The following is a 122500-nucleotide window of genomic DNA, read 5'->3' as shown; positions in this document are numbered from 1 at the left end:
TATCCCACAATTTAAAAAAATCCCACAGCTCACATATTGTTTTGCTTCAGTATATTTCTGCAGTGCGCAACTTGAGATAACTAGCTTCTACATAAACAGGATTTACAATTCATGGCCCAATAAAAGTATACATTTGTATGAGAACTTACAAAGAGAAAGCAAAAGTAATATAGAACATACAATATATTTTAAACACTTTGGTTCATGACATACAAATGGAGCAGGGACATATTTTTTTCAGCTATGGAAATAGAGATGAAATTTGGGAAATTACTTCATAATCTATTCCTTCATGCAGTGCAAGGAGGTTCTTCTTTTACTCCAAATATACAGACGAGTCTTAAATTTAATTTGGAAGATGATCAGGTATTATTTTTCAGAGACCTGGATGATGAGTGTATTGGTCATCCACGAGAGGCACAAACTGTTGCTAAGGTAAAACCAGATGATCTGAGTTTGCACTTGGGAGAAACCTTAAGCGTAAAAGGCATTTAAAATGCATTGTTATGTACAATCAAAGGGCGTCTGCCCAGCACAGCTCACGGATCATTTATAAAGAGGTAAATGTCTTTTTCACAACAGGTTATTTCCTATCAACCAGCATTAACTAGAGTAAGGAAAAAGTGTGAAAACTATTGCTAAATACTATTTTTGCAAGTCTCACATGTACTGTGTATATTTTATAAAGAGACTGCTAAGCGCTGCTCGGAAATGTTGGATGTACAACTATACACAATTTACAGTGAACACACACTCACATAGCAGCGATAAACTATAAAATGCATAACGGAAAATATTCTACTTTCATCTAGGCACCATATACTTTGATAAACACACATTTGCTGAAACTAAGGAGAAAAGAACAACTGTCCATTCTTTATCTAAAAAAATGTACAGCAGCCAAAAAGGCTTTTACGTCGATATGTTCAGAGAACAAACAGTCTCCGTCAGAGCATCTGTCCCCTCTGAGACACAACTGTGAGTCACCACAGAAGAGCTTTGAACAGAGATGATCAGAAGATGACAAACCCAACCTGCAACCTCCCTATTAAAAAAGGTACACACACAAACACACAGGTTTTCCAGAGCTAAACCGAAGCAACGTTCTCTGTCCAAACAACTACAAATTAGTTGAAAGCTTTGCCTTCCTGCTTCAGACAGGCTATCCACCAAGCCAAGGACACAATGAAGTGGTCGATGAACTACAGAGACATTTGTCTCATAATTACAACTGCAAAAAAACATGTACAAAAATTGTGACTTGAGACATTCGCTCTGTCTAAATAACTACATCTCTATGCTTCGGTAAATTTTGTACTGAGAGAAATAATAACAAGAGAGTACATGTGTGCTATTCCCAGTACAGAGACCAGGACTGGCTACCATGACATAATCCTGTAGTACAGATTGAGGCAGAGAGAGACTATCAACTGGACATCAGCTGGAAAATTATTTTAAATACAAAAAACTGGATCAACTTGGATACATCTAGAGAAAAGCAGTCCAACTCTACAAAATGATCACACGTTTAGCAGTAACAAAAAAGGCGTTTCTCTGACCTTCATGGGGAGCATTAACACCTTGGATAAATAACAAGCATAACTTGACTCAGACAGACATTACAATGGGCACTTCATATCAAAGTGTCTTCTCAAAGCCCACACCTGGCAGATTGCATTGCCTCGCTGCAGTTTTGGACACTTTTCCAGAGGTTTTCTGTTAAGCAACATGCTATAAAAATTCTCCGTAAACTATTTTGAGTATATTTTTCTTTTTTGAGATGCATAACCTTTTACATTCATTATCAGTGATGAGATTAGGTTCATAGTTTCGGCCTTGTAAAACTCAACAGTCCGTCCATGTAGGAACACATAAATCCAAAGTCAAACAGTCAGTTCAATAAACAGTATAATCACAACACCATTGTAAAGCTTTGCCACCCACACGTTTGAATCAAAGTCTGCGCCCCTTTTCCTCTAGGGAGCAACATAAGACACAATGTACCGTATTAAAACACACACTTCTTAAAGCAGTCATAATAGCTTCTTCCGGTCAATAATCCCTCTGATAAACAGAGGAAAGAAGGCTTGTGAAAGCAAAAATTCACCCCACAACAAAAAAGGTCCCCATATGCGACCTCATACCATATGTTCAATAGCTGTGAACTTGAACAAAAGTTAGAAAGTAAATTAAAGATCATATAATGCAATCTAAAAAACAATGTGTTCGAGCTGCTCTTTTGAAAATGAATTGTTGATTATTGATTTGAGTTATATGCTGTGGTTCGGACAGCGGATCCCAACCTGTTTTGTCATGTGACCCCTTAAAATGAAAGATTTTGTTGTGACCCCATTACAAATTGCAAACAGTATGTCAACACATTGTGGGCAGTTAAAGATTGATTTTCGCTTCTCAGATTGTTTAAGTGAAAAACTTAAAAGGTAGAACTATCCATGATTTCATATAAAAAAAATGCAAAGATTAGAGAAACGTAAAAAACAAAAAATAAATAATAATAATAATAATAATAATAATAATAATAATAATAATAATAATAATAATAATAATAATAATAATAATAATAATAATAATAATAATAATAATTGTAGGGCATTTCTATGTTTTTTTTCTTTCTTGCATTATATTCAGCACTTGACCCCTCTGATATACCTTTGATTTGTTTTCTGACCCCTTGGAGTGTTGGAAACCACTGGCTTTATGGGGATTTCATTTCAAAGAGGTACAATACTTTTTTAGCATTGATGCATCATGCAGAGGGGGGAAAGCTGGATGTATGGAATTTTACACCAATGGCAAAAATGTAAACGGTTAGCTTAGTTTCCATCGCTTTAGAGAAAGAGATAGGCCTTCTCCCAAACCACAAATAAATAAACTACATCATAGGACATTCAGGTGTCTGCTTCTCTCTCTGGCAAGACTTCCAAGACTTTTCTTCAGTGATTTAACGTGTCACGTACTCGTCTTGATTTATGAGGAATGCTATCAAGCATAAAACTCCCGCTTTTTTCCACTCCTTTAGACTGCATCTCCCCTTTGCTGTCAGCTTTACGGCGACTCTGCGGTGGTGACTGCCTCGCCTGTCTTATGGGACTTGTCCAGGACTTGTGACTGAAGAGCGATCTTCGCTCTGAAGAGGGAACAGTCCACGCTGTCGTGCAGCACGTCTGCCCGCTCTGCTTCCTTCCCGGCCTCTTTCCTTCCTTTACCAAAATGCCCCTTCTGCGCTTCCTCTCCTTCCTCTCTCTTCACGTGGCAGCGGCACACCTCGATGCCCGAGTCGCCCGTTAGCCGCCGGTGACGGAAATGATCCTCCTCATCGTCTTCTTGGTCTTCTTCATCCTCCTCTTCCCTTTCTCCTTTGCAATACGTGAAAACTGCCACGTTTGAGGAGAACACAGTCTGTCCGGGGGGAGACGGGAGAGCGGGCCTCTGGACCAGATGATCGAGAGGCGTGGCTGGTTCTTCGTACTCTTTTTGGTGAACGGCTCCAAGCGGGTCGGAGAGGACCAGAGGACGCACCTGACCCGAGGGGAGGGAAGATAGCAGGACCAGGGGGGAGAGCGGGAGGCGTGAAGGGTGTGCAGGACGAGAGTGTAAAGGAAGAGAGAGTGGTGGTGGTAGAGCTGAGTGAGAATGTGAGAGTCCTCCTCTTTCGCTGCCATTGGAGGATTGTCTCCTTTGTGCCGGTAAGACATCTGAAGCCATCGCGGGTACGATGTCGGTCGGAACTTGCAATGGAGGTGGCGGAGGGGAAGGGGTCTGTGTGAAGTTGGCCCCGATCCTGGGAACCAAAGCGTTATAGTCGGCCCCGGCGTCGCTGGGCGTGGAGAGGCGGCTGCTGTCGTAGGTCTCATCCGTCACCTGCACAGAGAAGGAGGTGCTGCAGGGCGAGGTGAGGGAGCACGACTCACAGGAGCAGCTGGTGTAGTTGTCTGAGCTCTGGGAGGACGTGAGACCGCTGGAGCCAGGGCCCAGGTATGGAGGGTTTGGAGGGCACGGGGGGAGGCGGTGGTGGTGGTGGTGGTGGGGGTAAGAGGAGCCGGCAGCCCCCCCGCCCTGCAGGGCAAAGACAGAGCTGTAAGGCGGAGGAGGGGTGCTGGGCTGAGCCGCCACTTCCTCATAGGATGGCAGCTTGAAGGAAGCCAGAAAACCTATATTTGTGACGAAAGGAGGAATATAAAAAAAAATTCTCAAATGTAGGCCTACAGTCTGCTGCCCGGCTTGTTGAAGCATGAGACTGTTAATAAACGTAAAATATTTCTTATTGTAAATAAATGGCAGAAAAAGAATGGATTTGTTAACTATGACTAAATGACTATTTTCTTTTAACACTAAAGTCACCTTGAAGCAAATTGTTATTTAGCTGATGTTGTGTCCCTCAGACTACATAACTATACATAAACATACTACATTTTACCTTAAAAACCAAGTATGCACATGTAGAACAAAGACTGTGTCCCAGTTTATTTAAAGTAGCTACGAGGAACTTTCAGTTTTGGACAAAAAAGGTAGTGTTTTTTCAAAGTTAAAACATAAAACCTTAATTGATAGTTAGCCAAACAGGATTTTGTAGGTGTAATAAAATGAATATTGTTTGTTAACGTTTGTTTGCATCATGGATGTTGAAATCTTTTCTTCTTTTATCTAATGATAACCAATTGAAGTTCTATTTAATACATATTTATTTTTCATTCTTTCTGTTTTTTTTTTTTTTTATTCTGCAGGGTGTAATATCATTAATAGGAGGAGATGATTATATTGACCATAAGGAGATGATTATATTGACCATATAGTAGAATGTACTGTATAGTATAAGGGTAAGAGTGCTTACACAATTTCTATTAAATGGACCCAAGGAGGACTTGTGGATGCGTTGGCAACAACTAATGGGGTTTCAAAAAAATAACCATCTGTTGCTGGCGTGCTCTGAATTATATTTCAGCACACTGTGTAAACCAAAAATATAAACAACCTGTATAATTATTTTCAAGACATAAAATCATGCATTTAACACAGGCTTTAGATCAAAACATTCTTAGCGAGTAGATCCACACAATCGAGTGTAGTTGATAGTTAAATAATATATAAACATACTGAGGTCCAGCATTGATGAAGGGTAGTTGCATGCTCCGTTGTAGGCGATCAGATTGATCTCTCTCTGTCTCTGCTGCTGCTGGATCCTCAGCTTGGCCCGGCGGTGGCGGTAAGCACAGAAACAGCTGAAGAGGATCAGCACCGTCCACAACAGCCAGAACCCTGCAGAAAAAAAAAACAGGACACAAACCCAAAATGACCCCTAACGTTAAACATCATGAAAATAAATGTGTTGCCAACGCAATATTCACAATATAATATCAAAAGATCTGGATGTCATCCTTCTCTGCATATTGTGGCTGAATATTCTAGTCAATACAGCAAAAGTCCAAGCCTAAATTATTTAATGTTAAGCTTTTATATATGTTTTGTAATGTATTTAAAACCCAGCCGTGTCACTTGCTGGACTGCCTGATAAATGTAACATAGTACAGTCTTAGCCCCAGGTCTACAGTGGAGAAGATTGTGTGTAAGGTGACTCACACCAGAGTTCATAATAGTAAGTGCAGCAGCCCGTCTCTCCGCAGCAGTGCCCTGTTTCACACAGGTACCCGGGGTTGTTGTTGACCCCGGGGCAGTACTTGGGACTGACAACAGGTCGGCTACCAGAGGCCCCATGATGCTTCACCACCTAGTGGACAAAACACAGCATCACAATATCACATACAACCACAGTGAAAATTATATTGCCAAGGACAAAACGTTGCATTGGTGGGTATGACAATGGTATTGCCTTTAATGGCCGACCGTGTAAATGTTAGATTCGTTCTCCAGTGGGTTGACAAAAGTCTCCACTTGCCGACTGAACCATCTCCATGACAACTGATCAAACTCCATCTGTTGATGAAGGCCTGAGATGCGGTTTAAAGCTAGTGGTTGGATCTTAAAACCTGACTTAGCTGTTTTTTTTGACCAATTGAGAGGCTGCCCTACAAACCATAAACACAAAACTAACATAGTATAAATATATCAGCATTTATTTCTTGACAGGTTTATAGTCATGTGACAAACATAAGTCCAATATTCACTCCTACTGTATTCAAGCTCCGTTTTGATCTCTGGCCAACACTTGAGCTTTTAAATGCTCTTCCAGGTTAAATGTTCACTTGATATAGTCACTAACTTTGTCTATGCTGTTTGGTGATAAGTGGGTTAATGAGAGCTTTATAAAGCTGATATAAGCCAGACACTGCACCAAAACAGTAAAGTTGCGGGCAATAAAATAAAGAGATAACAAATTGATTCCTTTCACATAACACATCACATGATTTAATCCATTATATAGTGGATGACGGTATGTCTGTTGGCAACTACAGGTTAAGGTTCAATTTAAAAAAATCTCACACCTTATTAACTGCGGCTATCTCCATCTCCTTCTGAGAAGCAGCCGCCTAGAATGAGAAAGGAATTGGAACTCTTTTAATTTCACAAACACATCTTAATCATTAGCAAGCCAGTGTGAGGAAGAGAAGCATTGTTTAATGTCTGAACCCAGACATTAAACAATGAACGTTTGAAATGCAGACAAATTCCAACGCTCGGGGTCTATAGATTAGAGCAGGCACTTCGGCACAAACCATGAGCCGCAATAATGATGCATGCAAGAAGAGGTTGCTGATTGTGTTATGTACATAGTTACCACACACAGACGACTGAGAAGTGCTAACAAATAATTATGCATTGCCATAGCAACTACTGTGGATGGATACGCTCACAGGCTTCTTCTTCTTTTTTTTTTTTAAAGCTTCATATTATCCAGTGGTATGAAATGTTTGGTTGTGTGGTTGAAGGTCGAGCTCCCTTACCGTGGCAGCTTCAGTCCCATCCAGCCCCTGCAGGGACATGGTCATCTGGCAGACACACAGAGAAGAACTGGTTAAGATTGAGCAGTAGTAGAGACAGAAATGAAACCAATGTAAACGGCAAGAATAGACAGAAAGATTAGCACGTACATGTTCCATGTCACAAGGGCACATGCATCGTGAGAAACCAATTATTCTGTGTTGTCATTCTAGTAATCAAGCATGTTGAAAAATAAAAATTGCAGCGACAGGCCTATTTTCAAGTTTTAAGATGCTGGCTTCCCCCTACACACTCGCAGCTTTTCAAGGAGATGGGAAGGTCAATGGCTTTTTAACAAAAGCTGTTTCTCCTCTGTGGTTTTAGATAGCAGAGACAGAAGGCATCAATTTCCAGACACACTCCTGAATCCTTGTGTGCTCTCTCTCCCTTTCTCTTTCCTTATTTCTTTCAAAATGCACACACTGGCATGCACAACCTCTTAAACTGGGATGGATTTAAACAGTTAGCATGGTGCATTAGATTTTTTTTTTCATTGACAGATTAACAGCTTATTCCATAAAATGTAACCTAACCAATAGTCTTAAACACAAAAAGATTCAATTTACAATGATAAAAAAAGAAAAATAAATTAAATTTTTTTTGGGAGATTTTTAAAAAGATAAATTAATTCAAATTGATAAATTTTATGCTGATAGGGTACTGGACAAAACCTCGTAATGCTAAAGCAGTCAAAAGAGACATTTGGACATTTAAAACTTTAACAAACCTACCCATACTGATGGGCACATATAGGCACTATCTACTGAGTTATGTCGAAAAAATTATCTGCAGTAGAAATGTAAACTAACCGTGTGTTCGCGCTACCCACATACTATGCTATTCTGTCACTGTGGTAGATTTAATAAATTCAGTGCCACTCACGGCTATGAAAATGTCAGTCAGGCTCACTGTGAGTAAAAAGATAAAATGCCTGTGTGTGCTTCTCGATGTGAGGCCACTGTGACAAACAATGTGGAGACACGGGGGACTCACAAGGCCTGCAGCCATATAAAAGAAACCTGCTTTGTTAACAACTTGCTGCTGGTTATGCAGTCAGATTGTTGAACAATGTTGTGTGTGTGTGTGTGTGTGTGTGTGTGTGTGTGTGTGTGTGTGTGTGTGTGTGTGTGTGTGTGTGTGTGTGTGTGTGTGTGTGTGTGTGTTAACATGCTCAGAATTGCAACTATTGTCTATTTAGAATGAGACAAAATGTAAACTGGGAGCTCTGCCTCCAGGCTGCATATGACAAGATCGGCTGTACGTAAAGTATGCTCTCCTTCAACACCTGAAGCATCCACACGTTTATTAATATTGCATCACACAACTATACAACAACAAGTTTTTTGCAGTTTTCAACACGTGGTGCTACAGACATATCTATATGGTACCAGCATCATTTACTGAAGTTTGACAACTAGCTTTCAAGGCTGCAGGACATCTGGTTCATCAGAGACATCCTCACTGAAAATCAACTCCTTGCTTAATTTCATGTTTGCTTTTTTACATCTACATTGCAACTCCTGTTTCGAGCTAATAAGAGATTGTGCAAACTGCACATTTGTTTCACATAATAGTGTGCATGTGCAACAAGAAAACCCATACAGCAGATAGTGTAAGTCATGCTGCATATACCTAGCTGTCAATATATCCTCAGGTGGATCAAAAGCAAGCTTCTATACTGTCATGAAAGCCAGAGTCAAGAGGCGAAATGCTCTGACATCAGTGACGCTGAGCAGAGTTCCTGTGGCACTGAGCACACACACACAGGTGTGTGAAATGATCATTCAGGCTTCCCCATAGACTACGGACTAACCACAAATCATTTCCCCTCCCAGGGTCCCAGAATTCTCCATAGCATAGCCACAAACACACCTTCTCTACCTCCATACTATGACATGAAACCTGTTGAAACATGCCAAGACAAAAAAAAATTTGCTACACTGAAGCGAGTAACAAGTTGTGAAATTTGAAGAAAAACCCTCCATCTTTAATGAAGACAGAAGAACAAAGTTATGTACCACCAGACTAAATCAAATCCCAAGATCCCAAAAATCCAATTTCCATTATTTCATCTTTAATTCAATATAATTATGCTGTAAACCTGGTACAACCTGCATTGGCAATACTGGACACCAATTTTTTTATTTCGATTTGAAAACATCCCTTTCTCTCCCCACAAGACCTTCACCTTTAAGTGCTAGAGAGTTTGTGGTCGGTGTAATTTTACATCACGATGGCTTGCTGAAAATAGACGCCACTTTCGAGGACATTCCCCAAAGTAGTTTAGTGGTGTAATAAATACAGTTGAATAAGGCTTAAAACTTTCAGACAACAATAACAGACTTGAAATAAGAGGATATCACCCCCAGTGTTGAGCCAGCAGTGTCCTGGATCAGCAGTGTGCTGTGCTTCTGCTGGAAAAGCAACCGTTATACTAGATTTATTAGGCAATGAGGGTCTGGCAGGAAAAGCTCTTTTAATGGTGACAGCATAAATAAGGGTTAAATCATTACCCCAGAGATGCTCTAATCTGCTTTGGAAATAACTTTACATCTAGATGCAATTTCAGAAGTCAACAAGTAACAAACTGCTGGAATCCATAATATATAGTATAAGATTCAGTATTCCAAGGGAAAGTTGACCTTATGTTTGTGGTAGCCCTCTCAATTTAAAATTTGAGTTTGGTGACCTTTCAGTAAAATATGTAGGCTACAAAATATTCCCATAATATGCTGGACATTTTGTGGCTATAGGAAGGCCCATGCCACTAGACATAGGGCCTATCAGTTTCCCAATTACTACAGCAACACTACAACCTTTCCATTGACTACACACTTCAACACAGAAGCCAAAGCCTACCTGTCTGACTTTACTACTAAACATTTGCTGCAGTAAAGCAAAAAATAAATAAAAATAAATAAATAAAAAATAGCACGAGAAAAGAGTCAAAACATGCAAAGCCCCAAGATGAAGAAATGGAAGCAGAGATGGCTACAGGGCAAGTTGAGGACACTGTTTGTCAACAACAGCACGGGCCGATGGAAGCATGTTGCTCTGCAGAAGAGCCCAGCTGTTTGTATCTCAAGGAAAGCTGTTCGGTGCCTTACCTCCTCAGCCTTCAGCCCCAGGCAGAATGTCAACGTTTTCTCTGGATCCATGGCGACACAGATGAACACCAAGCTAAACAGAGAAAAATATTAACGCAGGAGAAATGGGATGTTACTCTGCTGCTAAGCCCCCATCATCACCGCTGTCCCACCACCACACAGACACGGTGGCCTCCCCATCCGCCATTGCACGGACGGACGGACCGACGCCCCTCCCCAGACTCCGCCACACACGCCCGGGGTTACTAGGGCCAGTCTCCCGGTGAGTTTTTGAGGACGGGACCGCCTGGATGTCACAGTGCAGGCGGGTCTGTCGTCGACTGTTGTTTGCTGTAGTGAGAGAAAGATGTTTCACTCTTTGTTTTCGCGGAGATGGTCGGAGCTGTGCATGATGTCATGCTTCTCCAGCCCCCGAAGTACTAGTGTGGGAGCGCTGCGGCTTTGATTGGCCGGAGCTCCCAGCAACAGCCGCACAGAGGCTGCCTCTACGGGGCTTTACTACTCACACACTGTTGCCTTATTAACCTCACAGAGCTGGACATGAACACACACTACCTATCTGTGCTGACTCCATGACATTTAACAATACAAAAATAGTTGCACTGCATACAAAGGTTAGCAGCCATTTGCTGCGTGAAGCCAGATACGTATAGGCCTACCCTTATAGGCTGTGTATATCCAGGGTTACAATAAGTATACTAAAAAAATGTGAGGCCTACAGTAAATGATTAGCTACAGAAATAATACTAAGTTACTCCATTGCAAGTAAGACTTGGGCTACATAATAAAAGTTAGTGAACACTTTGCATTAGGCCGATTAACCATATGTTACAAATGTTAGGCTACATTATGTCTGAAGTTTTAAACTGCAGCACAATACATTGCTGTGTCTGGTAAATGTTACTCACTTTGGCTCATCAGTTTTTGGTGAGGCTGGGGATCATGCCCTCTCCTCTTTTCTTTCTTGCCTCTATTTGTTTGTTCTACAGTTTTATGAACACGATTGCTCGCACAATAACGTTCAATACAGTACAGCAGTACATTTTCACAACAAGTTTACACTTGGACTTTTTTTATGTTTCTGTACAAAGTTACAGAGTAATATTCAGCTAAAATAATGTACCCTGGCCTTGCTGAACTAAAGTAGGCCTATGTTGGCCTATACAGCATGTGTTCATGGATTAGTATTTGATTTTACAAAATGTTACATTTCTTTCTTCCTGTTCATCACAAGAGGGCAGCATACTACAGGTCTTTGCTTTTCAGAGTCTTTTTTTTCTGCAATTATGCTCTGAGGTCAGATGAATGACTAGATAGTAGAAAAGACTCCAGCTAAGTAGGCCTAAGTGTGTGTGTGTGTGTGTGTGTGTGTGTGTGTGTGTGTGTGTGTGTGTGTGTGTGTGTGTGTGTGTGTGTGTGTGTGTGTGTGTGTGTGTGTGTGTGTGTGTGTGTGTGTGTGTGTGTGTGTGTGTGTGTGTGTGTGTGTGTGTGTGTGAGCCGCTTCCTTGACACAAAAGGGGAAAAGGAGAACAAGGAAACACCTAAATATTCATACCTGTGGTTACAACCCACACATTGAACACTCCTGCTCACCAGTTCTATTAGTGCATTTTGACTTAAACGTAGTGTAGGCACTTATGAACAGGGTGTGTTAACCCTTTTCAAAGTATTTTTGCTAAACCAGCTATGGGAGTTGATAACATGCCATGTCAATGAGCCACATTTGGAAGGACATCCTTAAATAGGTGGTAGCATGAAACTAAAAAACTGAAGTGCAGGAATTGATCATTCAAATGGTGGTGAGATAGCAAAAAGGCTGAGACGAACAGTGGAACAAGATCTAAAATCATAATTTTCATGTCGATAAATATATCTCCACCTCGCTCTTAGCCTTCCATTTCTCTTCAATTTCATATTTGTGTACAGCCGTTGGTAAAATAGAGCAGTATCATTAGAGACAAATGCCTAAAATCTTCCAACATAATTTGCATCTAAGTTAATGTATCCATCCAAATGTACTGTAATTTTCCTCAGCAAAAAGCATTTGGTCAACTTGTTGGCTCACCCACGTATGACACAATGTGACAAAACACACTTCCTCTGACCTGTCTTAGCACGTACCCATGCAGGTGATCGCCCACACGCTCAAAAATAACAGACTCATAATAAATGTAAATGGGCGAGAGAGGTTATGTTTTAGTTCTGGTTCAAATTAATTTACATGAAAACAACAATACAGTGTTTTTTTCTTAAAACTCTCTAAATTAAGAACTATTTCATTCAGATCTAGTTAGAGCTACTGTTCATTAGACTTTATGTGCCACAAGGCTTGTCAAGAGCTCATATGTGAAAGTAAAGACTGTTGTTAGGAACAGGAACACTTGCCAGTGCACGAGATAAGCACACAAATTCTGCAGTATCATTTAGAGGAAATTCAAAATGAAACTCATTTCATGGGTGTTTTTTTCTTTGCGTGACGAGGTTAGACATGTGATGTAGAGTGGCTACTCATGCTAATTACTTTATGCCTTCTCCACGGCCCAAGGAATATGAAGCCTAGGAAAATTGCAAAGTGGCATTCAGTGGTTGAGGTGTGGTGTGGCCTTGCAGCACGTCTCTGCCTCTCCCTTATCGCACATCAGAGTCATCACCCCTTTATGTATACAGAAAGGGGGAGTGCAGCCACAAAACAGCAGCATGATTATGTGGAAAAACACAAATGTTTCTCCCAGCAAGTTTACATTTATTTGAGTGAGAGTATATGTTTGCACTCCCACAGAGAAAGACATGTTCTTTTTGTACAAACAGAAACTATTTAGGGGACAGTTTAAAGTGACCGTTAAAGGGAGACTTTGATCAAAGTTTGTTTGGCATGGAGTCCTCCTGAGCCAGCAGTCAGACGTAAGGTTCAAAAGACATTCTTACAACCACTAAATCGTTTCTCGGCACAGGGTGATTTATTTTCTGCCTTACAGTAAGCAGACAGTGTTATAATTTACGAGAGACTGATGGATAGGTTACTACAGCTGGTAAACTGCTAATGTAGTTGCAAGATTTTCAACTTAGTCATGATAACGTGACTGTATGATTTTTATATCCGCATGCACAATATTATTGATATTACATCTTTATTTTTGTAAAATGTATTTTTGTATACACTGAAAAATACAGTGTTATTAGTTGTTCCCTCTTCAGATAAAATCTCACGTGCACAGCCAACATATTGTAAGCTCTTGTCCAGAAACTTCCACTGTTGTTAAGCTGACAGTTAAGTCTTTAACGGTGCACACAATGGATGCTGTATGACAGCTCGGGGGATGACAAAACACATTTGTGAGAGGTGAGATGCAGCCTGTGTCCAAACTCAAGAGTGCATACTGTCGACTTAGTTTGACACAGTTGTTAAGAATACAGCGAGGAATGTTTCCTGTGGCTACATGGTGTTATTTTGAAACCTGTCCATCAGAAGATTCTCCTACGGTCAATGACGTCACTCAACCTGATTGTGAAAAAAAGGCCCCAGTCATGCAACTTTTTAAACTTCCCTTTTCTCTCTAAATGTTCAACAGAAAGTCAATAAATCAACCGCCACAGCGTAAAACATTTGCTAATGTTGGCTAATGCAAAGTGGTGTGGTGCTGCAAAGACAACATGCATCTGCCTGCACTTGCCACATTGTCGAGTCACATAATGTGCCTTGTGGACATATGACATTTAAAAAAGGCCACTGTAAATGACAGCACAGCGCACAGTGGGTCCCTGAAGGGGAGAGGAGAACAATTCCATATACTTTGCATTATCAACAGCCATTTTCCAAAGCAATGAGGAGTACTTAGCTTTTTGCTTATCTGCATGTTAAATTACAGACACTTGTGTTTCTCATTTCCTCTCTGTGTGCCTCCTGATAATACATGTATGTCAGAAACTCCTATTTGAATTGTCTGCATGCAAGTAACCTATGATTAAATTAATATAGTTTATCTTCACCCTGGGCCTCAGTGAATGCCCTAATTTGCACTCTTGATACTCTTAAACATACAAAGCCACAAGTTTTGTCACACATTTCTGAGCACCAATCAGAATTAAACAAATATATGAGTAAAGTTTATTTCACTATACCCTCTTCAGGGCCTTTCAAAATCCTTCCAACAACCTGATATGGTCCAATACTCATGTCCATAACCTTTGAATGAAGGCTCAAAAGTAGACTAACCTTTATTCCAAAGTGAGCGATATATTTAGATTTCAGACACCAATAATTCATAATTAACTGTGACATTTAGGGATTGTAAGTAAAATAATAATAATAACAATAATAATATATTTTATTTATATAGCGCTTTTCTTGAAACTCAAAGTTGCTCAAAAGTAGTGTGCATGCCACAGAGACTTTTCTTTTTTATCTTATTTTTTTTAGGGCACCCAATACTAAGAAGTATTTTAATTGATTTCAGGTTCTGCATAGTTTTGTTTAGCTCTGTTATGTTGTCAGGGAGATTGCACTGTCAACTCAGACTTAACCACACCCCGACGGTCGTGAAAAAGCAAATTAGCAGTATAATTACTTAAATTAACTCTTCTTTATGGCAACCTTTTATTTTTTAAACCTAACTTTACCTTTGAAGATTGCTTTAAATGTTCATTGTTATAAAGAACCAACATTTGAGACCAAACGCTCTCAAAACCTGTCAAACGTCTCCGTAAACATGGCTCCTGTCAATTACCTGACAATGATACCTGACATGCAGCAAGAGGCCTTCCTATGCCCCCTAGATGATCCTCCGCCAGCTGTCACTAGTGACGGCAGACCATCACTGGATCAATGTCTTTCGCCTATCTGTTTGACGTGTGACTCAAGGCGTGTTATTATGTGCATTGTAAATCAGCTGTCCCTATTCTAATAGACTACAGCTGTCAAACACAACTACAGCGGGACAAAGACACGAAACTACACAGTACCTCTCTGATGTTTGTTGAAGGATCATAAGACTAATCTGGGTGCAAACATTTGACACAATGCGGTGCAGCCCATGCACAAACCGCATGCAAACCAAACACAGAAAAACGTAATACAACATACTCTATATGTCAACACAGAGACACAGCCAGGCCTCATTGCCTTCACACCGTTCTGTTTATCTGTGTATTATGACACGTCCATGGTCTCATGTGAGCAGACATCATGCGATATTCAGTGGGGAACAGCTTTTGTGCTGATGTGTGCCCGATCAGTGTGTGGTATGTGGATTCATGGAGTCGTGACAGTTGTATCAATGTGAGTCACTATCTCCTGTGAATAAAAAAAGAGCATATACCCCTGACTCTGCTATATAATGAGCTGGCAGTAAAGACATGCTGTTCGGGCACACAACTTCAGCTCGCAATCTGACACAAACAAAAATGTTCTAGTTTGAACATTCTGTATAGTTCTATAGTTCCCTTGCTTTTTTGGTTTTGTAATGTTTCACCATGAGAGCGGTTGTAGAAAAACACAATGTATTGCTCTCAAAGTCTGAACAAGGAGAGAAACACTGGTTCTCAGCCAGAGAGAAGGCACACGTGACCAACAGTCTGTTTTGCACTCGTACTCTCCTGTTCCTCTCTTTGACAGCGGATTAAGAAGACAGACCCCGCCTCCCCCCCTGAACACGAACACACTCACATACACACACACACACACACACACACACACACACACACACACACACACACACACACACACACACACACACACACACACACACACACACACACCGTCTGGACCCGCAGGCCAAACAGAGGTTCATGACAAGTCTTGGCAAGTCATGCGTAGTTAACTTAATGAGGGTAGTAGAGACCACGATGCACACACAACCTCACACTCACACATACGTGCACACGAGCGCATGCTATCAAACATGATTACCAAAGCTGATGAGTGAAACTACCAAAACATCATATGAAAAGGCTTGCATCAGGTTACTTCACGCTGCTGCCTTTAGTCCACAGAATAGCATCAAAGTTTCATAAGCAAAGAACACAAACAATATGTTGTATATTATTACCCAAAGTCTTAGGATCTCATATATTTGTGAACTTGCAGGTAAAAAAAAATTATAAACTGCTGAGCCATGAAAGCTCATTTTATGTTTTGTTGCCTACCATGCCAGACTGGTGCATTGAAAACATAAAAAATCCTTAAAGCAAAACATATGTTGTGACTCCGTTAAATTGTCCTAGAGGATATATGGGACTGTTGCAGCCCCACTCTCCCCTTCAGTCTGCTACTGGTGCATTTGCCTAAATGTGCACAAGGCGGTGATGCAAACAATGGTGTGTTCTGCTTAGGTGCTGTACAAAAAACAGAATATATAAAAAAAAAATGACAGTCACTATGGGGTTCACATTTAACACGTGAATTATTGGTGCAAGGGTCATACTTAAGCCCATGGTTAACTGAGAGACACATCAGTGCAGTTCCTCCCCCTGTTGATTCCACTCCCCCCACAGGACCTTGATGGCTTCCCTGCTAACATAAGGCCTTTGTCTCAGCCCCGGCACAAAAACAAGAGGAACCCTGAGGTCTATCAGAGCCGAGAGAAGAACAGAGAAGCATGAGCAGCAGGTCAACAAGTGCACCAAGCAAGCAGAGTTGCACCACTGACTGCTGCCTGCAAGCCTGTCCAAGTCAGCAGAGGAAACTCCTGCACAAGCAAAAAAAAAACTCTGTTTCCCAGCACATGTCTGCAGTGTGTCTGCTTCCCCTGTCTGCCCGTCTTATTTGAGTTCATGACACTGTTTTCAAATACGACTGATTCAAGCCTTACTGCTGCAGCCTCACGAATGTGCAAAATGTAAAAGAGACATGCATTGTTTTGCGGTGCTGCAGCCTGTTGTATTGCTGTGAGAAACTGCTAATATGGAAACTAAAAGAGAGACAGAATGATATTGAAACATGCCACTTTGTGATATTTTGTCAACAGCTTTGAGGCTTGCACTTTTCTGTGTCACACCTGCTTTCGGTGACACAAAATGAAAGCGCGGCGCCTGTGAGGAGGAACGCTTTTTCTGAACACCAGTCATTTGTTTTATTTTTTCTCATTCTGACTCATGGTGAAATATATCTCAAGTAATCTGGTGTTCTCTCCTACCCCTCTTCCCCTTGCATATTTGTTGTTGCACGTTTCAATCCAGTCAATTCTCAGCTGGCCTAAGTCCACCACGACTCTCTCTCTCAGTTTTCCCTTCTCCCCCGCTCTTGTGCTTTCTATTTTCTTTTTTTCTGAAGTCCTGAGACACAGTGACCCACTTCCAGTTCCTTCCCCTCCTCCACGCATAGCAGAATGTGTCTAAATGTTAACGTTGCTAACGGTTTTTGTTTTTGCAGCATTATTTGCTCCAGAGGCCTCACCCACCCTCCTTTGCTTCTCTCCCATACAACACACACCCACCCCCACTTGCTCTCTCTCTCTCTCTCTCTCTCTCTCTCTCTCTCTCTCTCTCTCTCTCTCTCCTTCTCCCTGCGTGAACCAGGAAAGCGTCCTGTTTGCAAGTGGGGAGTGGATAGGGATCTTTGCCATGAGTCATTACCAGGGGACCCCTGGCACTCGGCTGTACCCCTCCTCTGCATGCAAGGAATGCAAGCTAGATGCACTCCAGCCTTAATGAAAGGGGGCACTCATTCAGATGCAGACAGCAGAACTTCATGAAAGTTTGACAGACAGCAGGGTGTCGACAAAGTAAAGCAATTTTTGAAGAAAAAAAAGAGAGGATTTTCCAAGCGTGACGTGTCCATCCAGAGTACCAGCAAATTGACGGTCAGGAGATTTTTACGAGTTCTTTCCCCTCGCTTCTTTTCTTTTTTAGGTGTGCACAGCTGCACTTTGGTGCTTTGGAAACATTTGCAGGCACACACAGTTCTCTGGCTCTCTGACACACTCTGTTATTAAACAAGCATGCACGCCATGCAACCTGTGTCAGTCAGACTCATACCTGCACAACCCCTTTGTAACTTAAAAAAAAACAATGAAGTAACATCTCTTAGTTTATTTCTTCCTTTCTTTCCCCTCATCTTTTCCCTGTTGTTTCTCTCACCCCTCTTGACTCCGGCCTCTCCTCCCTCTTGTTTTTCTCCCTCTACCTTCCCCCCATGGCTGAGTCTAGCAGGGCCACGGGTTCAAAGACGTGCGAGCACCATAATGTAGGTCAGCCATCGGTGCTAAGTTACCGATTAGAAACAGCTGTGCGTTTGTGGGCCATTCTCTCAGTCTGCTGAGGCCAGCCGCCATTGCGGAGCCGCACTATAGCCAAAACTTCACTATTTCAGATCCCTTCTTCCTTGCCTCTGCTCTCAAACCCCTGCACTCCGTTCCACTTTCCTCCCATGAAAAATGATGAATAAGGGTATTGCGTGAGCCCACTGGCTTTTGGTCGGCTCTTATGAAACAAGCCTCCTGGATTTAAACGCAACAAATCCTGCAAATCCCATGCCCATCACTGCTGTGCCACTCGTGTCTTCTGTGCATGCAGAAAACTAAAAATATGCCAGCATGTTTGTGTCTTTCCCAAACGTGTATGTTTTCCTCTCTTGTTCCTCTCTTTCAGTTCTGCAAACACCCATGGAGGTTCATTGCCCTCCTTTTCTCTGAGCCCTTGACAGCAGACGGGCAGATCTGTGTGGCTCTGCCTATTGTTTTCAGATGAAAACATTGCTCAACTGCAGAATGGGTTTCCCTCCTGCTGCTCTGGACAATAGCCAATGTGTAACATAAATTAACCAGCGAGTGCCTGAGCTGAGTGAAAGCTGCGGTGGTCTTGAAGGTGACACCAATACTGCCGTGTCTGGATTAGACCTCGGTGCCCCTGCCAGACCTGCCCTAATTGCCAGTGCTGTTTTTTACACACACACACACACACACACACACACACACACACACACACACACACACAAACAGCACCTGGGGGTAATTACCTGCGACGGCCCATGGGGACGCCACCTGTCAGGGGCCTCAGAGAGTGTGTATGGAGTAAAGCGAGATGCCTTATTTTGTGAAGAGGAGTGCCGTGCATATCAATCCACACGCTCGGAATTATACAAGCACACACAGAGATAGGCCTCCCTGCAGCCCGAGAGAGAGAAAACATACACAAGCAAGGGAACACAAGTCGCGTGTGAGGAGAGAGAAGCTGTGGAAGAGTACTGCAGGAAGAGAGAGAGAGCCGCGATACTCTTCATAGTCCAGACCCTTTTACACCCCCTCCCTCCACTGCCAGCTCAGCACCGGATATGAGCCAAACCCTGTACCTTGCAGCTGTGGGCCCAGAATGCCAGGCGGGCAAAATCATGCAAACAGACATACGCAGACACCCAAACACACACAGGCCCACATAAAGCCACGCTTGCAATGCGAGTGTGCGTGTCAGCCTATACGGAGAACATAAACAAAGGTTCACATGCAATCAGTCACAGGAAAAACAAATGTCGCAGTGTGTGTGTATATGAACCCGTTAGATGGGAGTAATTACAGGGGCTTGTTGTCTCTGACATTTGTCCCTGCCGCGCCCTTTTACCACTTTGTGAGCGAGCTGATGAAAAGCCTAAGAGGGATATTTCAGCAACGCAGGTATTTGCATGACAAGTTTCCCCCCTCTGTTTCCAGTCTTTATGCTATAGGCTAGGCTAATCCCCTGGCTACAGCTCCGTAAGCTACTTCAGGCAAAAATAAAGGAGTGGTATTGATCTTCTCACGTAGGCTAACTCTTAGATAATTACCCAAAATGTCAAAGACAAAGACAACAAGTACAAGCCCTACAGGAGGCCAATGCTCAAAAGACAGATTTCAGGTGGAGTATCATTTCGACTGAATGAACGGAAATGCACGGTAAGCAAGTCACAAAGGTTAGAAGCAATGGCACACCAGGGATTTGTTTTTCCAGACATCCTGACAAGGAATCACAGCGGGATGTCAGACCCAACTCTAAAACAAGGGGCCTACAGTGGCGCTTTTTGTTTTATCTTAAAAAGCATTGGCATTTTCCAATATTCATCCATTATCAGAGGAGAATCCAAGCCTTGTGTGGGTGGTCTGTCACCATCCTTCTCCGCTGCCCACCCACAAGCGAAGATAGGCCTGGTTTGCATATTTATAGGGAGGATGTTTGTTGTTAAAGACCCGCTGTTTGAGTGTATGAATTAGCTTGAGTTCGCCAGTTGCCATGGTCACGGATATGGTTGTTTTATTTGAGCCCATTCAACCTCACATGCACACATCCCTGCCCCCTCTTTAGCCTTCCTTCAGTTCCAGCGGCTGTGTGGCTGTTTCACGTGGTGTCGATGTCTGTGTTTCTGTGGTGGGACTAAACCAGTGACTACATTAAAATGTTAAAACTTGACTGTGTCCAAAAAATTGCAATGTGTTTAATCATGGCACTGGCATAGGCCTATTTCCCATGATTTCCAAATCCTCTGACAAATTTCCGAGTAGAGCTGGCCTGTGCAACCATGCTTTAACATTGCTTGAGTTCCTGGTCACATGGAGGACATATGTCACAGCAACATGGTATCGTCATATGGCATGTTGAGCACAAGAGGAAAAGCCACAGTCTTTGTATTGAATCAGGCAGAGGAACCCAGGAACCTGGAAATATTCCAGGTGACCAGTGCCAGACTCCGAAAAAATGGTCCATACTGCTAGTGCCACAAGACTGAAATGCGTGGGATGGAAGAATAGTTTGCCACCTTTCAGCCTCTTGTTGAGTGAACAGCCGTCAGCTCTGTGGGCAGAAGTACACCGATGGAGAAACCAGGACACAGATGGGTGAATGCATTACAGACATACAGTAGTAGTCCGTAGGGGAGCAAAGAGTGGTTTATTGTCTTTGTGCACACGTACAAACACAGAACACGGTGCTGCCAAAGGAGACGAGTAAATTACTAACAAAGAACTGAGAACAGAGATGGCAGATCAGCTAAACGCCCATACATAGGCAATGGCAAGTCACCTGACAGGGTCATCCCCTAAACATGTCCAAACGCGGCCGCAAAACACACGCATTAAGATCGAGCACGATGAAAATGTCTTGACTGGATGCACCAGTGTGTGTTTGTGTTTGTGTGTGTGTGTGTGTGTGTGTGTGTGTGTGTGTGTGTGTGTGTGTGTGTGTGTGTGTGTGTGTGTGTGTGTGGGAGCGCAGCCCTATGCATCCGAGATACTCTGGTTGAAAGAAATAAATATATAAAAGCCCACAGACTGAGGTTTGAAGCAAAGCAACATCAAAGCTTTGAAGTCAGGTTTGAGATGAGTTTCACGCTTACAGAGGTCTCGTTACATGGTGCAAACTGTCAGCTATACAATGAGAGGGCCCTGGCTTAAAATCATAATGCAATGGAGTCCTCCAAATGAAAAGAACCTGTCCATCTCTATTGAAGGAAAATGTCAACAGAATGATGATTTATACTGTTTTAATTGAACAGTGTAAGGCAGAGTATAGCAATCTTTGAATTATGCAATTGGAATGTTTGGGTTACGTTTCAGGTGCACATGCAGACTCAAGCTCTGTTGTGTCCACACCCAGCCCTGCCCTTTAGGAACATTTCCAGACGGTTACCTCAGGTATTTCTCTGGTGCCTCGCCATCTATGTATGACACACAGGATGCTCAATGGGGAAGGGAGGGAGGGATGGACAGACGGATGACAGAACTTGTATTTTCAGTGACTTTGCAGCTAAACCCATGTGGCGTGTTGCATAAAGCCTAAGCTGAACGGGAAATTGTGAATTGCACGTGTGGAGTACCCACAAGCACTAGCACCCTTCTTTTTTGTCATGGGACAGAATTAGTCCAGTGAACATGAGTTGTTGCACGAGACCAATCAGTGTGTGCTTGCGCTAATGCCATGTGAGCTTTGTTCAGTATGGGGCATGAGCGCTGGATTTCTGATCTTAGCCTCGTAATAGGCTTTAACTCTGTCAGCTCAGGGTTTTTGAATCTGTGTCAATTGAGGCAAGACTTATATGATAGGATTGATTTTTTCTAAATGGCTTTTACCCTTTAACATTATTCTGTTCCATGGGCCTGTTAACAGAAAATGAGTTGGGCGACTTTTGTCCTTTCTGCAGATGCATTAGATCACAGAGGCATTAACCGGTTTAAACCTGATTACATGTGGAAGCATAATGGTGGAAAGTACACCACAGCACCTGACCTTTGGCCCAAAGGATGGAGTGAAGGGGTGGGATATGGTGATGGGCTGCTTGCAAAAGGGAGGAAGCTAGTCAGTAACAATCAGTGTCAACAACATAAACAATGCCCCAACTCTGCAGTACGCCTTCACCCAGCTCACTTTTCTTAATAAAAAAAACAAGCAATTTAATGTCATGGTTTCATAGGATGAGAAAATATTGTTCTTTTGCCCTAAACCTTGTTTTGACTAAAAATGTAATTTAGATAACATGAAAATATGTTGCACATTATTAGCACTTTTTATTAATTAAGAACGTGGTGATCAAATTTTGATCTTAAGAGACCACCCTGGTTAAAGAATGGTCAGAAAAATTAATAAATGAATAACCCAAACCGATTTCTCTGAGACTTGGCTTTTCTGTCCTGGCTCCGGACTTTTTCTTTTTTTCTTTTTAAGGCTAAAAAACATTGCATTGAGACTGACGGATGAGTGTCCTGTAATAAGAACCACCCCTCCAGTCACATATTGAAAGCATTTGGGTTATTTCCTGAGAACATCGCGTTGATTGGGGGATTATCACTTTGCGACAGAATGCTGTGGTTCAGGAAGCAGAAAACAAATGTTGCTGATATATTGTTCCTCAGTCATGCTTAAAAATGGAAAATGACATATTGCAGAATGAATAAAAACCTTACATCTACATTTCAGGAAACATCTATGAACGATCACTATTGTTTATGGCTGAACTGCACATTGAAGAATACTTGTCTATTTGATCTATTATTCTTACAAATGAAGACATTTATTTATTACATGTTTCAGCTTCTCTGTAATTATATATGAAAACATTTTTGCTAAGTGACTTGGTGTGGTTAGGTTTGTGTAATAAATCTATATTAACTGGTGCACCCAATAATGGAAATGGAAAACAAATGAGAAGATTTTGAGGTGGACCTTGTAGCAACTAAAAATACCACCATGAATAGGACTCCCATTAACTCTGAAATAAAATGGAATGCTCACCTTTAAGCTGATATTAATATAGGATAGTGGAGAGTGCTGTGTAGCATGCTAACTTAATGGTTACAGAGGAAGGGAAAATACTAACCCTCAATATTCAAATCATTATCAAAAGCTCTTCTCAGTTGATTTTAGGATTTCCACCACTAATGCTCTTATTTACAACCGAGGTGTTCGGGGGAAGAAAAGAGTGGAGAGAGTGTTCATTCGGCTGCCAGGCCTGAGGCCATGAGCGGTGCAAGGCCTGAGCCACTATGATCAGAGAGCATGCAGATGATAAGTCTATAAATAGAAACATGCAGCGGGAGGGACAAAGGCTATTTCCTTTCATATGATGCAAAAGGATGGCTGAATTTCTGGACTGTAATGAACACTTTTTAGACGATGACCTGTTATCATTGCATTTATTTTGTTTGCCTATTTTTTCTCAGTGAGATAGAGCATGATGACTACTGACTTTAACCATATTCTAATTTAATAAAATATCCCAAGATGAGATAGCCAAACTCATATCACCAAGCAAGTTTATGAGACGACGACATGCAGTTCACTCCAGTCCAGTTGTAGAAAATAGGCTATGTATCAAGAAATCAATAATAATAAAATAAAAAATAATTATTCATGCATTCTGCAAACATGGAAATAAACAACATGCAGTTGATACTATAAGGTTATATAAACAGGTGTATTTGTGGCTGTGAAAATGCTCCTGCTGCGCTACATTACAGTTTCCATTTGAACAATTTTTTTTTATGTAATACAGGCTGAAATCCAAAAAGGTCAAGTAGATTAACGTGCATTTTACTAAACCAGATGGGTTTTTGCAATTAAGGCACTTGCATTCTGAATGAAGAGAAGGTTTTGAGTGTTTTCCTTCGCGTCTGCTAAATCAGCATTCATTCACCAAACAAACCCCTTTTTAGAAAGCTTTCTGTAAGAAGATCTCTGTAACCCAGATGATTGCTAAACCATGTCACTGAATAAGCAGGAGAGGAGAGGAACCAGATCTTAGAAAGACAGGGTGAGTAAATAAAATAAAAAATAACGTGCACTGGATGAGGAATGCTTGCTTGCATAACGGATCCCAGAACAGGGCCAAGTTCAACTTTCTCTCTGGCATTTTGCTTGATTGCATTGACCCTCCCCCAAACCCCCCCACCCCCGGTGAGGTCAAACTAGTGCTCACACAACAAAAAAACCTCAAGAGACAAACACACGGTGCCTCCTGCAATCTGAAATGAGCTGCAGATGGACAAAGTTCAGTGGCAGGGTGCATCGATGTCACCGTGTATGTGATCCCCACGATAAGAAGTGTACAAGTGGCATAACTTCTCTATAATTACAGCAGGAATAGATTGTCATGAGCCCAAGCATGAGCCCGAGCAGAGAAAATGCAAACCGATCGGTTGTTGTGAAACATTTGTGTCAGGGTTTGAGGGTTATATTCTCACTATGACTGTACACCGGCTGCACTGAGGCTAATTTGGTCTCTTGTTTACTGTGTCTTCACGTCCCCATGAGGAACGTGCTTGCAAGCAGGCAGACAGGAGAGCAAACATGCCAATGAATAAACCATCACATTATATTAAGCTTTATATTATTTGTTTTTATATTAAGGAGTGACAACAGAAAGTGAAACACATCTCCCCTATTCTTATCCGTACAAAGTGGATTAAAATTGCATGGGAGAGGAGATTATTCATCATCTCACTGGAAAGCAGCCAGTAGGTAATGAGAGGACAAACAAACAAAAGCTAACACAACATGGAAACCAAACCAGTCACCTGATCCATGTATGCATTGTGGAAACATTGAAATTATGAATTGCAGAAAAACAAAGAAATCATAAACTAAACAAAAACTAAACAACGATAACACTGGGATTAAGTGATGCAAAACGAAGGCAGGCAATAAACAACAACAAAAAGGGAAATAAAGCTCTTTATGTACTGCACATATACAGTATAGTTTCATTCGCAGTTGAATGTGTTTTCTGCATGTCTTCAGATAGTTGAAACAAATATTACCACAGTTTTTGTAGAATGTCAAACCATCCATATCTACCTGCAATGCCCAAATGCTTCAAAATAATTTTGGGGTGGAATGTATTAGTTTCTTATTATAGACACACGATAAAAACTTCAATTTAGGTGCCTGATTATTGTGTATGCCAAGCCAAACAAATGCAATTATACAACTGCTCAGTTTTTTGGTGAAACTGTTTTAAAGAGATGTTGATTAAACTTTATAGTCATTTTGGAAGTTGCAGTTTGTCTGCTGTGTATTTTTTAGCATCAATATATTTCCATATATATTCACATGGCTGCTTGGCAGACATATGCATGTTAGGCCATTTTCTTATTTGCACATCCCTCTTGCAAGCTTGTTCCCAAAGCTGAAAGCAACATCCAAACAGCAATTTGCGCTGTCTGTAATCGTAGAATTTACGATAAACTGTCGTCAGCATATATACACTGGTATTGGTAACATGACACTTGTTACCAAGAAACTAAAACAAAAACAGTGTTTGTGGCTTTGTTCCTCATGGGGCCTTTCCTCACCATTCGCACAGAGAAACTTCCCTCATTGTAACGCCTTTGTGATTTCTTCAACTATCCACCTGGCTGCCATGCAGAACAACCCACATGCCGAGATATTTATAATTATTCCAATGCACTCGCAAAGTGGCCCTTTGGTCATGCCTATGATTTAAGCATTTTACCTGCTGGGGTTTCTCTTTGAAAGTTGAGCAACATTAGGCCTGATTCCGAATGGATTTGCCCTCTGAAACATAGTATTAGTGCTGAATCTGGAGCCAAAAGTAGCTGCCAGCAGTCACAGAGGTGTAGGATCCAGTCACATGACTTGGACTTCAGTCAGACCTGAGTCATTATCCTAACGACATTAGACATGATTCAACACAATATAAAAGATTTACAGCTGGACTTTGACTGTAAAAACGACTTGTGACTTTAGCCTTGTTCCTTGGAAGTCCGTAGCTAAAAGTATCATATTTTTTTTAAATATTTTGTCCCTTGTCATTTTCCTATGGACAGTGGATCAGTTTAACAGCAGGAAATAAGTGTATTTTTCAGCAGAGAAATCCTCAGATTATCCCATTCTGATGTAAAGACTGCTGTTGTCAACCAGAACAATTCAGCCACAAGCAAAGTATTCAGGTCAAAAATTAGTTCACTCTTCAAATGTTGTAATTTAACTACTTTATCAAGCAAATAAATGATCGTTGTTCATTATATATTCAATATAGAAACTTTTCAAGGAAAATGTGTGTGTTTGCAACTTTACATTTTCCCTGTAGTTGCATCTACAACATGCAAATGCTGTTATATCTGCAGGCCTGAATCATAAACCAATCTGCAGCCTTATACAAGACTTTCATAATGACTTGGACAGGAAGTGAACACAAAACACAAACCCTGGGTAATTCTGCCATGCCACATAAACACACTCATATGGGAAATATCAGATCTGAATAGTAAAAAAAAAAGCCATGTACACTGAATGGCCTTTGAGTGTAGTTTACTTCACGGTCCAAATCCAAAAGCATACTTTTTTTTTCTTTGGAAGTTAGCAAAAAGAAAATTGGCAACCAAAACAACACCCCAAGTTCAACTCTGACAGACGCCCACAATTCATCCCAGCCAATAAGAAGCGGCTTGTAATCGTGTCAAACCAATCAGCGACAGAGGGGGCCGGTAACTCAGTCTGTTGCTAGGGTATGTCCCGTATGACTTTTACACCGTCGAGCCAATCAAATCGCGCCTCACAGCTTTCAGCCTTGTCATAGGCAGAGACACACCCATAGAGCCCACCCTCAGGCTTTTCTGATTGGACAGAGGCGCGATCATTGACGTCCCTGAGTTTTAGTTAAGTGCTGTTGATACTGTAGTTTGGAGTCACCAAGACTCAGAAGTGAATATAGCAGCGGGCATACATCGCTCTGAAACAGTTTTTAAATTTCCATTCCATTATTTCATGACTTGTACATTTCGTGTAAATACAGCTCTTCTATTTTTGTAACAAGTCAACAACAAGATGGAACTTAATTCTCTTTTAATTCTGCTGGAGGCTGCAGAGTACTTGGAAAGAAGAGACAGAGGTATTTTATTTCAAGCTAAATTGACAATTTGACAGGATTTCCAGCCTTATTTTGTGAATTGAGCGATTAGGACGGCAGCTAGCTTATCGTCATGTGTGAAGTTTGAACGTGCCCTGCCATAGTGCAGGTATGATGTCACTTTATATAAGACAATAGGACGTAGACCAAGCGATGGGTGCAAAAACTGGACCCGGTAGGCTGTAAGCTAGAAAATAATAGTTGTATTTTATTATGTAGAATATGTCACGTGTTTACAAACCTTGTTTTCTTTTGTTTCTAATACAGGACGTGTTTTATAACTCAGATCGCAGTGTGTTTCTGTATTAGCTCTTCGGAAATGAGTAAACAAGAGTGACATTGAAAATATGAGCCACTAGTATCGTTAATGACACTCACGAATGACCACGTTGCAGTATTTTTTCCAATATTGTATTGTTCCAATTGCTGAAGGCTATGCAGTGCTATATGGATGTATTGGAAGCGATCGTATTGATAATCGATCACGTTTCGTTCCTGAAATGACATAGTTACAGATATAATAATGTTTTTATTTTCCTCAAATAACTCTGCTGTTTTTTTTATATATATTTAAGCATGCGTCCTTGCATTGCAGACACCACACACAACAACAAATAACATGCAGTGTGTTTTTTTCCCCCCCAGAGGCAGAGCATGGTTATGCGTCTGTTTTACCGTACAGTAGCGACTTTTCCCGAAAGAAAACGAAAGCCTCGCCGATTTCCAGGAAAAGTCAGAACAATAGGTAGGCATGCATATCATTCTGGCTTCTCTTTTAATGCATTTGGTATTTGTATTTTGCATTGATGTACATTATCCAGTTCGTTGTAGGCCTAGTGGAGGAGAACTGTTTTCCTCTGCCATGGGCTGGGCTGTGTCCCTCTGTTTTGGTCTCTCCAATAAACACTGCCACGCGTACACTGTCAACTCCGCTGCTCCCACTCTCTGACTGTTTCACACACACCTTAAAAAAAAGAAAACCCCGCACGTAACCTTTCGTTTCTTTACCGGTGTCTGTACGGCCATCGCGTGCTTTGAAATGCCTTATTGATGTGGTTAGTGTTATGTTAAATTAAAGTTAAAATATCCTTAAACCGAACGGGGTCCCCTGTCAGGAAACACCCTACCCTACCCTACCCTACCCTCTCTCTCACACACACACACACACACACACACACACACACACACACACACACACACACACACACACACACACACACACACACACACACACTCTCAAAGTGAGGACATAAGACTGTTGTTGTTGGTCGGTCACTCTGGTTCACTGACACAACGGTGATCGAAGCCTCGATCTAATCTGATCAGTAAATCCATTGCTTTTCATTATCTCCTCATCAAACTTTAATTAACGTGTTCCTCCTGAGTTTGACCCCAATCACATGCTGCTGTTACAGTTTTACAACTCATAACTTATACAGAGGAGCTGCAGCAGGGGCCATAAACATAACACATTATTACCATTACATAAGTACTGTAAATGTAAGTTTCAGTTTCGTTTCTATCTACTATCAGTGAGCATCAGCTGCTCTCGCTCATTTTTTACAGATAAATTGGACAGCTGGTCAAAGGTCATTTGCTTCAGCAGGTCAACATTTCACTCCTAATCTCTTTGTGTCACAGGCCTGTTCAATCTGACGGTCCTCACAGAGCTGTAAAACCATGTTACATCTCATTATTGCTAGTTATAATTCCTTAATCGTTTTTTGTTGCCTGTAAAATGTGAGAGAATAGTGAAAACACGGCCAGGATATATTTCCCAGAGCCTACTACGGAGGCTTGTTTAAATCCCTTGTTTTCTCTAAACCTCAATCCAAAGCCATAGGATATTGAGCGTGCTATAATGCACGAGTTGATCAAAATAGCGGATGATGAATTTTAATCCTTTAAGTTGCTGTCACAGAAGACACCAGGTGGGTCCTTCACTGTAGGCCTGAAAGAGGGTTTAGATTGATTGGGTCAGTGTGGGACACACCCTCGTCAGGAATCTGTTTTGTCTTTGTCACAGCTTGGACCCTAACTTGGGCACTTTTACATCCGAGTCCACGTTCAACGAATACATTTTTATCTGTGCAACTCTTTTCTTCTGTTTGATCCCCGCCGCGTTATGTAGTAAGTGTATTTTTAGTCAAATCTTCCAAACGCATTTGCTTGATGTGTCCCGGCCAGTTCTCCTTTACGATCGCGAGAACGATGGCATAGCAAGAGCTGATGAAAAAAAAGGAAACTCTCCTGTTGGCTAATTTTAGTTTAGGGAAGCACAGAGAGCCTGATTTCCTCAGTAGTGACTGAGCCTGGGGGTTATGTCATTGCACGCATACAGTATGTAAAGCATGGGTGTCACTATTGTGATTACAATCCTCTTTTAAGGCGTAGAGTTTTGAAAATGTTAAAGTGATATCCGTCTCGGTTCGTCACATGCATGCAACCTCTTCAACATTCCTTTAATACGGCATCTTATAGAAAACAATGAATTCAAGTATCAGTGTGTGGGTGTAAGGGTGTGTATGGGGATTTGGCAGGTGGTTGTGGTGGTTAAAACAGGCACCTACACACTGTGACAAACACCAGCCCACCATCCTGAGTAAACCAGACCTGCTTCTCCCTCCCTTTTTCCTTGTGAAGAAGTACGGTGGGCAAATTCCCCAATTCCCTTTATACTCTCCCACCACTCTCATACAGTTTTTTTAGGCATCAACAGGATGCCGGGGTTGGGATTGGGAGGGAGGGGGGTGAGTGAAGTGAAGTGAAGAAAAAACATGTCTCATGTTTGAACTTAAACCATACTTTCAGTTCAACAGAAGCTGGCTGTTAGCTAAATAGCACAATGCATCACTTTGTGGAACCAAAAAAACTGGTGTTACCGCATTCTATATTGTGACCAAATCTGCAAATTAAAACAGATAACGTGTTTTTTCTCCACTGCAATATTCAGGTCATGTGAAAAATAAAACAGTCGGCATTCTATTTCTGCGCACAGAAAGCTTCTGTAAACATTAAAATAATACATAAGAGACCTGGAATTCTATTGGTGTGACACAAATAGAATAGATGACATGAAAAAACCAGCTTTTGTGTCCTTGAATTCGCTCTTGTGAACGTAACAAAACATACGCGGGGTGCTCTGAGGACGAGCTTTGACAGTTTTACGTTCCATAAAAAGGGTGATATGAGGCGACTCTTCAGGGTCAATTTCATAACAGGAGATCTCAGTTCTTTGCATGCGGCACCATTCTTTTACATAACATGTAAAGGTGTGTGTGTACATTATCATATCTGCTGTATGATTTCCTGGTCATGCCCTTGGCTGTTCTCTGGCTGGAACCTTTTCCCCCAATGTGTGCATGTTTGATCAGCACAACTTACTCCACAATGGGATAAAACTCTTTTGTTTACCCTTTGGATCAAGTAACTTGGGGGCGGCGATGCAGCATCCTGTGCTCCTTCTGGGAATACTTTGTGCAGAGACACCACATTATCCTAGATGCAAAGTTGTCTGTAACCCCTTTTTGGTGCAGCGTACAGCATTGCGCTGTACAGATGCACAGCAGTGGGAACCACTGCCTCGAGAGCACAAGGGCTCTCAAACAGCGGAAAATCTGAAAAGGCTTGTTGTCAGTCTGGCCCTTTGTTGTCGATGTTTTTGTTTTTATTGCCATGGTATCCATGACGGTCTCGTGAACAGAGGGCCTGTCTCAGACCGTGGGCCGGCACGCCATGATAGAGGGCTGTTCTCCTAATAGGCCACACGCTGAGGAATTCTGCAGTGTCTCGGGGCCTCCAGACGTCTGAGTGTGTTTTTATCCCGGTGTGTCCACGCTGCTTTTCAGCCAGCGTGCAGCAACAACAGCAGTGTGTGTCTGTGTGTGCATGCTGTTTGTTTGTGTAAGAGCGGGCAGGGAGGGGGGATGATGTGCAGTGGATACTCACTGATACTGCACTTTCTCTGGGTAATTTTTGCATTTTGATGTCACAACACATTTTTTTTTTATTAAAACACTTGTCATTGATTGATGTCTATATCCAGAATGTTTGGTCAGGCCATTACTTTGCTTATTTGTGCCCTCGGTTCCACTGCGAATCAGTACAAAGTACTTGCGGAAGACCTGTTTTGGTGTGTTGTAATATTTCATGTCTTTTGTAGAACTTTATTGTGCAGCAGCTCTAGCATTGAAACGCCTGAAAGCCACCTGGAGGCAGAAAGAAATAAGCAGAGAAGGATCAATGACAAGACAAGATTTTCTTTTCTCTGATCTGCTGTTTCTTCTTCATCTGTCTAGCGTTTACATCAAAACATTTACTAATCAAGCCTTTTGCCCTGGAGCCATGTGTTGCGTGGCATGCTACCTCCCATGTCATGAACATTGGCGTTTGTGTTTCATTCTGACAGGCAGTGTACTGACTCTCACTCTTGTCCTTTTCTTTTGTCTTTTTCAGATCATCGCACAACGAGCTGGAGAAACACAGGTAAGGTGACGCCTGTCTGAGGCTCTTTGACCTACCACCTCTCACCCTCCAGTTCATAACATACTTAATGTAGTGATGCTGGCTGCAGGTAAACGTCAAGATATTTCCCTCTCGCTCGAAAGCACCAGATTGTAATCGGAGGTCATCTTCAAAAAACAGATTGCATCGATGAATTCCTCGTGTGTGCAAAATGGATAACGAGCCGGTTTCAGTGAGCGCCCTCACGTTGATTAGATCTGTCTCCATTTCACGGATTGAAGCTCGTAACCTTGTAAGGAAAGAGAATCCTGTCAGTAATGCGATAATCCTGCCCAGACTGTGAATGAAGGCGGGGTGAATCCAGCCCTCGCACGTCATTTGTCATTTGGGGTACAGCAGCGCTCTGCTCGTGGTGATGTAATACCCTTACACATTAAAAGCACAGAGTTCTGTTTTTGCTCAGTTTTTACTTCACCATCAGGGGCTTCACAGATTCTTCTCAGGAAGCAAAAACTCCTTATGTGTTGAAACAGAGCTCAGCTGCTTCAGGCCAAGACTGGTGGAAGTGGCAAAACAGTTTGTCTTGTGGTTTATTTTTTGCATGGAGGAGGCCACCCAAAGCTGATTCTAAAAAAAAAAAAAGAGTGCCACGAAGGATTTAGCAAACAGCTGACGTGACTATCAGCATGTAACTTAGGGCTGAGGTGGGCGTGTTCGGCGTGTGCGTGACACACTGGGACCCTCGTTGATGGATTGGGGTTTGCCAGTCACATGTCTGGGACTGAGTAATAGATGTGTGTGTTTGTGTGTGTGTCATGTGTGTGTGGAGCAAAGGGAAACAAGTACAGACATATTCCACCCTGACCTGAGGAGACAGAGAGAGAGAGAGAGAGAGAGAGAGAGAGAGAGAGAGAGAGAGAGAGAGAGAGAGAGAGAGAGAGGGCCCTTGCTGATCACACTGCAGGTGTTGAGACACCACTGTTACCTCATGTCCGATGACGGGCGTGGTTGCAGTGACGTCCAGTCCAACTGACAAATATGCCAGTAAACGTGCCAACATGCCAGTAATGTGTTCCATAATCAGTTTACTCACTTCCCTTGTCATCACTACAGCCACAGATTTCTCTTTTTATTTCACATCCAGTGCAGTGCCATGGTTGTAGTAAAATAACATGTGAGATCTTTGACTTATTCACTTAAGTTTGGGCCATGATTTCATGTTAGAATTCTCTGGAAGTCGCAATGCACTGTCCATGTTGGCAATTGATGCATTAGTCAGTTTTTGAGGGTGACCTTTTTCTCCCGTCGTTTGCGTGGAACATTTTTAACAACTTCTACCTATTTGTAATTACAGGCCCTGCAATGAAAAGGGTACAGTATCATTGTGATCTATTGCAACACACAGTGCATCCTGATTAAATCCCTGTCTGGACCTGTGGCCTTAAAATTACACGGTCATTATTCCTTCAACGTATACAGGTGTTAATGGTTGAAACTTGTCCTCAGGCTTTTGGCACAATCACCTACAATGTGTGTGCACGTAGTCGTATGTTGTAACTGCTGTAGACGTGTCACTTTTATGTAGTGCTGCTGAGATTTCATTAATTGGCCAAATGATGAACCCTAAGCATTTTATTAGTTCCAACCATACCAGTATTACTACTCAAAGGAATGAATGCAAGATTTGCCGTTGTCCTCGGTTGATCCCTTGTCTGCCTGTTACTGATTCATAAGTAAAACCATAGGTCTTCTGTCCCGGTTCAACCAGTTCAATGAGTGTGATGTATCAACCAATTGGTAACGCTTCTTCAGGCCAGGCTTAATCTTCAGCAGGGCCCGGTATCGCTTCCACAAAGCTCGACCTCCCTCACGCCCTCAAACGTCGCTCTGGGGAGGCGCTGCCGTTTAAGCCCTGACTCACTGTCTTTGTTTGGTCATGTGTCTGTGTGTTTGGTGCAGCACAGAGCCATCCTTGTGCTGTCTTTTCACGTGGTAGACAAGGTGACTGATCAACGTCTGGTGTTGGGACGCCGGAGAGCTCCAAATGCAAGGTTAACTAGGGTGTTTATTAATGTTATGTTATGCGTTTAACAAGCAGAGCGGAGTATATGATGTGCAACTGGAACTTCTGGATTCCCGATATTCTGTTGGAGGACTATCAACATTATAATAGAAATATTTAAATTTAAATGAAAATGTTTTATACCGATCCCTTTTTTTATGATTCATGTTTTTATTTGAATTTTCAACAACCATTTAGCACAAACATACATAAAAAAATATCAATGACATACAACAAGGCAACCTGGTTATAGCAGTGGTTAATGAAGATGCATGACTAAGCATACAAGAAACAAAAGGAAATACAAACCTCTTTAACAAAATAAACTGGAAAAATAAGCCAAAATAAAGAACCTATCTTAAAAAATAGTCTATATTTCTCAGTTTTTAACCAATTGCCTTATCCAGAAATAAGTAAACAACATTACAAATCACCAAACAAACACCATCTATTGGTGGGTATACGAAAAAAAGTTTTATTTGAGGTTTGATAGCCACTTTGTCCATTCCCTGTGGACATCAGGGTTACTTGCTGCCGCTCAGCGATCTTATGCATGTTAGCTGTGTCTCATGAAACCCACTGCTGCCTTGGCGGCAGTTCAGGAGGCCCCCTGCATATATTTGTGTCCCGTTATCAGAGTGAGATGTCTGGGTGGGTGCCAGCAGCAGCCGTGTCGCACAGGGTAGTCTGTCCTGACACAACCCGCTTATCTGCTGCAGCCTGAGTGCAGCCGTGACAGCTCTGCATTGGCCGTCTCCACGGTGACTCTGCTGCCCTTTTCTCTTCTCTCTTTCTCTCTCGTCATTGCATTGGCACACAGGCCACAGCTGCAGAAGCATCAGCTTGTCGTTTCTGTGGAACCAAACGCGGCTATGTGGTTGGTCTCCGCTGGCATTACTTCCTTCCCATTTCAGACTTCAACCGCCCTCAATCACGCCTGTGACGAACCTCGTTTCCTTTTCTAGAAAATGCCAAGAAATTGTGAAACTGCAGACGTTTTGTTTTATTTCCACAGTCACCTGTTTACAGGAAATCTGAGTCCAGTTACGTACAGGGCTGGGTATCTGGTATGTTTGCCCTGCTTCCCTCAATTGAAAAAAAGGATTAGCAGATCTATTTTTATATCTCTAGACACACACGCCACCCATGTCAGGTGCTCTCGGTTGGTTTCATTTCTGAGATCACTCTCAATGGCGCTCAGAGTTTGCTGTCTGATTTCAACAAACAGTATACTTTTACAATATATGACACTGTAGATAATGTGCAGCAACTGTGCGAGACCTATTGAACTTCACTTTAAATTTACATGCACTTCATGGACACAAGAGCAGGCACTCATTTTGTCACGGTCTAATCTTCTCTCTAATTAAATTTACTCTCCCAGTCTTTTCTACTCCCAGCTATGATGAATGACTTATTTGGCTTTGAGGAGCCTCGAGTAAAGCTCCTGAGTGTGTGTGTGTGAGTGAGTGAGTGAGTGAGTGTGTATGTGTGTGTCTCTAAAGGCCAGGCCGGGCAGCGGCTGCACCTCACTGAGCTGTGTGAGTTACGGCGGGGCGTTGGTGGGAGGGAGAGAGCACTATTACTTCACCTCCTCACCTTCTACTTTTTCTATCCGTCTTTCTCCAGAGACCACATCTGTTTTTCTCTGTTATTTTTTTCTTCCCTTCTCCTTGTTCTGCCTTGTCTTTTACACCCCTTGCCCCAAAAGTCTCTGAGTCAGCAGAAACTTGAGGCAGTAAGGAGGAGAAAGGCAGTGCTCACTTCTCACATAGGGGCCTTTATCACTCCTTACCGGGCCCTTCTGCCAAACAAATCATCCATGCCCCTTTCTCTGCTTTTGAGGTATAAATCTTCCTTTGTGTCAGTCAGTGGGGTTTATGTGGAAGACGCCAGGCATTTGATGGGCCCGTTAATCCTTTGAATCTGCATTTTAATGTGCAGCATAAACCGCACAGCCATCTTGAATGCAGCTGAAGTAAAAGGTCATTTTATGTCCACATGCTGCTTTTTAAAACAAACACATTTTTTAAAAAGAGTGTTAAGTGTTGTGTTTGCCTTCTATACAGGCAACTACGTAAACAAATTGTAAGGTTTCTTTATCTTCCATTTAGGGGGCTTTGGTGTGGCACTCTCACATGATTGCACGTGGCTTTTGTACTTATCTTCCTCAAATGTCACACACTGTCAGTTACATTCCTCTTGTGTGTGTGTGTGCATGTGTGGTGACCTGTGAGTTATTAGGCTTGCATGGGCAGCTAATAACCCAGAGTGATGACTGATGCACTGTAAGTGTTCTAATCCATGTAGTAATTTGTAGTAACACAGAACAAGCGAAGGTATGTTTTTTGTATTATATTGCGATAAAAAAATATATTTAGGGCTGCGGCATACTATTATTTTCATTGTCGATTAGTCTGAGGATTTTTTCCCTCATTTCAAAGTAATGAAAAATCCTGTGTGTACATTCCCTGAGGTCAGTCTGGGGTTGTCAATGTTTTGAGGCTGTGTGCGGAAAGAGAATAAGAAACTGGCTACAGCTGGAGGTCAGCAGCAGAGGTCACGTGTGGAATTTCTCCAGCCGGAGGTCAAGAAGCTCTCTGGTTCACTCAGGTCACACCCGGCCCGTGATCCGCAGATCATCAGTGTATGTACACATACACTATCCTCGAACGACTGTGTGTTTGCATAGGGCCTGAGGGCCATCTGTAAACAGGAGATATTTGAGTATGGGAACGCTACTGCCTTGGAACTACATTTAGGCAAGAACGTTCCTCTGCTCCCTCTCAGGTGTCTCTGCTGCTGCAGGGTGCACCGTGTTTCGGTGTCAGTAAACTGGGCGCGGAGCAGCTGATGCTCGTAAAACAACAACAGCGTTGGACGCCCTTTTACAAGGTGCGGGTGTAGAGAAAAAACAATTAAGAAAATAATTGTATAGGAGGAGAGTGAAGAGAATATGGGCAAAGCGTGCAGACCCTCTGAAGCCTGAGGAAGAGGAGCAAGACATTAGGCTCGTTCGACCTGTCGCCGTCTTGCTAAGACCTGCGCAATTATGACGCTCGTCTTGCTGAGCGCACTGCATTATGGTTAGACTTTTTGTCCCACTTGCACCCGTGGCTGGCTGCGGCTCGGCTGCTTGAGACTTTGAAGTCCCGCGGTATCAAGACGGACACAGACACTGGAGCAAGTCGCTGCAGTTGCTCCCCACGGGCTGCGGGAGCGAAATGTCTGATGGGAAACGTCTTGCTGACAGGCGGAGCTGAGCGCTAATTGGGAGTTTAAACCTCGTGCCTTTGATGCGTTTCCCCAATTGGTTAGGCAAAAGTCTGACATCACCGCTCAAAATTAAATTACGATCCATTCTTTTTGATTTTAATTTATGTTTAATCATTAGGCCGCCACAATATGCATTTAAGCAGAAATGTACTTAATCAGAGTTAAACCTCTGAACCACATAGAAATAATTTGGATGTGTAACTCTCCTGTATAGATATATTTAAAAGTGAACACAAACTTGAGTCACATAAGATCTTGGTGAAGTGATTTTTATACCATTAAGATTAAATCATAGGCTTATTTCAAGTGATCTAAATGGTCTGGGAATTGTATTTTACATGTAGTGTCGCAAAGCCAGACCAAAACTACAACAAGTAGTTTGTTTGTTACACATCATAATACAGTTCATCATATCCATCTCTACAATAATAATAAGGGATCTTTTCTTAGACCTTCTTTATTTAGGCCGATCATATTCGTTATGTGAAGGGAGAAATACTAAACCTCCTTTATTTGGATTTGTAAATTATTCTTGTAAATTATTCTTTATCACTTAAAAGTAGGTGTTCTAGTAAAGTAACAAGAAAGATAAAGATGTGTGGGGAATGGGGATATTAGCTTATATCTCGTTTCTTGTTTTGAAAATGCCCCTCGCTTTTAAAGTGTTTACTCGTCTTTGTGTTGTGTTCTGCTTCTAATCGGTTGTAGCATGTGTGACTCTCCTGCGAATATGTTTCTAATAGGCCTTCAAAATAAAACTAGAAAACGAACTGCATCCGCAACAAGGACGCTACTTCCGACTCGGAGCTGTCCGGCTTCAGTCAGGCATTTTCGTCACTCCCCCGACTGCACTCGGCTACTCTCGTCTACTTTCCAGACGAGCTGAAAGTTAGGTCGAACGAGCCTAATCTTTAGTGTTGCTGAAAGGGAGGGAACTGAAGGCAGCGTTGGACGTGGCTGCTTTGTGTGTGTGGAGCAGGCAGCCTGAAATTCAGGTCAGCGGAGTATGCACACATACGCTGGAATGTGGAGTTAAGTAACAGAAGCGGGCTCATAGAGGGAGAGTGTGTGAGTCCCAAACACTAGCAGATCGGAGTAGAGTGCCCTCCAGCTGCATCCACGTTTGCCGTTTTTTGGCAAGCGATTATTTGTTTGATTTAGCATTGATTAGAGCTGGCATTCGTCAAACTGTTTTCATCTCTCCTTTATTCTCCACAGTTTTAGTTGTTTGATATTTTTAAACAGCAGCTTTTAACCTTTAATGAATTCTAAACCCCAAAATGTCTCTTAGGCGAAGGTTACAAATACTGTTTGTCTCCTATTCTGCTGACATTATCTCACAACCCCTCAGACAAACTCTTACTGTAAACACGGACGCTGCGATCGTCTCTGATGCCACCAGATTTCCAGTGTGTTAATCATTGATGTGGATTCATTTTAAAAGCTGAGCTCCCCGCGTCAGGGGAATGTGTTTATCGAGCTCGCTCAACTTGTCTCTGCTAGTCCGTCCGCCCAACATCATCGGCAGATACTTTTCAGTGCACGCAGCGGATGGCAATTAATGTCCAGGTCTGTCATTTCGACGTTGTTGTCGAAATGATTCAGAGATGCACAGGGAAACCTTTCTTCGGTGACCCCCCTCCCACTGTTTTTGCTCTCACGCTCTCCTCTTAAAAACTCTATCTGACATCTGTTTTTCTGTTGACACCAGTGTGAGCTGGCTGTGCTGAGGAAGGGCTTTTGTAAATGAGTCACGCTCGCTCAGTGGATTGTTTCAGTACACGAGAAAAATCAAATTAATCTAATTACTATGGCATTCCCTGTAGAACGCCCAGTGGAAATTCCGGTTTGTTTTGTGAAATACTACTACTGTACAAAGAGTGAACAAACAACTGCCTAATTCTGCAGCTTCCTATTATTTAATTGCCAGCAAAGCATGCAGAGCAGATTCTTTAGTTTAGAGTAATTCTACGGGTAGCGAAGTACCTAACTACCCCACGCCCCTTCCCTCTGTCTGCACTGCTGTTGTGGTTGTTTGTCTGCTCGCGTGTGAGTGCAGAGTCATGTGAGAGTGAGCTCCATGTTCCTGACGTCAGGAGAATGTGTTTATGGGGGACTTGTATTTGTCTATCTCGACAGTTGTCAGTGCACACACAGTGGGTGGGTGTGGCGTCCTCGACGACAGAAAACAAATACAGCTCAACCCCAGACGACTGACATTTGGTATCAGTGCTATAAAAGCCTCTCACTTCTCCCCTTGCCTCGCTGATGTAGGCAACGCTCTTGCTTGAAGAGACTGCAGATCAGATCTCTCTTAAATGTAAACATGTTGAGTGCAGGGCGATAGGGTGACAGGTAGACTGATGGGGGGTCTGCTGGAAGGCACAGTGTGTATGTGTGTGTGTTATGTTTGTCGGCTGGCCCCCGGGTCCCTCACCACACCAAGAATCCCTCCATCTGCCTCGCGCTCTCCGGGAACCTGCTGTCCAGATGTGGAGCCACTTCACTGGCAAACCCCAAATTCCACCACCTCGCCATGGTGATCTGCACTCACGCAAAGCAGCCCCCACTTTCACTGCACTCAGCAGAGCCATGCTGTAAACAAGGGAGCCACATGCATGGTTTGTGGAGTATTTTTTTTTTATCTTACTCTAAAGTAAAGAAAACCCCTGGAGGATAGGATGAAACTTAAACTATAACTCGTGTTTTTTTTCTTACAACTTGAGTCTTACACTTTATAGTTCTGACCATCATGATTACAGAGTAAAAAAGTTGCTCAGCCTTCTCTACAGCGATGTTGTCCCGTTATCAGACTGAGTTATTGCATTATCATGTCTGCTTGAAGCCGAGCAACCTCGAGCACACTGGGCATTGAATCCTTCACGCTGATGTCTTGTGGGCTCAAGTCAAAACAACACCAGAGGCCTGGTATCACGTTTTTCTCTCTTTGTTAACCCAACATGGTTTACAACCGAGTCGGGCTGTGGCAGTCATAGTAAAAGCATTGCAGTGGTGTTTCTGATGACCTCTGACCTTAGCGTAGCGGCTCTGGCTCCTTGCCAGACAAGCCACTCAGGCCTGCGCGTATGGGTTGAGGAATGCGGTGGGTTGCAGCGAGCTCATTAAGTGAGTGAGTGAGGGCCCGTTGTTTGCACTGGCTTGCCTTCTCTGGACTTGCTGCTCTTTGATTACCGATACATCTCCAATCCCATGGCCCAGAGACGCAGCTATTGTCAGGACAGTGTGTGAACCATTACGTGTGTCTGTGTGTGTGCGTGTGGACACTGGGAAAAACTGTCCATCACCTAATTTCTTTGATGCACTAACACATACGTATTTGTCATTGTGCATCCATCAGACACACACAGGCTTTGAAGACATTTCATGATCGCTCTCCCCCCGAGGCCCAAAGTGTGAGCAAATCTGTGAGAAAGGTCTGGTCTGATCTGCAACCAGTAACATTGGAACGTTAAGTCAGCAGTTTAAATAGCTTGTTCCAGTTTCAGCAGCATGCAGCTTTCTGAGCAAAAGTTCCTAATTTCCCCCCGCCCCGCCCCTCTCCTTGACTTTGTTTTGGCACTGATGGAGAGGGAGGAGGAGGAGGAGTGGGGGGATGGGAGGGGGCACAGATCAGGCTCAAATCATCCCGTGGTGCTCTGCACATGAGAACAGTCAGGTGCAGGGTCCCAACAAGCGTGATTTCGGAGCAAATCAAATTGCAGATTTACCCTTAAATCCTCAACTGCAGGGAAAAGTACAGGCTGTTTTGCTTTTCTAGCTTTAGCAATTTTCCATTTTTAGCCAAGTTACGAAACATTGCTCAGTGCTTAAATACTGCTGAACAACAACAATAACGCACATTATCACATTTAAAAAAACATATACATAATGATATAAACATGAGTCCATAAGTCTTGTCGTCATTGTACATTTGTCATCAAATCCCTGACTTAATGTTTCATGTTTGACACGCACACACACAAGCGAAGAACAAAACCTTACGTGACACCACAACGATCATGTCACGCTGGGAAATGATTCGGGACTGGAATATCAAAGACTGCCCTATTTTCGACCCAGACAAATTGGAAAATGCAATGTGATTCAAAACCATGTGGCCCAGGCAGGCAGGCGCTGCAAGCTGTCTGCTCCCCTTCACGCAAACAACATTCACGTTCATCTGGTGCCACACGTTGCATGGCTGTTTGAGGCGATCTGATAAACAGTGCGTGACCGGGGCTTGGTTAAAGGAATAACAAACTCGAGTGAGTGAGGGTCCTAGCTCAAATGGGAAAAAAAGAGTGTGTGTGTGTGTGTTTGTGGAGGCAGGGGAACTATGTGCTGCAGTGAGGGAGCTGTCACGGACACACTGCCAGGTTTAACCAGGTCCTGACTTCTTGATAAGAATCAGAAACACAAAGCTTTCCTTAGACAGTCACGATAAAAAGACGAACAGAAAGGGAGACGTGTAAAATTTCCTGCACGGCTCAAGAAGACGTAGAAAGGCTAAGCCCAGACTTGTTGAAACTTAAGTGACATAAATGTTAGAGTGAACTGTTGTCAACAATTACAGAAAGCTTGTTTGGTGTCAGTTGAAGGCTGCAGTTTCAATGTAGGGGGACTGAGTAATGTCTTTTGATACTTTTGATATATATATGTAGTTTTAGTTTCCACATTTGAAACTCTTAACATGTAACATAAGAACAAAATAACACAACATAGGACAAATAGTCTCACATTCTCATCTCCAGTTATTCCGAACCTGCACCAGCACCTCTAAAGCTCACAAATTAATGTTTCAATCAATGATTTTTTAAATTATCATAACAAAAACAAAAAGTTGTGTGCTGCACTATTTCTTGGCTGTGCTAGCTTTTGCCTGTTTCCAGTCTTCGTGCTAATCTAATATTAGCTAAGCTAACCGGCACACACATATAGCTATACCATAGAGATAGGAAAATGTTATGATTCTACTATGTAAAAAAAACAAACATGTACCCCTGCCTCCCCCAAGTCAAACTACTCTCTACTAAAGTAAGACTGTTTGATTTGCATCTCAATTTATGTAAATGGCTGTTGTTCAATTTCCTCTGAGCCTATAATCTTAGCAGTGTTCCCAAGATGCATTATAAAACAGATGTAAGATAGGAATGGCATATTTTAAAATGTCCTTTACGATTGTGTTTCTCAATGTCTTCTGTATAACTCCAGAATACATGGGTTATATGGTTTGCCTCGAGGTCACCAGGGTTGTTGAGCGGCAAGTTGTCCGCCTTTGGTTACGAGTGTTATGAAAACAAGTGGTATTCCTGAAGGCTTGAATGCCAAACAGTGCAGACATTCATTTCATTTTTCACGTGGTAAAAGCAATGGTGAAAGTGCATCTGTGCACATTTCTCTCCTCTATTCCTGCCAGGTAAAATATGTGGTGAGCGTACAGGTGGTGCCTGTGATGAATTCAGTCAAAAAACACCAGAGTTTTTCTTGTGTGTGGGGGGGAAGGAGGGCAGTCAGGCAGAGTATTCGGGGGAACGCCTTGTTTTTGTTTTTCATTACAAGAGAGGGAGAGAGGGGAGAGCGGGGTGGAAGATGGTTGCCCATCGGCTCAAGTTACCATTTGGATGATGTGTATATATGGAGCGCTGCCTGGTGCAGCTGCACTCAAAGAGGCCCTTTTTCAACAACCGAGAGAAAGTCATCCACTCGCTCGGACCACGCTCCCTTTCCCCCAAAAAAACATTCCCCCCTCCCCTCTGTGCTGCAGACCCCCAGCTCCTTCCTGCCCGCTTCCCCCTGGCTGTAATCCAAGTGCTTCATGTGGCTGGACTGGGGCAGGCAGGTTGGAGGTGGCCCCCGCCCCTGTCCTCAGAAGGCACTTGTTTTTTGACGAGGGTGTGTTGGTGTTGGCAGGGTGGAGCAGAGCCGTCGACGGGTGGGGGGATTGAGAAGGGGTGGGGGCTGGAATTGCCCCCTGGGAGAAGAGGAAATAAAAGAACAAGAGAAATAAAAAACTTTCACACGGCCTTTTTTTCTTTTGGGAACGCCTTTATGCACCTGTAGAGAGGTAGAGGTGGTTTACAGGGCTAATCTTTATAACGTGTTTAAACAATCTGGTGCATTTTTACAGGTACAATAACGTCCCGAGAAATGCAAGATGCAACCATCATTTAGAATTTTGGATTATTACGTGTATGTCCCTGAGACTGTGTTGCCCGAAGGGCTGTCTCCGGCCGACCTCTAAATGAAACAGACGGGGCTAGTGAGAGGGTCTTACTTCATGTGAATAACAGAGGCGACGCCCTTCCTGAAAAAGAAACAGGGAATGGACTGTGTGTGTAGTGTGTGTACTAGCTGCACTCTCTCGATCCTAGAGAGCTTCGTTTCTCTGATTAGGTTTATTGTGGTCGTGGCGATGGCCAGTGGAGACCTTGCATTGTGGGAGTTTGTTTACCGTTCCGACAGAGTTAGCCAAAGGAACGAGAGAGAAAAGGGGGAAGGCTAGCTTAGAACAAAGAAACGGTTCATGGACAAGCGATTGAAAGGCCTTTATGAACAGGGCAGACAGGGGAGGTAATCTGCTAGAACAAAAATATAGTGAATAAAAGCACTTCTTTGACATAATATACAATACCAAACCAGAGTCAGACTCAGCCAGTGTCCACACACATATTAACTTTGCATTGTTGTCCCTAAGACTTAAATAAACGTCCAAAAGGCTGCATTCAGTAAGCCGTTTTCATGGGGAACCAGGGTTGTTGGCCTGTCGGGCTTTGGCAGGGATGCTGGGTTCTCAGGGGCCACAGCTTGAGTCTTCAGTTCAACCAACAGAGCGATCAGAACAGACGAGAAGTTTCTCATGGCCGTTATTTTTGGGTAGTAAATGATTTTCGCACCAAGTGACCGTGGGTTTAAGTCCTCTCCTTCAGTTCGAGTGTAAAGCTGAGATGGACAATGGTAATGCACCATAAGGCCAGTGCACAGTTCTACTGACGTTTGCGTGTTCCACTGCGACATTCCGCACATGCATTTGTGTCGTGGGTTAATGAATTTGTGCAGTGCAAGCACAATTTTGTGAATTCACACTCAAACTTCACTATAGAGTCACACAGGCAGGCAACGCCCAAAAGGGTTAGATATATAACATATACTTTATTTAAAAGCAGGAAGGCCTCTAAGGTAAGAGGGCCCTGCTGTGAATGTGTGTTAGTATTTCTTAATTACATCAGTGTAAGACATTGGCTCCCTCATGCTGGCTCACTTAAGCTTTACTAAGTTTAATTACACTAGATTCAGACTATTTCTTTATTAGAAACTCTGTTATACAATAATAATACGAATTATAACATTTAGGTTGGTAAAATAACTATTTTCGTATTTTTATTGTGAATACAGGCGTTTGCATTGCAGATGCATGAGCATTTTGATTCCTCATAGGAGTCTGAAAGCTTCTGCAAGGTATCATGAGTAACCAGCTTGACTCTGCACCCACTCAAACCTGTCAACATGCATCGTCTCACGGTCAAGCCCAAAGTCACAACTGAAACCAAACCTGCAGAAAGCACAACCACCCTGATCATGTTGTTTTTCAGTTGTGGTTCTCACCGTTTCAGTATGTTTTCACGTCAGTATTTGTTTCTGCCCTTTAGGGATGTGCAAATGAGCTGTTGTCAGTCTGTTTGTGTAGGTCCCTTCTATTTCTTTTTTTTGCAAGTAAATGTCTGCTGACTCACCCTGTGCTTGTGTGTTTGCAGACGTGCCAAACTACGGCTGTACTTGGAGCAGTTGAAGAAGCTGGTGCCTTTAGGTCCAGACAGCACGAGACACACCACACTGAGCTTGCTGAAAAGGGCCAGGATGCACATCAAGGTACTTTCAAAATAAAATGCTCCTCCAGGTGTTATCGTGTTCACAACACATCGGTTTCTTTTTGCCTGTTTGATAGGTGAGCCTTTCAGCGCCATGAATAATATGTTGATCTACAATGCCAATCGATAATTGACCATTTCAATAAATGTTTAATTGCTTGTCATTTATCCAGCAGAAGTATTTGTTGCTTTTGTCTGAATTATAGCCTTGTAAATGGAATATCTTTGATTTCTTAACTTTCGTTAGAAAAAGCCAGCTATTTGAAGACATCACCAGGGGCTCTCGTAAATTGTAAATATGAACTATTTTCACACATTTTTACACTACATAAAGCAATCGACTTGTCAGAAAACATTGAAATAGTTGTAAGTTGCTGCTCTAGTGAGAAGTAAAACAACATGAAAGTGCCCTCAAAAAGTCCAGTTTCCCCCTTTTCCTTACAAGCTCCATTCTCCTGTTTCAAGTGGTTTGGTTTTCTCTCACTTGCCGTCTTCATGTTCTCTAATCTTTCAATCAAAGCTGTTTCAAGGCCAGCCAGAAACAAATGCCCTCAAGACTGAAAGAAGGAAAGAAAGAAAAAAACATGCTAACATACAAGTCAACTAAAGTGGAATACAGGATATTTGGTGGCTGATCTTTAGATATGTGAAAGGAGATAATTGGATGTTAGGTTTGTTTAACTCCTCCATGGTTCATTAACTGTTGCAGTTCACACACACACACACACACACACACACACACACACACACACACACACACACACACACACACACACACACACACACACACACACACACACGATAAAAAAGCAGTATCAGTGCTTGCAGAATACTGTTTGATTCTGAACTATGCCATAGAGATGATGAGCTATCAAAGTGAGTAGTTTGGGACACACTGTACTGATCTTGTTGTTTACAAGCAGCAACAGTGTGGTGGGTGGAAAATCCAGACGATGCGAATTTTTAACCCTTCATTTCCTGTTTATCATGCATGTCCTCTCTGCTCTGGCGGGTTGCGCTAATTCTCGTCAGTGTGTCGCGTCTTCTCGTCTCACAGTGGGGCCACATCTGTGTTGCTCTTCGCTTTGATTCACCACCGAAAACTTTCATATACAATTGGGTGCAAAATATAATCCACTTAAGACTTTAACAAGAGTTTGTGTTTTTTTTTTGGACTGTCTAACCTCCAAACCTCATGCTGTCACTTGGCCACTTCCTCGTTACATGTTGAAATGGGTTGCTGTTAAATGCTTTCTTTTTTACCTTTGACAGAGGTTTGGTTGACAGGGGGATGACAGAAAAAAAGCTGGTTTCACAAGCTTTCACACTGAGATGTGATAACAGTATATTACATTGACATCCACTGATTCCAATAATTATTAAAGGGGACATATTATGAAAAACCAAACATTTCCGGTGTTTGGGCACACTTTTTAGGTTATTGGGGTCCCTACCAGCAAGCTACACACAAGCTTCAAAAAGACAAATATGTCAGTTTCTTCTGGGATGCTTATTTCTAAAAAGGGTGGATTTGACGGTCTGTTCCAAAAAACACCGACTGATGACGAAATTGGTCGGTTTTCATTAACATATTATACTCCCACGGGGAAGCTCACCAGAAACTCGGCAGTTGATTGGCAAATCAAGACGCCCCTGTTGGTAACCACACACAGCTGAGCCTCCACTGCTAATGCAACAACAGAGTAGAAGCAAGCTGCAGTGTGAGCTCAACCTCAATCTACCATCACACCCCACCCCAGCCTCGAAGCAGACCAGGGCTGAATGGATTTACTTCCTTTTTTGTTAGGCTATGCCCACCAGTGTTGGCCAAGTTACTTCAAAAGCGTAATGCGGTATTTATTACTTGTTACTGTCATTTCAAAGTAGTTAGTTACATTACAATATTACTGTCTTTGAATTGTAAGGCATTACACTACTTTTACATTACTTTTGCATTACTTTCACCAAAATAACAGGAAATATGGATTTGGTGTTCTTAATAGGTCTTCTTGTTTTCAATGCAGCTCATTACACAGCAGGAGGTGAGTATGGCATAATGACTGAGCTAGGCTTAAGGCTAACAAAAGTAGGCAATATAATATAATGGTCACAGTTATGGCTCATGGTGCAATACATTTTATAATAGAAATACTGTATCTTTAGGTATTTATTTAGCTTATATTAATATCAATAGAGCTAGAGCCTACTACTGTAGAGTGAAAAAGTAAATTGAGCCTCAAAGACTTGTTTCTTGCGTTCTGGCGACTTAAAAGCACAAACAAGTTGTTCACATCATCATCAACTTTTGCCTTTTTCAGTTGTTCCAAAGAATCTGCCTTATCATCTTGCCATCTAATCTAAATGATAACTGCCCATTATGTTTGTTTATCGTCTCTCTTGCATGACATTTTATAATAACAATAGTAGCCTGAATATATATCTCCTTTGCTGTGCGCTGGGGAGAAACAGACACACTGGCAACTTTTCTGGTATCAAATTGGTGATTGCGGGATGATTTGGATGCAGCAGCCTATTTGAACGACATGCTGTCGGGCGGACTCCGCCCTGCGGAGCTGCTTGACTCTCGGCCGGGTGCAAGGCAAAAATAAATAAATAAAAGGACTCGGCGCATCATCAGGCTAGATAATAGGCTGGCCTATAAAATATACATATGAATTATAAGTGTTTCTGAGTCCCTCATCTACATAATCCCCAAAAGGTATCGGTGGGATTTTTTGGGGGGTCTGAGTGTCCAGTGAACGTTTTCATTGATTCTTGGTGTTTGTGCGTCTCTGTGCAGAAGTTGGAGGAGCAGGACAAGAAGGCTTTGAACACGAAGGAGCAGCTGCAGAGAGAGCACCGCTACCTCAAACGCCGCCTGGAGCAGCTTTCCGTGTCCGGATCGCTCGAGCGCATCCGCACCGACAGCATGGGCTCGACAATCTCCACGGACTCCGAGCAAGGTACGCTGGCTCTAATAGGGAAACCGGCTAGTAAGCCAGTTTGAATTCTCCCATCAACGATGTTTGTTCACTACTTTCAATTTTGTCTCGTGGGTCGAAGCATTATCCACTGTGGCTCTGCTGTTTTGGTTCCGGCGGTGTGATATTTTGTTCACAGCTTTGTCAGGTTTCATCCATCAAAATGACAAACGGTAATCAGTCGTCCTCTGAGGTCAGGGCCATTACTTTTCCCCCCACTACTGCATGCTTTATTTCAAATGCCATCGTCCTGACACCCCAGCACATAGTTTGAGATTTAAATCGCCAGCGTATTTTGTTAGAAGTGCCCCGAAAGTCATGGCTAGGTGTGGAGAATTGAGAAAATTGGCAGAATTTTGAACTTCTCACTCTTCTCATTCTTCATGTAACTATTTGTCTCTTTGTGTTTTCAACCCTGTGCAACAATACGAATTCCTTTTAGTTTGAAAATGTGCACCTGTTATCTGCTTTTGGACGACTCATCGTGTCTCGAACCTCTCTACGATGGCTTGCTTGGGCCGCTCACAGCGGCTTTGTAATGCTTTTATCATTGGATGCAAACTCGTGTATTATCTAGTTTTTGAGCATGACCCGGACATAAGGGTGAATTCTGCAGCTTACCATGGCACCAGCCTCCCCCTTGAAGCGCTTAGTTCGCGCCGTTACATGTCGACTAATCCTGGATGAAGGTAAACACACAAGCAGTTGTTTATCAATGGACAGGGATTAGCCGTGGGAGCACAAAGATCTGCCTGTTTGCCCAGAGTTAATAGCCGCCAAAATCTGGGTTTAATCCACCAGCGCAGCAGGCCCCCCTGATAAATATGCCGACAGCGGGCGGAAATAAACAGTTTCACTTATTTTTTTCTATTTTTTCCCGAAATTAACCTAAAATAACCTGGTGCATTTTCTTTCTCTTTTTTTGCGTGCAGATGTGGACATTGAGAGCGTGGAGTTCACTCCTGTCGAGGTGGACAGTGTGGACAGCATCAGCGACGGCGAGCTAGAGGAAGAGGAGGAGGAGGAGGAGGAGGACCACTACAGCCTCCAGAGCAGCTCCAGCGACACCAGCTACACAGCCACACATTCCCACAGACTGCAGCCGCACCACTGCTAAGACGCCACGCGGCCATCTTTCTCCCAAACCAGCTTCCTCCAACATTTGCCCTTTCCACCTGCAATCGCCAACGCCGCCCACTACCTACAGACCCTTACCCTCAGACCCCGCTCCACACTGGCGGTACACTCTGAACCTGTTTTTCCTCCATTCCTGGCCCCAGGAAGCAAATGGGGCTAAAATGCCACTCATCAAGCCTTCCTGACCCTCACCTGACCACTGACCCTACCTCACCCTACTGTATCCTGCCTGAACCTTTCCCTCCTCCCGACACGCCCTGCCCTCACAACCCCTACCTAGTGTTTCCGCAGGCTCAAGAGAGAGAGAGAGAGCAGAGTTTTTTTGAAAAATGTAAAGGGGGACTTCTGTGGTGTGGTCGACAGCTTTGACTTGTTAATCAGGATTTTGTCAAGTGCTCGTATGTGTGTGTGTGTGTGTGTTTTGGTGCAGGCAGAGACAATGTCTGAGCCAGGGAGTTTTAGAAAGGTCCAAAATAAAATACAAGCTTCACGTGATCATCATCAGGCAATAATACACCACCAAGTCATTGCACTAGGTTTGTGACGTCAAAGGTAAAGCACTTCTGCTATATATGCAAAAATTAGAAGCTTGAAAGTTATCTACATCTCACAGTATCTTCCCTTTTCACATTAGTATTCAGATTAAGAGTAAGGTATTGCAGATGGCTGGATCGGGCCGATTTTCAGCCAAAGACAAACTGAAAAAGTGACAGAGCTGTAGAAAAGAAGAAAGAAGGCATCTATGGATGAAGAGTTGCTGTCCAAAGCCTCATGTCTCCCTCTGGTTGGGTTGCCTAACCACTACTCCACACTACTGACCACTACACTATACCATCCTATGGTGTGGATGGACTACTATGTCACATTAAAAAGAAATAAGGAATTGCCTAAAACTCTATTCCTTAAAAATATATAAATCTCCAGTTTCCTTCTCAGTAGCGAATTGATGTAGCAATAAATACGAGAGGCAGGTGCTTCCTCTGAGTGTTTAAATGATTCGGGTGAACGATGAGGTGTCATGGGAGACTTTTTTAATAGTATTTTTTACATAAGATGCCAAGTGGGTGCTTACAGAGTGTTGACTTGCAGAAAAAGGGGCAGTCCTCCTTTTTCTATTTCACTAATGGATCCTCCTCTTAACTCACGGTGCAATTTACCCAGAATGTGTCTTTCTCTACAGCTCTGTGGCTTTTTCAATGCAGTGTTCACGTGTGTCTGGATTTTGTTTTGTCATTTGGTGCTGATTAACAAAGTCAAAGCTGTGAAAGAACAGGAAAAAAAAAATATATATATTAAAAAAGGCCAGCTCTAATGACTTGCTTTCTATAGAGGTGTTTGTTTTAGCTAACATAACAAACAAATCATCACGATACAGTTGGACTTTTAATTCTTATAGCAAGACTAAAACAAATCTTATTTTCTTTCTGCTGTTGCTTGTGTCTGGAGCTTCCGGGCCACTGCTGAAGACCAATGTAGATAACATTTTCCTTTCTCTTAGCTTGTCTGTAACTTATGCACAATAGTCACTATTGACGGAGGAGGCGCATCTGTCGCTCTCTGACCATTTAATAACCATTAGGCCTCAGTCTGTGGCGGTCTTTAGAGCTTGGCGTCCCGACACATACAAAAAAAAAAAACTAGGGCCAGTCCACCATGGCGGGTCTGAGCAAAAAAACTATTATAAACTACAAAAGACTCAGAAAAACAAACAAAAAAAAGCTACTCGTCACTAAATGTGATATTAGCCAGTGTAGTCTATATTTCTTGTATTCAATTTTGTATTATATTTTCCTAAATGTTCTCTTGTAATGAAAAGACAAAAAAGAGTGAGTATATCTATATATAATTATATATGAATATGAAAGACAGACAGACATAAGGCCATGCTTGTTGAAGGGAGAGTGAGGGCAGGGGAGCTGATACACTGGCCCCTCTCCCTTGGGTGACTCTCCTGCTGTCATTCTGTGCCTTGGTGAGCCTTCAACCTCCCTCCTACTCCTCCCCCCACCTCCTCCCCACCCTCGGCCCCTACTCAGGTCCCACTCCCCTCTCGCTGATCCCCTCCTTCCCCCTTACCATGCCAAAACACTTCCATGAGCAAGGGGGCACTCCAAGGGAAGACGTCGTTCTAAATGAATATTTAGAAGGAAAGAAAGCCCCCATGGTCTCTCTACTGAGTAAGCCGCTGTTTGTTGTACACCCTGTCCAGGCACTCCCCACCCTATTGACGCCCGCTCGTCTGCCAGTGTCGCCTCTGGTCACAGAAAAAAACACACACACTGGTAAACTCCCATGGCAGCTTCCAGTCGCCCCGAATGGTCACCAACGGGGTTTTAAAACTTTTGGGCTTGAAGCATTTATTTTTTTTCATGTTTTTTTTTCTTTCTTTGTCATTTGACTATTATTGTATGTTGACTATGTGTTTTTATTCAACGGGGGAGTCACAGGGAGAGGAGCGATAAAAGAATAATCTAATCAATGGCAGCTTAAGGTGTTATCCTCCGCACTCCCAGTGGTCCGTCCCAGTAATAGTGTTACCCGTTGATCAGGGGACCTCTCGAGACACAGCAATATTACCATCGTGTGCTTTCTGAGGAAGGGTGGGCGGGCAGGTTTATTTTAAATTTTTTTAAAGACAAGCAGGTGGTTTTGCTTTTGACTCTGTGGTGCATTTTTTTTGGTGACCAACTCTAGATTTTGTTTTGATGAATTTTCCCTCCTATCTGCACTCTCCATACACTGAAGGAGCGCAAAAAAAAAATGTTAACTAGAGATTTTAAAAATAACTTTTTTTGAAAAAGCTGTTTTTATTTGTTTTGTCATTGAGAGTTTACATTCATGTCAAAGGATTTGTACATGAGTTTGTAGCAAAAAAAAGTCCTTTTTCAGTTTGTTGAAATGAACAACTGGGTAAACCATTATTAAATGGTATAAAGTCTATTCTCTTGCACAGAACCTCCCAGTAGAAATGTGACAGAGTGAACATGAAGGGGCCAGGTATGAGATTATAATTGTTCAGTGGCATCATTGAAAAATGTACATAGTACACACTCACATAAAGAGTGGCTTTAGAGCTGTTGGCTGGACATGGTAACATTTAGTTTGAATGCAGAATGAAAAGTGTTTATGGAAATCATTTTAATGATGTGCCTTGTAAAAAGTTATTTTCTTAAAAAAAAATTAGATATTGTACTTATTATTGAAGACTGTTGCTCTTATTTTCAACCCCTAAAGAGGTGACAGAAGATGTTACCGCTTACCACTTCATTGCAAAAAGGTAGAACATTTATGTCGAGAAGCGCTTCACAGAACTTCAGTTGAGATCAAAGCGTCATTTAAGAGTCATCGCAGTTCAAACAGGGTCGATTTGAGAGCAAGTACAGAGGTTCTGATATTTGCATATATGTTGCTGTTTAGGGAAGTCTGAGGGAAGACAGAGAAAGGGTAGAAGACAACACCTATACACCCGAGCCTGCTGAGTAATGGTGCTTGAAAAAAAATAAAATCGACAAACCGACTTCAATGAATTATTATTCCTGCCAAATAACATGTCACTTTTTAAAAACCTTTTCCACACCGACTATTAAGAAGAGTTACTTTATATAATTCCAGATGAATAGCTTTAACTACTTGTAGTCTTTAGGTAAGCATCCCACTTTCCTAACTCTGGCCTTTATGTATTTTCTCCTTATATTCTTTTTTGCATCTTTACGTATCGGGGTGATGCTCCAAAGTCAGAGACAGGTTAGGTGTCACACCAGCATTATGGTTGATCTTTTCTACACCATGAACCTAGAGGCTGGAGAGGAGAGCGAGCCGAGAAGAGGGCAGGGGGGAATTTTGGTCTGGGCGGAGATAACGTGCAGAGTAGGGAGAGTTCTGTGCCAGAGACCTGTGAATATGTTCCTTTTTAGCGGATGTGTAATATACATTCAGAAGATGTTATATAAGTTCTTTTTTTGTGTGTGTGCGTGTGAGCGTGTGTACACGTCTACCTGGTGCTGGCTATATTTGAGCAAACACTTGAAGGTATTGTGTATTCTCTCATTGTAATATAATAAAAAAATGTTTTATACATAAAGCTGCTGCAGCCTCATTATTGCCCATTGTAGAGATGCACCGTGTGGATTTACGGACACTTGGTATTGTGGTGGAAACCTAGCACTGTGCCACAGAGCAGCAGGAATATGCAGATACAGCTGCTCCGATAGTACAGCACTTCCTGTTTGGATTGTGCAGCTGTGAAACCGATCTGTAGGCTGGAATATTAACTAGATTGTAAAGATCAGGGTTAATTTTTTTGTCAGTTGCAGCAGAGAAAACTGGTGAGAGGCAATTTGAAATCAATAACTTATCAACGTTTATTCAAGCTTATTTTGACAATGAGTAAACAAGACAAAAACTTTGGACTTTAACATACATTTAAAATGCTTTCTGAATTTTAGTGTCAAAACATGCAACAACTCCTAAATTAAAAGTCCAATGGATTTGGTTTTGATATATTCTTTCTCAACATATTGCTACCACCTGTTTAAAACAACCCTAAATAAACCCTTTTTTTTTTTTTTTTTTTACAAAAAACTAAATAATGAATGCTAAATAATTCTACATATTTTTAAAACATAATTCAAGTCTTGCAGCAGAACAAATCCAGACAATTCCATTTTAAAAAGGGGAATGCAATCACTGAAATGTTTACAATTAATATCACCTTCATCACTGCCTAAGTGTCAGACCAACAGGCAGATTAAAATAAACTCATCTAAAATACTCTCACTATGTTTTACTTATAAATATATATATATATATATATAAATGACTTTGGTATCTTCACTGCAGGCTGGCAGTGATTTACCAGAAGCATTTATACTACATTTTCTATATCTATATATTACAGAATACTGTAGATCGTGTGCATTTGAAAGTAGGGAGTTTAGTGTCCAGAAAATATCAGACAAGGAAGAAATTAGGAAAGAGACCTTGTCTTGATAGGGCTCACTGTTTAATTATCCCGTGTGCACATTTAAATATTCGATTATGACCCTTCTTGCTTTAGTGCAAATAAAACTACACAGTCACAGTATTAAGATTTGGTCTAATGTGAACTTTAGGTTGGACCAACAACCAAAGCGTAATAAAATGTGGCTTGAATTGCTGAAAGCGAAAGAAGAGTTTGCTGAAGTAAAATAGATAAGCAACATATATGGCAAGACATGAAAAATTTGCATTTTATGCCTGACCCAGTTAAAGCAATAAAAGTGTTCTGCTGGTCATAATCTGAGTGTTTCCACAAAGGCAATTTGTTTCATAAAAAGACTCAAGACTCAATGACAGCTGAGAGAGATGACTGAAAGCTGAGAATGTATGTAGAATGTAAAGAAAATATAAGCTAGAAGTGAACAGAAGAGAGCCAATCCAACAGAGGTGAAAAAACAAACAGATTGCAGTGTTGGGTAAAGTATCAGCAAGATCGCAGAAAGCTTCAGACTAGTTGTGTTGATGCGAGATGATCAGAAAAAGGCATCATGTTGAGTCCATGTCACCTGTGCAGTAGTTGACACACTGTCCTGTCAGACGTACTGCTGTGGTTTCTGTGGGACAGCAGCAGCTGAAGCCAGGCTCTTGGCCGTCTCCTTGGCAATTTCCGACGCATCCTTCACTGTGTCCCTGAGCAGCCGCTGGGGCGTCTCTCCTGCAAGAGAGAGAGATACAGAACCATAGTGACAACAATGCAGGTTGTTTTTAGCTGACATTGACATAATATGTAACATCGCTGGCTTCATCAAGCTTTTAAAGTGATGCCTTTTTATGTTAAGACATGGCTGACTTTTTACATAAAAAGGTTTCCTAAATGGCTTAGTTCAGACATGACAGGACATTAATGGAAACAAAGGCCTTTCTGAAAGAGGTTTTATATAATGGAATGCAAGAAGGAAAAGTGACAAAACTTATATCATCATGGTCGTGCCCCCAAAAAGTCAGCACGTCCATATTTGCATTCTGTTGCAAAACTGCCTCCTACTGGATTCAGTGCTATGTGCTGCAGAGTCTATTTGTGTCTGACACCGCTGTGAACCCTCAAACTTAAAGTACCTCACAGGAGAACAACAACCAGGATCACAATATAACGGAGCAGTTTCCCTAAACTGTATTTGCTGCATTGTGGCAGAGGGCGGAAACCTCTTCACATTTGGTCGTCGGCAATAACTGGAGGGATTGGATCTGTGTCATCTAAAAAAAGGGGGGGAAGATAACATCAGCTCTTACTATTATTAAATAGACGGAGAGGTGAGGCACTAGCAGCAGATTTCACTTGTAAATGTCAAACTGGTTTCCTTTTCCTCACCACAGCGGAGTTGATTTCTTGTGTACGTTTGCTTCACTGACTGCGTCACGCTCTCTGATGCATTGGCCCCCATTTACTCTAGCCTAAAGTGAAAGGCGACTGGTTGTGTGAAAATAAAAAGTTCCAATCCTACCTCAGGTTCTTTCTAGAATATCAGAGAGATCTCAGAAATAAGAAAATACAGTCCTAGAGGTGTTTTAGGTGCAGTCTGACGAGAGGTGGGACGTGTCCATCTGTCCGTCCCTCTTTGTGCTGTGGTATCTCCCGTGACTTCTCACACACTACTGGTCTGGCGGTTTCTAGCGGTTGATGATAGCAGTAATGCTAATCAGCTGAAAATGTATTCACAACTAGAGATCAGGAGGAGGCTACTGAGCTTCATGTTAAAAATAACATACTATGTGGACCTGTGAGATGAGCACTGACATTCAATCTGATCTATAAAGGCAGAAAAAAAGCATCAACTCTAAAATCCAGGTCACATAATAGTAAAGGCAACAAAGAGAAGCAGGTAAACTGCACGCAATCACAGCATTACATAAATCCATCCTACACATGACATCGCCCTCTACAAACGGTCCCTCACACTCTCCACCATCCTGTCCTATCAGAAAAGAGTTTTATTGGAAAAATCTTAAAATGGAAAAAAAAAAATCAATAATTGTTTTAAGTTATTGAAGCAACATCGCTGGAGGTCCTCTCTGATCTACGCCACTTGTCATTGACTATACTGCCATACAATGGCAAAATGTGGTAACTGACACTATTTAAAAACAGTACACACACACACAGGGGTTTGCCCCTTTGTTCAAATTAAATCCAGTTGGTGAATTTGAATTTCCATCTCTAAACCCAACCCAGTCAATTTCTAAACGGCATAAGGTGAGAACTGCATAAGACAGAAGCGTAATATGCACTTTGGTTTTGCATTCTTATACTACAATACTACATTCTATTTTGATGTTTATGTAGCATAGTTGTTAGCTCTTTGTAACAGTTATATGAACATCAAAATATTGATGCATGTCAAATTTGAAAGATTTCTGAAACAACTGTAATTCAGCTTGACTGTAACTAACAAGATCAAAAATTGTTATTTTAAACTATGCTTAACAAAAAAACATCGATCACAAGCATTTTCCAGTCTGCAGTGGTTATATTCGAAATATAGCTGTAACTAATTTTCCTTTTAAAAAGTTACTAACAGGATTATTTTTTTAAATGTTTTATCTCAAACAAATATGGCATTAAGGTCAACTAAACTATACACCATCTACTTCTATACAAAAGTCACTTTACCCTCAAGACAAATACAATGTGTATCTGCACACACAACAGCCACTACCTCAGCTACAGTCTACTGTGTGAGGCTCATGTACTTCATCATGTCACAACCCCGGGCCAGGCCAGGGGTTGTGACAGATGCCCCACAGCTAACATACTTACCACAACGCCCAGCCTGATGCCAATCCCTGCAGTGCCATCAACAAAGGGGCAATGGGACAGAATCACAACAATGGAAGAATATCCTTTCAGAAAACAGTATGCTGCGTCAGCATAAAACACACAGTTTGGGGCATAATATAACCTCACTTGTCAGGACCCACTGTGGATTTGCACAGGGCAAATTAAGAGTCGTAATTAAAGCAATTTTATTTTATTTTTAAACTAAAAATCCATTTCGAACATCAATATTTTCTGGTTCTCTTAAAAGGTGAAGTAAGCGATTTATTTATGTTAATATAAATGTTCAATCGCTCTTTATTCATACAGTGATCACTTACATAGTGTGCGCGTTTCATTAAACTGATCTCTCAGTCACCCGCTCTGCGTGTAATCAGCAAAATAAACTTTTCTATGAAGCCTTTTCTGATATCCAATCAGAAGAGAGAACGCTACAAACTAGCACCCGTCTCACTGCAGGTGCACGCGCAGAGCGACAGATCGGTGAATGTTTATGCGCCTACAATGGCGAAGCAGGTAAAAATCCTTCCCAATGTCGGTTTTGATGGTTTTTATCATGTTTTATCACACTGACATATCTGAGATGATGCTAGATAACTTGCTGCTTGAAGACCGCAGTGCATTAATGTGGTGACGTGAAGGGACTGCTACCTTCAGTCAGTGACAGGAAGTTGACCATTCCACTTATTGAACCTTCAATCTAGCATATCATTTAATAATCTATCAAAAATCCATCAAATCTAAAAACTTGGGATTTGGAAGTCTGTACGTCTCTCCTAAGAGTTTCCTGCCAGCCGATAATCCGATCCCCTCCACACTTGATTGGTGTGAACCTGAGGACCCAAGGGAGTACAGTGCTGAGGGTAACATTTTGTGGATCAGCTGTTCTATAGAATAAGGCGAAAGCACCTCGCGCACCACTATCGTAACGGCTTGATTAGAAGTGTATTCAAATCCAATAATGACATTAATTGTTAGACCTTGTTGTGATGGCGGACACACTTTTGGACATGTGCGTTTCCCACAGCTGCCGCCATTTGTTACTAAAGACCTGCACCTTTAATTAGCTGAATTAGTTATTATAGAGTTTTTTTTAGGTACTTTTAGTATTACGTGCTTCACAGTATTTTATTCATGCAACTCTTGGCTACAAAAATAGCTTTGGTCCAGGCCTAAATTCATAAATACAAGCTGTTTGTCACTGTAGTTGCCATGGTATCATATCCCCCTACAGTCCCATGATATTTTTAAGCAACAAGGACCATTTGGTTGCTTTGTGTACCCGTTTCTAAGGCAAACATGTAGGCGAAGCAGAGGGGCTTAACTTAAAACAACCTTGCAATTATTAATTAATGCTTCAAACTATTTTGTACCACTTGAGTACATTTTGTACAAAAAAAGCAACATTAGGATCTTATATAATCAAACCCTAAATATGTAAATCAAATAGAGTAAAACGTGACGCAGTCCAATGTTTTGAGGAAAGAAAGTCCTAGTTTTCTCATTTCCAGAAATGGCAACAGCTAAAAATAAACAATGTTTTGTTTCCCTCTTGTTTTTCCATGACACTTCCCCCCTGTTTCTGCTGGTGGAGTGTACATACCCTGTAAGTTGGACAGTGCGTATTCCAGGCCTTTCATGGACTTCACCTGGTTGCTCTTGAAGCGGGCCAATCCAAACTCCTGGGAAAAGACAGAAAAGGGAAATGGCTTTGCATGGGGAGGACGTCTGAAAAACAACTTAGCAAACAGTTACCCATCTCTGTCTCATTTTCTCTGGGGATTTCAAAGCAAGCCTGGTATCTTCCACGTCTCATTATATCAATTTTAGGTTGACGTATTTTTGGCACCATTTTCACTTCTCCCCTCAAATCGGCAACTTCCTTATTTTGGCTTTTACACACTGGCTCCCACGCCACCTCTGCTCATATACTCCTACAAATAGACCTACAAATCTAACTAAGGGCTTAAAGGGATGATTCTGTGTGTTCCTCTAGGATATAAACACGTGTTCAAACTGAAGCATAAATACTTATTTCTACACTCTAGGAGAGATATAATTAGGCATTTCTCAATAAATATAAGTATGCTTTGCTGCCATCGTACTACTACTACTACAGCTGTATGATATTCTATTAATATTTGACTCATTTGAAGAACATAATGGCTCTTTGAAGCTTAAAGAACATACAAAGAAAAAATAATATGATGAAAATGCACTGTAAATGATGCTCAAAGTAGTTTAACATGTTGGTTTGAGTACAAGTTGCTGCACAACAAAGGTGAAAGTACCTGAATAGGCCTGGAGAGGCCGTAAACATTTGAGGATATCCACGCTTCTCGTTTAATCTGGGTGGTGGCTGGCTGATCCGCGGAGTCTCGGAAAACACAACGCTCCTCAACAGACTTCCAGAGAGAGGAGAGAGAAAGATGACAGCAGGTTAAGACATAGGGCAAGGCAGTGAAGTTGCTTTAGTTAATCACAGAGTTCAGAAACTCTGGAGGAGGTCAAATAACAAAAATAAAATAAAAAAATTAACCTAGAGATTTGACTTCCAGATGTTTGAAAGCTGATTTGTAGTGATAAACACATGATATAAGCAAATATATCCACTTTACTCTTCACTACAGTAGTAAAAACAAACGTTACATAAAGCATCGAACATTTGACCATCTTAACTAATAAGTCATAACATATCAAACAAATGAGCACAGCCAATTCAAGTTGGGTGATGTCCTGCCATTTTTCAATTTGATTTGGTTGAGTATGGCCATGGCTGGATCCAAACAAATTCTCAATTCAAAATCAACTTTTTTGTAAACATTTAAAATAAATGCCGCCAACACCATTTATTTATTTATTTTTAAATCTGAAGAAGCTCAAAGTCCAAAGCAGTAGGAGACAGTTTAGTTTTGCAAATGTTACCGGAGTCTTTTGCACATTTGAACACTGTATTCTCCCAGACTCGTCTTTCTCACATTTATCAATGTTTTTAAAATACAATTTATTTGATGACGACCTGTTATTCATCTAATCTTCCAGGTTTGTGTCAAAAGGCAGTAGATTAAAAAACATCAGTGGCATTTATCCATCCCTGCATTAGTGTACCACAGAGAGAGTGTGATATTACACCTAAGAGAGCTGCATTAAGTCATGTCAAGTTCCTTCTTCCTTGGGAGATTATCAAATCTGAGCTGTGTTCAAACGCTGCACTCCTTTGAAGATCAGCCTGATTGAACTAATATTTCCTCCTCTCTGGGGTTAGCTGCTAACATGTGACTGCACTGTGCAAAGAGCAGACATAGCACAGAGATAGTTCAGAGTTTATCTACTCAGACAGGAGAGGAGGAACCGCAACACTAAGGAACAAGAATTATTTTAAATGAATGAACTGATTTTGAAACAAAGAAAAAAGATGAATCTTGTGGTATAAGGTGTGTAATGACATCTAACAATGATGTCAGATCACAGTAACATACAGTATGTGCTCTACTTCTATCAATGAAGCAAGTTGATAACCACTGGCGGCGATCAGCCAGAAGATAGTAAGTATAATTTACTCTTTAAACCTGAAATAACTGATTCTCTTAGACCACTTGGGGGCAGCAGAAACAAGTTGCGAACATAATATTGACATCACCACCTTTAAAATTGATTTGTCAATCTTGACAACAAACAGTTTCTTATCTTACAGCAGTTAGTTATGAAGCAACATAATCAATCATGTGGTGCTGTGTTTTTGGCCACCTGATAAACGTAGGTTTTTGGTCTCAACCAAACTCCTGAGGGAATTATCTAGCTCTTTGGCTGCTAAATGCTTCACTACGTTCACTGGCTAGTCACCACTTATGTCTGCCTGCAGCCTGGTTGAGAAGGTAGCATACAGTGAGTTTTCAAAGCTTTTTAGCTGAAAACAGCTGCTCGCTGTAGCTGACAATGACGCTATATGAGAGCAAATGAGAGCATTGAGAAGTTGTCAGCTGGACAGCTAAATAATGCAATGAGTTTAACCTTTCCCCTGATTGACCCCTTCACATTGCCATTTGATATATTGTTATTAAATAAAGAGATGATTACAGCTGCCTTAAGATACTCAGGCAGGCAAAAACATGCTTCAGTCAATATTAGAGATTTGTCTCTGAGTGCAGGACACTAAAACATTAAAGAGATCCTATTATACTACTTTTCTGGTCTTCATTTCTTGTTAAAAACTGCTATAGAGCAACCTGACACGAATCACATCACAAAAAACTATGTAGATTTTCGGGACACTCTTCCTCTTACCCTAGCGAGCACAGCAGTCTCTCTCTACACACTCCTTTGAGCTTCTAGCTTCTACTAGATACTCTAGTATGGTTAAACATGACTATAAGTCATTATAACAACGTTTATAAGTCATAAAAGTCGAAAAGTATCATAGGTCCTCTTTAATAAAAAAAACAATTGATAGCTATATCCGTACTAGAATTGTTCATAAAAAAGAGAAGGGTTACACAGTATGAGCAACAAAGCACAGACAGCTCACCATGAGTGTGGTGTGGTTGAGGTTCCAGGTGTATGTGGTCAGACTCCTGTTAACAGGGTCCACGATGGAGTCCTCAATGATGTAGACAGAGCGCGACATGCCGGAGGGGAAGATCCTCTCCGCCCAGCGAGGCAGCCGGTTGGTCTTCATGAGGAGGCGTCTGGAGAGGAGCCGGTGGTCAGCAGTCACCTCCCGGTACACAACGTCCTCTGTGAGAACATGGGTGCTGATCCAAACAAAACACACAGCTGTTTTAGAAAGACGGTAACAAGATACTGTAATAGGATAGGATCAAGCGTGCATGATTTTAATGTATTCTCTCAAGTACATAATTCCAAATTGGTTTTTCTGTGATAAAAAATAAATGTACTGTAGGATACCCTGTAGCTTTTAGTTTAGCCTTGTTATATATTTTGCAGAGAATATGAACAGTGGATTTTGTCCACGTCGTCTTTTCCACTTGAAGCAAGTTTGGAGGGCATCTCTTAATGGTTAGAAGTATGAATATTAGCAATGATTACATCAAGTCAAAACGGTGTTTATGCACATGTGGGCATGTGAGTGTTGTTTAAAGACAGACTTGAATAAAATGCGAACCTATCTTTAAACTTTCAGGTTTCGTATCAGTTTGTTAATAATTTCAGTTCTGCACTTGAACCCAGTTAAAAACAAAATGTGCAATGTATGTGTAGAGGGCACACATACAGTGAACATTTTGTTTTGGTTCAACAAAGATCTCTCAATATTCTGATATTGTTAAGTAAAGTCATAACAGAATCAAAACTGAGCTACCATAGTTTTACTTCCCTGATGTATTTTCTCAGTTCTCTATCTATCTATAAAACGTAACAATAGACGCCACTATCTATAAGCTAAAAACAAACAAACATTACTTTACTTTACATCAGTCTTCTATTGGGGTGAGATTTTGGAGACGCGAGACCAAGTTGAGAAAGTAAGATTGTGGCCCTTATTTCAGCACCTAACCAATTAAAAAACACGATATCCTTTAGACTGTTTTGACTTTAGACACCTGACACATTTACAATGAGCATCTATGACAAACCGTGAAACATATCACAATACCTGAATGGGTTAGGGTACCTCTGCCAAAAAGCAGAGACCACCTGATCCCACTGGCTCCGGATTTCTACGAAATTACAGAAGTACTTGACCATCCTTCTCACGTTGGTGTACAAGTTGGCATGAATCCCCAACCGCCAGGTCACCTGCTGCGACTATATAAGACAGAGAAAACTCGGCTGCTGACTCCATCCAGAGTCTGGCAAAGATCTGCAGAGGGGAAAAGAAAAAGCTTCATCATATTTATTGTTTTTTATAACATAGCAGTGGTAGCTATCATCTCAGTATCTACTGTTACTGCAACTGTGGGCAATGTTGCCTTCAAAAAAGCGGATTTTTAAACATATTGTTTGCTCCAATGTGATTATTTACCTACTTTTAATTGGTAAATATATAAGTTGATTAGTCAGCCAAACATTAGCCTGTCTTTCCCGAAACTGTGTAAGTATGTGGCCAGCTATTGAAAGCAGTAATCAAATTAATTGTATCATTATGACCAGTGAAGCTAATATTCAGTATGTCTATTTACAAAATGAAGCTTTGATTAGAAAAGTAACTTTTTAAGTAAGTAATGTTTACTTGAGAATAAAACTATGTGTTATGAGTTAATCTGATTAAATAACAATGGATGTTCATGTTAAAGTAAAGAGTTAAAATATACATTTTGTCGAATGACAGATATACAGATATAGGCTACATTAAAGTGTTACTCCTTTCAACAGCTCGACAACACCTGTGCTAATGATATCAGGTTATTACGCTCACGCTGACTGTAACTAAATCTGTGCACATGTCACCTTGACTCGTAACTGTACATTGAGCTATAGGGCAAGCGTCATCTTTAGCTCAGTGGTTTATGTCAAAGCTCACAATATATTAGTTATTTGGACAGCTAAAAGCTAACGAATGATGTGTCATTTAAAGCTTAATACCTCCACTAATACAAGAGTTTGACATCTCACATTGACAATTGAGACCGAGTGTTAGTTATTGAACACCTAAAACATGACAGTGTGGAGGATTTGACAGCTAGCTTACCTCAACAACTCAACTAATGGTGCATTAACTATAGTATTGGAGAGTAACTGAGTTTCTTAGGTCCTACCTGAAGTCACAGTTGAAGTCACTGCTAATAAAATACAATTGTGCTGTTTCCGCTGCTTGTGTCGCTAGCCCATACATGAACTCACGTCAGCTAATTACATCCATTATCCTACATGTGACCGACAAGCCGGTGGCTGAGACAATAATAAACTGTTCAGTGTACACTACTGTAGGGTACTACTTCGCTTTTTCTCCTCCTGCGTGCCTGCGTGTTCTTCTTCATGTGATGGTTGGACGGCTAAGAAAACAGCATGAAAAGTGCAGATCGCCACCTGCTGTACCGGACATGCAACTACTCAACTTCATTAAAAGTTCATACTCTACAGTAGTGACTGCAGTGCAGTGCATTTGTTTTTTTTTATTTAACCATGTCCTGCATTGTGTTCACTACATTGTTCAGCTAGCAGTTTTCTTGTATTTGCATGGGGCTTTGATGTTGTAGCTGACTGTAGGCCTACAACCAACACCACAGGATAATTATTATAGTATCGGGCTGTATAGGCTACTTTAGTTTAGTTTATACTTTAATCATGAGCACAAAAGACTTACACCTGCCATGTTGGGATAATAATAAATATATCATATACTGAACAACTAGATTAATTAAAGTTAATTTTCTGTTAAGAATGAAAATAAAGAAATACATTAAACAATTGAATTACTCAAGTGGACTGAACCTGCCATGATGTCAATCATCTTTGACATCATGGGCGCAGCTCAGTCCCACAGTGAGGTTTAAAATAAATAAATAAATGAACATTTCAATAAACACAGGCATTGGGGAGAAAAGGGGCGAGATATCCTGACTTTTAGGCCCTAGTAGTGTGTGGTCAAGCTCCACACATACTGCAGTCCATCCCTGCAGGACCCTTCCCATGACGTAACTTGAGTGTCGTTACCTCAACAACTCCCAAACATAGACAGTATATAAAAAACAACACCCACACAGGCGTATACTCTCTGAGTCCAAGATTCATCACCATTGACTTCCCAATGACGTCAGCACAGATGGCATTATACACCGTTTTCATAGACAGTGGAGTAGTACCTTATTCTCTTTTGTTTAACCAAGACTGCTTGGTAAACTGACTTTGTCATGTAAAATCATGGGTGCCTCTCTAAAATGTCTGGTGCTCAGGAAAACTTACAATCTGAAACAAAGGCTATTTTATTTGTGATTTGAATGTTTCATAAACTACAAACTGGCTGAATCAATGACTTGCAGGTAATTGATAAACAAAAATAATCCTTCCACACATCGTTTTTCTAACTCAGAATAATGCAATGGGTGTTTTAGGCTATATCTGCATTAACTATCTCCTATTATACTACTTTTCTGGTCTTAATTTCTCATTAATGACTCCTATAGAGCAACCTGACACGAATCACAGCACAAAAAACGATGTAGATTTTCGGGAAATGCTTCCTCTCATCTGGGGCTTTCAGCATTATCTGTCAACAGGGCTTCGTCCTTCTCCGCCCCCTCATCCCCCTCCTGACCCTGCCCATAGTCTAGTCTTTATTATGTCTATGCTCCTGCCAACCCCACTCGGTTGTGATTGGTTACCTTCCGGAACACTTTCAGCGGTGCGTGCACGGGCAGATTTGAGCAGGCAGGTGGGGGCATGGCCGGAGCGTGCCTGAGCACGTTGCAGCATTACCATACATGGAAAATCCGGATTGATCTACGTAGATAAATCCCGGAAATTTGAAGTGAATCGGACCGGTGTTCCTAAGTGTTTAGCGTTCTGCACAGCCACCCCAGACGGTCAGCAGGGAATATGTCTCTAAACATTTTATATACTATCTATGGTCTAAATGCATGTAAGTCATTATTTGAAACTTTAGTATGGTTAAAGGAATACTTCACCCATACGGAACAGGCGTTCTATCATTATAAAATCACTATTATAATATAATGAATGAGGTTTTTCTTCCCTCTGTCTTCCCTCTGTCTTCTCTTGGCCCAGCTGTCCTGTTAATCCTAGCCCTTACTGTGATGTCACAGTAAGGAAAATGTAGGGTTAGACAGTGAGACCATAAAACACTCTTTCTGCCTTTTCTCAGACTAGGATGAACCAATTTAAATTTTTTTTTTGCACATTTATACTAAATAGGATCTCAGAATTCAATACACCTTCATATTCCCACCGGTGAAGTAGGTCTTTAAACATGACTATAAATCATTAGAACAACGTTTATAGGTCATAAAAGTTGAAAAAGCATAATAGGTGCTCTTTAAAATCGGAGGGAGAAAAAAAAACATATCTTGTTGCACATCCTCTTCCGGTCCACTAGGTGTCGCACTAGTATTTGTCGCCCTGTTCAACCTTGGTGCGTTTTCCTGCAGAGGAAGTGTCTGTCCTCCATGGTGTCATTGTAGGCTGCTTGAGGTTGAACGTCCAGAAATAAGCAATGTCTGGTTATACGCCAGACGAGAAGCTCCGTGTTGAGCAGATCTGGAAGCTCCGGAGGCAGTGGCTGAAGGACCAGGAGCTCAGCCCCAGGGAGCCTGTGCTGCCGGCGAAAGCTCCCGGAGCCATCGCCAAGTTCTGGTCTGGTTTCCTGGAGCCAAAGAGCCTGTGGAGACTTTACGTGAGTCCTGCTACACAGCTAACGCCAGTTAGCTAGCAAAACAACAACTAGCCGGGACAACATTGCACACATGAATTGTATTAGTGTACAAAGTGTTCGCATTACACAATTTAACTAGTGCAATTAAATATAACGTATTTAAAGCTCCAATTAAAGCTTCTCACTGCTTTCTTCAGTGTAGAGGAAGGTTTGTTTGGTTCAACAACACTCAAGTATTAAAGACTCAACTCATTCACAACGTCTGTTGAACTAATGTGTATAATGTGTAGTATAATAATGTCATATTCTGCAGTGCACACGTGGTTAAATAAGGACAAAATAAACCTGCTACGTTGATTCTGTAAATGAATATGAAAAAAAAACATTGTCACATTAATTGGGCACAAATATTTTCTGTTGTGTAGACATTAGTCAACTATTTTGATAAGTTAATTGTCCAGTCAATTGTATTTTGTGTTTGTAGGCTGTTATTGCTAGAGGGCTTTAAAACATTATTTTTCACACCCTTCCTGCTAAGGCCCTGGGTTTATGATATTCGTCATGAAAAAAAAACATTGTCTGATTCCATATGCACATTTAGGGTTTTTTTATGTCTTCAATTGTGCAAATTTAATATTGTTGATCTTTCGACAGTTGTGTCAACAAAACAGCCAATAGGGCCTAGGTCTTTTTTACGTGATACTTTAGGAAAAGCACAGTTGTAATAATAATAATAAAGTTAATAACAATAAATGCTTAAAAATAAGTAGGCCAATTTGAACAAGGTATATTTGGCTCACGGAAGTTGTGATTTTACATATTATACTGCAGAAATTCTGAATCAATTACCAAAATATCAAATATATCAAAATATTCAAATTATCAAAATATGGCAGATTAATTAAAAATTAAAACAACAATTAGCTGTTGTCCTAATTTTAGAGAACGGTGGCTTTGTCATGAAATTGATTACAAACCAAAGAGGGAGGTTTGCAACTCTATTTTAAATAAACAATTTTGTTGATGTTTGGGTCCATGTTTTAAATAGTATCAAATTCCACAAAGAAAGACCAATTTCGATTACATTTACAACTGGGTATTTTACATGCATGGACCTCTCACCTACTCGAGTGAAGGTTCAAACCTGTGTTGAAGTATGCGTTACCGATTAATTCTTAATAAACGTGAATTTATCATGTACTTCTCTAGTAATAATAACCTGCTTCTATGTGTTTCTCTTTGCAGACCTACAAAGCCTATACTGGTGGAGTTTTCACAATGACACGGCTGTTGATACCTGCTTGGATAATTCACTACTACGTGAAATACCATGTTGCTGTAAGTCAATTGAATTTATTAACATTATTATTAAGTAAAACCAATGAGGAGTTTACATATAAGAGTCCGATTATATTGAGCAATAGTTGCTGAATAATAGCCATGATACAGAGTTCAAAAAAAGTGTTTGAATATCTGAATAATTATTTGATTATTTTGGTCGCGTAACTTGTAAAGAAAGCAAGGGCACTTTAAAATAATTTACATGTTACTTTGACTTTATTCCTCTTTGTCCATGTTATTTTATTCTCTTTTCTATTTGACCAAAAACAGGGGCCATATATGGCTCACTTCCTGCAGGTGTCAGCTTCAGTATACTTATTGTAAATTCATTCATGTAATTGTGTCTTGATCTGTAGATATACTCAATAACAATGTCCTTCTTCCCCACAGGAAAGGCCATATGGCATTGTGGCCTTGAAACCCAAGCTGTTCCCAGTACGTATGACTCATTTATTAGTTCCTTTACCTTTCTTGTACATTTTACCTTTTGTTTTGTAACTATACAGTTCTTCTAAACATAATGCTGCATATTAGTTTGTTGGAGCTATAGCAAGGTCTGATTCTCCCACACTTTGATTCCTGCACACTGTCCTTAAACACTCCAACAATAGTCTAGATGAGCTCCACTCTGATATAGAGTCTTCATAGAGGAAACGTTTGTTATTGTTTTGACCTTGTTTTTGTGTTTAGGGGGACATCATTCTGGAGACGGGAGATGTTGTTCCAGGTCTCCCAGAGACCCATGCTCATCACTGAAGCTGAAATATTTCAATACTTTTCTTGAGTTTCCGTTGTAAAAACTGTGTATATGCCAATAAAATATTACAAAATAATTTTAGGAATATGAGTGATTTATATAAATTACTGTAAATTGTGACATAGCCTACAGTTTAAATTATTAATCACTGATTTTGAGTGATAAACTGTACCATTGTATCTTTATAGAGAAATCTTTATTTTATATTTCCAAATTATATTTAACCTTTAGTAGGGTAGCAGTTAGGTGAAAGTTATGTTCTTATAACAAATAACATCACCAGTGTGATGCATTTCCTATTCAAGCAGGATATTGGGGTGGGATGTTGTGCAAAGAAAAAATTTAACTTATTACTCTTTTCCAGCAAAAGATAGCCTAACCACTGAAAATAGCCTACCAACCACCAAGGGTTGCGTGATGTACATTAAAACCAATTGTTTGTCAAATGTTGACGTTAGCTTCAGCTAGCAAATGTGTTACATCTAATCTGATATACTTAATTATGCTTCAGATTGCTATTAACAAACCCTGATCTTATAAACCAAACTGTAAATGTACAGTAGGCCTTTGTTAGGCCTCTATCATGAAATGCCTCTTGTTCTACTCTGTCGGAAGTGTGCTTCATGCTACAGTAAGTAGCCTATCTTAAACCTGCAGTGTGTAGAATTTTGGGTTTTATTTCCTAGCAGATTTTGTAGAAAGTAATTATAATATCCATAAGTACATTTAATTTAGTGCATAATAACTGATTTTTTTTTTTTAATTATTATTTTTTCCCATAGAAAGGGTCTCATATATGTCCATATTTCTGCATATTTTGGACCAAGGCCTAGTGCCGCCATCTTGAAAGTGTCATAGTTGGAATGTCATCAGGTGCATTGTTTAAAATGTTGTTCTTGTCCTTGAAGGCCACTGTAGCTTCTGTTATTATTAGAAAGGGTTGGGGTTACCCAGGGAGTGTTGCATTCTAGAACTTTGTAGAACTTTCTTGATGATGTCATATTACACACTGCACCTTTAAAATAAATATTATCAACACTAGGAAATAATTAAATTGTTTTCTATGCGCATCATTTGATTTTTCTTTTAAGTAGTTTCTTGGGTAGTTATTCAAAGACCAAAGTAAAATAGGTAGTTTTTCAAAACGTGAATATGGCGCTTTTATTCTGAATAGCGGAAGTGGCATGTAACTGCTGACTGCTGTAACTTGATAATTCAACAAAATGCTAAAGTAATACATGTTGGCAGTGTTACGAAATCAGTCTTGTTGGTGTTTAAAAACAAGTTGCTACGGAATGGCATTCATGAGGAAATGACTGGGTTAATACAATACGAAGTTAGCTCATCTGGTTCCAACCTTTCGAGTGTTTGAAGAAGTCGGAGGTAAATATGCTACAACTTTTCTCGAACTAGCCGCTGAGGTACTAGCACTAGCCTACATAGCTATATATAGGTTAGCATCCAAGCTCACTTTTAGCTAGCGTGCTAACTTTAACATAACCAAGTTCATCAGTTCTCAGAACCGGGTTGGAATTACAACTTCGATTAAAGGGTACGGTAATGTACTTATGTTATCATTCTGTGTAACGAACATATCAGCATTTAAATCCGACGTATTTTAAACTCATTACGCCTGTATCTGTGAGGGAGCACTATAAGCAGAGGGCGCTAGGCACATTTGTAGCATAACCTACTTAGCTAACTAAACGAAAACGACACCCTTTTTGGCCTGGAATGATGAAGACAAACATCGGGAAATAGTTGGTTCATGTTGTGTACGACGTGTTCTTTTTGTTTGTGACGCCTCTGTAAAGGTAGACCTGATTTAACGGCAGGATCGTCACAGTAAATAATTATGTTTCAATTGTCACTTTACTAAATGACACTATCCACGGTCTGTTCGACTTACTGTTATTCTGGTGTTTATTACTATGCTGTTTTGCTAATTTCAGAAAATGTTTTTTTTCAATCATCGCAGTTTTGCATAAAATGTTTGCTACAAAATACCCCGTTATGTCATATCGAAAATAGGCAATGCAAAGTCAATCATGGAGTGATTGTCTAATGTCCTCAGAAAATGTGTTAAGTCATATTTCCATGTTTTCATTATGATGAGAAATTCTCTTTCATAATAAGAAATAGGAATGATAAAATACAAATCATTTGCAGTAACCACCTGTCAAACCGCAGCAAGTCATAGTCCTCCACAATGACGTATGGTAGCATTTGTTACATAAATTGTAGAATTTTGTTCATGAGTTTTTGAAGTTCAATTACTTTCTTGTGGCACATTAAATACTATTTTCTCATAGAATATGATGCAGACCTTTCAGTTTTCTGGACCATTGGATTTACTTAAAGTGAATTATTTTCCCAGAGGACATGCAATTATTTTCTGATGTTGTATCACTTGTATGATTAATTATAATATAATCTGCATACTTTTATAGGTCTGATTTTAGACTAGACTGCAGCACTCTAGTAGAACGTGAGATTACTAAGGCTGCCTTGTCTTTCTTATTTGGTAAGAGTGAGAAGAAGAATTTCATAATAAACCTAACCTAACCTAATTTTATTTTAATTTTTCAGATCATGTCGGCAATCAAGCTTGCCCTGAAGCAGAGTCAGAAGAGGGGCAGGAGGAAAACGCCTGAAGCGATGTCTGCAGAAGTGTCTCCAGACTCCAAGTGTCCTATTTGTTTGGACATGTTTCACAACATTTCCTACCTGGATCTCTGCCTGCACAAGTTCTGTTTCCGCTGTATTCACGAGTGGTCCAAGAACAAAGCAGAGTGCCCACTATGTAAACAGCCCTTTAACTCAATCTATCACAGTATAAAATCAGAGCAAGACTTTAAGAAGTTTGACCTGAAGCCAGTGGAAAATGGCTCTTTTGGGTCTTTTCAGGGAGTGCGCTTTAGATACCGCACAACTCTTACGGGAGTCAATCGAGAGATGCGAGGGCGGACCTCGCCGCCTCCAGACAATGGGGTTATGTTTGAAGCTTCGGCAAACCCTTCTGCACAGCGTCAGGACCGCTACATCCGCCGCATGATGATAAGGTTGGCGGCCAAGAGGAAAGCAGCCAGTGAAGGCAGGGCAGTGAACAGTGTCAGAGAGCAGGAAATGGTAAACTTCAGGAGGGAACTGTACAGACACGGGGTGAGGGTGAGGAACGTTCGGGACGGAGGTCGTTCCCGGGACACCTCGGCCGAGTTCTTTCGAAGAAATCCCGCCTGCCTCCATAGACTGCTTCCCTGGCTGAAAAGAGAACTTGCCGTGCTGTATGGGGCCCACGGCTCTTTGGTCAACATAGTTCAACACATCATCATGTCGCGCATTACACGTTACGACATGGAGGACGGAGCTATTCAAGAAGAGCTCAGGCCGTTCCTACAGGCACGCACTGAGCACTTTCTGCACGAGTTCCTCTGCTTTGCAAAATCTCCTTTCAATATGGAGGCCTATGACCAGCATGCTGTTTACGACTGCCCGGCCCCTTCCTCAAACGAAGGCAACAGCAGCTCCAACTCGTCTGTAATAGCCATTTCAGAGGATGAAGAGGACTCGGTAGACCTGGACCCCCCAGGGAACTCCACTTCTACGTTGAGCCACTCTGTGTGGGACGATGAGACGCCCGGACCATCCTATTCTACAACAGCAGAGCAGAGCACGGCCGACTGTCTGTCACTCTCTGACTCAGACAGCAGTTTAGAGGACGAGACACAAGATTGTGAGGATTCTCCACAGCAAATGAGTCCCGATACCCAAACAGACGTGACCCAGTGTGAAGTTAACAACGAAGAGCGTTATGATGACAGCGATGACTGTGTCATTGTAAGTTTTATCAAGCCAACGTCAGACAGGACCCCTGAGCTGGTTCAGCTCTCCTCGGACTCTGAAGAGTCTGCCAGTGAAGATACTAAAGAAGGGCTTCCTCTACCTCAACACATCCGCTTCTCCAGTCTCAGTCCCATAGTTTCGCAGAGCAGTGATCCAAGTTGTACCGGAGGGTCAGAAAATATTGAAACAACAGACCACTGTCAAAAGTTGAATTCAAAAGAAAGATGTGGCTCTTCAACATCTAGCAGACACAAGGCATCCAGTAGGATGGACAGAAAACACACAGACAGAAGAAATGACTATGATGATAGATCCGTGCAGAGGCTTAGGTCAAAGGACATAGAGCATAGGAGGAGGAGATCAAGAAGTGGAGAGCGCAGAAGCCCAGGGATCTCCAACAGCAGCGTCAGCGCTCTATCCAGAGAAAGAGTTTATTCCTACTCCCGCAACAAAGACTTGTATTCAAAAGGTGATAGTAATAATAAAAGGAGGGACAGCGACCATGACTATAAGTCATACAGGCATTACAGCCAAGAGAGAAATGATAGAGGGTCGCATTATAGAGAGAGGATGTCTGTCTATTACAGTAGCTGCAAGTACTCGGATCGACGCTCACACTCTCCCTCCAGGAGCCGCAGCAGGGACTTGCGGGGACGGGACAGGAGGCATTCGCGATCCAGGACTTATTCCAGCAGTCGTTCGCCCTCCGCCAAAAGAGGGCATCATCACCACAACAAGCCCGGTGGAAAGAGGAAAAACAAAACAAGACATTTGGAGGAACCGTCAAAAAGCACCGTTTCCAACTCGGGTGCCGAAGGTGACCTCGCAACGACTAAACCCAAGAAAAAGAGCAAAGAGAAGCATCATAAAAAGTCTAAGCACAGCTCAAGAAAGACTAGCAGGAGCCTCAGCGTGGAGCTAGTCAACGAGGAAAACTCTTTGGATCGCAGCAAGCGCCACCATAAGAAGAAGAAACACAAGAAGAAAAGCAAAAGGCACAAGAGTAGTGAGCGCACAGAGAAGCACTCACCTACTGTCATCACCATTGAAAGTGACAGCGATTCCTTTCCTAATGAGATCGTCACCCAATCCAGCAGCACTAACGAGGACAACCATGTCGACAATACCACTGATGTCCCAGTGGACGCAGTAGACCCAGTAGACCCCGCCCCTCCCCACTCTGATGGGTAGTTAAAAGGAAGTTCCCCCACATCTGCTAGTGCCTGCTGCCAGCAGTATTTTAGTTTAAAAACAATGTTCAATAAGTTAGGGAAATGGTGAATACACATGTTCCTTGAGAATTCCATCACAAGTGTTTTCTACTGTAACAGTCCATTGGACATGACACACACGGATATCCATATTGAACTGGACACCGGTCATCTTTGGATAATGACTATTTTAGGCCATAATGGTCTACTGTTTTGTCTGGAACCTATTTTACATACAAAGTGCCACTTTGAACAATGCAGAATTGAATTATATTGGGAGTCATGTGTCAATTCTTATTCTGGTAATTCATTTAATGGATGTATTTGATTTCTAAGGTGCTCTCAGGGATTATGTTGACAACATTGACTTTCATTTTTGACAGCTATATTCTAGAGACAAAACCATTTCTACCTGCTACTCATGGAGTAGTACTCATTATCTGCAGATGGTGTAGCGCGAAATGGGCTATTTTGTATTGAATTTTATTTAAAATAAATTTTAATGAGTAACTGCCTGTGCTGATGTGTGAATGTTGTCTTTTTTTAAGTAGGACCAGGCTGAGGCTGGCTATGTTGAAGTATTTTCGGGTTGATATTATAATAATAGATGGTCCATACATTTGCCAACTGCCTTGACGTGAATTCAGCTAGACTGAGCCTTTTGTATCTGAGAACATAGTTTTTAATGAAACGTTGAAATGATGGTCAAATGTATTCGTTACATAACATGCAGTGCAGCCAAGCTTACATTAATGCTATTTCTATAATATTTATGACACATTTTGGTTGTATCACTATGCACAAAGATCACACATGGTAAACTGACAATTTGTTTAGAGGTATCAGACAGTTTTCATAGAGAAAAAGGGTTGCTATAAGCTTGCTGTACAGAGAGAAGTGATGAAACATTTAAAAAACTATCCAAGAAAAAGAGGATTATGAACAGTGTTGTATATTGTGTGTTGGAGCTTCTCACACCCATTATTGGTCTACATCTTGTCTTACAGCTTCAAGATCAAATATCAGAGGTGAAAGATGGAAAATGCAAATAGCTCACCCTCTTTTTGCATATATACATATTTGCAGCTCAATTAGATACACAGCCTAGGCTTTATAAACTGGCATGTAAACAAAGGGGGTCCAACATAGCTAGCAACATGCATGCCTGTTTACAGAGCCTAGGCTGTGGATTTACACTTTTTGTTTCAGTTGCGCACAGGTGGCATATTGCGAGGAGATATTCACTGATTTGGGGGAAAAAATAATTTTGACAAGTCTCTTGAATCGCTAATTCCAGCTTTAACACACCAACACAATATGGGAAGCTATTATGATGCTATTTCTGCTCATTTGTTGCAGTTACAGCATTTAATGAGACTAACCCTTTAATTTAGTTCTTAAGTCAAACATTAAACATGAACTTTAAGTTAATGCTGAACTACAAAGCCAAGAAATAAATGTATCCTTGGTGTGTCGGTTTGTGTAAGGTTTGCCATTGGACAAGCTCGGGAGATTCTATATAGATTTATATCTCTCACTAATGTATACATCAGCCATCATAGGTTAGCATAAAGCTTTGTCGTTGACTTAATACAAAGAAAAACGGCTTTCTACACCTGAGTAAAAACTAAAACAAATAGTTTGTTTGGAAAAACGCCTTCAAATAGACAAGAAAATTAGCTTAAACCAACTAGGACATTTGTTTACACCATGCTTTTATTTTGATGGCTAACAAATCAAACAGGAAGAGCAATGTCTACTGTCCCTCGTGCTGACGGATGTTAACGTTTGTGGCTACAAAGTGTCTTCCCCACAACTTGGCCAAATTTTCATTTTTACAGGCAAGAATACTTCGGTCATGGCGTCCGCGGTGCCCATTAAGGTAATAACCTAAAATGTATTGTCACTTTGAAACCTTGAGAGCGGTTGAGCACGTTGACAGAAGGAAAATCAATAAGGAAGCATAGCTACACAACGTTGCTATCTTCCAAATGTGCAGCAGTGTCAAACCTTCAAGTGCGGGAAAAGCTCGTAGCTGTAAGCACCCTGTTAGCAAAGCTGTAATTGTAAATGTAGTCTACAGTCTTTTAAAGTAAAGGGCCATGGCTAAATAACAATAGCTAGCGCATGCTAACGGCAGGGATGCTGAGGTTTTGTTAACACAGCTAAAAGCTCTCGCGCACGCACAGCTCGGTTGGGCACGTGGGCCGTGGCGAAGCAGAGTGCATCCTGCATCCTTTTTGACCCACTGCATCATAACAGCTGTCAGCCTCTTTTATTTCCAGTCTATGCTGTCAGCACGTACAGTTAAACCAAACAGTAAATAGGATGAATTCCTCAAAAGTAGCAATACAACGCTGAAAGCATAATAAAACAACACATATTATTGACAAAATACACTTTAAGTAGGCTTAGCTAAAGTTTTTTTTATTAAATTTTACACATTCAGTTTGGGCTTTCAATTGGTTCATAATTAGTAGATGACTTGATTGGAATGTTTCTCATATCAAAGGGATAGTCCATTATTTTTGAAGTGTGGTTGTATGAGGTATGAATAGTGTGCTACCTTATGGAGATGGCAACCAGCAAATTAATTTTAGAGTTTGGGAGAGCAGAAGTCAGCCTTGTACTGTTGCAGAGGTAATTATTAGCATAACAATGTATAAACATTGGACAAAGAGTAAGGACATTTGTGTTTGGCATTTGCAGAGAAGATTTGGCACATTTTTCATGGGCAACCCACATACTCAACTCTGATGCTCATCCCACATGCATGCTCCTTACAAAATTAGCCCTTTTAAAGGGGAAACAAACAGGCTTTCCAAGATGTATTGCCATAAGCATTGTTACAACAAAGAAATACCCGACCAAACACAAATGTCCTTACTTTTTGTGCTAATTTTTTATATGGCGAAAAACCGTTTTTTGGCTGGCCCCCTTTTGCAACAGTACAAGGCTGACTTCTGCTACAGCCACGTTTACCCCAAACTCCTTAAAATGACTGCGTTGACCGCCATCTCCATAAGGTCATTGCCTAACTATGCACAACTCCACGTAAAAAAATAATGAACTATCCCTTTGGCACCACATTTTTGGGCGATTTGTTTCTTTTTCTATGCCTTGATATCCAAATTGAAGTGTTTTGGTCAGATGTGTATACTGACTTTGTTGTGCGTTGATGTCTTTCTCAACTCTTTTGTTTAGATTGGAATAATTGGTGGTTCGGGGCTTGATGATCCCGATATCTTGGAGGGAAGGACTGAGCGTTATGTTGACACGCCGTATGGAAAGGTTGGTTTTATTTAGTTAATTTGTGGTTGAAAGATGTTTCTTGTCAAAAAGAGCTGTGTAACAATAACCTTGTTAGCTAATGATTCCTTACAATAGTTTGTTTGTGTATAATAGGATTATTGTTCTTCTTTTTTTCTGAACAGCCATCCGATGCTCTGATACTGGGGAAGATAAAAAACGTGGAATGTGTGCTCCTTGCAAGGTGAGAGGCTGTTTTAATGAAAACATGTTCTCTACATTGGCACCATCTAGTGGAAAAACCTTGTACTTGGGCAGTAGGCCGTGTATGCAACTCTTACATGTTTCACCCCCTTCAAAAATCAATGTAACAATGTATATATTTAATGCTGCATTCTCTTATCCCTTAGGCATGGGAGACAACACACTATAATGCCGTCCAATGTTAACTACCAGGCCAACATCTGGGCACTGAGAGAAGAGGGCTGCACACATCTGCTGGCTACCACCGCCTGTGGCTCACTGCGGGAGGAGATTCAGCCGGGAGACATCGTCATCATAGATCAGTTCATTGACAGGTGAGTGGGATGTGATCGGCTATGTTCCATATATTTGTGTTTTTCTTTCCACATGCTCTCAGGTCCTAAAGGAAATTAATTTAAATAAAGTCATGGTCTTTTGTTTTCAAGACGTGAACAATTCAATTATTTTTAGTATGTTTACCTTGGCTTTTTTTGTTGTTGACTGTTATTAGACAGAAAAGATAAAAAAAAGGGTTATGTGTAGGTGGAGCGAAATTCTTGGGAAATGATTGACAAAGTGATAACTGGAAGTTGTTGCTCTAACTCAATATACAAGCTGCACACAAGTAGTCCTGTGAAAATGATACCATACTTAGCTGACCTTCAGGTGGAGCAGCTATTAATTAATTCATATAAATAGGCTTAATACATATTCATTTATTACTAAAGACAATGAATGTATTGCGTGACTTGCAACTGTAGCCTACTTGCATTAGCCGTGCATTATCATCAGCAGGCAGGTTTTGAATAAACCCCCCGAAAATTAAGACAGATTTTTTTCACAGCATTAATGAGTTCCTTTCAAAACCTGTAGTTTGACCCTCTACCAAAGGTTCTCTTGTAGTGACTGCATAGGAGATCTGTTGTATAACAATTTAAGCATCTTCCCACACATCTCACCGGCAGGATTCATGTTACTGTGTGACCAGATAGCTAAGTGAGAAAAGGGAAGGACTTGACTTAACCTGTTTGACACATTTGTCAAAGCTAATATTAGTTTACGATCGTGTTCAGTTGGAAGAACTAATAACCTTTGCCTAAGGTTTTCTCGGGCTCTCAGGGTATCATAGTTTGCTTGGTGAGAATGAGCAAGGTTGTGACTGTGACGTTCCTCCTATGGAAACAGTTTGCTATAATACAGTTCGTCTGGAGTATGCATTTAGCTACAGAGATATTTCAGTAAACAGTCAGGGCTCCTTCCTGTCTGTCTCAAGTTGCATGTGGTGTATCACTTTTTGAGTTGTAAGAATTCCAGTCGTCAGTTCTCATGAATTAGTAGCTGTCATCGAGAACTCTTATTTACGCTCCCATTTACAACGTTTTAAAAATAGTTGACCAGAAAATCTTGTATTGCTTGGTTTTGATCACTAGAAATCCACACTCATTCCTTGACAGTTAGACACACTTGTTGGTAAACCTGAAAATATCTTTCTTATTCATTGACAAGGGAAAGCAACCGCGTACTTTCTCATCAGTGTCTGACCTTCAGGCATTTGAACTTAACATGTAGCCTGCCTGACCCTGTGAAAGTGTTGTGTTCTCTCAGTTCGCTGACTGCACAAATTCCATTAAATAACTCAATATGTGCAGAGAAGAGGTGAGGTTTAAGTAGGAAGTGGTATGTGTTACAGGGCTGTTTGAATTGAGATTAGTAGTAAACTGCCTTCCCACAGTCGTGTCAGTGTGTTCCACTCTACACTTGTATACAGCTGCATGACATTGCCTGTTGCCTTGCTTGCCTCTGTCAGAGAAGCCAATGAATAGCACAGCTACTAGTATCAAGCCCAGACAAGATCTATTTATCAGAAAGGAGGAAGAAGCTTGTTGGGACTTGTTCAGACTTGCCCCACAGCATGTGACTGCATGATTCTTAATAGCTTAACTTTATCCATGTCATGTTATGTCACCTCCTGCGTACTGAATCTCTATGGCTACTTCAAACTTAGCACATTGTTGCTATAGGTTAATTCTTCTGGCTTTGTTCAAGTTTTAAGCATTACTCTGTGTCATGCAGTAAGTAACCCCCCTTTTTTTTATTTTTTTTTTATAACATCCTCTCTAGTTTGAACCTTGATTTAGATTCTATTGTTTGTATTTTCACTTTGTTTAGTGCTAGTTTACAGCTGATTTGGTTTTCACATGATCATCTATATCTGCTCCCAGAGCCTTTTAGAACGATTAGCTTTACCTCAGACCCGATGCGTTGGAAAGTAATATTGGGGGTTTCGTGTTATAATTTGAAATGCTTATTTTTCATTAGTGTGTCCCTTTTCACATATTTGGAATAATTTGAATCTTTGATAATTATAGGATGTGGGAGCCATTCTTTGCAACAAATGCTTCTGAAATGACATCGCTAATGAAATGCTATGTCAATTTAACCTGATTTGTATAGGATAAATAGGCATTGTGCTCCGCTCATAGTTTATCACACACTGCTGTTATTTATTTTCTGCAGGGTGGAGTTACAGCTGACTCGCTCTATTTACACATTGACTTCAGTCTTCCAGTGCCTGGGTTATGAGTAAGAGAAAGGGTTGGGCATTATCAAAAGATTACTGTTGACGCTGGCATTCATACTTTGGATTCCTAAGATAATTGTGTTGTGTCTTGGTGTTCATGTTGACAGTAGCCCCTTTTACACAGAGATTGCGGCATATTTACGGAACAACATCACTCCAATATGCCGGCTTTGCTTGCTTCTGTGTTATTTACACAGAACCAAGCAACGCCGGCCTGCTGGCGCATCAGTAGTCCCTTTTACACAGCGCTCCGGAATGAAAGAGGTGCTTGTAAACAGCGTCAGGTGTGACGTAAACATTTAGCGCCGCGCCGGTCAGCTGCTTTACAACAACAACAATGGCCGGTGAATTGAGAGCAGAAGTGCTGGAGCTTGCAGTAAGAGGGCAGTATTTTACTGTCCCCACGATGTGCCAGTTGATCTCGCTACGCGCTGAGTCCAACATCACTGGGACAGTTAACCAAACTGACTAAATCAATCCGACCGCTTCACCTCTGTGTGTGTGTGTGTGACAGGTTGGTTGTGAGCGAGTCTCTTTGTGAGGGCAGCGATCTGCCAATCAGACATACACATACACACAGTGTGTGAAGTCACGTTACTGTAGACAGAAATAAAGTGTGGATATACGCTCAGACTTAGGATAATAATAGCGGCGGCGGAATGTGTTAGCAAAACAGTAGCTCTGTGGCTAACAGCTGAGCCGGAGCCTTCAGTCAGCTGAAGCAGACAGTCTAGCGGGGCGAGCAGACTATTCCCCCGTTACTAGGTCGACCTTCAAGCTGAACAAGAGCCCTCCGCTGCGCGTCGAGCTCCTGCTTCAGCTTGTCGGTCTTTATTTCTAGCAAGTGACCCGTTCGCTATACTTTATCCCTTACTTAGCCTAGCCTAGCTTTCCATTGTACAACTTCTCCTGGGCAGAAATAGACTCATACACTCTGCAAAATGAAGCGCGGGGGTTTGGATTGAGCAACGGACCTTATGATCAGCTAGATTATACACCGTTCCTTTTATTTGGTGATTTTTACGGGACATCAGGCCGCCGTGGTTAATGTTAAACACACGTCCTTCAACTGCTAACATGGTCGCATTTTTAGAACGTAGACTATGGAACGTCAAACGCCTCCCTGTTCCGCAACAACAAGCTGGAGCATTTAAACAGAGAGGCGGAACTGATCGTGTCGGGAATCTTACTACCCCCCGAGGTAGTAAAATTCCCGGAACGATCACTCGCACCTTTCTTCCCTCGTTCCGCAACTGTCGCATTTACACAGCAGGGCGGAGGGCCGAAAGGCCGGCATATTCCCGGCTTTCACTGGCTGTGTAAAAGGGGCTAGTGATTCCTAGATTTGTTTTGTCCACATTGGTCAATGTATTTCTCTTCTGCTGTTTAGTGTATGTTTATGGCTGTTTTCTCTCTTTTCAGTTAGTTTCTTCAACTTGCATTTTTATTATTTCTTTCAAAAATAAAGTAGGATTGCCAATAAGGTTTGAGATGTGTTGAACTCATCAAAGCAATCACCTATTTAGTATGGATTTGATTAATTAGGAATAACTGGACTTAAAAACAGCATCTGTAAATTTCCTGTGATGCTTTGACAATAACTTTCAGTACTTCTTTTTTGCCAGGACTACCATGAGAGCTCGGACTCTGTATGACGGGCAGCCCACCAGTCCTCCAGGAGTCTGTCACATTCCCATGGCTGAACCTTTCTGCAGCAGAACCAGAGAGGTGAGCTCCGAAATACCTTCACATTGTATCCCATTTCTCTTAGAACACATTTTTCCAAATATTTACTTTACCAAATTATTCTAAAAGTTATTTCTAGTTAAGTGTATTTTAGTTGTTTTATCTTCTATTACCCCGAATGTCAACTGGATGTGATGTTGCATATAATTTAATATATATATATTCATCTACAATGGGATGAGTTGGCCTGCCACTGCTGCCCTGCTTCTTGCCCTGAAGATGTCTGTGTGTAAATGTTGTTGTTGTTGTTGTTGTTGTTGTGTGGTCCTGCTTGTTGTTTTTTGTATGAGACCAAAGACGAATCTCCACACCGTGGACAATAAAAATTTAACTAACTAACTAACTAACTGACTATTAAAGACCAGAAGTGTGAACATACTGGAGACAGAGGTGAATAAAAACTGCTCAAATTGCACAGTTTACACTGATGTAGGACACTGAACCATTTCTGACGGACCACAAAGGGGTTGATTTAACAACAAAACTTATTACTTTATATAAATTACTTTTATGAAGGTATTTAAGTTAATAGCATTTTTCACATCACCAGTGAGTCACTGGGGCTTAATTGTGTTAGAAATTATATTAAATGTTTAACAACAACCTTTAACCCTTGGGTATCCTTAACTTTTACTATGCCTTGGTTACCTTAGAGGACAAAAACGTCCTCTCCCTATAAACTGCCATAAAAACATTATACATTAATATTTTTTTCTACTTTTTTTTTTACAAACCTTTTATCCCACTTGACCTCTTCACATACATATCAAATATTCATTCATTTGTAATTGCTTTTAACCCTTTACATGCAAGTTTATGTGACGACGTGAGCCATTTTTATTTTAAAAAAACACAATAATTGAAAAGTTTCTCATATAATAGATGCAAAGTGGATTTTTTTGAGTGGGATAATTAGACTCTAGGATATGTTAATTATTTGCAATAAAACTGCTTTTGATATATGTTTAGTATTTGTGCAGTCACAGATGCAAATAAATACTCCCTCTCATGACCTTAGAGGACAAAAACGTCCTCTCCCTATAAACTGCCATAAAAACATTATACATTAATATTTTTTTCTACTTTTTTTTTTACAAACCTTTTATCCCACTTGACCTCTTCACATACATATCAAATATTCATTCATTTGTAATTGCTTTTAACCCTTTACATGCATGCTTATGTGATGACGTGAGCCATTTTTATTTAAAAAAAACACAATAATTGAAAAATTTCTCATATAATAGATGCAAAGTGGATTTTTTTGAGTGGGATAATTAGACTCTAGGATATGTTAATGATTTGCAATAAAACTGCTTTTGATATATGTTTAGTATTTGTGCAGTCACAGATGCAAATAAATACTCCCTCTCATGACCTTAGAGGACAAAAACGTCCTCTCCCTATAAACTGCCATAAAAACATTATACATTAATATTTTTTTCTACTTTTTTTTTTTAAAACCTTTTATCCCACTTGACCTCTTCACATACATATCAAATATTCATTCATTTGTAATTGCTTTTAACCCTTTACATGCAAGCTTATGTGATGACGTGAGCCATTTTTATTTAAAAAAAACACAATAATTGAAAAATTTCTCATATAATAGATGCAAAGTGGATTTTTTTGAGTGGGATAATTAGACTCTAGGATATGTTAATGATTTGCAATAAAACTGCTTTTGATACATGTTTAGTATTTGTGCAGTCACAGATGCAAATAAATACTCCCTCTCATGACCTCCCTATAAACTGCCCTAAACACATTATACAGTAATATTTTTTTCTACTTTTTTTTTTAAAACCTTTTATCCCACTTGACCTCTTTACATACATATCAAATATTAATTCATTGTTAGTTGCTTTTGACCTTTTAATTCCAGTTTCTTTGATGATGTCAACAAAGTAACAAAGTAAACCTGCAGCCACCTGAAAACCCACAAATTGCACATTACAGCTGCACACATATGCATACGCACAAAGACACACACACATACACACACAGTAATTTCACAACACACACACAGACACAACCCTAAGGTATCCATATGGATCCACACTTTCCATTAATTTCTCATATTTCTTATGTTTAGGCCTGCAACTCTAAAAAATTACAAAAAAGTACAAAAATGGTTTTAGGGAGCATATTTGATCCTCAAAAAAAACTGGAGAAAATAAATGATTGAGCTAGATAGGGCTAAAAAAGCAATTTTGGTGTCTTAAGTGTTGGATTATTGCCTAATATCATCACATTTACATGTGTTTGTCATCATGGCTATGGTTTGAAAAAATAAAGTTTAAATTGGGCCATTTTTTCCATACACGTTTGAGTTTGTAAAGTTTGGCTGTGTGTACACAAACACACACACTATATTTTCTCAATACACACATATGCACCACACACTAGCATCCCTACCATCACACTCACACCATTTAGGTTGAATTTTTTTTTCTATTGCACTGTGGGGGGCAGGACCGACAACCTGGAAAATTGCTTGTAATTCAACCCTATGCCAAATATAGGGAAATGGCTCAAAATTTTGATGGTGTTGAAAATGATAAATTTTGATGCTTTGTGTCTAGGATGAAAGCATAAAATCATTGAAAAAAATATTTTATGCTGTAATGACAGCAGGATCAAATTGGTGAAAAAAGGCCATTTTGAATGGGAGTCAATAGGGGACAAAAACGTCCTTAGGGAGCTGAGAGGAACAAAAAAGTGTACAGCCTTTATAATAGATGGTACAAAGTTGCTGAGTAGAAATAAACAAAATATTTGAAAAAAAAAAATCCCTGGCCAAAAATATTTCAGCTAACATAAGCACAGCCAAAGTTATACACAAAAAAGAGCGTAAAAAAAGTGCGAAAGGACAAAAACGTCCCCAAGAGCACCAAAGGGTTAAACTAGAGTTTCAGTTTTAGGTTGGCCTGTCTTTCGGTCAGGCAAAAATGAATAGCGTACAAACAGGATTCATTCATGTTTCTAAAACTTCAAACTCATAAAGCGCATTTCTGCAAACTCGTCACTTTTGACAGATTATTGTGTTGTTTTTTTGTCTTGTTTGTCTTTCTGACCATTTAAGTTGTTATAATTATACAGAGTTTATTCAGCAGATACCAAACAGCATAGCAGCTGTTTGATTCCTTCAACAATACAGTTAAGAGAAGTAGAGATGTATGTCTATTAAAACCATGTCAGCTGTCCCCTTATCTTCCTTATGGAGACAGAGTAACTAACTCTGTGTCCTGGTGCAGGTTTTGATGGAGGTGGCACGGAGCCTGGGCGTTAAGTGCCACGTGCGAGGGACTATGCTGTCTATCGAGGGGCCTCGCTTCTCTTCGCGGGCGGAGAGCCTGATGTTCCGCCAGTGGGGGGCCGACGTCATCAATATGACCACTGTGCCAGAGGTGGTCCTCGCCAAGGAGGCCGGCCTGTGCTACGCCAGCATTGCCATGGCAACAGACTACGACTGTTGGAAGGAACATGAGGAGGCGGTGAGTGGCAGGCTGGAGATCTTCTCAGCTGTTTTTATTACTTTGATGTCTTTTCTGTCTCAGCAACAGTCTAAGCAAAGGGTGATACACGTTTGGGCCACTTCTGTACAGCCAGTAACACATTTAACTATACGGTAATGGGTTTTAGGTGTTTTCAATTGCTTCAGTGCACAAACCTCTGTAAGTATTGAGTTAACCATCAAACATATTATATTATTTTACTGCCATCATCAGTGGCCATCTGTTTTCCTACTTTTACACTATCAGCCTTTACTAAGCTGTGGGTCGGCAAAGGGAACACGTCAGTCAAAGTGAAAGTGTGCTGTAAACCACAGCCGATCAGTGTCAGGATAAAACAGAAGGCTTTGGTTCATGAAGTCCTCTTCCCTTTTTCAAGCTAGCCTTTTCTGTCACAAAAAACCATGTGTGTCTGCATTCAGCACCAAAATCTACTTAACTGGGTAACTGTTTATTAGAGAATACACTGACTAACTACAGCTTTCCTCTCCACTTAATTAGTTGATTTCAAATTAATTTCAGCGAAATTGCATTGCATGCAAGCATAAAGAGATCCTCAGATTTAAATAAACAATGAGAGATTACTATGTTTAGATGGCTCTGAATTAGTCATCAAATACATGTACTTTTAGCTTGTTCATCAAATATGTGATCTGAATGGGTACAACCACTTCCTCTCGATTAAATGACAGAATATACCCATAATATGGGGTTTTTGCTTTAGCCAGACAATTATCAAACTACATGGTAAGGAGGACCAGAATACAGGAAATGATAACTACACTTTTGTAATGTGATAATCCATGACACTAATACATAAAACACACTCAAGGGCATGTTCTCTTTTTCTCTTCATATGTAGGTCAAACCATCCTAAAATTAGATGCATCTTTGTTCCTTCTAGTCTTAACGTTATAGTTGTTTACTGTATGACTATATTATATTGTTCACAAGTGGATTTAACCCTATTAATTCCTCTTTTACTTTCTGGAATTTTCCTCGTGTATCATCATCAGACATCTGATTTTCTAAATCAGATCAAACTTCATTGGGATGCATCATTCAAATAAAATCTATCTAGGAATTGTGTTTTTGACAATAACTTTATGTAATTTGTCTCGACGCATACACTAGTCACTGGCTTGTTTTTCTGATTTTTTGAGTTGTGCTTGTAACAAAAGGACCTTGTTTACTGTAAACTGCAGTTGATCAGTGTCAGCAGAAAACGGAAACCTTTGGTGCATGGAGTCCTCTTCCCTCTTGGCTACTGATAAATGCTAGCTTTGAATACTGTAAACAAGTGACGGATGGATGTCTGTGTTTCTGTCTGCATTGAGCACAAAAAATCTACTTATATGGGGAACTGTTAGGGAGACATCACATAAAGTCTGGTTTAGGTGGTGTCGGATGTCTGCGGCTGACAGAGAAGTCCCACCCACTTTAGACACCTATCCAGTAGTCTGATTGTGGACATGCGGCTTAAACTAAGATGGCGTTTTGTTATTGGTTCACGGTAACAATTCAAAGCCCACCATCATTAAGCTTGGCTAGCCTAAAACGCTAAGCTAACGCCCCTCCTGTAGTTCATTGGTTCATGGAAAAAAGGGCCACTGTCATTTAGCTACTGGATTCAGTAATAACAGGTTAGTTTTTAACTTGTATGTTAAATTGTTTAAAGTATATTAGCACATCACTAAAACAAAGTTCTCAAGAGCATATATTGTGTCTAACTTCATTTGCATGACATGTTCTCAATAAAGCCATTCGCCATCTGTGCTCCGTACACAGACTAGAGTATCTGTGGCTTCTTATGGCTTCCGAGTGACCTACGCTGTCAGACAGACACTCTGGATAATGCAGTTGATATACTGCGTGTGGGCGAGTTTCGGTTTATTTGTCACGGATCCAGCCCAACTCACAACTCCACTTCCTCCAGTTCCTGCAGCTGACCTCTTCCCCCTCCTGTTGCCGAACCCTCGCCACATCCTTCCGCCCCCACCACCTCCCTCCCAGCCTGATACTACCTCCTGCCCCCCCTCACTTCTCCCCCCCCCCCTCTGTCTGCTCGCCTGCCAGCCTCCGGTGGAAGCCCTGCCAGAGGAGGTTGAGTCACACACTGAGTCATCAGCTTCACTGTCTTCATCCTGGCAAATGCCACAAAAACATGAACGTAGACATGATAACAAAGCACTGAATGGAGGGGTTAATGAGGGTTACAGGAGGTAAACATGAGCACAGAACGGAAATAGTTTTGTAACGTACTGTACTGTACACTGAAAGTTTGGCTGACTAATGTTGATATGATCACATAATTCAATGCTGATATACTTTTAATCTTGATAGTAATTTAATCTCAAACATTTTTTTTACGGTTTAATCATGCTTTTTACACTATGCTGATATTTTATTTCCCTTCTTGCAGTGAAGTTACTTGTGTATAATGTGGGGATTGCCAGTGTCAGACTTGTCAAGTGAAATGGCTAAAGGCTCTCAGTGAATCATTAATACCACATAATGTGTCATTGGTTTACAGGGCACAGCTGGCTGCTAGAGAAACAATACGATGATTTTGACAGCTTATTGATGTGTATTGTTGCCCCACAACTGCAACTGCTGTTGTTAAAGTGCTTTGAATAAAATATAAAGGACACTAAATTTCACTTTCACCAGCACACCTTTCTGTCCAGAATTAGGCATACATATAGAGAATAATAGTTATTCAAGTAATTTTGAAATGAAGAATATGAGCGGAATACAGGTAATTTTGCACCAGACTGATTTCTTGCACCAGACTGATTTCTTTTGTATATATATTTGTTTTGTTATGTTAACATACCTTTTTCATATTTCAATATATTAAACAATACATTGATGTGCAATAAATATTCAATATCATGATTTCAACTAAAATTTGAATTTTTCGGGAAATCAATGTGACTGTGACACTTGGAAGAAGTGAAGTTTGCTGTGCCATGAAGGATTCTTATTGCCCGGCGGCTGCTTTTCTTCTTTTTCTCTAGGTCTGTGTTGACAATGTAATGAAGACGATGAAGGAGAACGCAAACAAAGCCAGCAGTATCCTGCTAACGGCAATACCACAGATTAGTCAGATGGACTGGGCTCAGACAATGAAGACATTGAAAGTAAGTTGTCAACTTTATGATTAATTTCAAATCAAGTGTTAAGAGAAGTTGTGAAAGACGGCAATCTCAAAACTGAGATCTCATTTATGTCTTCCCTCTCACAGACCCGACGCTTAAACAGTATTTCAAAAGAATAATCAAACCATCAGGAGCATGACGGCTATGCACTGCCACCATTTCGTAGCCTACTCATAGGCAAACATATTGAGACACACACACACGGGGCGGGTGGTTTATGCGAGACAGATAGCAAACAAAATTTGAGGAAGATTGAGAGATAGGCCTACTGTTTTGAACCTAGCCTACATTGTTGCACCCACTAAATCAATAATGCACAGACACTGCGGAGAATTAAGTAAGATGTCTTCCTACCTTCATGCGTATTTGCCGAAGCATCCCATAAACCGTCCATAGAGCCCTCGAGTCGGCCCCTTTCCCCTGCTTCTCTCTTTATTCTCCCTTTTACCCGCGCGCCAGCTATAGGTGCAGCTCCGCACCACTTTTGCACCGGGTCAAAGGGCATTATAGAAGTGTGATTAATCTGCGTTAATTTTTTTAATCGCGTTAATTTTTCTGTGATTAATTAATCGAAATTAACGCGTTCATTTGACAGCCCTATTCAGAACACATTAGGCCTTTGTTTTCTGAGGTCTACTTATGTCCTAGACCATTGTGTATATAAATAATTGGCTTAAATGCTGAAAAATGTATTGCAATTTTTGAAAAACCTGGAAATTTGTGTGAAAGAAGAACCTTTAGTCATCCTGTTGAGTTGTTTTGGCTCTTGAAATTGCTTCTCCTAAGCCTTAGCTTCAAAAATGCAGTGGAAATTTTCCAAAACACAGTAGGGGAGTGCACAAAACATGACTAATATAAAATTTGGTCCAGACGCTTTTTGGTAGAAATGTTGTCTCTACTTTCAAAAATTAGACTGAATGAAGACTTTGAACCACATATGATGATTCATGGGATGTATACTAATAAAAGAGGAAGCATCACAAAACATTTTTCAAACAAACCATTAAGTAAATATAAAAACAATAATAACAAACTATTTTCACACTGTATATACTCTATGCACTATTTATTTACAAGCTAAGTGGTAGCTTGGGAGCTTCTGGGTCTTGCTTCTCACAGTGTTTTCTAAGCCTGTAATGGACTGACAGTATCACAAGAACATTCCCTGAAAACAGGAGGACCTCTAGTTTGAGATGATGTTTTCATTTTATTTTTCAGCCATATCTTCAGGGAGATATTAATAAAGATATGCGCGCACGCAAAAATTAAATTATAAACATGTACTTTTTGGAAAAAGTGTAGCATTAAAGCTGAATTTAATTTAATTTATTTACTTACTTCCTGGATTTTCTTCTTTTTTTGCCTCAGACTACCCTGAACCAACTGTCATAACCTAGTAGTTACTGCTGTATATCTGTTAGACATACAACATGTAGTTCTCTTCTTTCTGTTACAGTCAATGGCACAATCTTCGGTAATGTTACCAAAACACTAAGTGTGCAGAAAAGAATGAAGTAGAAAAGGACACGGATCCGAGACACCAACCCCCCCTCTCCCCCCCGCACCAACATGGACAACAGACACGACTCTGCCTGTGGATTTGTCATCAGTGAATCACAAGAAAGTGCCTCACATAAATAATGCATGTGCTCTGTCTTCAGCTGGCGTTTCAGTGTTTTTTCTCGACCCAAAATACACACTAAACATCTCCCCATTCATAATGATTCTCACTTCACTCTTTTTCTCTAGAGCACTTCTCAGTATCGTCACACAGGAATTTTCTTTCAGCCCTGCCACTTGTTAAGTACAGGACAGTTAAAAAGACCAACAAAGAATTTAAGTCTTAATATTGTAGATTTATATTTCCTGTGGTTCTAAGTGTTTCAAATCGATATATTTGTTTTGGATAAACTCAAGTAAAATATTTTTAAATTCCTGGGTACACTTCAGCAAAATGTATTAAGGATAGAAGTAATTTGACAGTTTACCGATAGTGTTTCATCGATAGGCTATGTAGAATAGCATCTACACTTTATATGTAAATTGTTTTCCAGGTATCATTAAATCATAGGTGAAACATTTAGCATGATTTTAAATGTTTGATATGCTGTAATATTCTTCATCATGTAATGAATCTTACCCTTTGTAGGAGTGCTGGGCCTTCTGTCATGAGTGCATTACACAATATTTAAAGATATTCTGTCCCTTGTGTTTCCTTTTTGTTCCCTCGTCCCTTCATGAATGCATCATGCAGCATTAATTAGCTAAACAAACTAGGAGATTGGAGCACACGCATGCTTTTAAAGTTGTCAAAATCTTAAAGCAACTTTAACTGGCTTAATTGTAGGCTATCTTATTTGCAGTTAAGAGTCAAAGGGTTTTGCTCAGCACATGATCATGCAGGCATGAACAGTGAAATGCAGGGTGACACACCATTTGACTGCTAAAAAGTCTTTAAGAAGTTGAAAAATAAATGTGATGTATACAATACAATTACATGCCTCTTTAGATTGACAGTTCAGATTTTAATTTCTGGTCTTTAAACAGGAATGTTTGTATGAAATGTTGCCAATTAAGATAATTTATTGTTGACATAAAAGCGCTTTGCTGTATGGTAATGTTAAATTATCAGGCATATTCACTTTATGCTAGACCTATTATTTACTATCTGTGCTAGACCCACCCATCGATGCACGTTAAACTCCTCTTTAAAAGAGACAAAACAGCAGTTATGCCCTCCGTGGTTTCGGGGACTTGCCAAGGGACACCTGGCTTTCATAAAACCATAAAGATCAACTAATGTCTGCCTCGCCAAAACGTAGATTCATAGATTATTTTATGATTCATGACTGGACTAAAAACATGTCCATATCCTGTTTCTCTGCCTTGGCAGCTATGCAGTATTAAATCGTGTGCAACTTGCTATAATAGCCTAACCTACCGTACTTTTTTTTTGTTCGGGCTATCAGAGCCTATTTTACACAAAAGTCCATTTTCAGTGGTGCATTAAGCCTACTTCCCTTCCGGCAGATTCACCATAACCTCGTTCAAATAGTGCCTATATGTAGATAGGAAATTGAAAACGGGTGTTCTATCCGCATATTAGGTTAAAAATCGCCTTCAAAATGTCACGGAAAATATAGGCTCCGCAAGATGCAATAGGGCCTACTTAGAAGCCTATTAATGATTTAAGCGATTAAAACACACTTTTAGACCTACATATTTTCAAATTAGCCTAGGTAAATTGAGGATCAACGTGTAACATGATAGGCCATTTACCTCATGAAGTGTTTGGTAGGCTAATATTTGATCGGTCTCTGTCCATATTCCTAAAAAAAACAGTTCAACAAAACAAATTACAAATACGTCTTCAAAGTATTTGCTCCTTTGGGCGTTGTTTGTTCATCACACAATGTTAACCTCCCAACTGAATTTAAATGCTCTAGTCAAATAATAATGTCATCTTTAATTCTCTGGTAGGCCTACCTGTCTGTAACCCTTCAAACAATATGTGATAGCCTACACAACCATGTTACGTCTGCTTCCTTAAAACTGAACTTAAAACACTTAATTATAGGCTATATTTTAATAAATTGCATAATATCCAAAATCCGAATATCATTTGTACAAAACATGAATTCGGACTCTCAGGTTGCTGCAGAATTTACAGAGTGCTGACAGAAAAGTGCATCAGTTAGACAACGTTCAAGTGTGCAAAACATTTTGAATGGCTTTTGTGTTATTTGACATGGAAAGATAATCAAACGGAAATCTTTAAGGAACACCAACCATAATGATTTAAAAAAACAAACAATATAGCCTAGGCCTATACTGTACAAATAGCCTACTATAAAAAAAAAACTTTACACTACACAAGTGGGATTCCTTCTAGGCTAAGCTATCGAAATATTTAACCGAAGTAAAAATGCAACAAATTGCGTTGCGGTCGCTGAACTCCATGATTAGATTATTTGACATTAGGCTAATGTAGTCATTTTATTTGTCCTAACAACGACCCATAGGCCTGGAACTATAGATTACCCTAATTTCGTTAAAAATTAAATAATAGTGCTTAAACAGCAACAACCGGACAATAAATAAATAAAGTTTACAGCAAAACAGTCGATATGCATAATTTAGGCTGCGGGCCTCGGCAGGCCCCGTTTCTCAGAGTCCCCATTCAAAAAGCATCGGCATGGGGGAAAACAAATACCACAGCGTCACAAACTTATTATACTTTTCTAAGGAGCCTCTAGAAAGGCGACCACATGTGTATGGCCTTTGTCTTTGGCCAAATCAATAGGCCTACAGTTTTTCTTGTCCCTGGCCTGCGGGTCCGCATGGAATTGCACCAACAGCCGCGCAGTGTCCACAAAGCCCGTCCTGGCCGCGTCGTGCAGCGGGGTAGCCCCGGTGCTTCCGTCCACCACGTTCGGATCCGCCCCGTGTCTCAGTAACACCTTAGCCACCGGCGTGCTCCCCATCATCATCACCTTCATAAAAAAGAACCATGCAATTATGCTATAATTACATTTAATTGCACCCACAATACACTAATACAATTAAACCTTAAACAAACCTCAATATCATAATAATAACAGCAAGGGCCAGCTGGTTTGACCGTCAGTTTAATAATAGCCTATAACGCACGACGCTGAAGTTGGCAGCTGATTCGCAGCAGCCGATTCGGCAGTTAAGGAAAAGTTAAGGGATTCTTAAGGAGCGGCGAAGTGACTGATTCTCCGTTGTTTAACCCCCTAAATCGCCGCAGTAAAGCCACATTAATTAGTCTAGATTATCTAAGAGAGTCTAACCATTCTTTAAAAACAGTTTACAATTGATGTAACCTTTATTAAGTTTGTTTAAAAGAAAGAGGGGAGATTTCACTGCTTTTTTTGCATCTGGACCACATTAGAACTGGTCCTGATTGAAAACCACTGCACCTAGACTCTTCAATTCTGGACTAGAATATCACAGAGAGGCTATACTTTGTAGGAAACATAGTTTCTGATTTGTGAAACTTTTATTCTATTTGTGAAAATGCAATAAAGATACATTTCAAGGTTTTTTTGGGGTCCAGACCGCATTAGAACTGGTCCTGATTAAAAACCACTGCACCTAGACTCTTCAAATCTGGACTAGAATATCACAGAGAGGCTATACATTATATAAAACATAGTTTCTGATTTGTGAATCTTTTTTTCTATTTGTGAAAATGCAAAGAATGCACATTTTGATGGTTTTTAGGGGTCTAGGCCGCATTAGAACTGGTCCTGATTGAAAACCACTGCACCTAGACTCTTCAAATCTGGACTAGAATATCGCAGTGAGGCTATAGATTATAGAAAACATAGTTTCTGATTTGTGAAACCTTTTTTCTATTTGTGAAAATGCAATAAAGATACATTTCATGGTTTTTTTGGGGTCCAGACCGCATTAGAACTGGTCCTGATTGAAAACCACTGCACCTAGACTCTTCAAATCTGGACTACAATATCACAGTGAGGCTATAGATTATAGAAAACATAGTTTCTGATTTGTGAAACTTTTATTCTATTTGTGAAAATGCAAAGAATGCACATTTTAATGGTTTTTAGGCGTCCAGGCCGCATTAGAACTGGTCCTGATTGAAAACCACTGCACCTAGACTCTTCAAATCTGGACTAGAATATCACAGAGAGGCTATACATTATAGAAAACATAGTTTCTGATTTGTGAAACCTTTTTTCTATTTGTGAAAATGCAATAAAGATACATATCAAGGTTTTTTTGGGGTCCAGACCGCATTAGAACTGGTCCTGATTGAAAACCACTGCACCTAGACTCTTCAAATCTGGACTAGAATATCACAGAGAGGCTATACTTTGTAGGAAACATAGTTTCTGATTTGTGAAACTTTTATTCTATTTGTGAAAATGCAATAAATGCACATGTCAACGCTTTTTTGGGGTCTAGACCACATTAGAACTGGTCCTGATTGAAAACCACTGCACCTAGACTCTTCAAATCTGGACTAGAATATCACAGAGAGGCTATACTTTGTAGGAAACATAGTTTCTGATTTGTGAAACTTTTATTCTATTTGTGAAAATGCAATAAATGCACATGTCAATGCTTTTTTGGGGTCTAGACCACATTAGAACTGGTCCTGATTGAAAACCACTGCACCTAGACTCTTCAAATCTGGACTAGAATATCGCAGTGAGGCTATAGATTATAGAAAACATAGTTTCTGATTTGTGAAACCTTTTTTCTATTTGTGAAAATGCAATAAAGATACATTTCAAGTTTTTTTTGGGGTCCAGACCGCATTAGAACTGGTCCTGATTGAAAACCACTGCACCTACACTCTTCAAATCTGGACTAGAATATCGCAGTGAGGCTATAGATTATAGAAAACATAGTTTCTGATTTGTGAAACCTTTTTTCTATTTGTGAAAATGCAATAAAGATACATTTCAAGTTTTTTTTGGGGTCCAGACCGCATTAGAACTGGTCCTGATTGAAAACCACTGCACCTACACTCTTCAAATCTGGACTAGAATATCACAGTGAGGCTATAGATTATAGAAAACATAGTTTCTGATTTGTGAAACTTTTATTCTATTTGTGAAAATGCAAAGAATGCACATTTTAATGGTTTTTAGGTGTCCCGGCCGCATTAGAACTGGTCCTGATTGAAAACCACTGCACCTAGACTCTTCAAATCTGGACTAGAATATCACAGAGAGGCTATACTTTGTAGGAAACATAGTTTCTGATTTGTGAAACTTTTATTCCATTTGTGAAAATGCAATAAATGCACATGTCAACGCTTTTTTGGGGTCTAGACCACATTAGAACTGGTCCTGATTGAAAACCACTGCACCTAGACTCTTCAAATCTGGACTAGAATATCACAGAGAGGCTATACTTTGTAGGAAACATAGTTTCTGATTTGTGAAACTTTTATTCTATTTGTGAAAATGCAATAAATGCACATGTCAACGCTTTTTTGGGGTCTATACCACATTAGAACTGGTCCTGATTGAAAACCACTGCACCTAGACTCTTCAAATCTGGACTAGAATATCGCAGTGAGGCTATAGATTATAGAAAACATAGTTTCTGATTTGTGAAACTTTTATTCTATTTGTGAAAATGCAATAAATGCACATGTCAACGCTTTTTTGGGGTCTAGACCACATTAGAACTGGTCCTGATTGAAAACCACTGCACCTAGACTCTTCAAATCTGGACTAGAATATCGCAGTGAGGCTATAGATTATAGAAAACATAGTTTCTGATTTGTGAAACCTTTTTTCTATTTGTGAAAATGCAATAAAGATACATTTCAAGGTTTTTTTGGGGTCCAGACCGCATTAGAACTGGTTCTGATTGAAAACCACTGCACCTAGACTCTTCAAATCTGGACTAGAATATCACAGAGAGTGGTTTTCAATCAGGACCAGTTCTAATGCGGTCTGGACCCCAAAAAAACCTTGAAATGTATCTTTATTGCATTTTCACAAATAGAAAAAAGGTTTCACAAATCAGAAACTATGTTTTCTACAAAGTATAGCCTCTCTGTGATATTCTAGTCCAGCTTTGAAGAGTCTAGGTGCAGTGGTTTTCAATCAGGACCAGATCTAATGCGGTCTGGACCTCAAAAAAGCGTTGACATGTGCCTTTATTTCATTTTCACAAATAGAAAAAAGGTTTCACAAATCAGAAACTATTTTTTCTATAATCTATAGCCTCACTGCGATATTCTAGTCCAGATTTGAAGAGTCTAGGTGCAGTGGTTTTCAATCAGGACCAGTTCTAATGCGGTCTGGACCCCTAAAAACCATTAAAATGTGCATTCTTTGCATTTTCACAAATAGAAAAAAAGTTTCACAAATCAGAAACTATGTTTTCTATAATGTATAGCCTCTCTGTGATATTCTAGTCCAGATTTGAAGAGTCTAGGTGCAGTGGTTTTCAATCAGGACCAGTTTTAATGCGGTCTGGACCCCAAAAAAACCTTGAAATGTATCTTTATTGCATTTTCACAAATAGAAAAAAGGTTTCACAAATCAGAAACTATGTTTCCTACAAAGTATAGCCTCTCTGTGATATTCTAGTCCAGATTTGAAGAGTCTGGGTGCAGTGGTTTTCAATCAGGACCAGATCTAATGCTGTCTGGACCCCAAAAAAGCGTTGACATGTGCCTTTATTTCATTTTCACAAATAGAAAAAAGGTTTCACAAATCAGAAACTATTTTTTCTATAATCTATAGCCTCACTGCGATATTCTAGTCCAGATTTGAAGAGTCTAGGTGCAGTGGTTTTCAATCAGGACCAGTTCTAATGCGGTCTGGACCCCAAAAAAACCTTGAAATGTATCTTTATTGCATTTTCACAAATAGAAAAAAGGTTTCACAAATCAGAAACTATGTTTTCTACAAAGTATAGCCTCTCTGTGATATTCTAGTCCAGCTTTGAAGAGTCTAGGTGCAGTGGTTTTCAATCAGGACCAGATCTAATGCGGTCTGGACCTCAAAAAAGCGTTGACATGTGCCTTTATTTCATTTTCACAAATAGAAAAAAGGTTTCACAAATCAGAAACTATTTTTTCTATAATCTATAGCCTCACTGCGATATTCTAGTCCAGATTTGAAGAGTCTAGGTGCAGTGGTTTTCAATCAGGACCAGTTCTAATGCGGTCTGGACCCCTAAAAACCATTAAAATGTGCATTCTTTGCATTTTCACAAATAGAAAAAAAGTTTCACAAATCAGAAACTATGTTTTCTATAATGTATAGCCTCTCTGTGATATTCTAGTCCAGATTTGAAGAGTCTAGGTGCAGTGGTTTTCAATCAGGACCAGTTTTAATGCGGTCTGGACCCCAAAAAAACCTTGAAATGTATCTTTATTGCATTTTCACAAATAGAAAAAAGGTTTCACAAATCAGAAACTATGTTTCCTACAAAGTATAGCCTCTCTGTGATATTCTAGTCCAGATTTGAAGAGTCTGGGTGCAGTGGTTTTCAATCAGGACCAGATCTAATGCTGTCTGGACCCCAAAAAAGCGTTGACATGTGCCTTTATTTCATTTTCACAAATAGAAAAAAGGTTTCACAAATCAGAAACTATTTTTTCTATAATCTATAGCCTCACTGCGATATTCTAGTCCAGATTTGAAGAGTCTAGGTGCAGTGGTTTTCAATCAGGACCAGTTCTAATGCGGTCTGGACCCCTAAAAACCATTAAAATGTGCATTCTTTGCATTTTCACAAATAGAAAAAAAGTTTCACAAATCAGAAACTATGTTTTCTATAATGTATAGCCTCTCTGTGATATTCTAGTCCAGATTTGAAGAGTCTAGGTGCAGTGGTTTTCAATCAGGACCAGTTTTAATGCGGTCTGGACCCCAAAAAAACCTTGAAATGTATCTTTATTGCATTTTCACAAATAGAAAAAAGGTTTCACAAATCAGAAACTATGTTTCCTACAAAGTATAGCCTCTCTGTGATATTCTAGTCCAGATTTGAAGAGTCTGGGTGCAGTGGTTTTCAATCAGGACCAGATCTAATGCTGTCTGGACCCCAAAAAAGCGTTGACATGTGCCTTTATTTCATTTTCACAAATAGAAAAAAGGTTTCACAAATCAGAAACTATTTTTTCTATAATCTATAGCCTCACTGCGATATTCTAGTCCAGATTTGAAGAGTCTAGGTGCAGTGGTTTTCAATCAGGACCAGTTCTAATGCGGTCTGGACCCCTAAAAACCATTAAAATGTGCATTCTTTGCATTTTCACAAATAGAAAAAAAGTTTCACAAATCAGAAACTATGTTTTCTATAATCTATAGCCTCACTGTGATAATCTAGTCCAGATTTGTAGAGGCTAGGTGCAGTGGTTTTCAATCAGGACCAGTTCTAATGCGGTCTGTACCCAAAAAAAAACATTAAAATGTGCATTCTTTGCATTTTCACAAATAAAATAAATGTTTCATAAATCAAAAACTATGTTTTCTATAATGTGTAGCCTCTCTGTGATAATCTAGTCCAGATTTGAAAAGTCTAGGTGCAGTGGTTTTTAATCAGGACCAGTTCTAATGCAGTCTGGACCCCAAAAAAACCTTGAAATGTATCTTTATTGCATTTTCACAAATAGAATAAAAGTTTCACAAATCAGAAACTATGTTTCCTACAAAGTATAGCCTCTCTGTGATATTCTAGTCCAGATTTTAAGAGTCTAGGTGCAGTGGTTTTCAATCAGGACCAGTTCTAATGCGGTCTGGACCCCAAAAAAACCTTGAAATGTATCTTTATTGCATTTTCACAAATAGAAAAAAGGTTTCACAAATCAGAAACTATGTTTTCTATAATCTATAGCCTCACTGCGATATTCTAGTCCAGATTTGAAGAGTCTGGGTGCAGTGGTTTTCAATCAGGACCAGTTCTAATGTGGTCCAGATGCAAAAAAAGCAGTGAAATCTCCCCTCTTTCTTTTAAACAAACTTAATAAAGGTTAAATCAATTTTAAACAGTTTTTAAAGAATGGTTAGACTCTCTTAGATAATCTAGACTAATTAATGTGGCTTTACTGCGGCGATTTAGGGGGTTAAACAACGGAGAATCAGTCACTTCGCCGCTCCTTAAGAATCCCTTAACTTTTCCTTAACTGCCGAATCGGCTGCTGCGAATCTGCTGCCAACTTCAGCGTCGTCTATAACGCTGACAAAGTAGACAAATTACACTATTTTCACACGTGAACTTTTCAGATCCTACAGCAAAATTACATTATAATGAATTGAACTGACGCTCGTAATAACTTGTAGAGAGACAACATGAAACAGTGTAACTCATTGACTCACGTGGACTTAGCTACTTCATCTGAATGTATCTATTTTTGAGTGGAAAAAGGAGAATGATATTCTACTATTCCACATTTAACGCACCAAAAACAGTGCAACGCTACAGAGATGTGACCACCGCAATGGGTGTTAAAGGTTTTAGGGGTTCCTTTCAAAAATAGTTTCGTAGGCCTTTTTAATTTGAAAGAAAGTTAAAATAGCCTATTAGAGCCCTGAGGTGTGTTTTTCCTCACTACGGAGTTCGATCACTGGAGGCATGTCAGACAAAATGGCACTTCGTTTGCACCTTAACATAAAATAAAGAGAATATTTCTAGCTGTTTAAGATGATGGGAAGCTTTTCTGATGCTAATTCTGCTAATGTGTTGCAGTTACAGCCTTTGTTTTACAGATAACGATAAAGGCTTATATTTGTGGGAACAAGTCGTGGAGTTATGAGGAACTGGGCGCATTATAATGATCAGAATATCCTATGTGCATACTTTTAACGCAGCCATAATAGAATAGGCCTACTTGCCTGCTTCTCACATATTCACTCTTAAATGTAGGCCATAGGCTATCGTTTTTGGCCTGGCTAAATACAACATCACAGTGCGAAAGTGAATGATCCAAAGTGGCAACATTAAATAGCCTGCAGGTCCTTTGTGAATCGTGCAGCCAATTAAAGGCCCCACACAGACTTACAGTTTCGTTTCATTTTTGATGAGAAACTAAAGGCCTATTTTCTCAAGGGGAATGCTGGATTGTGTTTTTCCTGATTTAAAATAAGCCGATATTTGATCCCCTAGTGTCCAAAAACATTCACAGTACTGTGCGTAATTTGGAGACGTGTTGCTTTTTCAATAGGCTAACTGGCTAAATAAATATATTTAATTTCCTGTTTAAACGTCCCCCTATATGGGCGATGGTGGTTGTCATTTGAAGACGTTAATGAATATAAAGGTTGTTCGTGAAACTCTTTTCTAAGTGCGAACAGTGGCTTCGTAGTCCGATGAGGCGCATCTAATAATGCAGTAGCCAAACACTGACCTGTAGAGCGGTTCGTCCAAAACAGTTCACCCCGTTAACTTGAGCTCCTGCCTGCAGAAGATCCTTGAGCTCGTCCGTGTTTCCCTTCGCCGCGGCTGTTGTCAGTCTGTCCTCGAGAGTCATTGTCGTGTCCAGAAATCTGCAGCGGTAACCTCAGTGACAGTTTGTTTTGACAGGTAGCCCGATGATGCCTACTTGAACAAACAAGATCGCCTCAGAAACACGACAGACAGCGCGTGGAGAATAGAACTACGGCTTGCTGTTGATGCCTGGCTGTTCGTCTTCGGCCGTACTAAACTCGTCAGTTTCTCCGGGCCATCAGTTGTCTCATTCGGATAAGTGATCGGCACATCGCCTGTCCAGCCAGCGATCGCTCGGTGTGTGTCTGGGCTTGCCTGTGTTTTGAATGGGTGACGTCATGCTTGGTGCAGTGGCGCGATTGTACGCATGCGCAGCTACTACTGGCAGCTTATGTTGCAAGATTCAAATTGTGGTTCTCTCTTTTTCTCTTGGATCTCGGTTATGGAACTAACTCATACCGACTAATGTGGCAAAATCCAACTATGTCCAATTTTTCTTGCGCATGTTTATTGGACATTGCAAACTAATATCGACTCTTGATAAAAAAAAATTGCCCAGTTCTTAGTGCTCAGATTTTATTTTTTTTTTAAATTTGAGTGTCTAATCAAAGGCAACTGAGTTTACCCCCATCAGCTGATGAATATCATATGCTATGATAAAAAGAACAGTGACTGTGGACCTTGGGATTAGATTGTTTTGTCAGCTGTAACTGATTTGATTAAGTTGATAAAGTGTGAGTGCTAACTGTAAGGGCATCAGCAGGCCTGCAAAAGGACTAGATACAATGACGAGATGATATGAGATATTATAGTGGAGGCAAAAGAGGTGAAGACCCCAAACAGGGGGATTTGCCCTAAAGCATCTGCCATGGCTGGATTAATCAGCTGAGCGGTTTAGCGGTTGGCATGTTTGAGCCCCTTTGGCCCCTATTACTGGTCTCTCAGATTGTGAACAACACAGCCAAGACAAATAAACGAGACACAAGAGCCTGCATTGATCAGGGTCTTTGTTTTTTATTATGTACTGGTGATGAAATATGACCCAAGATGGCCAGTTTGATTAATAGATTTCAAAGACACATTTTGTTTCGCGTGAAATAGTTGGAGTATTTTTTGTCATGACACCTTAGTAAAGCAAGCAAAGACTTATAACTCTATAACATGATAAAGGAGTTTTCAACATGGGACCTTATCACAGACACAGTGGCAATAATTTGATCCTCTATTGCGTCGTCCATAAGGTCAACAATGTAAGTACCGAAAGTAATCTTTCAGGAATGTGCGTTTGCACCAGTTTGCGAGTGTTTCATTGGCCGCTGCTGCACATTGTTCAATGACATCAAGTTGTGGCAAAGTTGTTGCCAGGTTTAAATTGCTTGTATGAATAAAAATAATTAATAAAAATATGACTCAGCAACATTTGTAGGTCCCGTGTGACAAATAGAAACAAATAAAAGATGAAATGAAAATTGTGTCAGTTTTTGCTGAGCAGACTAAAATAGATTATAAACAGGGTGCTGCTTATGACAGCTGATTTGTGTTAACAGAGTGGTGGACCACATGCATCATCTCTAGAGAGGCCTTTGACAAAATATTTGGAATGCCTGTCAGTCTTCAGTTGTGTAAATAAATGGTTGCTTTATTTGTTTATGTCTAGAAACATAGAATCGAAGTCATACATGCGTGTATTGATAATGGAAGCTGTTAATGTGTTGCAGTCAAACTCTATTAGGATGCCTCTCCATTGTTTAACCTGCTAAACCACTGCTGCACATTGGAGGAGAGAATGCACAGTGAGCACGCCCTGGAAAGAGTCATTAGAATGTGATTCCCAATATTTCGGCTACACCTGGCCAAGATGTACGAGGTACAACCGCAAACACTGTTTTCAAGGCCTCTGTGAAGAATGTGACCTATAATTGATCGATAAATGGAATGTGTGTGGTTTGAGGTGACGATAGATACACTGATTGTCATATGTAACAATGGTGTCCTGTGTATCAAAATAACATCTAGCTTAGCAGCACATTTAATTAGGAGTGGCATTAGTTTATCTAAACTTGCACTGGCTTGTGTGTGGCCAGTGCCAGTGTGGTTTCTAATGTTGTCAAGTGTCAGGCTAATCCTTATTGTATTCTAGTAATGCAAATGGCACTGTAACAAAAGGTACAAGTTGACAACCTCATCAAAACACACATGCAACAAGTCTCATGATAAGCCTCATGATAAAGATTTGTTTTAAGATTCAGCATGGTTGTGGGCAGCTTAATAGTTCCTGATTTTATTCTGTGTATGAATATTGTTGAGTGATTCTGTGCTAAGGGTCATGCATAATGTAGTATATATACCAAATAAAGTAACTGTCTTATACATGTAAATGTAGTGGAGTGGAGAGTATCATTTCACTCTGAAATGTTGTGTAGTTGTATAGAAGTATAAAGTAGCATACAATAAAAAATTAAATGAATTCCCAGCTGATCAGCAGTATGTTGACTTGATGAAATACTAATTGGCTGGCTTTAAGAGAGTTTGGTCATACCATATATTTAAGACGGTGGTAATGGAGTGTGATAGTGTGTGTCAATAATCTTAATTATCTGTTTGTTTGTGTAAATATGAGCAGACCTGTGTGGAATGTGTGTTTGTCTCAGGATTCACAGCAATGTAACAAGTGTGGGAGGAGGTCTGGCCTGGAAGTCCCCTGGGTGCACACGCATGTGTCTGCTGTGTGTGTCTGGATGTGTGTGTGTGTGTGTGTGTGTGTGTGTGTGTTTGGGTGTTTGGTGTGAGAAAAAGCACACAGAGAACACTTAGATGTTATGGTTCATGCCCTTTATGTTATTTTTAAAGTATGGAAAAGTAAACAGATCACAATTTCAAGTAGCAAAAAAAAAAGCCAGATGGGGGGAGGGCTTTGTAAAGGGAGAATTAAAGCTTGCTTTTAATAACATCTGAGGCCATCATCAAAGTCTTACTCGGCGGTTTGTCTTTGTAGGGCTTGACTTCATGACATCAGTGCATTTGGAACGTTCCTTTGGTCAGAAAATGCTTTAAGAAGAAAGTCTTCCTCTTTATTGCTAAATTTAGCAGCATAGTTTGGAGAAAAGTGGTCAATAGTGATGTGGGCATCATTGTAATCTCTCACAGTATGTGCTGTTTCTCACAGAATCCCATTTTTTACAGTTACAAACCTCATGTTGCCAGTTGGTCATCTGTATTTTGATGTTGCAGCATGTGGATTCTGAGGACTAATGAATGAAACTTTTACCCATCGTTGGCCGTTTCATTTGAAATTTTTTAATCTCCTATCATTAATGTCACACTTAACTATTTAGCGAACAGTGCTTTGCATGCAAACATCACTCTCCATTTCCAATCACGGCTCTCAACAGTGAGAAGGGGAATACCTAGCTCTGATTCCTGCCGAATGATATCACCTCCGGCTGACTGTTTATTTGAAATCCCCCTTTTATTACTCGTTTTAAATGGCTTCATTGTCTGCCCTTTTGTTTGCTAAACCTTGACTGTGCTCATGAATCTCACACATCTCACACTTAACAGGTTCCCAAAAATATATTTATTATTCTAAAATATATGCAATGAGTGGAAAACGCCCCTTAACCCTCTCTACCATGCTGGCCGTCTTTTTTTCTAGTTCTGTTTACTCTTTCTCTTCAATTTCCACATCAAAGACTTGGCTTGTGCATACAGAAAAAAGGCACCTTTTGAAATTAGTCTAGCCTAAATTAGTAGTTAAATTCACACAGAATAGTGCACGTTGAAATGCCTTTTAAGCCTCTTCTGAGCAGGTTTATGCGAACAGTAATGTAAAATAAGCCTATAACTGTCATAATTCACCATGAGTTTTCCTCCCACCAACAGCAGACATTTTGGGAGCAGCTCTATGCCATACAGGGTCAGACATCTATTGATAGCCTCTCATTGCCGGTAAGCAATTCTACACAATATGTGGTATTTCACCACGCTGTGATGAGAAGAGGAGCTGCCCTACCGACACACTGGCCTTTCACATTGTTCCATGTTGTATTGCAACTGCTGTTTGTGTGTTTGCAATACAAACAAACTAACACTGTGTGTGTGTGTGCGTGCGTGTGTGTGTGTGTGTGTGTGTGTGTGTGTGTGTGTGTGTTGTGTGTTAAGCTAGTCTGACACTTCCCAGATAATTAAATGGATTATTACAAAGTTTCTCAGTGAGGTTACATTGCACAACATTTCGATGTTGATCAGTTTGACTCACGTATCCAGATATGAGACAGTGATCCAGCCTTTCCTCCACTGTTTGCAGACTGAACGTAGCATCAAAGGCACGCCACAAACTGTGACTTAGGTTAAACACACACAATTCAGTATACTTTATTGCTGATAAAGACGTTGTGTTGGTATTTTTTGCTTTGAAGTCCTCTTTTCAGAGCACTTTCCATGAGCAGAGGGATAACACCCAGACAGAGGGAGGGCTTTGTAATGGTTCAGTTGGATTTTTTTAATACACACATAATCAACTCATTCATTCAGTCATAATAAGTAGTAAGTCTTAAATTCTTTCTTCTTTAATCATCTTGCCCGTCTGCCAAGATCAAGTAGAGACAATAAACGCTTAAGTTGAACAGGAAGAAAAAAGTTTATTGAACATTTGCAAAGCCGTGTTGTAATTCTCAATCAAAGTTGTAGTAGGTGGAAAACTTTTCATCTAAGAGGTAGTGGCCTCATACATGTAGATCAGTGAGTCCTATATTTGACTTTTGTTGCTCCAGTTTGACCTTGGAATGGCTTTTTGAAACTTAAACCATTGTCTGTTTGATTGTTTGTTGTTTTGCATAAGAGAGACAGTTTCTACTAGATACTGGAAACAATGGTTTTGTAAAAGACAAGTACAAGCAGAAGCAAATGCCTCATATTTAACAGTCACATCACAGCCTGTATTAGATTGAAAGGCCTCTTGGCAAATCAATATAAGTCAATCTCTAAGCAGATCAAGCTCATTTCTGCAACAATATGTAGATATAACTCTGCTTATGCACACAACGTGTGCTATTTTGTGTGTGTGATGCATCACATTGTAATTTAGACTATTCCAATCTAAATAGGAGATTTGTCCAACGCTTTCAGTTTTTGTCACAAGGCAATTTAGAGCACTGTTCACCTACTTTGCTGCAAATCAGCTTGAGAGTTCAGTCTGCGCCAAGTGTAATCAACAGTAACACGCTTAATATCCACTGGTGGTTTGGGAGATCGATGCTATATTTGAATACAAAATTGCCTGATTTTGTGTAAGGGGTTTAGGCGCCAAATGTCAAGCACGACGGACAGGTTATCTTGCCTCTTGGTATATTCTGAATCATACTCTCGGGTTAGGGTTCTTTAATGTACCTGAAAACATCTTCAATTTGACATTTTCTCACTAATTTGGTTTAAGACGATTGCATGAAACATTCATTCGTAACTGATGGTTTCCTGAAACTGTGCTTTCACAAGATCTGCAAGCTAGTTTTTTTGTGGTGCCACTTGAATTGGCTTCTGTTCTTGTTCACTCAAAAACAACAATGCATTGCAAGTTTTAAGATTATATTAACTACGTTTTAAGTGTGTGGTGTAGATCCATGATTCAGATGTTTTCTGTTGAGCGAGACACTGTGGATAGTAGGTGCTGAGTGTAATGTGTTTGCCACCCTTGGTCTGATTTCATCACACACACACACACACACACGCTCACACGCACGTAAACAATATCAATAAGCTGTTTGTGAATGTGTCAGAGGCATAGAAAGCAGCAGCCTTTTAAGGACTTGGCTGCAGATGGAGATCAGAATGTGGAGGGAGGGAGGTAGCTCAGAGCACTCAGGCGTTGCTTCCACTGCCATTTTCTTGTTGTGCCAGTCACATGCACACGGAGCAGCCGCCACCCACACATACGTATGACTGTCTCGAGCCACTGGGCCACCTCGACAGTAATGCTGTAAAAGATAGACACATGGAAGGAATGAGACAGCAAAAGTGTTAAGGCAACATACAGTTTTTACAACAGTTTATTGGCTTACTTAGTTTGCCTCTAACAAGGAGCCTATTGTGCATTGACAAGAAGTGTCTGCCTGTGGTCAGAGTGAGGGAACACACTAATATTAAGCAATTTAAAATGATTCTAATCTGTCTGGAGATATAAAAACGTCCTGTACCATCAGCTTACAGCTGTTTGTCTTTCCAGGATGTGAACAGGATGAAAACAGACTTGCAGCTTGGGTAATAAAAGCAGCATTCGAGTACTTCCATGCCTGGATAATGATTAACAAGGAAGTGACATCATTGCACCCTATTATGACAATGATTACTGCCAGCACCTAAATATATATACAGTATATATATATATATATATATATATATATATATATATATATATATATATATATATATATATATATATATATATATATATGACTTACACAATGAAGACCAGTGGCTTTATGAAACGTTTGTATCCCAGTGTGTGCACTCTGTTAGTCTTTTTAATATTTTGTAAATGTATGTCTGATCAGTCAGTTTTTTTGTTTTTTGTATTATCTGAAATCAAAACAAAAGTCTAGTTTTGAAAGATAAATAAACGTGGATTCTTTGAGTCTAGTTGTGACAGAGTTGTAGTAGCATTTGCTTAAGGTTCTTTTTTACAGGCCTTTAGTATCATGTTGTGATAGGATAGTACCAAGCAGAGGGTTGTAAAGAAAAAAGTGATCGCTGACTCAACACATCACTTACCTTCATTTGTCACCATGATACCTTGATATGTTTTCCAGCTCACTGTTCATCGGTAAGACTCATTTATAGAGTTTTCATTTTTGCATTGACTGACTTTTAAATCCTACATTCAACATAGTAAAGTCAAAATCTATATCAGCTATCCAATTTGATCCCCTTTGACATAATTTACAGTAGTTGGAACACGTGTTTTCTCCCACAATAATGCAGATGTAAAACTATCTTGAGGTTTTTTCAGTGTACTGTTACATCAGATCAGCTCTTCCCCTCAGTTGAGTTCCGGCCGATAGTGATGTCCGCTCTCAGATGTTTGAGTGTGCGTGGGTGGCCAAAATGCCTGCATGCTCAGTTGAGAACATGCCTTAATGAAATGTCTACGGAATGTCTACAATTAATATCACATGAAAGTTAGTTAAAAATGTATAGACAGCTGCAAGGAGAGGAATATATAAATATACGGTATTCGGAAACCTTTAGTAACAGCTTTTTCATGCAGCATTCATATTCCCACCTCTTATTAGAGATATAAAAGAACACGCAGGGTCTTTTGAGATTGCTGATGGTTAGGGGAGCTTCAGCAGAAGTATCCATGTTGTGGAGTAGTAAGATTTGCATGCCATCAGATTTGGGACACTGCTCTCAGGCTTATGGACTTGGATTTGGTGATGTACTGTAGACATTGAAGTTTCTGTTTTTCGCTCTCTGAATTGTGTCCACATAAAATCTTCTGCCACAGAGAAATCAAGTTTCGCTCACGCTGCCTAATGTGGACTTCCTGTGCGTTTGTCATTGGTCAAATGGGTGCAGAGGCGTTGAACCGTTAAGAGACTAGGGCAGATACAGTTTAGTCTGATCCTAAAAGACCTATCAGTGGAAAAAAATCTACATGAACAATTTCCCAACCACAACTATGTTGCTAATCCATTTGTAATACTTTCTCATGAAAACAGAAATTTGAAGGTAAAAAAGTGGGATGAGGAAGAAGAAAGAATATTATTAGAGTTACCGGTATTGTTGATTTAAAAGAACACATAGGTTTTAAGGTGTGGCAGTTTACAATATTTGCCCCAAACTTCTGAAATTCTTTCTTTGTTTTCATCTAGTTGCTTACATCAGCACATGGAGTTTGCTCGGTAACAATATATTTAGGCATGTTATTCTTAAATATTGTTGGAGGATAACTACATTTTCTAAATTATGTTTGGAGGAATGGATTTTTTTGCCAGTCTATTCTATACGTCTGCTGTCCACACTTCATCTGTATTGCTTTCTTTTGTGTCTTTATTAATGCAATGCAAAGGAAATCTATTGATGTTGCAATCAAACAAGGTTTCATTGTAAGTCAAATGAACTGTGATTATGTAAATGTATAATGCTTATCGAAAGGTTGTCTTTTCAACTGTGCTGACTTCCTTAGGAAACTCAATAGTTAAGAGTTAAAAACGTTTTTTTGTCTAATATTGTGAATTGTCACACCTGGGAACACCACTCGTAGTTAAAGTTAATTGTACCTAAATAATAACATCTCCTCCTACTCTTCTTTACCTGATTATCATTACGATATCCATTTCCAAGAACTTAATACAAATGGCTGAGGGATAGTAGTAGTAGGTAGGAATGCTGATCTTCTTCCTGTAAATAGTGTGGCCTGCCAAATGAACAGAAAAAGAAACCTACCAGTCTGCACAGATAAACATCACATGACATCACAATAGTCAGTCATAAAATTGCCTTTAAATGTACTTTGACTTATGAGTTTCATGCCACTATGTTGACAACTCATGTCTTTAATTACATACCTTTTTGATAAGAGCAGGTTTGATTAGTTTAAAATGGTTTTACGATATAATGACATTTTAAATGGGATTCATCTTTATGGTTATTATTTTACCATCATGATACTGTAGCTTACAGTCAAATGCACTCTTGTACCGTAGTTGACTATTTGGACTTGAGTTTCATCAGGTCACCACCAGGGGGCAGAATTGATTTCACATTGATTTCTAGTGAAATGTTGATTTATTCATCCACCTGCACTCATATATTCACAGTTCTGTTGTAAATATAGGTATGTTTATGGATGGGTGTGTGTGTGTGTGTGTGTGTGGGGGGTGGGGGGGGGGGGTTCATCATAAATTGATCTGCAGCCGAATATATTTGTGAGACAGACAACTACAATTTATATAAAGAACTTAGAGTTCCACGAGCACAAGGTTTGCCTCGTAGTGCAGTATAACTAAGTATGTCGCTGAACCTCATAGGTGACTGAACAGCTATGATACTTTTCAGATTTGTATGTCTCAGCTCTGCCTCTTTAATTATTTAGTCAGTTATTGTCAACGCAATGTAGCCAGTGAACAAAAGAAATACAAGACTGTTGGGACCAAATGTTAGATGATGTTGTAGTTAGCAAAGAGGAGATACGCACAGAATCCGTCCACAATGTTTGAGCTGCTCTCAGATTCAAGGTGTTAGCCCCCCATCAATACCATCCCTTCCCTCCGGAAATATGACACGTTTGGGAGAGCAGAGGGGTGAAACTAGAGAGATGGCGCAGTCACTGGCCCATGTAATAAAACAAGTGTGCTGGCTGGCGTGGACATGCACACAACACCCACACACAAAAACACACACATGCAGTTAAACAGAAACACATGCACCGCAGATATTGGATTTGGGAGTGTTTAAACTGAAGAGAAACAAGGAGTCCAGCATACATTTGGGCAGTCATTTCTATTCTTTCTTTTAGTGCTTTGTGTGTTTTGTCACATGACTTTTTAGGGTTGAGTTTAGGTTAGTTTAGTTGCAGTATAATTTGCTACACAACAGATACCGATCAAACTGAAAATATAAAAAATACGATTCAGACACGCAAGGAGGACTGAAACAAACAACTTATTATCTTTGATAACTTGATTTATTTATTTATTTATCAGTGTTGGACAAAAGTTAAAATGACATGTTAAAAAAGGACAATATTTCTGAACAACTGTGTAACTGTCTTTATCAGATAGTTTAAACCCCTCATCAGTGCTGAATAAAATAAAGCAAAATCTCTATTTCTGTGGGAGTGCATGAAGTGAGATTGGGAACGTGTGCTTATACTCAACATGTATTTGACCCCACATGTGATGCAGGACAAAACTATAATAATATTGATACTAAATAAATTTTCTGTGCATTCACCCCATAGTCTCTATTGAAATTATAACTTCTATAAACACACACACACATGTAGTTTTGCAGACACACAGCTTTAAGCTGCACAAACATGTATTACCTGGGGCTTGTACATGCAGGGAGAGAATAACCTCCTGCCCCCAAGATGATAATTTCCCTCTGTTTACTACTTGCCCGGTGGCTTTAGCAGCTTCCTGTCATGTTATCTGACTGTCTCCATGAGGTCTGGGTTAAACACCTGTTGTCATGAAACAGGGAAGGGAGGCCTGGATCCCTCATTAGGGACAGGAGCATTACAACTGCAAACATGTAAACACAAGCGTGACGGGCATACTGTACATTACTGTGACATTGTCGGTTGACCTTTTGTGTGTCTGGCTTTCTGTTTGCCTCATACACTTTTTTACACTTTTTTTCCACACAAGGATCTAATTTGTTCAAATTATAAATAATCAAAATTTCAGTTTCAAAATCATCTAAATCCACCGAACAATGGTGCAAGTCCAATAAACCAATGCCAAATGGCTGGCAGTGCATGTGGCAAAAACACTGTTTACAGTTGGAGAAGCAAGAGCGATACCACTCGCAGACCACAACTAATATGTCATAAATCCTTATTAACTTCTAATTTGATCCCTATTCATTCCTCGGCTATCCACCTGCTGACTAGGCCTCATAAATATGTAACCACTAGATGGCACTGTGCTGACAGCAATTCCCCCCTCTAAGTGCACACTGACCTTATTCCCTATCTATCTAATTACACATTAGACCTGTAATATGCCATTCCACATCCATGGGTCTCAGATGAATGGTTTCCCCCCTCCCTTCCTCTTCTCATCTCTCTCCTCCTATCCTCCCCCCCTTTTTCTCCCCCATCTTCACACTGTTACAGCCAGCTTCCCTCAATTACTGTCACGGGCAGGCCACAACATCGAGGGAGGCTCTGCATGTGGATTGGAGGGTGGGGTGGGAGGAGGAGATGTGTATATGGATGTGATGAGAGGAGGAGACAGTTGCTGACATACCAGCGCACGGTATATGTTCACAGGTGTGTTTGTATGTGTTTGGGCACGCGCGGCTCGCTCCGTGCCTGTGCATTTGTGTGTTTGTGTGATATGCCCATGGGGCAATTGCTTGCCACACACCATGGCTGTTGTAGTAACAGCCCTGTGACAACAGCAGTTTGACATTTGTGAGGGATAAATATATTCCACTTAGAATAGAGCTATTACTCTACTAGTTGTGGAGGGAAAAAACTGAGAAAAATAATGACAGCAGCTGCAGAGATTGTGGGCATTAAGCTGTACGTTCAGCCATATTCCCTGTGCTGGACCCGTATTCATGCTTTTTCTTGTACTGTATACATAATATGCAGTGCACATTTTCAACATACATTTCTGACACAATGCATAGCTCAAAATTCTGACACCTTACTTTTATATTATATTTGAGCATTATCTCATTATATTGTTTTGTTTTTCTTGGTTTTGCTGGATTTGACTTTAAAGGTGCTGTAAGCGGAATGGTTCTTTTAGCTAACTTCCTGTCAGTTACTGCAGTTAGCAGTCCCCTCGCTCGTCCCTACGTCACCACATTAATGCACTGCGGTCTTCAAGCAGCGAGTTACCTAGCATCATCTCAGATCCATAAGTGTGATAAAACATGATAAAAACCATCAAAACAGACATTGGGAAGGATTTTACATTGTAGGCGCATAAACATTCACCCATCTGTCGTGCACCTGCAGTGAGACCATGTGAGACGGGTGTCGGTTTGTAGTGTTCTCTCTTGTGATTGGATAAAAATTTCGGGATCCTCCAATAAGTTTATTTGCCGAATACATGCAGAGCAGCTGATTGAGAGATCGGCTTTATGAAACGCGCACATTATGTAAGTGATCACTGTATGAATAAAGAGTGATTTAACACTTATATTAACATAAATTAACCGCTTACTTCACATTTAATATATATTTATTGTATACCAAATATGTCCTTTTAATTTCATAACGGATACAAAAAAGGGAGACCTAAGATTAAAATAATCTTAGTTGATACACAGGAGTAAATGTATTTTACATCCACAAAATGTTTTCCTTCCCAACGGTGAGATCATTCCTGTGTGTCTGTGTTGTTTTTGGAAATGCCTCTTGAAGTCTACAGGTCAGGTTGCAATAAATCTCACATTCCAGATGTCTTCATTATAAACTCAAGACAGGCTTGCCTCATTAAGAAGCCCGTTCACGTCTTCCAACCCTGCAAAATACTTCATACATAAAATCCCCAATTTCCTGTCTGGGTGAGTGTAAGTAATTGAATCATTTGACACAGAAGAAAGATAAGTATCATTTAGTTGGACGAGTCTTTACAGACTCAGCAAAGCTTTTGGTGTGTGTTTGGGGTGCAAGATTTTGGCTTATGTTTATGTTTGGATATAGCTACCTTAGGGAACATATCAGACCTGTCTGTCATTTGTATTTATATTGTTACATATCAGATACAGTGGATTATGGTAATTATTTGAAGAAGTATGGTTTACCGTTTTCACTCCGAACACTTTTACACTTTGCCTGAAATTCTTTATTTTAATACACTTAGTTATAAGTGACACACTTTTAATTAAAAAAAGAAATTACTTTCTTTATACATAACTTAATATTGTAATTAATTATGTTTCTCCATGTTGTAATTCTTCTTGTGGTAATTCTAATTTACCTGTGGCACCTATTGATTATCTGTCAGTCCTGGATTGGGAGACCCTTCTCTCCTCCTCTTTCTGAGGATTCTCCCTTTTTATTTTTAGCCAAAGTAGAAGCATGGCTCTTTGGATTGGCAACGTTGTCTGTTTCCCGCACTTTGATCCAGACTTAAGTGACAAAAGAATGGAAAAAACAGCATAAAGTATCTCTTATGTTGGTCAACCATGTGACGCCACGCCAGAACAGCTTCAGTGTGCCTTGGTATTGATTCTCCAAGTCTCTGAACTATACTCGGGGGATCAACACAATTCTTCCCAAAGGTATTCCTTAGTTTGGTGTTTTGATGACAGTTGTATAGAGCACTGTCTAACAGGTTGGCCCAAAGTCTCTATTGGGTTGAACTCTGGAGACTACTAAGGCCATAGCATATATGATTCACATCATTTTCATACTCATCAGACCATTCCCTGACCACATTTTATTTATACATGCCATAGAGCAAGATTGGATGTGTACTGCTTAATTGAGTGAAGCTGTGTGGAGGCATCTGGATTCATAATGTTGTTTGATTCATTTATTCTGCTTTTTCTTTTAATGTGTCACTTGTCTGTATCTCTATAAGGCAGATTGACATTAATTTGGACAGGCATTTGTGTACCCAAGAGGATTCCGCAGATTGAGTTAGGTGATGCCCTGACGTTTTCTTTAGCGCCAAAATTGCCTTGAATCCATCCAGTCGTTTTTCAGACATTCATGTCATGCTAATTATGAACTATTAACTTTAGTAGTTACCCTGGCTTTCCATATATTGTCCTCATCGTCCAATAGGTTTCGTTAGGCAACCACGGTGCCATATTGTTAAAGACCAATTACCTAAAAACTAATGACATTCCCTTGAGCCTTTAGATATTTTTGTTTGTATATTTGTATCTTTTGTTAACATTTGCCTTCTGTGCTATAGCACTTTGTGACTGTGTCTCGATAAGTGCTCTATAAATAAATAAAAAGTTATTATTTAATTTATGTTTACATTTGGCAAATCTTAGCATGCTTACATGCTAAACAAATACGCTGACCATATTTTATATGTGCTAAACATGAGCATGTAAGTATATAAATCTCACCAATGTATGGTAGCGATTGTGGCTGTAAACACATGTTTAGATAATCACAGCTGCAAAGTGAAGAGTGTTACCATAGTCAACAAGAAGTTGGTCATTCAACTTCAGCTTATTTGGAAATATTTTACCATTTTAAAATCTAACAAAAAACAGCAGAGTGCAATGCAAACTGTGCGGAAGACGCTTTCATCAATTTGAACAATATCACCTTGAAATTACACTTCCAAACAAGTGTTTATTTTTATTCAAGTGTGACTACCTGGCAGAGAACTAACTTATCAGCATTAGTTCATCTTGTCACCTCCCTTGGGTAAGGGTTAGGACTAGGGTTAGACAGAGGCAGTGATTTTGATTCTGAAGGTTTTTATTGTACCCCTTGAAAGATTGAGTAGTCCTTGTAATGCAGAATACAAAGCTGGCTGGAATGAGGCAACACAGTAAGCTGCTAAGGAGCACCACAGTCTGTTGGCCAATGAGCAACTTGGGGTGCCTTGCTGGAAGAGGAAAATATGGCACCGTGGTTGCAAATACCTTTTCATCCTCATTGCACTACCCAGATTTTCCCAACCAGTCCAAGCTCTTAAACTGGTGACATAATACAATACAAGCTAATTTTCCTTTTAGCGTCTGTGCTGTATCTTGGCTTCGATTGCCCTCATGCAAATACAGAATGTCTGCATAACCAGACATATTCATTAGGTCATAATCATGCACTGTGAAGGACGTGGAAAAAGTATTTATTCTCCTGCAGTTCAGGTACAAAAGCATATATGGCGATTGTATTGTAACCATGAAACCTTTTTGCTGTCAAGGGTGACATGAATATTCAATTTTCTTTATTATACAGTATATGAATGGATTAGCATGTTGTAATGGCTGTTTTTTGCCAAACTACCTCTAGTTTGATAAATCGAATGAGCCAAAAATAATTCCTGTACTCTCCACAATGTCCTTTTTACCTCAGCCTCTCTAAACTGCTGCTGCTGTGTATATATGAGTTGAACAGGGCTTTTTAGGGCTACAAGGGAGGGGTGAATATGTGGTGCATTGTGACTGCACATTAATTGAATGGGCTTGGGTCCGGAATCCCTAATTAGGGACAATGGCTGTGACATGGGCAGTGAAGAAGCAGAGAGCTCTTCTGAAAGGTAAGTGGGGAGTTGAAGGACAGCCACGGGAAAGCACCTCACTACTCTCATACGGCATCCTCCAAAAGCCTTAAGAGACTATTGTGTGAGTGTACAAGTGCACCCACCCATACAAATGAAAGAGAGGTGGGGTGGAGAAAGGGGGTTGAAGCGAGATGGCGCTCCAGCAGCCTCCTCTCGTCTCTTACTTTTTCCAGCTCATTGACTGATGTCACGAGGAGAGACTGAGAGGGGGGAGCTTGCACCATTGGGGGGAAGGAAAAACGGAGTGACGTGAGAGTGCAACCCACGTCAAAGGAAGAAAATAAACACCTTTCTTAGCCCACCAGACTGTGGACGTGTGTTAATGTGTGTATGTTTGCAGTTGTATAAACACAACATCCAATGGAGCAGATGATGCATCCTTTTGTCAAATACAGTGCCTTGCAAAAATATTCATAACCCTTGAAACTTTCCACATTTTGACATGGTACAACCACATGTACATTTATTTTATTGGGATTTTATTTTATAGACCAACACAAATTGGCACATAATTGTGAAGTGGAATAAAAATGAAACATGGTTCTAATTTTTTTTTTATAAATAAAAAACTGAAAAATGTGTCGTGTAAAAGTATTCATTCCCCCAGTACTTTTCAATACTTTTTTAGAACCACTTATCGCTGCAATTACAGCTGCAAGTCTTTTGGGGTATGTCTCTACCAGCTTTGCACATCTAGAGACTGACATTTTTGCCTTCTTCTTTGCATAATAGCTCTAGCTTCAGATTCAGCATCAGATGGATGGAGAGCATCTGTGAACAGTAATTTTCAAGTCATTCCGGATATTTTTTAAATTGTATTTAGGTCTACACCAAATTGCACTGAGCTAAAACATACATGGAAATATGATTTAACAAGTTAAATATATGTTATTTTATAACTTTATTTTCTTGTTTATAAGCGGAAGTATATGTATGAACTTGTGCGTTATCAGGATGTGTTCCTGATTGTGATGTTGGAAAGTTGACGGTGAATAAGACATGTGTAAAAGTCCGGCTGCTTTGTGAAAATATAATGCATGTTCATTGTGCTTTGATTATGTTCCCCAGTGTTTACATTCTTGCTTACTTTGTAACATTGATTGTCGAAGGTCTATATGTACTTACAGAACTTACATAGTACATGAAAACTTCCAAGGAATTGCTGTATTTCTCTGTAATAGCTAAGGGTGTCATACTGTATGGAATGTAAAGCCCACTGAGGCAAGTGTCTATTTGTGATATTGGGCTATACCAACAAAACTGATTTGATTTGATTTGAATAGAGAAAAGTGATTGGGGTCAGCACTAGGTTTGCAGTGGAGATGGCTTCGCGAGGCAATTACTGAGCCTTTGTAGAAACTTGCTTAATTTGGTCTTCAGTAGAAATATTCTCTACTGACACTTGTTGGAGAAAACACAGCGTTTAGTTAGTAATTTGAATAGTTAATCAAATAGAAAGTACATTTTTAGTATCGGGCTGAGGAATTTCCTATTTTTATAATTCAAATGCAAGAAAGGAAATATAGTATATCGTATTCAATCAATAATGGGAATCTCGGCTGATTTTTCTGTTCCTTTAGAGGACTATGGGAGTTCTTCCATGTAAAGAGGCTCCAGAGGGAGCTGTGCAAAATTGCTTCAAGTGGTGTCATTTCCTTTTCGGGTTCAAAATTGTCCAAAGAACCTTTTATATTTCCCACGGTGCCATTGCTGAATCTCCACTTTTCAGCCTCTGTTTTAAGTGCTCCTTTTCAGAGCCTGTCTCTTTAAGCGCCACCTTTCAAAAAGCCCAGTCTCCTCTGATTGGGTTATATATGGGGGTGTGCTTATCACGGGTGGAGGTAGTGCTAATAGGTGGCGTGGCTTCTCCCCTTATGATGTCATTGGGATCTGACTGGGGTTTTGAACACATGTTTTCAGAAAGAAGGAGGTAGAGAAAAAGAAAGAGGGTTGTTTTTTCTCATATTTTTGGAGTCTCAATAGTCACACCAGGGACCCATATTAATGTTCAGTGCAATTTTCATAATAAGTAACCTTTAAGTCAATGTTCGTAGAGTCCAGTGGCAAATCTCCTAAGAGGAGCAGTTGTTGCGACGATGGCTAAGATTACCTGTTTAATAGGTAAATTAACTTAAATCATATAGTGACCTCAAAGTCATTCTTGTCACCTCGCGTAGCCTGCAGTAACAAATAGATGATAATATAAAACAAGGATTGTTCCTTAAGCTGCAAACTGCACGGTACAGCGACATGAAGTTCTTTGCAGATATCTTGAATCAAATTCTTCACTTTGTAACCACTAGATGTCAACATACCTGAGACAAGGATGCCATAGTGATCATCAACAGATGAGGTGCCATTTATCAGTTGATCCTCAAAACACCTTTGGATTTATAGAGCTGAAAAAAGAGCAGTAGCACTGGGCTGATAATTTCCACCAAATAAGACTATTTACACACCTGTCAATGTGTCACAACACAATCACTAACTAGTCTGTGTGGAGACTTTCATCTGCTTGGATTGCTACGAATCTGGCTTCACCTCATCCATACTGTGTTCCCTGATGACTTTTGACATGCAATCCAGCAGCTCATTCTGCAGTCTTGTATGTGCCCGTGAGGACTCTGACTGTTTTAAAGTGTTCCTGAAACGTCCTGCTTGTCCGGAAATGCTACTAATGGCGCTTTTCCACTGCGTGGTATCAGCTCAACTCAACTCGACTCAACTCGCATTCTTGCCGTTTCCACCGCAAAAACATGGTACCTGGTACCTGGTAGCGGCGGCTATTTGGTATCGCCTCGCTCTAGGTTCCAAGCGAGCTGAGCCGATGCTAAAAGGTGACTTTGGCAGACTGCCGGCCACAGATTCTTCATTCTGTTATAGGTCCATGTGTACACTCCCAACTCTCTGGGACTTTACAAGTGTATTTTGTCTCACCACGTGCTGTACACGGTGAGACGAAATACACTTGCAGCCTTCTCTGGCTCTCTTTCATTTGATTTGCTTCACAGATCCGAAAAAAAACGTAATGAAATGTCCATATATTCGCTAAGCTCACCCAGTTGTGTTAGTTGTTAGGGATGTTACTTTCAACATACTGTACACGACACAAGAGGAGGAGGGCAGCTAGCAGCTATCCTAGTAGCCAGCTGGGACAGAAATGATAGCAGTGATTACTTGTAAGCCTCGGACTGCATTGATAACCTCAATAAATTATTCAGGCTGAGACACGGCTTGCATTTGAAAACACGTATTCTGAAACAAGCACAAAACTTTATGATGCCTGTGTTAACGTGCATAGGGATGTATGTGACACATCCCTACAGCTGAGTGGCAGAGTCACACATCGGGACACCAATCCTCCCTTTTTAATGGCCCGTCACAATATTCTTCTACTTCTTTTAACAAACAGATACAAGGGGGGTATTTCTTAAACATTTTCCAATCTGTAATTTTGGCGGTTGGTTCAGTTAATAGCACAACAACTGCTCATCATTTCTGCTTTGCTACTTTGCTCGGGAATCGGCTCTCTGCCCCTTTGTATGATGACACCGCCCACATTCAGGAGGTACTATTTGCAGTGGAAAAAGACCCATGCTGGTACCAAAACCGAGTTGAGCTGAGTCGAGTTGAGTCGAGTAGAGCTACTTGTGCGGTGGAAAAGCGGCATAAATTGACCAGTCCATGAAAAATCCCAGGGTCAATAATGTGCGCGATAGTGTGTCAGTTTTTGCTCATCTCATCATTGTGACAATTAACTGTTATCCTGAAGCTCTCAACCAACTGTGAAGCAATATTTACCCTCCTGGAAGTTGGAAGTTTTAGAAAATTTCCCATTTGCATGTTCAATGTTTCATGCTTTTCCCCTTTTTCCCCCGAAATGACTGAATGTGAATACGATCAAAGTTGCTCCTCTGAGTTGATATACGTAGCAGTGTTTAGGCGAATGATGCATAGCCATGTTGATCTTGTCTGTGACCACAGTGTGGGACCATCTCAGTGACTGCACAAGGTTACTGTATATGCCATGAGTTCTGATGGGGGAACTTCAGTTTGAGGAAAAAAAACAGTCTGAAATCACCTGAAAGGGTCCGAACACAACAGCTTATTGGACAATGCTATTTTTGGCTCTATTAGCTTGCCACCCCGAGTGTCTGTATAAGTTTTGGGAGTTAGGGCGCTTTCACACCTGTCGTGTTTGGTTGGATTGAAAAGATCTCAGGTTAGTTTCCTTCTTTGCTGCAGTTCTTTCACCTTGGTGAGAACACAGCAATCACACTCGGGTGTGCACCAAAGCGGACAAAAAAGTGAACCTTGTTGAAAAGGTGATCTCGGTACGCTTCCAAACGAACTCTGGTTCAGTCCGTTTGTGGTGAGAACGTGAGCGGACTGAGTCTGACACAACAGCAGGAAGAACTGCGTAACAAGCTCCCGTAACCAACTTGTTTACTTGTTATGGGATGAAGAAGACAATCTACTTCCTGTAGTTTCTTTCTGAAGATTTGCCACATGGAAATTCTGAGCAATTGTAGAGCAATTCTAGGACTAAGGTATTCTTCCTGCCCCTGACACATCTGACCAATGAGTGACAAGAACTTTCTCACAGGGCTTATGCTGCTGCATTTCGTTTCACTTCACCAACTGATTTGAAAATCGAAACAATGTATCATTCTGTTATCTGATGTGAACCAAGGAAGCAAACTATAAGTGAACTATCAGGTGTGAAACCAACCTGTGAGCTTACCAGGCATATGTAGTCCGCTATTTATCTCTGCTTGAGGTAAGTGGCTCAATGCTAGATTAGTTGAAACTAACATAACACGAACAACAACAAAATAAACTGGGAAAACAAAGTTTCTTTGAACAATGTCACATTTTTTACTGAACTGCTACCTGAATCCGATTCCGGGTATTCACAAGAAACAGTTCCTTTGTGTGAATGAGAAGAGAAATGAGGTTGAGTGTAAAGTGTGGTGTGCTAAGACTACAGCATCCGCCGTGTTTGGTAATGATGACCGGATGTGGGATAAGACACATTTAACAAACCGCTGAAGAAAATCAAACGCCGACCAGATCCAATTTGTGATTCCCAGCCGCTATAGTTTATGCACGTTTTAGCCCGGTTAATCAATACTGCCTCCAATACTGTTTGCTGTCCTCCAGCTGTGGAATAACAGCAGCGGTCAGGATCTGGGCGTGTGTGAGCATGTTTGTGACCTATAGGGAGACACAGTTGGATCTTCCAGGCCAAGGGGTGTCAGCCGAACAACCAACCAGCCAGAAAGCCAGCCAGCCAGCTCACCCTCCCTCCTTCACTGTTCTCCCTCCTCTCCTCCTCCCCATCCCCTCCCTCCTACGAGCCTCATTATGAGAGGGAGAAAGCTCACGGTTACCCTCTCCTCCCCCAACTCCCAATGCACCATGGCCGTGAAGAGAGAGAGAGAGAGCGAGAGAGAGAGAGAGGTGAAAAACAGCGAGTCAGGTGCTAAATGTGAACGTGGATTAGTTTCTATGCCAACGGCAGGAGGACGCACTCACGCAGCCAGCCAGGGTCCCTGCAAGACACTTGTTTTTGTCCCTCTTGTTTTTCTCTCCTCCCCCTCCCCTCCCCTCTCCTCCGTGCTCTCTCTATCAGTAGGGGAGATAAGACTGGGCCCTGTGCCTGGTATTAAACCTTATCTCTCCAGCTGGGGCCAAGGCCTGCTGGATTTGGCTGCACAGGCTCTCCGGTTCAACTCAAACATGCCTTGTTTTAATGGCCACCCATTAGCATCACTTGTCACCGGGAAGCTTGACGTGGTTTAAAATGGATCCGTTTTTAACTGTCCATCCTGTGCACGCTGTGGCTGCTTAACAAGTCTTAAAATGTAGCTCTTTAATTCCTTACTCAACTTTTTTTTTATAAACAAGCAGATAAATATTCTAATTGATTTTTTCATGACTTTTTCCCATTCTGTTCACGCTGCCTTTCCTTTGGAGCTAGAACCACTGTTTCCTTTGTGTGATATTTCCTCCTGATGCTGCTGTCCCTCTCTCTGTAAGGGTTGAGAGAGAATGAGAAAGGCCGGGTGGGTGGAAGGGAGGGAGGCAGGGAGGGATGTATAGACAGGCAAAGAGAGAGAGAGACAGAAAAGAGAGAGAGAGACAGGGGCATAAAAAAGCCAAGGGAGAAAGCAGGAGAAGGAAAGTGGAGAAGGGAGGGGAGGAAAGTGCACATGGATGCACTCAGGCAGGCAAGCAGGGAAGCAGGCAGGAAGGGGTTAAGGTGAAAACAATAACAAGGGGAGCGGGGAGAGTGCGTCTGTGTGCGGCTCCCTGGAAGTGTCAGGCTCTCTGTTCATTGACAGTGTCGTGCACCCGCCGCCCCGAGAGCGCCGGCAGCCTCACAAAGACAGACAGCTCGAATTAATCCCACGGGGGGAGTGCGTGACAGTTTGGCAGAGCGGAGAATTGAAAGGGAGGAGGATGCCGAGAATGGGGAAGGCGCAAGCATTTGTCAAATCATAATTAAATGATGAATCACTATTCCGTTATTAACGATATGCCCACCCAAACCTCCCTTGTTACACACACAAAAAAAAAGGAAAAAAATGGAAATGGAGAAATGAACGACCGCTGGCATTGTGGCCACTGAAAAATAGAGGGTTTATTGCCCACTCCCCTTATTTTTTACAGGGCTGTGGTTGCACACAAAGTGCTAGATGTGGTTCATGGTTTGCACTCTTTTCTTTACACAAAATGTAGATGGATTTGAATTCAGATAAAAAAAAATAGACGATTTACTATTTCTTCAAAATCATGGGTAAATATCAAACAGTGGGATAGATGTGAAGTAGGCTATGTTCCATTTCTAAATAACTTAGGAACTCATTTGACCTTTATACAGCTTTTCACCTTTATTTTGTTAAAACAAAATATTTTACCATGTGACAACAATATGGATCATTATAGTCAATTATTTGAATAGAATTGTGCCTATCCATTCCACACAGTGTTAACTTATTTTACTCATTAGATGCTATTTTTATTGTATTTTATTTCAACAGTGTCTTCTTCTGTTTGTGTTGTCAAACTCAGTAGGCATTCAAATCCATGGATCCCCTGTTACAAAAGACAAGTCAGACGGAGGTTCAATTTGAGCTACACATCAATGAGGTGCACAGCAGTTTAAAATATTGAGGATATTACAACTGTTATTACAGTTATTACAAAGACAATCAGTCTATACTCCATTTCGCCATACATGAGGTAAACAGTGCTATTATGATTTTTAATCAACAATGTAATCCACAAGCACATGTTTGATTGCCCATTGCTTTTTTGATTTAAACCCTTTGAGTTGGGAACACTGCTGTGCCTACGCAGCGGCCTCATTGAAATGAATGAGGGGGCTGTGTTTTTTTTAACTTAGCTTTTATTGTGACATATTGTTCATCAATGTGGTGATTAACCTATAGAGCAGCTCTCTTTGAAAAAAGCACATTATAACTCCAGTAACTCAACACAATCAGTGCTTGTAACAGTCACTTTTATATTCAAAAGTGAAAAGTCTGTCTTTCTGTGACAATCCAACCAAAGAAACAAAAATTCATACTGCATAAGCGGTAATGTTCTTGAAATGTACTGTAGAAAAAAAAATCATTATTAGTTGGATCAGTTTCATGTCCATTTTTGTTCTCTTTGTCATTGCAAAATGG

General features: G+C 40.6%; 6 protein-coding genes across 6 annotated transcripts; 3 read left to right on the top strand and 3 right to left on the bottom strand.

Annotated features, from left to right (window-relative positions):
• Positions 1-2615: 2615 nt before the first annotated feature.
• On the bottom strand, positions 2616-10251 carry LOC307252291 (uncharacterized protein; the record flags this gene model as incomplete). Its single annotated transcript, XM_080029928.1, has 8 exons — positions 2616-4172; positions 5116-5277; positions 5599-5746; positions 6462-6506; positions 6921-6965; positions 9321-9371; positions 10065-10137; positions 10181-10251. 8 exons carry the CDS (start codon positions 10249-10251, stop codon positions 3067-3069), a joined length of 1701 nt encoding a protein of 566 aa, XP_079886054.1. The 3' UTR covers positions 2616-3066.
• A 16921-nt stretch (positions 10252-27172) lies between these two features.
• Positions 27173-52745, top strand: mxd4 (MAX dimerization protein 4). The gene is made up of 6 exons (XM_080028747.1): positions 27173-27366; positions 28030-28129; positions 31840-31869; positions 44938-45052; positions 47852-48014; positions 48965-52745. The coding sequence occupies exons 1-6, from the start codon at positions 27303-27305 to the stop codon at positions 49147-49149; spliced, it is 657 nt and encodes a 218-aa protein (XP_079884873.1). The 5' UTR covers positions 27173-27302; the 3' UTR covers positions 49150-52745.
• An 859-nt stretch (positions 52746-53604) lies between these two features.
• On the bottom strand, positions 53605-63876 carry LOC307251655 (PRELI domain-containing protein 1, mitochondrial-like). The gene is made up of 6 exons (XM_080029038.1): positions 63693-63876; positions 62591-62797; positions 61505-61730; positions 59271-59384; positions 58583-58661; positions 53605-54861 (listed from the first exon to the last, which is right to left on the bottom strand). Exons 2-6 carry the CDS (start codon positions 62680-62682, stop codon positions 54740-54742), a joined length of 633 nt encoding a protein of 210 aa, XP_079885164.1. The 5' UTR covers positions 62683-62797; positions 63693-63876; the 3' UTR covers positions 53605-54739.
• A 2171-nt stretch (positions 63877-66047) lies between these two features.
• Positions 66048-68437, top strand: ndufb6 (NADH:ubiquinone oxidoreductase subunit B). The gene is made up of 4 exons (XM_080029986.1): positions 66048-66286; positions 67511-67603; positions 67997-68041; positions 68297-68437. The coding sequence occupies exons 1-4, from the start codon at positions 66107-66109 to the stop codon at positions 68360-68362; spliced, it is 384 nt and encodes a 127-aa protein (XP_079886112.1). The 5' UTR covers positions 66048-66106; the 3' UTR covers positions 68363-68437.
• Positions 68438-69618: 1181 nt separating this feature from the next.
• On the top strand, positions 69619-89616 carry LOC307252290 (uncharacterized protein). Its single transcript, XM_080029927.1, has 11 exons — positions 69619-69746; positions 70953-73393; positions 73969-74005; positions 75162-75299; positions 76622-76708; positions 76852-76910; positions 77077-77244; positions 81116-81218; positions 84494-84733; positions 87772-87894; positions 89369-89616. Exons 2-11 carry the CDS (start codon positions 70956-70958, stop codon positions 89405-89407), a joined length of 3432 nt encoding a protein of 1143 aa, XP_079886053.1. The 5' UTR covers positions 69619-69746; positions 70953-70955; the 3' UTR covers positions 89408-89616.
• Positions 89617-91513: 1897 nt separating this feature from the next.
• Positions 91514-100136, bottom strand: cdkn2a/b (cyclin-dependent kinase inhibitor 2A/B (p15, inhibits CDK4)). The gene is made up of 2 exons (XM_080030090.1): positions 99785-100136; positions 91514-92405 (listed from the first exon to the last, which is right to left on the bottom strand). Exons 1-2 carry the CDS (start codon positions 99905-99907, stop codon positions 92154-92156), a joined length of 375 nt encoding a protein of 124 aa, XP_079886216.1. The 5' UTR covers positions 99908-100136; the 3' UTR covers positions 91514-92153.
• Between the last annotated feature and the right edge of the window lie 22364 nt (positions 100137-122500).

This window comes from Ammodytes marinus (assembly GCF_949987685.1).
Source record: "Ammodytes marinus genome assembly, chromosome: 6".
NCBI lineage: Eukaryota > Metazoa > Chordata > Actinopteri > Uranoscopiformes > Ammodytidae > Ammodytes > Ammodytes marinus.
This window is presented reverse-complemented; position numbering and strand designations above follow the sequence as displayed.

Excerpts from the sequence above, each read along its gene's own strand:
- mxd4 (XM_080028747.1), top strand. The coding sequence starts at position 27,303 with ATGGAACTTAATTCTCTTTTAATTCTGCTGGAGGCTGCAGAGTACTTG. Across the intron at positions 31,870-44,937 it reads AACGAGCTGGAGAAACACAG|ACGTGCCAAACTACGGCTGT; the intron begins GTAAGGTGACGC and ends GTGTGTTTGCAG. Across the intron at positions 45,053-47,851 it reads GGGCCAGGATGCACATCAAG|AAGTTGGAGGAGCAGGACAA; the intron begins GTACTTTCAAAA and ends GTCTCTGTGCAG.
- LOC307251655 (XM_080029038.1), bottom strand. The coding sequence starts at position 62,682 with ATGGTCAAGTACTTCTGTAATTTCGTAGAAATCCGGAGCCAGTGGGAT. Across the intron at positions 61,731-62,590 it reads AGGTACCCTAACCCATTCAG|CACCCATGTTCTCACAGAGG; the intron begins GTATTGTGATAT and ends TGTTTGGATCAG. Across the intron at positions 54,862-58,582 it reads CGCACTGTCCAACTTACAGG|GAGAGACGCCCCAGCGGCTG; the intron begins GTATGTACACTC and ends TCTCTCTTGCAG.
- cdkn2a/b (XM_080030090.1), bottom strand. The coding sequence starts at position 99,907 with ATGACTCTCGAGGACAGACTGACAACAGCCGCGGCGAAGGGAAACACG. Across the intron at positions 92,406-99,784 it reads TTGGACGAACCGCTCTACAG|GTGATGATGATGGGGAGCAC; the intron begins GTCAGTGTTTGG and ends TTTTTTATGAAG.
- ndufb6 (XM_080029986.1), top strand. The coding sequence starts at position 66,107 with ATGTCTGGTTATACGCCAGACGAGAAGCTCCGTGTTGAGCAGATCTGG. Across the intron at positions 67,604-67,996 it reads ACGTGAAATACCATGTTGCT|GAAAGGCCATATGGCATTGT; the intron begins GTAAGTCAATTG and ends TCTTCCCCACAG. Across the intron at positions 68,042-68,296 it reads TGAAACCCAAGCTGTTCCCA|GGGGACATCATTCTGGAGAC; the intron begins GTACGTATGACT and ends TTTTGTGTTTAG.
- LOC307252290 (XM_080029927.1), top strand. The coding sequence starts at position 70,956 with ATGTCGGCAATCAAGCTTGCCCTGAAGCAGAGTCAGAAGAGGGGCAGG. Across the intron at positions 81,219-84,493 it reads TCTGCAGCAGAACCAGAGAG|GTTTTGATGGAGGTGGCACG; the intron begins GTGAGCTCCGAA and ends GTCCTGGTGCAG. Across the intron at positions 87,895-89,368 it reads AGACAATGAAGACATTGAAA|TCAATGGCACAATCTTCGGT; the intron begins GTAAGTTGTCAA and ends TTTCTGTTACAG.